General features: G+C 43.7%; 1 protein-coding gene and 1 long non-coding RNA gene across 3 annotated transcripts; one reads left to right on the forward strand and one right to left on the reverse strand.

Moving 5' to 3' along the window:
- Positions 1–35,638: 35,638 nt before the first annotated feature.
- Positions 35,639–43,639, reverse strand: LOC146403890 (uncharacterized). The gene is made up of 2 exons (XR_014843826.1): positions 41,656–43,639; positions 35,639–36,898 (listed from the first exon to the last, which is right to left on the reverse strand). It is a non-coding gene; the product is annotated as an uncharacterized LOC146403890 (long non-coding RNA).
- Positions 43,640–52,405: 8,766 nt separating this feature from the next.
- OPRK1 (opioid receptor kappa 1) lies at positions 52,406–79,098 on the forward strand. Of its 2 annotated transcripts, none has more exons than XM_003355059.6 (4): positions 52,406–52,577; positions 52,933–53,235; positions 67,388–67,740; positions 78,167–79,098. In XM_003355059.6, the coding sequence occupies exons 2-4, from the start codon at positions 52,979–52,981 to the stop codon at positions 78,697–78,699; spliced, it is 1,143 nt and encodes a 380-aa protein (XP_003355107.3). In that variant the 5' UTR covers positions 52,406–52,577; positions 52,933–52,978; the 3' UTR covers positions 78,700–79,098. The 2 variants fall into 2 exon arrangements, with proteins under 2 accessions (XP_003355107.3, XP_084878510.1); XM_085022384.1 differs by lacking the exon at positions 78,167–79,098 and adding an exon at positions 78,030–78,165.
- The last annotated feature ends 65,081 nt before the right edge of the window (positions 79,099–144,179 follow it).

A 144,179-nucleotide genomic window follows, 5' to 3' on the forward strand; every position in this document is an offset into this window, starting at 1 on the left:
ATGTAGGTTGAAAACATGGCTTGGATCCTGAGTTGCTGTGGCTATGGCATAGGCCAGCAGCTGTAGCTCTGATTAGCCCTCTAGCCTGGGAACTTCCATATGCCGCAGGTGCGGCTCTAGAAGAAAAAAGCAAAAAAAAAAAAAAAAAAAAAAAGCATTCCTGTACGTCAAGAATGACTAACTAGAAAACCTAACAAAAATTTGCAAGATACAGGTCAATGTAGCTACAATACCTGAAGTACGTGGCATAAACTTGATGGCCTCTAGATTCCTTGGGTATTAATTACTGTGGGCAGGGCGGGCGTTCCAGGAAGCCTATGGAGAGCAGTGCGACACGGAGACCCTGCAAAGTGATGTAAACTCTTTGAGGCAGCAGTTTTGCAATTTATATTGAGAGTCATTAAAATATTCATGCCCACTTATTATACCAATTTTACATGTGGAAATGTGCCCTTATGTAATAATCCAAAATGTAGGACACGTTATATACAGAAGTTTTTAGTTTTTAGTTTCCCAAGAGTAAAATAAGAAATTATCAAAATTCTCAGTAGTACAGGAATAATTAAGCAAAATGTGGTGGAATATATGTATATATATATATGACTGTAATATACATGACTGTATATATATATATGACTGTAATCCGATTATTAAAAATTGATGCTTATAAGTATGCTTGAAAAAGGAAAAAGCATGCTACATTTTTGTTACTGGTTTATTAAAAGTATATGAGATATTGGGAAAGTGTTGCAGGAAAAAAAGTTTTAAATCAGTAACTGATTATTCTAGCGTGCTAACAATAAACAGTTTTCTCCTAATTTCCAAAATATCTACAATTTAGTTTATCTTAAAAAATAAAATGCCAAGACATGGAAACACCCTAAATGTCCATTGACAGATGAATGGATTAAGATGTATATATACACAATGAAAAAATAAAATAAAATAAAATGGAGTTCCCTGGTGGCCTGGCTAGTTAAGCTTCCAACATTGCCACTGCTGTGACTCGGCTGCAGGTTCAATGCAGGTTCAATGCATCTCCACATTCCATGGGTGCCACCAAAATAAAAGGGAAGAGATGCATATTTTAATTTATTTATATTATCATGTTTTAAAATAACAGTACTAGAAATATTAACTTTAAAATTTTACTGTTTTTTGTTTTTTATGGCTGCACCCTCGGCATATGGAAGCTCCAGGGCCAGGGATTGAATCTGAGATGCACCTGTGGCAATGCCGGATCCTTTAAGCCACTTTGTGGGGCTGGGGAACGAATCCACGCAGCTTCTGGAGCAACAGGAGCCAAGCCACTCCAGTCAGATTCTTAACCTACTGCCCAACAGCAGGAACTCCTTATTTTACTGATTTTATAACATTCTATTACCTGAAAAATCTGGGTTAGAGCTTTTTAATTCTTTGTGTGTATATGTGTATGACATTTAAACAATATTTGTTCACTATGTATTACACAAGGAATAGAATAAAGCAATCTGCTTGTAAGTTTATCAACCAGCACAAAATACCCAATGTGTGGGGGTAAGAATTCTTTACCACACCTTTTCCTGCCCTTGGCAGTCTCACTTTTTGTCTCAAAAGTTAACAGATGAACAGATATCACTGCCAACATTTCTGTGAATTTATTTTAATTACTTGAATGCATTTTATTATTTATTTATTTGAGTGCAAACAAATTGCATTGCATTATATGGTACAAATTTTTTCACCAGCAACATTGCAAGCGTTTCTGGATGGCATTCTCTTTCAACACCAGCAGGATAACCTCATCTATCTGCTAGACATTTTGGAAGAACCAACTTTAAATCCTGATTAGAGAACGGCTGGCAAGGCAGTTAAATTCTCCTTAGCGCTAGTGATTATGGTTCAACTTGTTGATTTCTTCCTGAGTTTCCACCAGTTTTTCTGTCATCCATCTCTTGTCTTCTTGATGGAATGTGGCGTGAGAGTCCTCAACTCTGCATTTCGAAGCTTCCTCCCCCTTCATTGTGTTCGATGCCTTCCTCTTCATTGACTGCTTCTCCTACTCCTCTTGGTTATTCTTTTTTTTTTTTTTTTTTTGGCTTTTTGTCTTTTCTAGGGCTGCTCCCTCGGCATATGGAGGTTCCCAGGCAAGGGGTCAAATCGAAGCTGTAGCCGCCGGCCTACACCATAGCCACAACAATGCGGGATCCGAGCCGAGTCTGCGACCTACACCACAGCTCACAGCAATGCCGGATCCTTAACCCACTGAGCAAGGCCAGGGACTGAACCCTCAACGTCATGGTTTCTAGTCGAATTCATTAATCACTGCACCACGACGGGAACTCCCTCTCTTGGTTATTCTTGATTTTGCATGTTTTAAAATTTTCAAATACTAGTTGAGCTGAGTATACCATTCTGTTTTCAGAATGATTTCCTTCTTCTTCATTCAGCAGATCCCTACAGAGGCCATGGTACCTTCCAGAAGCTGTCCTAGGTGCTGGAACCACAGCAGTGACCAAAACAGATAAGACTCCCTGTCTGTCTAGAGCTGATCATGAAAGCTTGCCTTCCAGTGGGCTGTCCATTAGATGTTTGCTCTGCTGGTATTCAGGACAGCATCTGCACTATACCTTTTCTGCCAATCTGATCCTTGTCCTTTAAGGCAAGTGTTTTCAAATTTGCCTTTTAATTCAATTCTCAGATTGTCTTCCAGGATGATCTGGGTGAGTATCTTGGGGGGATGTGTGTCTGTGTGTTAAAATTTTTAATTTCCTTGACACTCAGTGGCTCTTCACCTTGAGAAAATGCACTTTTGTGATTTTCCCCATTATTCTTCGCTTCTGTTCCCTTTCTCATTTTTTTCTCTCTCCCTCCCTCCTTCCCTCCATCGATCTCCCTCCTTCTGACCCACTCTTATCACATTTATGTAGCAGGATACATATTGGTCCTCCATGCTTTTAACTTTACTCGTTTTATTTAAATTTTTTTATTAAAGTATAGTTGATTTACAATGTTGTGCCAATTTCTGCTGTACTTATTATGCTCCATCATGTTCTATCCCAAGAGACTGGATATAGTCCCCTGTGCTGTACAGCAGGACCTCACTGCTTATCCTTTCTAAATGGAATAGTTTGCGTCTACTAACCCCAAACTCCCCATCCCCTGTCCCCACCCCTTTCCCTGTCCCCTCCCCCTTATTTTATTTTTTAATCTCTTTGTCTTTTCATCTTACATTTTAGATTTCTTACACTTTACCACCGGTTTGATCATCAGCCGTGTTCATTTGATTATTCAGTGCTTCTGTTGAGATTTTCATTTTGTGATCTTATTTATTTGAAGGATTAAGAACACTTTCTTGTGCCTGTATTTTCTTCTGTTTTTATAGAATATTTTTATCGATATACCATTCTCTTAAATCTCTCAGAACCTACTAATTAGAACACCTATACTTTGTCTTCAATATCCTGGTGATTTCTCTTCTTCCAAGGTTATTTTTCTAGGTCGGGCCTTAATGCTGTGGAGTTTCCTTAAACGTCATAGGCAGTTGATTGTCTCTTCACAGGAGTTTTGGTCTATGCATATTTTTGACTGTGTACATTTTTCTTTGTGTTTATATTAAATTCCCATCTGTTATCTGTCCTCTAGGGATGCTTCATAATTTCTGATTCATTGATAATACTCTTTCTCATTTTCTATCATAAGTAGATATTTCTTTAATTTTGAACATCTTCTTAATAATTTTACAAGATTTTTGTAGACCAGAAGATAAATGATGGTGAGCTGTAACATTTCTATCTTTACCAACATTTCAGGCGTTTTGTTTTCAATATGAAGAACATATTTCTGAACAAATAAAATGTCTTATTGTTGATATATTTTGTGGTAATTTTAGTAATTTGAATAATACCTCTCCGAATTTTTCTAGGGCATATTTAGTGTCAAAACATTAAAATTTTGTGTTATTTCTGACAAATACTCTTCAAAGATGATGCATAGAAGTAAACATCGTCACCATAAAATACTGGAGATAAGATAGAATTTGTCAGCTTATTCTTTTGTTAATCTTAAATTTAATTCCTTAAAAGAACTTTCACGACACAGATAATCTGGGTTCACAAAAATATTTCAACATTGACCTTTCAACACCCTCAACCACTATCTTATTTTTATTTTACTTTATTATTTTATTTTATTTTATTTTTTGTCTTTTTACCATTTCTAGGGCCGCTCCTGCGGCATATGGAGGTTCCCAGGCTAGGGGTCTAATCAGAGCTGTAGCTGCTGGCCTACACCACAGCCACAGCAATGCAGGATCCAAGCCGCGTCTGTGACCTACACCACAGCTCACGGCAACGCCGGATCCTTAACCCACTGAGCAAGTCCAGGGATCAAACCCGCAACCTCATGGTTCCTAGTCAGATTCGTTAACCACTGTGCCACAACAGGAACGCCACTTACTTATATTTTAATAGTTACCATGTGGAACTTAGTACATCACATCGGCTCCAACATTTAGAGTGAGCCCACAGTTCAGATAAGAGGAGGAAAAAGGCATAACTGTGGCTTAGCTGTCTTTTAGAAATTATATTTTTTTAAATTTACATAAAACAAAAATGGAAGTACTGGGAATTAGCACACAGCAAACATCTGATTTTGAGCACAGGTTTGCTGGACTATAGGCCAGTGACTATAGGCATTACCTATCCATAGCCATGAGTTTTAGGTTAAGCTGAGGGCAGGTGATAATGAATCTTCTTTACTGATTCTATCATGAACTGTTGTTCCATTGACTTATGCCTCTGAAACAAAAGTCTGTACATTAAAGAAAGGGAAATACGGAGTTTCCGTGATGGCGCAGTGGAAACGAATCTGACTAGGAACCATGAGGTTGTGGGTTCGATCCCTGGCCTTACTCAGTGGGTTAAGGATCCGACATTGCTGTGAGCTGTGGTGTAGTTCTCAGATGCTGCTTGGATCCTGCGTTGCTGTGGCTGTGGTGTAGGCCAGCAGCTGTACTTCTGATTGACCCCTAGCCTGGGAAACTCCATATGCTTCGGGTGGCCCTAGAAAGAAAAAAAAAAGGGGGGGGGGGAAATAAACGAACTGCAAGACTGGATTTTCCCCTAGAGATTATATTTGAATACATTGGAGATACATAAAAAGTAACACATTCAAAAATCATTCAGCAGCAGAGCATTGAGTGTATATAACAGAAATACGTCCCACCTTCTTTAATGAACCATCAGGTCCTATCACAGCCAACAGCCAGAGTAGGGATTTGACCATGTCAGAGCAGAGTTTGTAGAGCATTTAGAAATCCTGTCTAATGACCCGTCTCTTCCAACTGGCGTGAAAAGTTTCCCATTAGAATTATAATCGAGGTCTAAATGGTCACAGTGGAATTAGACATTTGTCATCTAGGAGAAGGAGGCTAATTGAGGTTGTAGAAAATGCAGGACAGCTCCCTCCCTCTAACTCTTAGCATCGAGCACTGAGTAGTTAGACAGATTACACGGTCATCTCCTTTGCCCTCAGCAAGGCATCCAAGAGCCCATGGAAATGAGAGTAGGACAGATCTCATTAGTCACTCAATAGGAGTGTTCACCTATTGACAAGCCTCAGGAGCAGGAGAGAACCAAGGTAACGTGTCAGATACACTCACATTCACTCCCGGGGCACTCAGTGTGAATCCTATTGCGACAGAAAGGCTGCACCACATTTAGCCTTGTCTATTTTTACCTTTCCTGTCATTGTTCCTGTTACCTAGTCCAGGCATAATACTTCCCATCAAAATATCAAGGTACTTTGCAAATTGCTGCTCTGCTTTGATCGTAATTGCTGTGTGATGAGAATGAAATAAAGGCTTAGGAAAGAAAAAGGGCATTTACTTTTCTCTGAAAAGAGAATCTATAAAGGACAGAGGAGCTGGATACATGAACTAACTGCTCGAAAATGCTGTGACTATTTTACAGAAATAATTACTTTTTTGATCCCCGCAACTTCTTTTCTTTTGCATCCTCTTTATCATCACAGAAATAGTTTCTGTATAAAGACACTTATTTTGGACACAGATATGATTCCGGACATGTCCCCATACATGAGAAACTTGCTACTCAAGAAGATGTAAGGAAAAAAGCAAGGATCAGAAAAAGTAACAAGAAAAACAAAAAGAGCAAAAAGAGGGACTTTGGCGCCCAGCTCTAGTTTTGTCACCAAATTCAAACTCATGGTGGTTGGGAGGGGAGAAGTGGTTCCATCACTCATTGGAATGGCTTGATGGCTGCCAGTTCACTTCATGCCAGTTAAACAGCACGGAGATTTGGGACTCCTAGACCCAACCCTCCCACATACTGACTTCTTGCTCCGTGTTGGGCATTTAGATGTTTTGCCTACGAGACCTTATTTTGATTCTCACACATTACATGAACGAGGTATTATTAAGTGTCTTATATACTATCCCAATTATTCTGGTGAAAAAAACTGAACCTCCAGGAAGGAAAGTAACCTTCCATAAACCACACAGCGTGTAAATAACGCAGCTCTGACTGCCTCCAAAGCCTGAACTGACATCTCAGTAAACATACTTTTTGTTTTTTCCTGGGAGCTTTAAAGATGAGTCTTCTCAATTTTTAAACTTTTTTGATCTATTTCTATGTGGCCTTTCTACCACTCAGTCTTCAAGCGTTCAAGTATTTTTAACTCAACTTGAGTGCTTGGAAAAATATGGCAAAAACTATCCGCCTGGGGTAAATCTGTTTTAAAATGGGAGCTGGCTGATGTCTTGCTTTGACCCTGCTTGCCTTTCCATCTTCTGATCGCAATGGGCTCTCCCTGTTTTTGGAAGTTTGATAGGTCATCATTTGCTGCTAGAGTAGACGTTTGTCTGCTATCCCCTACCAGTAATTCCCGCGTCTTTTTTCTCCTGCCAACCTCAACGTCCCAGGCCAACTGCAATTCCAAGACGGTCTGTGATTGGCTTAAACCTGCTGGCGATTCAACCTCCCCAGCAGAGGACTGGCTCAGAGATGGGCAAGTGAGCCAATCAGAATTGCAGATACGTGAATGTGATGCCCAGTTGGCCTCAGGATAGGGGTTCTGTGTCCTACTCTGGGGCAGTCGTTGGCTAGAGTTATTTTTGTTTTGGATGCTGTGACTTGCGCACGTGAGGCTCAAAGCTGCTGCAGCCATTCCCAAGTCCCAGGGCTGTGTGGGACAAAGCTGACATGGGAGGGCAGGGCATAGAGAGGGCGAAGCCCTGGGCTGCTGGGGACATCATTTCAGGGCTGTATGAAGGCTAATCTGAAACAGCATATTTGCTTCCAGACTTCCAAGGATGTGAGCTAATAAATTATCTGTATTGTTTAACTGGGGTATGAACTGGGGTTCTGGACCTAATGGATGAAGCTGTCTTCTGAATTTCTCTGGAAAAACAGTCATCATCAAAGACCCCTTTGTTATTACAGTTACTCATCTTAGAGGAATTTATCGGGAAGGGAAATTAACTGGAATAGTATTTCTGGTTAATTGAAATTTATGGCTATCAGGAATAGTTGAAAACCAGTTTTTGTTTCAATAGTTGCTATTGAAAAAATTCTCTCTAAGGATAGTAGAGTTGCCATGAGTCTGCAAGTATTGACAGGCTTCGGATTTTGGTTAACCGAGGTTTATTATAAACAATAATTTCAAATCCTTTCTTGTTAAAAACCTCCTGAAACCACGTAATTCAACACCCCTTCTTTTGTCTAGATATTCTTTCCCATAGCCGCTATATTTACTGATACTGATGGTGAATTGTTTAACCTTTTGAAACCATATTCTCTAATTCTAGGATGATATTTGCACACATCCTTGGCTTTTTAAAAATATATAAACTATTCAAAGCTTCTTACAGAATGTTACTCAGTGCTCAGTGTGGAAAAGCAAGGAGCTGAGGACAGACCAACATTTTCACTAAAGGGAGGCCCATTTAAAATTATGGTTTATGTGGCAGACTTCAAACCATTTGCTTAGAAACACTGTAACATAAAAAGCCAGCTTAACATGGCTTGACTATCCTATTTACTGCCACATAATGAATGTTTTTTTAAAAGATCAATTTTACTGACTTTGAACTAGACTAGAGACATTAAGGCCCATTGGAGAAAATAGCTTCCATTAAGAGCAACAACAAAAATATCATGGAACACAGAGTAGCGTGAAAATAATTTAGAAATTTACAGCCAATTAAGGTCATTATGAGTTACTGCAAATTCAGTAGGATTCCTGAAGAAGAAATAGAAAATTTTAAGGGATCCTTTATTAGGGATACTGGGCAGGTCTACTAAGGAGTTTATTATGTTTTCTTGTCTTCTGGGGGCTGCGAGAAAGGATATATCATTTACACTTTTACCAGGTCCTGATAGTGACATTCAAGCATCCTAACGCAAAAGATCACAGTGAACGATTTGCCCCATTTTTCACTGTGGAGTTTTTTGTTTAGAAAGAAATTGGAAAGCGTGTGGGTTTTGCCACAGGAAAGGAAAAGAACAGAAGCAGCCTCTGCAAAGTCAGTGGCACCTCTGAGCAGACAGGGCGCGGAGAACACGGTCTCTGGCTGCAGCAGGCGCGCTGTACAGGCAGCTGGTCTTAGTGGGATGAGTTTGCAGAGGCCTCTCCTGCTGCTGCGCTGCAGCTGGGCTCCTCTGGCCCACTTCCACCAGGAAGGGGAAGGGTACCGTTGGAGCGTGAATGTGTGATGACTGTGAAAAAGGCCAGGCTCTCCTGGAGTATTTAAGCCGTAACTGTGTATCTGGTTGCATAAAGGCCGTGTGGAAACAAGAAGATGCTATTTAAGGCATTGACCAATTTGGCAGTGGGGGGTGTGAGGAGGATGCAGCCACAGAGGGAAGATGTCACCCAGAGGCCCAGCTCTGTCAGGGGCACCGCAGCTCCGGGCTGGTTATTTACCCTAAGTCCCCTGCAGCCACTGCCTACATAAAGCGACTGACCATGTGAACTGGTCTGGCCCCTTCATCGAAACTGGGGTAAGAGTGGGGAGGGCAGGGAGACTGTGTATTGCGGGAGGAGGAGGCTGCTCTTCTCCCGATCCCCAGGGCCAGCGCAGGGGGCCACGCAGGCCCAGGGCTGCAGCTGGGCTTTAGAAGGAGGTGGACCCTGTGCAGGAAGGCCTGGTGAGCATGTGGAGAAGAAAGCATTGTAATCAGGTGTCACCCGTGAGTTTTAAGTGAAGCAATGACACAGACTGTTTTTTTAAATAAACTTGATTTTTCAGAGCGGTTTTGGATTGCCAAAAAATTGTAAAGATAGTTTAGGGAGTTCCCATGCGCCCCATGCTTGGTTTTCCTTGTTATTATCTCACATATGATGCTACATTTGCATCACAGTAACGAGTAAGTCGTTCATATGAACTAAAATCCACAGATTGTTCAGATTGTTCAGTTTTTACTCAGTGTCTTTGTTCTGTTCCAGGATTCCCTCCAGGATCCCACATTACATGGGGTCATGATCGTAGTCTTGGGGGGGTGGTTACTGCTAGAACAGAGTACTTTAGACTGGGGGTGGGGCCGCAGTGCTTAAACAACAAACTTTTTTCCCCTCACAGTTCTGGAGGCTGGAAAGTCCAGGATCAAGGCACTGGCAGACTCGGTATCTGCAGAGAGCCGCCTCCTGCTGCGTGGACAGCTGTCCTCTGTGTCCTCACCTGTGAGGGGCAGGAGAATTCGCTGGATTTCTTTCCAAGAGCGCGAAGCCCATTGGTGAGGGCTCCGCACTCCCTACCTACCCACCTTCCAGGGACCCCACCCCAAACCCCTTCACATTGGGAACTAGGTTTTAAAATGTGAACAGTGAGGAGAGGGGAGGGGGGCGACACAGACACTCACTCTAGAGCAGCCGTCCTATCTCCTTAGGCTCCTCTTGGCTGCGATGATTTCTCAGGCTGTCCTTGTGTCTGATGGCCTTAGTGGCTTTGAGGAGTCTGTGTGCACACTGTGGTTATGGGCTTGTGGGAGGAAGACGACAGAGCTGTTTCCACCACGTCTTAGCAAGGGTACATGCCATCAATAGGACTCAGCACTTCCAAGGCTGACCTTGATCACACGGACCCTCCCTGTTTCCATACTGTCTTCTTTAGATGAAAGTGTCCGCACAGAACCCACCCTTAAGATGTGGGAAGTTATGTTCTACCATCTTGAGGGCTGCGTGTATCCTAAATTAATTGGAATTCTTGGAGTTCCTTTGCATGGAGGTCTCCCCCTTATTTATTATTTATTCAATCATTTATATCAGTTTGGACCCATAGATACTAATTTCCTACATTGGGAAATAATCAAATACAACTTTATCTTGCGGTTTAAACTATTCCAGTTCTGGACATTGGGCACTCTTTCAAATGGCTCCTGTGTCCCTTTGACGTATCTCCATCATTGTGTGTGTATGTGTGCCTGCGTGTTCAGGCACTCTTACTTTCTGACACTAGAAAATGCTACAGGCTCATCTTGTGTGTTTTCTGCCCTTGTTTTAGAACCAGCCATTGCTCCATGGAGTCTAAAATAACTATACTGGAAAGTGGTGTTAGAAACCAAGGTATAAGCTCTAAGCGTGTTTGCTGCTAGTAGAGTGTCACTGCTGTTAGCGCTAAGAGAGGAGGGAAATATATGTGGGTATACTCATCTGTGTGTATACACATATCACATTTTTGTGTGTAACCACCTGTATCTCCACTAAGCTAAACATGAGTTTCCATAGACTGTGTGATTGTATTCCCCCAAAATTCATATTTTGAAAGCTAATCTCCAGTGTGATGGAACTCTGTGGAAATGTCTACACCCATGGCTAGCTTTGGTTATACATCTCTGAAAGTATTGCACTATACACACACACACAGAGTACAGAAAGATATACATACACATGAAATATATGTACATATCCACATTATGTGTATCTATACTTATATACAATATATAACTACATTATATACTTTATATTAAAGTTATGGATTATTTTAAAGAGGCATTCTGTTGATTGGCGAGCATAATATAAAACTATTTTGGTAGTCTTTTTTACGACACTTAAGCCATTTGAAGAAGATAAAGAGTTCACTGATGTTTCTTTGTTGATGAAAAATCAACATTACAAATGGACATTAGTTGCATTGCCATTATAAATAAATTAAGGGCCATAAATTAAGTGGATAGATTTCCTTGCACTATTAAGCCTCCCACTCAATCTTTCTACAAATCTTTTCATATTGAGCAAATGCAATTACCTAATGCAAACCTTTCCTGAGAGGTTTTCTCGTTTGTTTTGTTTTGTTGTTTTTGTTTTGTTTTGAATTAGTTTTACAGTAATTAAGGGGATGAGCCGCATGATACGTTTCATGGGGAAAGACAGGCCAGCCAGTTTCTTAACGATGAACTCAAAGTAGAACATTGCTTCGGTGCCGAATCCTAATGGAATTTTTTCCTGTGGAGGTACTGGAGGAAACCACCCGGAGTTTTGACTCCCATTTGGCAGCTATCTAATTCGTTATTAGACACCAATTTCACTCTCTGACTCTATAGAACATACAGTCTTTAAAACATTTAAATTGCAAAATTGTCACAATAAAGAAGAGCACATAAGCTGAAATAAAGCAAACATCGGAGTGTCCACCCTCCAGGGTAGACGCATCAGTGCCACAGACTTAGATCTCTCTGGGCTCCTCCTTGTGGTTTTCCCTTCTGGCCCCCAGCACGGCGGCTACTGCCTGGCTCTGCTCTGGCTTGAATTAATCCTTTACTTTTTAAGAAACATGTTTAACACCATGTGTGATCTTCGAACAATAGCGTGCCTTTAAAAAGAGGTGGGTAATACTCACAAATGGAGCTTTGTAAGCCAGAGGCAATTTGACAGGATCTGATGACAGCAGCAGGAGGAGGCCATTCCTGGCTGGTCTTTTTTTTTTTTTTTGTCTTTTTGCCATTTCTTGGGCCACTCCCTCGGCATATGGAGGTTCCCAGGCTAGGGGTTCAATCGCAACTGTAGCCGCCAGCCTACACCAGAGCCACAGCAACACGGTATCTGAGCTGCGTCTGCGACCTACACCACAGCTCACGGCAACGCCGGATCCTTAACCCACTGAGCAAGGGCAGGGATCGAACCCACAACCTCATGGTTCCTAGTCGAATTCGCCAACCACTGAGTCACTGACGGGAACTCCCTGGCTGGTTATTTGCTTGGCCCTTTTGGTCACAGGAAGCACTCGAATTACTTCATCCATCTTTCCTTCCAATGCAGTCTCTTTTTTCTCTTTCTGGAACACCCAGTGTTTGAGTTGTTGAGCTGCCTGACCTGGTCCTCTGGTTTTCTCACTTCCTTTTTTTTTTTTTCTCTCCAATTTCCCACTTTGTTCTACTTTCCGGGTGAGAGCTTCACCTTTATCCTCCAACTCTAAGAGTAAAATGAAATGGTTTTTTCATTTTGTGCTTTTACTTTTCAAGTGTTTTTCAAAACGCTCTTTATTGTTCTCTGAATAGTTCCATTTATATCCGTTTTTGTTTCATGAGTGTCATATCTTATTTTGCGTCTCTGATGATAGTTGTTATTTAAAAATTTTCAATTAAAGTCCAGTTGATTAACAGTGTTGTGTTGTCATTTGTGATCCAGGTTTCCTTTCCCCTGAACGTTCTTGTTTCACCCAATTCCTTTTCTCTTCTTATTTCTATCTCCACTTTCCATGGAACAAGTTTTTCTCATGAATCTGGTAGCTTTTGCCTTTCTGTTCATGACTAAAAGGGAGCTGAAAAGCTCATTGGAAGCTTTGCCCGTAAGCAGGTGACATTCTGATTTTAAGCTTATTACAGTGCCATTTGGATGGGCCACTGGCTAGATCTTTCCTGCAGAAACGGCTCTTCAACTCTAGTGTCTAAAAGCCTAATGGTCTGGTTTCTAGTGAACTAGGAGCAGAAGGGGAAAGAGGGCTGGGCACTTTCATTCAGCTTTCAATACCCAGGTGGTCCTTTAATCTCCTCGTTTTCTTTATTAGACTCAACCCTTTGCATCTGTGAGGTGTGACCATTTCAGATAGTCTTGTTTAACCCTCTCTAGGCAATGGAGCACTTCAGTCTTATTGGGTGAGGTCAGGCTGGTCTCCCTAGGGCACTAAACGGAAGGTGATCCAGGAGCTGCTGGACTAGCAAAGAACCGCCCCCTCCTTATTTAACCCCCCATCCTTGTTCCAGAGGGAGCAAGTGCCATCAATTCCTGCATCTTTCAGCTCCGATATTTAGATTGGATTAGATCTGGAGACCTTGCACTTAGCTCTGTCTGGCTGCTCAGCAAGGTACTGTGTGTCTGTTGGCTCTTATTGTGTTCTCCCCTTCTTCGGGGCATGTGTCCCAGTTTGGATTTTTCTTGTTGTTGTTGTTGTTGCTGTGCCCATGGCATGTGGAAGTTCCAGGGCCAGGGATCAAACTCACGCCACAGCAGCCACCTGAGCCACAGCAGTGACAACACTGGATCCTTAACCTACTGAACCACCAGGGAACTCCCTACATGCGCTAATTTGTGTGTGAATGTAGTTTAAAGGTTTTGGGAGGAAGTACAATTGTATGCCTATGTTCAGTGAAGTACCTTAGCATGGAAACTGCGGTCTTTGCAATACCATTCATTTTATTTATGTCCTGTATAAAATCATAGAATTTAGAGTAGGAAAAAAATAACTTTATATACTCTAATGCCCTCACTTTTCATTGTCTCTGACAAGTGGATTGCTTATCCAAAACCACATGGCTTGTTTGTGTTGGAACTCAGACTTGGAGAAGAAATCAAGCTGAAATATTGGATAATCTTTGATGTCCAAAGCTGCTTATGTATCAGAATTTAACCATTACTGTAAATTTTCTACACACGGTATATAACACGTGATGTGAAAACAGTATGGTGGTTCCTCAGAGAACTAAATCTAGAACTACTGTATGATCTGGCATTCCCACTCCTGGGCATATATCTGAAGAAAACTACAATTTTAAAAGATACAGTCACCTGTGTGCTCATAGCAGCACTATTCACAATAGCCAAGACCTGAAAACAACTTAAATATCCATTGCCAGATGAATGGATTAAGAGGTGATACATTTACACAATAGAATACTACTCGGACATAAAAAAGGGAGAAATAATGCTATTTGCAGCAACATGGCTACAACTAGAGATTCTCATACTAAGCAAAGTAAGTCAGAAAGAGAAAGACAAATACCACATGATATCACTTAAATGTAGACTCTAAAATGTGGCACAAATGAACCTATTACAAAACAGAAACAGACTCATAGACATGGGGAACAGACCTGTGGTTGCCGGGGGTAGGGGGGGAGTGAGTGGGATGGACGGGGAGTTTGGGGTTAGTTAGTAGACGCAAATGATGACATTCAGAATGGATAAGCAATGAGCTCCTGCTGTACCGCACAGGGATAGATCTCCTGGGATAGAACATGATGGAAGATAATGTAAAAAAGAGTATGTACATCCATACATCTGTATGACTGGGTCACTCACTATGCTGTACAGCAGCATTTGACACAACATGTAATAAAAACAATATTTGAAAAAAGGTGAGGTGCAGGTCCTGAGTTATAGAAAGGGAGACTTTGTCCTATAGGAAATTATGATATTTATTAGATCACAGGACTGTGAGTGGATGATGGATGCCTCCCCTCCAATCAAGCACATATGGGCTGTAATCCACAAACAAATAATTAGTTTGGATTATGAAAACACGGAAGTCTGTATCTAAACCAATGAGAAAAGAATCGGTGAGCAGGAAAAGCAAGGCCCGTATTCTTAAACTGTCGGCAAAGACATGGTCTGTGCGTGGAGAACCTCCGTCTGCTCTCTGGTGTTGCTCCTTGGCCTTTGTGGCCTCTCTCCGGGCCCTCCAGGGCTTGCATGTCCCAACATTAGAGCTCTGAGGCTCCCTGCACTCCTGGATGTGCTGGGTGCCTGTCCCAGGGGCCTGCTGTCCCCACGCCCCTACCTTTCATTCCAGCAACAAAAACCTAAAACAGAACAAAAATCACCTTATCGGTGCTGGCGGGTCCCTGAACAGCCATTCTGCATGATCGACTACCTCTTTTTTGAAAATCTTCTGTTCTAATTCTCAGTGCCTGAAGGCTGGCGCATCCGGAAACACACAAGGGAGCAGGGTTCTTGACTTTGGGGGGAGTTACGGTCGCGGCCCCGCCCCATCAGGCCCCTCCCTTTCCTGATGTGCAAAGTGATTCTTGCATCAGAATCCCTCGGTCATTTTAAACAAACAGTTCTTGCTTATGCAGAACTCATAACCCGAGTAGTGGCTTTGTGGCTTGGGGTTTCTGACTCCATTGTGGAGACAGGGCTTTGGATTTGAGGCTAAAAGCACACCGTTAAGAAGAGGATTGTCTTCTCACAAAATGAGGACCATCTGAAAATTTGAGGTGCAAGGGAAAAGTGCAATTTTGTGGCTGTCCAAACCCATGAGACCCAGTTTTCATCTTCATGTATTGCTGAAAGGTGTTTATTTCACAGCTGTACACTTGATGATCTAAAATTAAGTATAGGCCTTCACTCTTTTTCTTTGAATTAAAAATCTAAAAATGTAAGTGGAAAATAACTGATAATTGAATTCTGCCTTCCAAAGGGAAATGCTTTTTAAACTGTCATAACTCTGACAAATATGTTTATATATATAATTTCCCAACCAGTGGATAATAAATCAGTTATTTAACTGTCTTTTATGGTGACTGCTTTGAATTTTATAGCCCTTTTGCTTTGAATTAGCCTAATAGTACATCATCCTAAGAAGGAACCACAAAATTTAAAAAGAGGAACTTAAAATTTTCCATGTGGATAGGTTTTAATGTCTGAATTATGATTATTATTATTTTATGCTTGTTTGTCATATTTTGATATGGGAAGTGTGCCTGAGAATTTTATTTAGGGTTTTCTTTTTTTTTTTAGCTTTCAAAATACTGGTTTGAATTATATTGAATTATTATTAAAAATAATTTGTCTGGAGCTCCCATTGTGGCTCAGGGGGTTAAGAACCTGACATAGTCTCCATGAGGACATGGGTTCAATCTAAGGCCTCCCTCAGTGAGTTAAGTATCTGGTGTTGCCACAAGCTGAGGTGTAGTTCACAGATGCAGCTCAGATCCAGTGTTGCTATGGCTGTGGTGTAGACCTGAAGCTGCAGCTCTGATTAGACCCCTAACTCAGGAACTTCCATATGCCCCAGGTTCGGCTGTAAAAAAACCAAAATTATCATAAACATTGAAGTGAGTGAAAAGATTTTAAAAATCAGTATATTTCTCAGTCTGCTCCAAGTAATTATCTTCACTTGTTCTTCAGGCCACTTTTCTGTTTGCACTTCTCACAGCCTGAGCCCTGCCCTGCAGGTGAACTGTTAAGACAGACAGACAGACAGACAGACACACACACACACACACACACACACACACACACACACACACACACGGCTCTGAGGTTGCAAAGCCGCAGCTCAGGTGACTGTCCCTGAGACCCCCACCCACAGAAACACTTCGATGTAGCTTCTGTGGGGTGGCAGGAAGGGAGTGAGCTGCCTTTTCCTGTACATCCGCCAACCTGCCAAGAAGCCCAGTGTTTGTACTGAAAACTTACTGGAGTGGCTGGGTCCTTGCTTCAGGAAGTGGCCTCTGTGTCCGCATCTCATTCACACCCTGAACATTTTCTTCCATCTGCGTCACAGTCAGGATTGATGCTCCTCACTGCTCTTTCCGTCCCAGTCTCCTCATCTTTGCTACCCAAGCCCAGAAGGAGGCGGGATGTTTGAGGACCTAGAAGGGACCCCCTCTGGCCACACATGCCTTTGGACTTAATGATGGAAGGCTTTAGCAGCGACTCTTCTGCTTGCGGTATCTCCTGATGCAGATAAAAGATTTAATTTCAAGACGATACAAAGTGAAGTGGAGAAGTAAATGTGAATCATTTGAACATTTTCTGTGCGGATTGATTATTTAAATGACAACTCTTTTGATTCTCACCAAGGTTTTATTGCAGGATTCACGTATGGAAGTTCTTTATGTTTTGGTCAGACTCAGATGATGTCTAATCAAATGAGGAGAGTTTGTTGATTTACTTGACTTTGCTTCTTAAGTTGGCTTCAAAATGCCAGTTCCCAAGGACAAAAGCATTTGCCAGTTTCTCCTGTGCTTACATTTTCTAGTTACATAGCTGCCAGATGCTTTTCTCCTGTGAGTATAAATGAGGTATGTTTAGCTAGATGTCCATTGTTTCTTTTTAGTTACTGGTCTTTTGCATAATTGGATGATTGCAGAGTTAACAATGGTGGGGGGGGGACTTTCTTTAGTGTGAATGTTAGTCTCCTTCCTCCTCCCCTTTCCCCCCCCACCGCCCTACCCCCTTCTTCTTCATCTTCTTCTCATTGATTATGGTCGACTTTCTAGGTGTTGAGAGAAAGGGTTGGAAAGGTACATTCTGGGTTCATTATAGAAGTTACACTGGGATGATGGTAATGATGTGAGGAAGGGAAGAAGCGGGGAAGAGAAAAAAAGAGAGACAACCAAAGCAGGAAGGCCCATTCCCCCCAGTCTCCTCCTCCCTTCCAGCTCTGGAGCCTCTTTGCCAGTTTTCCTAATACCAGCCATGATCCTGCCCCAGGTCCTTTGCACTTGCTGCTCCTGAGACCAGAATGCCTTTCCTCCAGGATTCTGTGCTCCTCGGACTCTCACCTCCTCACCTCTGGGCCCCCGCACTCTCAGGCCGGCCTGTCTTGGCTGCTCTACAAATAAGAGCAACCTGCCCCCACCCCAGCACTCAGCGTTCTTTCGTCTACAGTGTTTTTCTCCAATGAACTTAGGACCACCTGATGGGTGATGGATTTATGCATTTGTTTGTTCGGTCACTGTCTCTTTTCGTAAGAAGGTCAGCTTTGCAGGGTGGGAACTTTTTAAAAATTCTTTTCTGTACTCTGGGAGCTAAAACAGTGTCGCCCATTTCAGTCACTTAATACAAATTGGCTCACTTAATGAATAAATAAAGTGTGAATGACTTACACATATATGCGTAAAGAAAGTACAGCTGTCTGTCTATATACAAATGGGGATCCTCCTTCCAGGGCTTAACTGGGGAAATCAGCCACCGTTTCTCGTTTCTCTCGGGCGGAAGGCAGTTCTGCCCATGAACTAGGAGGTACTTTTACACTGATTGCACTTGGGTTGTGACCAGGAAGGAACCTCAGAACGATGAAGTAGAGCCCCTTTTCTGCTCTGCCCCACCTGTGACACAGCAGGTTGTCCTCTTCCCTTTGGCCTTTGATTTACCTCTGATTGGGGAGCATCGTTGTAAATGGTTGCCAAGGCCTGTGTGTGAACGTGCTTTATATGATGGAAGTGCCTTTCCTCCAGATTTCAAGACATCTGGCTAATCAGTGCCACTGCCTTCATTTTAAAAGCTCTGGTCGCACAGTTTAGCGTCCTGTGTGCACTCTGTGAGCCAAGCACTGAAAGCTTGTCCGTTAGAAAATTAAAAGGCGTCTTACTTTACCTGGAGCTTGTTTTTATAAGATGCTCAGTGGATGGGCCAGGAGCACGTCACGGAGCTTCGGTTAGTGCCTGCACCCAAATTGTGCCTCTCTCCGCGCAGTCCCGTGCACATGTGGGTGCTTCACACAGTGCTTTTAGGTGCTTTTGACCTAGATTTGCTCACTTCTGTCTCTTATGTAAACAGCCTGGACAGGAACAGCCATAATGAGATCGGTGGCCCTTCAAACCTCACCGTTTTGGACCGTGCTGATAAACAGGAAGTGAGACTGGGTAGTTGATCATCTCATGACTAAATCAGATGGAAATTTGTGTTGAAAACTTGCTATGGTGAGTAGAACTGTTCAAAGTACTGGGGACAGGGAGTGGGATGTGCAGGAGAAATGTGACAATCAGTCAGGGAACATTGCTGTCTTCAAGGAGGTGGGGGACCCTTCCCACAGGGAGGGCTTGCCAGACACAGCTTCAAAAAACCGAGATACAACTGACATGAAATCAGAAGCCTGTGACGGCCTTCACCCAGTTTGCCCAACCCCGCCTCTGGCCACCACCACCTTGTCCTCTGTATCTGTGTGTTGTTTTTTTAGGGCCCACATGTCAGTGAGATCATATGGTGTTTGTCTTTCTCTGTCAAACTTATGTCACTGAGCACAATGTCCTCAAGGTCTATCCATGTTGTCACCAATGCAGGATTTTCAGGATCTGAGCCATGTCTGCCACCTACACCACAGCTCATGGCAACACAGGATCCTTAACCCACTGAGCGAGGGCAGGGATCAAACCTGCATCCTCATGGATACTAGTCGGATTCGTTTCCACTGCTCCACAATGGGAACTCTTAAAGCGTAAATTTTGATCTCAACACACCTTATATCTATTTTCTGGTTAAAGCTTCATACTAAAGAAGTCCAGCCGTCCGTCCGTGCCCACGGACACCAATGCAACCTCAGGATCTTCGTTTCATCAATAACGTTATTCCTGTGAAAGCAGATAGGATATGTTTTATTAACTCTTTAGGAAGGAAAAGGAGTAGAGATCACTATTTTAATTATTCCTGTCAGCAGCATTTATTCCTAAGAAGTCAATGCATCAATTGCTGCATCTGTCAGACCAAAGGCAATAATTATTTAAATGTACCAATCTGCAAGATCCAGTTCCAAAATTTCCTAGAAATTCTGGAGTGCATCTCAAATGCTTCATTTTTTTCCAGCCAGTAAAGTGAGAGGTCATCTGTGGCTAAAATGCTGTCTCCAGGCCTATTACAGAAAAGCTGTTGCCATTATTGTCAAGTGTAAAATTGCATCCTGTGTGGACCATGAAATTGGAACTCCCTCCTTCTGAAGACCAAACATGTTAATTGAAAGGAATGATTGCAGGTATTAACAGGGCTCTTTCCTAAAGGGACGATGATTAAATTTTCAAAAATGAAACTGAATTAAAAGGAAGATGTAAAGTAAGACCAAGGTTGCATAGAGTGGTCCACTGCTGCCTGGCTGAATAGCATTGCTCATAGGAGATTTGGCCTTCTTGGCTGAAATCAAGGACTTTGACCCTAGGGTCAATTAGTTTCGAGTGTTTCAGTGGTCACGTGTTGCAATCTGACCCAGGTCAGCTGTCTAGAAAATGCATGTCCCTAAATTATTAAAGGGCTTAGTAGAATGAATATATTAATGTAAATTTTTTTTTTTGTCCCTAGAAGCACAACTCAAAGTCTGATCACCCTGGTGGTGTGTGCCCACGTTCACACACACAGATATGGTCTCTCTCTCTCTCTCTCTCTCTCTCACACACACACACACACACACACACACACACACACACGTCCATATCAAAGAACAAGTAACAGAGAATGGAAGCTCCTATCTACTTTCCCATTGTGAATGTTACTCATTTTTAATAAATGTGAGCTCACAATACACATCCTTATACGAAGGTGTAGGCTGACACAGAGGTTCCGATGTAAAATACCTTGAATATTAAAGCCCATCCGGGGCCATTCAAGCACATTCTTACTTATATATAGTCGTCAATGGCTGTCGACAAGCAAGCTGCCTCTTTTAAAAACTGTTTGAAACAGGAACCGTCACCTAAAACTAATTCTTGTTTTTTCCCTATGCTATGGGCCTTAACTCACTCCGACTATTAAGGGGCAATAGGGGAGCAGCTGTTTCCAAACAGGCGATAACAGAAGGGTTGGTTATATCTATATCTTTGAAAAACTGTCCTGCAGAGACCTTGGTGTCCCCCTGGGTCACTGTCCGTGTGCCCTTGATTTGTCTGAAGCACGACCTTGCTGGGAAGGTCATGGTTTGTGTTAGAGGTAAAAATGGTCTCAGTCATAATTTGATCCTTGGGGCAAAATTTTCATTAATTGCAATAGGTACCCTTCAGAGGGATAAGGGTATAAAATCTCACGAGTCTTGTCATCAAAGAATATATTGTGCATAACAAACACCAATTGCTTTACAGAATGAGGCGAACAATGATCAGCATCTTTTTTTTTTTTTTTTTTTTTTTTTTGGCTTTTTAGGGTTGCACCTGCAGCATATGGAGGTTTGCAGGCCAGGGGTTGAATCAGAGTTGCAGTTGCCAGCCTACACCACAGCCACAGCAACACTGGATCCGAGCAGCATCTTTGACCTACGCCACCACACTGGGAGCTCCTGATGAGCATCTTAAGAAAGGTATAGGTGGTGCTATGGGCGTTCAGAAAAGGCAGAAAAGGGCATGGTTGGTAGGAACAGTTGCACAGACAATGCTACCAACACACAAGCCTTGACGTTTCTGAGATACTTTGTACTTTACAAAGCACGTTGGAACACATTATCAGCTGTTTCCTCAAGCCCGCCTGTCAGTGGGCTAAGAAGACTACCCTACCGTCATGTCCTAGGTAAGAAATGAGAGTGCAGGACTAACATGGCAAGGAGGTGCCCGGTCTCCCACCATTGGGTCAGAGACAAGCGGGAACTACGAGCAGCCGGAGGACAGTCCTTTCCCGATCCACTGCTGGGTCTGACGTACCCGCTTCAGAAGAGGGCAGAGGGGAACAAGCACCTCGCTTTTCATTCTCCGGCTTCTAACCATGTGCTTAAACGAACTTAGCCCCAGGAGTTCCCATCATGGTGCAGTGGTTAATGAATCCAACTAGGAACCATGAGATTGTGGGATCAATCCCTGCCCTTGCTCAGGGGGTTAAGGATCCGGCATTGCCATGCTGTGGTGTGCTGTGGTGTAGGTTGCAGACGAGGCTCGGATCCCGCGTTGCTGTGGCTGTGGCGTAGGCCAGTGGCTACAGCTCCAATTGGACTCCTAGCCTAGGAACTCTGTATGCCGCGAGAGCGGCCCAAGAAAATGGCAAAAAGACAAAAAAAAAAAACCCAAAAAACTTAGCCCCAGATCAGACATGTTAGAAAACAGCAATGATGGGTTGACAAAAAGTGGCATCACTCGAGTGTCAGAATAGCCGAGATATTCGCCACATGGATTCACTTTATGACCCAAGGTCAGGCCTTTAATTTGTCTGGTGCCTCATTTTTTAACCCAGAAAATGAGTGTAATGATGTTTTCTTCCTTTCCGTGATTGAGATGGCATGAGGCTGAACGAGCAGCAGTCTTTCCTCTTCATAACTCAGAGACAGAAGATCAAGAACGTGATTTGCATCCAGTCGAGGGGCTGATTAAGCCGCGTCTCATCTTTGCTGCTTGTAGTTCCTGGTGGAGAGGCCGGATCTGATCTGTGCTGTGCTAGACTCTTGTCCATGTGAGGTTCTTCAGAAACAAGAGGGTTGCAGCCTGTGTGGCAAATGTGCCCCCTGATTCTTTTCTGGGGGGAGGAAGGCAAAGAAAAACCATGTCATAGCCATGCTCTAAAGTGAAGTCCATTTTATTTCCTGCCTTATATTTGGATCATCTTATAACTTGTAAAATGCATCCTTTAAAATATTTTGCATGTAAAATTAAGATGTTAAAATATAACGACCTGGTAATAAAATGTATTCTTTTATTGAAATACATTTTATAATTTGTATTGAAGCCCAATGTTTTATTAAATGCTGCCATGGGCTCTTTTTTGAAGGGCTTCCTATACTGACTATTTTGGTTCTTTTTATGTCTTCGACAGACATTCATTCACTAAGTGATGTGACCTGGTCCCACAGAACTTGGAAAAGACACACAGAGTTTTATCTTCTCTGTGGACTTTCTTGACATACCCATCAATTAGGCAGCCTTCATCTGCCATGTTTAGCAATGTTGCTGTTGAATAGAAAACTAGAATAGGAGTTCCCATCTGGCTCAATGGGTAATGAACCCGACTAGGAACCATGAGATTGCAGGTTCAATCCCTGGCCTCGCACAGTGGGTTAAGGATCCGGCGTTGCTGTGAGCTGCGGTGTAGGTCACAGACGTGGCTCAGTTCTGGCATTGCTGTGGCTGTGGCTCTGATTAAACCCCTAGCTTGGGAAACTCCATATGCCATGGGTGCGGCCCTAAATAGACAAATGAAAGAAAGAAAGAAAGAAAAAAAGAAAGAAAGAAAGAAAGAAAGAAAGAAAGAAAGAAAGAAAGAAAGAAAGAAAGAAAGAAAGAAAGAAAGAAAAACTAGAATAGGAGTTCTCAGCAACACGTCTATGAAGAATTACTACACACTTGATCACTGCTACAAAATCCAGTCTGGAAATGTATGTTTACAGAGTTGGTTTAATGCCTTGAAGCACAGATGGAGGTTTTGGTTGCAAAATCCTTTCCTGCTTTATTTACCAAGAAGCAGTCTCCTAAGATATTTTATTTCCTAATAGAGAAAAGAGATTAATTTTTTTTTTTTTTTTTTTTTGTCTTTTTAGGGCCACACCCGAGGCATATGGACATTCCCAGGCTAGGGGTCTAATCAAAGCCGCAGCCACAGCAAGGCCAGATCCGGGCCACATCTGCGACCTACACCACAGCTCTCAGCAACACTGAATCCTTAACCCACTGAGCAAGGCCAGGGATCGAACATGCAACCTCATGGTTCCTAATAGAATTTGTTAACCACTGAGCCACGACAGGAACTCTGAAAACAGTTTAATTCCGATGAAGTAAAATTTTAGAATTTTTCCAGGCGCTATTGTTGATTGCAAAACCCTATGAATATGAATATAAAATGTATAAAAACCATATAATCATGCATACCAAATGATTCCTTTTTTGTCCTATTGTCTCTTTTTTTTTTTTTTGTCTTTTGACTTTTTTTTGTTGTTGTTGTTGTTGTTGCTATTTCTTGGGCCGCTCCCACGGCATATGGAGGTTCCCAGGCTAGGGGTCGAATCGGAGCTGTAGCCACTGGCCTACGCCAGAGCCACAGCAACGCGGGATCCGAGCCGAGTCTGCAACCTACACCACAGCTCACGGCAACGCCGGATCGTTAACCCACTGAGCAAGGGCAGGGACCGAACCCGCAACCTCATGGTTCCTAGTCAGATTCGTTAACCAATGCGCCACGATGGGAACTCCTTTTTTGTCCTATTTAAACATATCTTGTAATCTCCTTCCCTTACAGACTTTTCTATCTAGTCATAGTATTATACTTGTTACTGCATTTATGTAATTATACCACAACTCTATGTGTTTTCTGGGGATAGTCAATCCTATTCTGATTTTCAAGATTTCCTAGCTCTTAAAGCACAGTTACTGGCAGACTTTCATTTCTGTAAATGGTCTCTCAAACACCCAAACGCCCAAACAGAGCCCTGATTGTACCGCTGTTCCTTTCTACCATCATGAGTCCTTTCCATCATGAGTCTGATTTCCTGACCACCTGTAATGGTTCAGTCACCATAATAAATGCTTTGTGTGTGCTTAACCCTCACACAAGCTCTGGGATGTCATCTCATTATTTTTTTGTCTTTTGTCTTTTTAGGGGCTCCTCTGCCGCATGTGGAGGTTCCCAGGCTGGACATCAAATCAGAGCTGCAGCTGCCGGTCTGTACCACAGCCACAGTTACAGCAACGCCAGATCCAAGATGTGTCTGCGACCTATACCACAGCTCATGGCAACACTTGATCCTTAACCCACTGAGTGAGGCCAGGGATCGAACCTGCATCCTCATGGATACCAGTCCAGTTAATTACCGCTGAGCCAGGATGGCAACTCCTGAAATAATTTATATACATACACAGTTCTAATAAAAATAGTATTGATAATTGTATCTACCTAAAGAATTTCAGAAAGACCCAAGAAAATGAATTCAGTACCTTAAAATGCTTTTATTATAGGAAGTATTCAATTATTCATAAAATTTAGTAATATTCATTTAAATTAATAGAGATCCTTGCTTTTAAAACAAAGTTTTATTATTAACAACATACTTGATTTAAGCTACTTGTAAATCATCCAAAAGTCTTCAGAAGTAGCAACAAATTCCTCCAGAGGAAAAAGAACCCCAGGCCCCTCTGTTGTGGTCTTGGGCTGCCTCCCACACTCATGACCTTTACTCGTGGTCTTCTCTCTTTTGGCTCCGTTTCCTGCTTGATGTGACACATAGCCTTGTCAAGGAGGATAATGAGAGAAGCAAGTTAAAAATATATTTGTGTTAGCAGTTCCCGTTGTGGCACAGTGGTTAATGAATTTGACTAGGAACCATGAGGTTGCAGGTTCAATCCCTGGCCTTGCTCAGTGGGTTAAGGATCCGGCATTGCTGTGGGCTGTGGTGTAGGTCGCAGACACAGCTCGGATCCTGCCTTGCTGTGGCTGTGGCATAGGCCAGTGGCTGAGGCTCCATTCGACCCCTAGCCTGGGAACCTCCATATGCCTCGGGGAGAGGCCCTAGAAAAGGTAAAAAGACAAAAAAAAAAAAAAAAATCTATTTGTGTGGAATGTGAATGGAACTTTGCAATTTCTGTTAATAGCCCATGTTCATTAGGGAAGATTGTTTAAGATCTTGATGTATTCATTCAAGAGCTGCTCTGTGTTTCAAGCCAATAAGCAGGCTTAGTCATTTCCTCTTAATGATGTCGCTGCTTGAATATTTCAGCCTGTGTTTTCCCCAAATCAGCTCCCCTTCCATTTCCAGGGCCCTTTGCGTCATGAATTCGACTTGTTCCAAGGTGGAATGTTCCATGGACACATACAGACACACATATACACACAGAGACACACACCACAGAGACACACATTTACACACAGACACACACATGTACATACAGAGACGCATACCACAGAGACACACATGTACATACACACAGAGACACAGACGTATACAGAGACACACACAGACCCACACACAGAGACACATGTGTACAGACAGAGACACACAGACACACATACACAGAGACACACACAGACACACATATACATACTCAGCTGGAAGGAGGGTTGAACTTAGTTGATCTCCACTAAATAAGAAAACCAGCTAAAAGAAAAGGATGAATACATTTCTAAATGAAAAGACAAAATGTTTTCCAACTTTTGTCTTTGAAAGAGTAGCTGGGAAAACAATTTGCATAGGGGCTTCATAAAGGCCAGCGTTTGAGAGGAGCTGTGTAGCGGGTACAGAGAGGCTCCTGTCCCAAAGCTCTCAGGCCGCCGCACAAGGACGTGGCGTGCAGCTGCAGTCAGCCTGCTGCCACAGCACACTGGGAAGCAGGACTCATCACTTAGATCAGTGTGTTCTCAGGAAACTTCATTACTGCCCTTCAAGCATTTTAAATGAATATACAAATGTGCAACAAAGACTGCTAATGTGTTGGCTCCAATTGCAGGAGGAGAATTTTGCAAGAGTCAAATGAAGCTAGGTTTCTGTTAGTGTTATAAGAAGCTCTGCAAAGAAAATCAGTTAATTCTACTAAATTCTAAATTGTGATTTGTTTCATCCAGTTCCTGAAATTGAAGTAGAGCATTTTTTTTTTTTGCTTTTTAGAGTTGCGCTTGCAGCGTATGGAAGTTTTCCAGGCCAGGAGTCAACTCAGAGCTGCAGCTGCCGGCCTACACCACAGCCACAGCAACGCATGATCTGAGCCTTGTCTGCAACCTGTACCACAGCTCATGGCAATGCTGGATCCTTAACCTGCTGAGTAAGGCCAGGAATGGAACCCACATCCTCATGCATACTAGTCAGACTCATTTCCACTGAGCCACTGTGGGAACTCCCCGAAGTAGAGCATTTGGAAATTTATTCTGTTGGTTTAAAATTGTGATTTTTTTTTTGTGAGAACTGTCAAAAGTTCAGTTTAGAAATTCAACACTGAACTAATTTTTGCTGTGATAATATAAACAAATTTTGGTGACACACAGCTTCATGGTAAAACAATACCCTTAGTGGATTAAGACCTGTGGGAAAGAAATTATATTTAGAATTGATAGTGTTAAGCACATAATATATAATTGCACTCATAAAATACGAGGTATTCTACCTATTACAAAAGGTATCATAATTGTCTAAGTTTATAAATATTGTGTATACATAGCAAGTAGTCCAGCTACAAAATCGTGATGACATAACTAATGTTAGAACACAAATAACAATTCAGGCCAGTGCTATCTGGGCTTTTCCTTTTTGCCGCCCTTAGTTTAGAAAAGTTTGAGTCACTGGAAAACTACTTTGTAAATTTACAATGATGTCTTGCAATAGGTCTTACAATGAAAGTGAATTTATTGTGACTGAGTCCTCTAAATTACGGTTATGGTATTTTTCAAAATGTTTGGAAATTTTTAATCAACATGTTCAACTTGCAGAGCACCAAAAACTTAGCCTTGGAGGCTTTTAGCAATTTGTAATTATTGAAAACAAAACTTGCAGAGAGGAAGAGAGTGAAAATTTTCTGCACAAAAGCAAGGGAAGAATTTTAAAAATTGAACAGTAACACCTTAAATGTATACAAAATTAATTTGAAGTCATATAATTTGTGCTGAATAGCTTAACTTCTGGCAAGAAAACAATTTTTGATTGAATGAAGGTTAAAAAGGCAGTATCTATTGAAAATAACTGTGCTGAAATATTTTTACATTTCAACCAGAAAGAAATTAAATTAGAAACTCTTTAAAGCAGACTTTGCTCTGAGCCTAGCATGTACCTCTAGTCCTCGGTAAAGAGTATTTTGTCATTTAAAAATATTCTGGGAATTCCCTTGTGGCCTAGTGGGTTAAGGATTTAGCATTGTCACTGCTGTGGCTCTGGTTACAGCTGTGGCTCGGGTTCAGTCCCTTGCCTGGGAACTTCTGCATGGTGTGGGCATGGCTAAAAAAGAAAAAAAAAAGGAAAAAAGGAAAAAAAAATTCTAGTCTGCATAGAGAAGAGAGACAGTATCAGTGACGCAGAACTCATTAACCATGAAACATAACCTTGAGAAATTGCAATTTTCTGAAAAAGCTAAAAAATATCCAAAGCATCCTGAGAAAAATACCAGACACACAGTGTTGAGGCAGATGATACCAAGAAATTGATGGACACCCCTGAACCTAACACAGGAAGAGCTATTATGCTTATATTACTTTTGGATATTAGGTAATAAATATAAAGCATTTGAAAATTTCCTTTATTGCATGTAGAGATCATCTTTCCCATCTTAATTTTATTCTTGAGAATAGGTTTTGAAGAGAATCACAGTTCTGCTAGTAAACTAAACCTACTTGTTAAGCTGTATCTACATATACAAATATCTACATGTACATATTGTCATGATTTTAATGATTTTTGTACCTGCTTCTGTGCTCAAAATGTTCTGGTTCAGATGATAAATGATGCCTTTACTCTCTGCATTTACTTTTCATACAAAGCTATGAAGAGAAAGCTGCTTCCAGTCCTTGGATCAAATTCAGATTGCATCTTTCTTTTTTTCTTTTCAGGACTGCACGTGCAGCATATGGAAGTTCTCAGGCTAGGGATTGAATGGGAGCTGCAGCTGCCGGCCTACACCACAGACAGAGCAACACGGGATCCGAGCCATATCTGCGATCTACACCACCGCTCATGGCAATGCCAGATCCTTAACCCACTGAGCAAGGCCAGGGATGAAACCTGCAGCCTCATAGACACTATGCCTTGTTCTTAACTCTCTGAGCCACAAGGGGAACTCCCAGCCTGTACCTTTAATTATCTTTAACCGTGCAAGTGGAACGGGATCCTCGCTGGAAGTGACTTCCTGTTTCTCTGGGTGGGTTCCCCTGTAGCCTGCAGCTCTCTCTCATATTTTCCTATTTTCTCCTTCCCAAGAAGGGGTCGTTATTTTTTGTGATCCTCTAGGGCCCCCCACACCCCAGGGGAATCCCATCTCTGCAGCAGGGCTGACTCCAGAATGGGAGGCAGCCCAATCCTGGCGAAGGGGGAGTGTGGCGGGCTTGGCTGAAGCTCCTGGGAGAGGCCTTCCTGTGCTCTCTGTCGGCTGCTGGGGGCGGGGGTGGGGGGATGGTGGAGAAGAAAGCACATAACCACCGCTGTTGCCAAGGGCAGCATCCTGAGATCACTCGGGAGGCTGCCTGAGCAGAAACGGATGCCCTGGATGGCAGAGCAAAGAGGCGGAGAGACTCCAATCTTCGAACTTCTGATTCCTTGTGAGCCAGCGAATAACCTTATCATATAAGCATTTCCGCCTGAATTAGGTAGCTGGCCCCTCGCTGATAAAGGCGCCCTAAATGAAATATTTCTCCAGAAGAAACTCTATCCTCACTACCTTCCTATAACATCCATTTCGCCCTATATACAGATAGAGACTATCCTTCTGTCTGTCTGCCTGTCTGTCTATCATCTATCTATCCATCTGCACACATAGGAACAATGCTTTTCGAAAAAGCAGGGAGCGTAAGGATTCAAATCACCAAAAGGTGATTGCAGACCCACAGTGTCCTAGGTATTGCTGGTGGCATTTAGAAAACAGAGACGACTAAAGTAGCTAAGCTGTCTGCCTTCATGAAATTCCAGGCAGGACTCTGCCAACTGGTTGTGACGTGGTCACGTGGCCCTTTTGCTGGGTGGAACTGTGTCTGTTGTCACAGAAAAGGCGGCGCATGTATTACAGCAAAGAAACTGTCAGACCTTCTATACTTTAGACAGAGGACGAAGCAAAGAACTCCAAATAGTTCATGAATGTTTCATTATCATAAGCCACCTCTGCAACTATCACTTGTGCGTTTCAAAAAGGATTTGTATCTGAATGATTTAATAAGAAACCATAATTTCATAGCAGTGACGATGCATGGATGTTACCTTACTCCTCAGACTCGGCTCCTTTTCCTCTATACCTAGCATGGAAAAAAACCTTGTCATTCAACTATACAAATTAGATCCCTTGATTTTTTTTTTTCTCTGAACACCAGGATTTATTCATTGAGTTTTTAAACCTATGAACATCTTCTAAATTCCTTCCATCCTCTCCAATGAGCTGCTCTTTCCATATCAGCTGTGGGACTTTGGACGAGTTGTCTTACTGCTCAAAACTCTGGACTCTGGTCCCCTAAGAAGAGCACCCCGCATAACATTATTGTGAAGCTGGATGGAGATGAGAGGGGCACAGAGCAGTATGTTTATCACCTGGGGTTCATCCTCACCTGTCACAATGGGGATTAGGCTGAAAGTCGTCTAGGTGACCTTTCTGTAACTACGTTCTTGTTTCAATCCTTCCTTTCTTTGTGGCCAAAATTATCATCCCCCAAACATAGCCATGACCAGGCTTCTCCCTCTCACTTACAACAGCCCCAAACCACTGGGATGCTCCAATAAGCTGACTGTGCCCTTCCCCGAGCCAGTCACTAATAACACAGTGGTGACTGTGTCCAGTTCTGGCCTGAGAACGCCTTTGGAATAGTGGGGGAGACGGATCCATGACAAACTCCTCCACATCCAATGGGAAGGGTGGACGGACTGATCAGAATCCCGTGGATGGCATTTCATGGAAAACCAGAGTTGGGACTCTCAGTCTTGTGGGCAGGGCAGCGCCACGCCAGGATGTGAAGCCAACGAAGGCTTGTTGTGTTCAGGTTTCTGTTGTGGAGACTCCTCTTCGGCTTTTTGGAGGATGGGTCTGGAAGTTAAGTTCACAGGGAGGATATGCAGGCGGAAACCCAGGGACGAGAACAGGAGCTTGGTCCTCTGGCTCCAAAGGGAGCAGGCAGGGTGGCCTTGCCTTCTGACCAACTGTCTGCACAGGCCTGGCCCAGCACTTGTCCGGCTTGGGTTTGCCTTCTGACCTTTGCCCTAATAACCCCTTGCTGTTTGAATGGGCTCCAACCCCCCAAAGCAAAGCCACACCAAACAAACAGCTGTGGAGGAAGATCGGGAGCACTGGACATTCAGGCAGAGCTGACATTTGCTGAGCTCAGACCGCACAGCCTGCTGCTCAGAGAGGCTTCTGACCCCGGTTTGAGACCAGCAAGCTGCGGGTAGTGGTCTGCTGGCAGTCAGCGGTGGTGCTGGGGCCTGGACCCCACTCGGCTGGGGCCTCAGCCATCCTCCCCGCACCTCTCACCAGCCACCCCCCGACCCTACCCTGGCCTGGCTCCACTCACCCCCAGAACCCTTCCTGGGGCTTTGCTCCCCGCAAGCTTTCCTCCTGAGTTCTCCCTGAACAAAGCTCTCCTCCTCTTCCTTCCAGAAGCAGCTATACCGGCAGCACCTCTCAGGGCCTCTGCCCTCCCCTCCTCACCCCTCCCTGCAGCAGGTGAACACCCCGCCAGGGCCTGGGCAGTGTTTTGATGCCCTGTCTCCTTGACCTGCAACCTATACGCTTATTTCCTGCCACCTGCTGATCTTTGCCCAGGAGGCGCCACGGCTTCTGGCACGTAAAGGGTGAAAGCTGGGATGAGCAACCTTGCGGGTAAATGAACAGCATGAATCAAGGCTGGTGGGGGTGGAAATATCTGCCTTCCTTAAGCCTCAATTTTCAGGAGCAGGATGGGAGCATGTTTTAGATACTCAGCAGACCCTCAAATCTCAGCAGGAAGGAACTTCAGGATCCCAGCAGTGATGACTGGAAGGCATTTCTTTGACTCCATGTTCCCTGTTTTCCAAGATGTATTTATTCTATGGCAGTGGAGGGACTTCTGCGATCTATTTGTGATTTTCCACAAATCAGAAATGCCACTCTGCTCCTCCAATTTGCTGTAAAAGACACACAGGAGACAGGATTTTCCTGCCACTCCCGCTAGTTGCCTGGCAGACTGCTTGCATCCTGAGTCCCCGCTCCTCTCCTGGGTGTGTAGGGGCAGTCGTGCCCAGCGCCTCCTGCATCGAGATGCCTTGTGACATCTGCGCCCAGCCCCGGATGTGTGAACTGCCTGATACGCTCTTGTTAGAGGGGCCAGTGTGGGGCCCTGGTCTTTCCTCAGCCTGTGTCCTCATCCGAAACCTGGGTTCTTCAATATGAGGCACAGAGGCACATACCGACTGTTTCTAACTAAAATGCGGCTCATCTGGAGTTCCCATCGTGGCTCAGTGGAATCAAATCTGACTAGTATCCATGAGGATGAAGTTCAATCCTATCCCTGGCCTTGCGCAGTGGGTTAAGGATCCAGCGTTGCCATGAGCTGTGGTGTAGGTCACAGATGCGGCTCAGATCCTGTGTGGCTGTGGCTGTGGTGGAGGCCAGCAGCTGTAGCTCTGATTCAACCCCTCGCCGGGGAAACTCCATGTGCCCCAGGTGTGGGCCTAATAAGACAAAAAATAAAAATAAAAAATAAAATGCTGCTCATCAACCAGCAGTCTTGAATATCTGTGTGTGCACATGGAGTAGAGTTGGGAATACGCCTCTTTCATATACTCAAATTGCTTTTCTTCTCTGCTGCTAATGAGTAATGAGTATCTCCAACCTGGTTACCAGGAGAGCCATGGAGGTACCTTCTGTGTGTTGGCTTTACGAAATAAGGAGGGTCATTAGAACAAAGCAAATTTGATCTCCATTTTCAGTTATCATTTTAGCATCCTGCCATCATTCTTGCCAAAGTCCTGTCAGGATCCAATCCTTGTTTACTCTCTTGCATTATGATAAAAAATTGAGATCTACTCACCAGAGAAAATGTGCCAGCGAGGTAAGATGGGGCCAGAACCACAAGAGGATTAAGAGGGATTTGGGGAGTTTGCAGTGCTTGTACACAGTGGGGATAATAAATGCATTAGAAACGAACAAGCTTAAAAAACCAAAGAGCACAGGAGAGGGAATTCAGAGGCATCAGAATTCAGAGCCAGGATTTCTCTGTGATGAACTACGAGAGGCGACAGTCACTTCCTGGTAAAATCCCAGGTTCGCATTCCTCACCCACATTCCCCCAAGGACTGAGCGGGGTTCAGCTTGGTGCCTGGGACCATTAGCTGGCAGAACACTGGGTGGGCAGCGTGTGAGGGGGAGTGGAGGGGAAAACGGGGTTGGGGGAGGAGAGATGGAGACAGACTCCGGGTCCTGTGTGAGCTTTGCACATTAAACTATGCTGGAAGTCTTATATGTGCAAGGAAACACGTACAAAATACCCTGTGCCTTAAAAACACTTTGTATTACAATATGAACTGTGGATGCATATGTGTCACCTGTTGGAATTAGCTGGCATGTGAATGTTCTAGGGACAGACATCTGTGCGTGTCCAGTAAGAAATGGCACTACTGTTGGAAAGACGCTCCCTCATCTTAGCAGCAGGGATGCTCTTCACTGTATCTGCTTTATTGAACTGGGAGCTTCATTGTCATCACGAGCAGGTGCATAAGACGGAGGAAGACACTATCTTCTTCGTGGGAACCGTGCTACAGTCATGGGGAAAAACTGTTTTGCTGTTATTGTTTTGTTTTTGGCCATACCCATGGTGTGTGGAAGTTCCTAGGCCAGGGATCTGACCCAAGCCACTGCAGTGACAACACCGAATCCTTAACCCAAGGAGCCACAAGAGAACGCTGAAGAACTGTTTTAAGGTGTCCTAAATAATCTGACCTCACTGTCTCAATGGAAACTAAAGTCAGCTGTCACTCATTCAACTGGCCGAGGTCTGGTTGCTTTCAAGTGTCAAAGCTTTGCATTGGTTGTATTCTAGCAGTTCTTAAGGCATTTAAAATGCATAGTGCATAGAAACTTGGATAAAATACGTATTTCTTTTTCTTTTTCTTTTTTGTCTTTTTGCTATTTCTTTGGGCCACTCCCATGGCATATGGGGGTTCCCAGGCTAGGGGTCGAATCGGAGCTGTAGCCACCGGCCTACGCCAGAGCCACAGCAACGCAGGGTCTGAGCCGCGTCTGCAACCTACACCACAGCTCACGGCAACGCCGGATCGTCAACCCACTGAGCAAGGACAGGGACTGAACCCGCAACCTCATGGTTCCTAGTCGGATTCGTTAACCACTGTGCCATGACGGGAACTCCGAAATACATATTTCTCATACGTGCTAACATGGGCAAGGGTTTATTTACAAGTTATGTTCCTTCAGTAGGGAGCTTGTCAATGAGAACCTGTGTGTAGGCAGGAGGCAGGGGTCTTAGTTGGGGGAAGGTCAGAGACAGGACAGAACTGAGCAGAGGAACATGGAACTGAGATGATTTTTTTGGAGGTAGGAATAGGGTAATTTATTTTTTTATTTTTTATTTATTTTTGTTTGTTTGTGTGTTTTTTGTCTTCCTGGCACATGGAGGTTCCCAGGCTAGGGGTCTAATTGGAGCTGTAGTCACCAGCCTACACCACAGCGCACCGCAATGCCGGATCCTTAACCCACTGAGCAAGGCCAGGAATCGAACCTGAAACCTCAAGGTTCCTAGTCGGATTCGTTAACCACTGAGCCACGACGGGAACTCCAAGGAATAGGGTAATTTAAACCAACAAATAATCCTTTGCCTACACTTTCTGGAAAATGGCATTAAGATAGTTTTACTTGAGTGATGGAGATAATTGGTCTTTTCTCCACATCTTTTGCTTTATGAACTCAAGTCAACTTCTGGATATACGCCAGGAAGGGAACATGGATTTCAAAGCAGTTTTTGAGGGAGTTTCCACTGTGGTGCAGTGGGTTCAGAACCCAACTGCAGCAGTTCGGGTTGCTGTGGAGACATGGGTTCGATCCCCGGCCCCTCACAGTGGGTTAAGGATCTAGTGTTGCTGCGGCTTATCCCCAAAGTAGCCCCTGGAGGAGGCAGAAGGAGAGGAAAGAACAAACCTGTCACAGGCAGGGTTTTCAGAAGGCAGGCACAGAGGTGGAGTTTGGGGTGCAAGCTTTTGGGGGTGACCAACCCCTCTGAAGGGGGAGGAGGTGGTCTTAGGCAGGTCAAAGGATCTCAACCAACCTTGTAGGAGCTTTGGAAGCAAGAGCTGCCTGGTGGTGTGTCCAGGTCTGGGCCAGCTGGCCAGGCCTCTCTCCTCCTCCTCTCCATCCCCGGATGTGGCGGCCTCGGGCCATGCGGAGGCTCCTGGCGGCCACTCTGCTGTCCACACCCTGCAGCTTGGGTGGAGTCTGGGCAGTGTGTGTCCACCTCTGTCACACTCATCTTCACCACAGGTCTCTATCGTTCCTGAACCCTGACCATGGAGAGGTTCTGTGTTGGGTGTGAAACTGAAATTTGGGTATGGGTGTGCTGAACGCAGACTTGCCTGAAAGTGACACTTCGTTGCCCAAATGAGATTGCAGTTAGAGCTGAATTAGAGCCCCGGTGAAGGGATAGGAGGACGCAGATTCAGCAGGATGTATTTTAAGGCAATTGGAGAAAAATAACACTGCTTCCTGCTGGATTCTTGCAAAGTTTGGCCCACGTGATAGATGGAACAAATGGCCTCAATTCTCTCTCTCTGACCTGCCTCAGTCTCTGTCTCTCCCTCTCTCTCTCTCCACATCCTCTTCCATGTGATTTTCAGATCTTCCCATATGGATTTGGACTTGCTTTGGGCAACAGAATGAGGCAGAGATGATGATGTGGTTTTTCCAACCTAGACCTTAAGAGTCTTCAAAATTTCTGCTTTCTTTTGCTCATCTGCCATCACCACTGGCAGGACACTGGTCCCAGGAGGAAGAGGGAGCAGAGCCGCAGAGGCCAAGCTGCTTTGCCAATCCCAATAGAGAGAAGAATCCTTAGCTGACCCGCAGATACATAACTACAGGTGATTTCTACCAACCTGTAGCCAACCCATAGAGGCATGATGCAAAAATGACAATCATTGTATTAAGTCACTTAGTTTGAGGTGGTTTGTTATATTTTAATATATAACTAGATATAGTTCATTAGAATAAATATATCCAGAGTATATTTACATATAACATTCTTTTTTCCATTGAGGAGTTCATTCATTTCTTATTAACTTGTTAAAGCTCTTTGTATACTGAGGATCGGTTTTGCATTTTACAATGATAGAAAACAATCTCAAAAGACACACTAAAAACCCCAGCCATTTTCCATTTATAAGTTGAATAATTTATTATTCTAATAAGATATTTATACAAATTTTAGTTATTCCCACAGTCATATTCATTCATTTGCGTGACTTCCTGAAATAATCACAGAAATTTCAGGATTAGAAGGAAACTGGAGGTTAGTGATGACTGATATTTTCTTAATTCCTTCCACAATTTAATTAAAGCTCTGCACTCTATTCTCAGAAAGAAAACACATTTAGAAAATACTCTGCACACAATTTAAGGGGGGGATTTTGCAGAGCTCCTGAGCTTCAGGAGCACCCTGGATTCAAACACTTTAACACATGACTAGCAACACAGAGCTTGTTATTACAGATAGAACCAACATTAGCCCACAGTAAGGTTAAACTCGGGGTGTCTGAACAAGCAAAACATCTGTAGCAGGTGTTGAATTTGAACCAAATAGATTATTGGTTTTTGGTCACTTGGGCTAAAGTCTTCATCTAAACTGAGTAATTTCTTTGACTCCTAACTGCAAGTTAGTGGTGTAAATAGAGTTAGAATTCTCCTTTAAGGTGGATTTTAATTTTCTTGGCAAAGGACCAGCTCCTAAAATTGAGTGATTCTTCACTCTCTTCAGAGCCACTTCTCTGGCCGCAATTTTTCTTTCTGACAGTTTCCTGGGCAGCCACTTTATGAGCACATAGGGTACTACCGACAGGAGTGCATGGAAATCACCCAGTTGTGGCAGAGGAACAAGTGCCAGCAGACTGGTGCCATCAAGCAGATTTCATCAGACTTTGTTTTCACAGTCCGACCTGACATAATAAAGTACCACAGTTCTGGTATTTATAACTATTTTTGGCTGTGCCCACGGCACACGGAGTTCTGAGGCATGGGGATGGAACCCAAGCCACAGCAGTGACAATACTTGGTCCTTAACCACAAAGCCACCAGGGAACTCCAAGTCTGTTGGAGTTTATTTTATTTTTTTTACTTTATTTTATTTTATTTTATTTTTGTCTTTTCTAGGGCCACTCCCATGGCATATGGCAGTTCCCAGGCTAGGGGTCTAATCAGAGCTGTAGCCACCAGCCTATGCCAGAGCCACAGCCATGCGGGATCCGAGCCACGTCTGTGACTTACACCACAGCTCATGGCAATGCCAGAGCCTTAACCCACTGAGCAAGGCCAGGGATTGAACCCTCAACCTCATGGTTCCTAGTTGGACCCGTTAACCACTGAGCCACGACAGGAACTCCAAGATGCTCTTTCTTATGACAAGTCAGGACTCGAAAGCAGGTGTCCATCAGATTACGTCCTAGAGACTCGGATCCATCTTACCTTTGAGAGATGTCTCAGCTGAGTGCTGGGAAAGCAAGATCTGTGAATTAACGAAGAGACAGAGGAAACGGAGTGAATAATTAGACTACGAAGAGCCCTGGGCCACCTGGGCCAGGGACTTAGAAAGAGGCAGGTGCGTGCAGCCACGAGCCCCAGCAGAGAACATGCAGGAAAAGAAATTCATGCTTTGTGTTGGAACTTGGCCTCGGTCAGACTTGTTCCGCTGTCCTCTCACTTCACAGAAGCATCATCTCTGCACAGGCGAGCAGGACAGGGGCAAATGGCATGTCTGCTTGTTGACAAGCTCCATGCGTGTTTGCATCCTCCAGGACCCGGGGAGTGAACCCTGAGCTTCACTCCAGGAGCATCACTCAAAGAGCACAAAATTCATCACAGTGAAATGTGACGCTGGTACCTCACTGGAAATGTAAAGGCTTAAGGAAAATAAAACCCAAAAAACCTTCTTATTTTTCTTTGACATCACCCAGATTAGTGAAAAAGCAAAATAAAATGACTCTTGGAAGTATTCAGTTATACAGTGTACATTTATTACCAGTAAAGAGAAAAGTATTGTCTCAGAAACCTGAGCACACTAGACCATTGCCCATATTCATAAAAGAAATTACATCATTGATTAATCCTTCATTTCATCAGGCCTGGTTGAAAAAAGCCATTTAGTCACAAACAGCTATGTATTTAGTCCCATTTCCCTTTTCTTTGTAATTTATTGTTTCTCTGCAATTACTTGATTTATATCACTATTAAAAGACAACATTCACAGTCAAGGGAAGGATAGCACTTAATTTCCTGCCCAGGCAGGTGGTGTTAAATGCTGAAGATGAACGGCCCTGCAGGAAGCGGCTGTGGCCTTGAAGTTAACAACCCTATCAATTAATTGGTTATCTTGGATAAGTGTGGATTACCTGCTAATGTTGAAATTTCAATTAAAAACAGTAGTCAAGGGAGTTCCTGTCGTGGCTCAGCGGTAATGAACCTAAGATCCATGAGGAGGCAGGTTCAATCCCTGGCCTTGCTCAGTGGGTCAGAGATCCGGTGTTGCCATGAGCTGTGGTGTAGGTCCCAGGCGTGGCTTAGATCCTGCATTGCTGTGGCTGTGGTTTAGGCCTGCAGCTGTAGCTCCAATTCGACCCCTAGCCTGGGAACCTCCATGTGCCGCGGATGTGTTCCTAAAAAGCGTAAAACAAAAACAAAAACAAACAAACAAAAAAACAGTAGTCAGGTGGCAATAAAACAAGAGTTGAGAGCAGCTAAATTGCAAAAGTGCCAAGAATTTCTAGGCATATCTAGAGGGAGAAATGTTTACACAGCATAAAAAGAAGCAAGTTAATTACTGATCTCCACTGCTTAGAAAAAAATTGAAAAAAACATAAATTTATGATTTTACTCATTGTAATGTTCCAAAATAATGATAAATAAATATAATTTTCCAATAAGATAGAAAAACCCATGTACTGAGAATCGTGTTCTTTCCACAGTCACTCATCTATCCAGTAACTAACTGGGATGCTTTAGTTACTAGTCCTGATTTTTGTCTTAAAAAAGGAATTATTCTCTTTTTTCTTATGACTGATTCCTATACCAAAGATACTGTAATTTGAAACTTAAAAAAATATTGTTGAAAGTAAGTGATTACCAACCCCCCCATCAACACACACACACACACACACACACACACACACACACACACACACACTCAGGATGGGGAAAGAGGCAGCAAGAGAGGGAGAGAGAGAAGGAGAGGTCACGCAATGGTCTTACCTTGAGTCACCGCCCCAAACCAAGGCTGGGACAAGAGCTACGTCTTCGGAAACTTCGAAGCAGAGCCTGTGATGGTGATTTGAGCTGAGTAGGTTTATCAGTAAATTGCTCTCTGTGTCAACATGTAAGGGAGTAGAGACAGGGCTCTGGCCTAACAGAGAAGCTGGACAGTGATGCGCTTGCAACAGAGGCCCAGCCAGTCCCTCTGTGAGCTCTGAATCTGCACAGCTGTCTCACATTGGGGGTCAAACCTCTGCACTCCAACACTGACCCATCATTGAGGGTTACCTGGTGCTGGGAATGTAGCATAGCCTTAGGTAATGCAGCGCCTTTAGTGACAAGAAATTCTTGGACAGCTGGCAGCACACAGGCTTCTAAACCCGGGGCACGAGTGCACTCCAACCCGGCCCCCCAGCATCGTCCACGGCTTGCAATGAAGTAGACTGTTTTGGGAAGTGATCACAAGGAAAAAGATAGCTTTGGGAGGACCGGGGTGGGGGGGGGAGCGGTGAAAGGCGAGGAGGAAGGACTCAACTCAGGAGGATTAGTTCACAAGTTGCTGGTCCCTGCTGTGCACAGCTGGGGCTCTTGGTGAGAAGCCCCCAAGGAACTTCGCAGAATGCACAGAAACGCCCATTGGAGACCTGGGAAACTGGAGCTTTCACGGACTGGCTTCATTCCCCAGGGGACAAGGGCTGCTCCAGGCCAGTTACTCCCTGACACTTTCAGGTCATGCTTGTGCCCAGAGAGCTGAGCGGACTGCTAGAGGACACACACATTACTGCGGCCAGGACTCTGTGGCAGAAAGCAAGGGCCACCCAGTCACCTGGCATGAGGAGCTCTCAGGCCACACCACGTGCTACACCTCGCTGCTAGAGCAGGGCCAGAGCAAAACAGGGGGCTGGGAGGGGCTCAGAGAGCCAGTACATCATCGGAGCTTGGCCTTTTCTGTTCTTAATAACTACTTGACATAAGATTGTCACTCTTTCTTGCTTAGCTGGCGAACTCATACCTGGGAGTTCAATATTTACTGGCTTTATTCAATATTTATTGCGTCTTTCCACTAAAGAAGTACCACCAAAAATAATCTGTCACATTTAGGCAAGCAAGATGAAAATCTTTGGAACAGTGTTGAAAACAGTCTAAGAACTTGAATATTTACCTCCTTTGGAGCAAAAGAGATTTAGGGAGAGGTATTCAGGCTTTTATGTTGGTCTTTATCATGAAAAGTCTGGTAGCACGTGCTTCCTCACTTAGCATCCTCAGGATGCATGGTACATATATAAATTTTCCAAGTAACTCAAATTTATAGAGTCTTAGAAAGTAGTGTCATATTTGAGAGCATCTAATAAAATTCACCTTATTTCTGGCAGGATGAACTGATGCCAGCGTGGGATAAATCACCTTGGCAGTGGCACACTGTCAATTAGGAACCAAAGACTAGAACTCAGGTTTCTTGACTGCAGTTCAGTATTTTTTCCACCCAAGACTTTATTTCCTCCCACACAACATTTTTCTCCATCTTTTTCCTCCTAATTGTGACCAAATGTGTATGTTAGTTCCTAGACTTTTTCAGCGGTGTACACTGAACATAATTTATCAGTTATGTAAGAATATTACTTAGCTGAGCATGAGCTGGTCTTCCCTCTCTAAACAAAGCAATAAATGCTTGCTTTGCAGATGGCAGATACAAGCTTTCCTCAAAAACAGACATTTTCAAAAAAAAAAGGGTTCCCCTTGTGGCTCAGTGGTTAACAAATCCAACTAGGAACGATGAGGTTGTGGGTTCGATCCCTGGCCTTGCTCAGTGGGTTGAGGATCCGGCATTGCTGTGAGCTGTGGTGTAGGTCTCAGACTCAGCTCAGATCCCATATTGCTGTGTCTCTGGCGTAGGCCGGTGGCTGTAGCTCTGATTAGACTCCTAGCCTGGGAACCTCCATATACCACGGGTGTGGCCCTAAAAGGACAAAAGACAAAAAAAAAAAAAAAAAAAGACATTTTCATGTGAAAGATGGAAAGAGACTTTCACCTTGGAAATAGTGACATGGTGGGATTGGGTGAGACAGGAGAGTGTGGCCACCAGTGTGGGGGTGCTGCTCAGAGAGTCAGCGCCCAGGACACAGAACAGCGAGGAGAAGGGCCACAGACCCTAATAGGGTGATTGCTTGGGCACTAACGCTGGAGCAGCTGGACTGTTTGACTCCTGCCTACGCACTCAGCCCAGCTGCCCAACTGGCTGCAACCGAACTGCTGCCCCCAGGACGCGTGTGGACTCAGGGCAGAGGGACAGAACCAGGCTTTGGGTCAGAGGAAACCTGCTATCTGGCAAAAGGAAGTAACAGAATAACCTGCCCATCTAGCCTATAGCTCTAGACTGAAAGATACCTTTTTCTCTAGAGAATTTGTAACTCTGAAGAAGTCCTTTAGCATTTAATTTATGTTACTTTTGTAGTCTGGTTAATCACAAGCTCAGAATTAAATTAAAATGCCCTCTGAATAACCATGTCCTGGATTCTTGTAGAAAAAAATCACGTGATGAAAATATTCTCAATCAAACCTCCTTCAGAATTACCTGCGATAGACTAGAAACAGACTCACAGACTTTGAAAACAAACGTATGGTTACCAAAGGGGCCAGGTGGAGGTGAGGGAGGGACTGAGGGTTTGGGATTGGCTTATGCACACTGAGGTCTATGGAATGATTGGCCAACAGGGACCTGCTATAGGGCACATAGAACTCTACCCAGTATTCTGTGATCATCTATGTGGGAAAAGAATCTGAAAGAGAAAGGATGTGTGTACACGGATAACTGAATCACTTTCTTGTACAGCAGACACGATCAGAACCTTGTAAATTAACTATCCTTCAATAAAACTCTTTAAAAAGATATAAAAAATAGTAAAACAAGAATTACCTGCAGTAAAGCTCTGCTGGGCATGGCCTCACAGTCAAAATCACAAAACATCCACAGTGGAGACCACAGTGGTAGAAGGGCTCCGATGGACACAAACACAGGAATGATCAGTCAGTGAACTTAAATGAGGCAGTATTTGAAATCTCCAAAGAAATGAAGGAGGAAGTTACAACATTGGCAAGAAACAAGATGCTATCAAATAAGAAAAGGCAGATTTGAAAAAGAATAGAAACTTGAAAAACAAAACCTGAAATCACTGAAATTAAATACCTAGTGGATAGTGCAAACAGCAGAGTAGACACAGCTTAGAGGAAATTCAGAAACCAGAAAGATGACTTGAAAGTACTTCTAATACAGCACTAAGAGATGAGGGACTATAAAATATGTGGGAGAAGCAAAGAGACCTAGAGAATTGTGGTCTAATGGGTACTCCACATTCCAGAAGAAAAGAATGCAGAGAGTGAAGATGGAATATTTAAGGAAAGGGGGGCTGAGAAGTTAAAAAATTGTCAAAAGGCATATAAACTCATAGTCAAGAGGGACACAGTATTCTCAGCAGGATACTTTTTTTTCAAAAAAAAAAAAAAGCTCTCAGATAATTGCAGTTAAAGAGCTGAGCTGAAAGAGCAAAGACAAAGCTCTTAAAAGCAGAGGAAGAGCAAAGACAAGTTGTCACAAAGAGGTGGTACTTAGACTACCGGCTGACTTGATTCAAGGACAATGGGGAAAGAACCTGAAAAAGAATGGATGCTTACATCTGTAGCTGAATCACTTTGCTGTACAGCAGAAGTGGTCACAACATTGTAAATCAACCATACATCAATAAAACTTTAAAAAATGAAAGAAAAAAGAAAGACAATGGAACCCCAAAAGAAGTGTAATAGCATCTACACTTCAGACTCAGGGAAAATAACAATCACTCTAAAAGTATGTAATCAGCCTTTCATTACAAAATAAATACAAAATGAAGACCCTGTCAAATGAACATTCCTAACTGAAGACATTTGTAACCATCAGACTCTCAGTGAGAGAACTTTTTTGAAGGAACTTGAGGAAGAAAGTCATGGTTCCCAGTAGGAGGTCTGGGTGCAAAAAGACCTGTATATACCAACTAAACTTGATAAATTGTACTGTATTTATAAAATTGTATTACCTTCACATGTGTTATATAATCCTGCTCAATCAGTTATTTTTCCCAGAATTAACATATTTGCAGAATTTGTTTATTCCATCTCTTTCAATTGACTGTGGCATTGATCAGTCTTTCTTTCTTTTTTTTTTTATTTTATTTTCCCACTGTACAGCAAGGGGGTCAGGTTATCCTTAGATGTATACATTGCAATTACAGTCTTTCTTTCTTCCTGCTTTAGTTGTCTGAACATACCCCATTTACAGGGGAGTTTGCATACTAGCCCTGATGTCATTTTCCAAATCATTTCCATTATGACCATTTGCCTCTGTTTCATAAAATAGATTAACCAGCTCCTGCACGGTAGACAACGAAGGCACATATCAGGCTTCAATGTCAAAGTGAACACTTGACATTTTCCTCACACTTTAATTTTACTTGTATGACTCATCTCTGCTTTCATTCAAATGAAAATTTCTGTGCAACCCGGGAAGGTGAAAAGATCACACGATAGGATTCAAAGAAAGAAGTCAATTCCCAGTTCTTCCAGTTGTTAGATGATCGTGATTATGCAACTTAACCCCTCAAAGACTGTTTTTACTTTTGAAATAAAGTTACTCTGTATAAATGAAGAGGTTACTATGATCGAATGAGATATTATCATAGAAAGCACTTGGACAAAAATCAAAGGCTCCCACAAATTTTATTGTTATCATCAGTACAAAGATATGCTACATTGATTCTGAAATCAGAAAAAAAATAAACCCTATACCTTTGAAATAAAGCTGGGTTCAAATTTTGCTGTATTATTGAAAATATCTGTATGTCGGTTCTAATTTTATTTACTTTTATCTCTTCACCTACTCCCTCTGCTGTTTGACTGGCATTGTTTTCCTAGTCTGTCAAACTGGGAGGCAAGGGCTGGAGGTCAGGAATAATATCAAACAGAAGTCACCTCTGTGTCACCGGAAATATTCTTGTAATTATCTATTTCTAAAGGTAGATTATTCAAACATTCTGTATTTTGGGGGGTAGTTTGTAGGACTAGGCTTTGATCTTCTTTTAAAACATCACTCTCTGGGTACAGTCTAAAAGCTTTTAATCTTAATGGCACAGGCTTTAAAAATGCCAGAAATTGGAGGAGGTCTTATAAGACAAAGGAGTCAGTCAGAGATGGTATTATTAGATGTCAGGAGCTATTGTGGCTTCTCCACTCAGGGGATTTTTGTTTCTAGACTCTGAGTGCTAACTGAATAACTGTGAGATTTATTGCAAAACAAGAGACATTTTTGGCAAAGCAGTGCCTGCAGATACAAAGCTTGTTCTGGGTCTGAACTTTTGGAGTCATGAACTGCTAAGTTTTGTTAAGCTCCGTGAGTTTATTGATCTTAAAAGTGCACAGTGCTACCAGGATTCAAAGGAATGCACCAGCTCATTTTCTCTAGATTTATTATCCCTTTAGTCCTGCCACTTTGCTCATAATGTTGCTTTAAGATGTATATAAGAAAAGGGGAAAGAAAATGCTATTAAAGTTGGTGAATTAAACATAACTCCTGTCTCAAGTTAATGCTGCCTTTCAAACACACGCTAACATTCTATCACATCTGATAGAATGCATTTGCTTCTTTCCTGTGAAATGTACCATATGATCTGCCATTATTCTTCGCTCAGTAAGTCAAACATATGTTTCATAGATTCCAGATACTGTATTGGGATGATCAGTAACCATATCATTATGAATATTTATTAAGTCAAATTGTGTGAGAGGCCCTGGTCTCACCCTGGAGGTTCTGCAGCCCCTCCTACTCCCCCCGCCACTCAAGAACGAGGCAGAAGAAAGCTGTTCAGGGACCAGGAGCCCTCAGTTCCCAGGTAAACCAGTTATCCTCCAAATCAGGACCTATCACCTGCTCAGTGGACAGCGCCTCTGTCACATCCCTGCTTGCGAGGCTGGGCATCAGCACTCACGGCGACACCTGAAGACTCAAGCCTCCTGACCTTTTGTTCTCCCCTGAAACTCATGTTTTTACAGATAAAGTGAAATCCTAAGACAATCATATGAACTATGAGCAACACTTCAAATGCACTCATGTTCTTCAAATGGCTTTTCTCAGAAGCCGAAGATCAAGTGCCTTCAGCTAGAGGCCAGCCCGTGTTTTCAAGCAGGGCAGGGCACTGAAGGTGGGGTCCTCTCCCCCAGACCCACGGGGGTGCCCTATCCAGGAGGGAGGGGTGGCTTCAGAAAACGTCTGTGGGAAGGCTCCTCAGGGGAACCCCTCTCGCTGAGCCTCCGCTGAGCCACGGGGCAGGGGGGGGGTGGAATTCTAGAAAGGCGCCTTGGGATTAGCGTGAAGGGAGCATGTGCAATGGCAGAGCTAGGACGGGAGCCCGCTGCTTCAAGGGAAAACAGGCCAGACAGACAGACAGAAAAAAGAAGAGTCCCATCGTGGCTCAGTAGTTAACGAATCTGCGTAGTATCCATGAGGATGCGGGTTCCATCCACGGCCTTGCTCAGTGGGTTAAGGATCCAGCATTGCTGTGAGCGGTGGTGTAGGTCTAAGATACTGTGGCTGTGGTGTAGACCAGCAGCTGCAGCTCTAATTCGACCCTAGCCTGGGAACCTCCATGTGCCTCGGGTGTGGCCCTAAAAAGACAAACAACAACAACAACAAAATCTAAGAAAGAAAAAATACAAGAATCCCTTGACATGTTCATGTTTCTGCAAGACTGAGACAGATGCAGTTACATGAGTTGTGGTACCGCCAGGACCCTCGTGGGGATCATGGACAGAGTCTAAGGAGCTGACACACGTGGGTGGCATGTGACCTCCTGGCCTGGCAAGGCTGGGTCAGCGGCCATCTCTCTCTACAGCCAGCAAGGCCACCCTGAGACAACATCTGGCTGCATCCGGGCCTCTATAGCATGTGAAGCTGACTGTTCTGACTTCAGTGGAAACCTACCCGTGCTGATTAGAGGGGGTGGGTGCCTCTGCCTGGGGCACCGCTGTCATGATGCATGGTTTCATCTTTCAGAGACAACTCACAAGCAAGTTCTTCCCAAGCACGCCAAGGCCAAGGCCAGGCAAGACCATTCAGAAGACAAACACAAGCACATAAGCTTTCAAAACAGCCTAAGGAAAAGCCACAAGTGACTCTGTGCCCGTGGATATCAGTTAAATGGATGGTTGGGAAGGCCATGCCCGGCACCCTTCTCCCGGCCAGGAGGTCCCTCATGGACCAGAAAACATGGTTCTGAGATGAAATGGACCTGTACCTCACACTCTGCAACAGAGGCTTTAATAAAAGCCTATGCAGAAGGTGTGGGATGAACTGAGGGACCAGCGAAGGATGGATTTGACACCCCAACAAAAATTCAGGGGATAGGGTGCCCAGCCACCCCTCTGCCTGGAGGGGCAGAGGAAGGAGGGGTTTCTGCCTTCTGAGGGAGGTCCTCAGTGGAGCTGAGCCTCCAGCCAGGGTTACAGGGGACCAGGGAAAGAGGCTGAGCACAGCCCTGGCAAGAGGGAGCTGGGCAACAGCAGGACTCCCCCCCGCCGCCCTGCCCTCTGATTTCTGCAGGCGCCTCCCTTACTGCACCCAACAGAACGCTCCAGACTCCACAGCTGGAGATGTGCCCGGGCACAGAGAACACCCATGTGGCTCTGGGGAGAAGGGAAAGCTGGCATCCTCAGGCCCCGCTGCATCCTTGACCCTAAACATCATGGGAGCTGAAAGCCAGGGACCTTGTCTAATACAGACAGGGCCCCACCTTCAGAGTGTCCCACCCCGCAGCCACCCAGATGGGTGGGCGTCTCCCTTCCCAAGGTGCAATATCAGGGAGGAACAGCCTGGATCCAGGCAGAAAGAGGCAGGTGTCTTCCACACCAGCCACCTGACGTCACCCTGCCTCCCAGGTAAGGGTTCCATCATCAGAGAACTCAGTATGGACCTCCATGTGTGGATGTCTGTTCTCCTGTTCAAATGTGAATCACAAGTCTGATTCTATGTATAAGGCCCATACAGACCCCAGGGCAGTTCTCCTGGTCCAAGGTTGTATTTTACATTCCCTGCCTGTGGCACCAGTGGGTGACCTCTGCTTCCTTAAGTCTCTGTGCTCTTGCTTCCGCAGAGTCTGGTCCTCTTTTTTTCTCCTCCCTTTATGCCCATCATCATCTGTCCCCTTTGCCGGCTCCTTGTGAGATGGCGGGGCTCCAGCACATTTTCTCATTGGCCTGGTGTTCCTGCATTCCCACCGGGGCGCCCTCATTCCCTTCCCGAGATCTCACTGCTCTTGGTCTCTGCAACGCCAACGCCTGGCGGATGCGCCCGCAGCACGCGAGCTCGCGCATGGGCACACACACGCAAGTGCCTCACAGATGCCTCAAACAGCCTCGCGGAACCCAAGCTCACCATGTTCTCCCCGACTTTGCTGTGAATTCTCCTCTCTTTCCTGCTTCAGTTAATGGCACCGTCATCCTCTTGGTCACTCAAGCATCAGCCTAAAGTAATTCTAGGCTCGTCCTCCTTCCTAACTTCCAGGTTCATTCAAACCACAAGTATTGCCAATTTAATTTTCTAAACGGTTCTCAAAATGATCATCTCTCTGTTTTCTCAGCAACTGCCAGGCATTCAGGTTGAATCAGCTCTCACCTCGACCGTGACGATGGCTTTAGCACTTACTCTCCCAACCCGGCCTCCTCAGACCCGCACCTCCGCCCCCACCACGCAGTTCGCGCGGTGCCCCAGCGCAGCTCCTCCCTCTGCGCGCTGGCTGACCTTCTGGTTCTTTGCTTCTATTTCCCTCCTAACTCCACGGCTCTCACCTTAGCACCGTGGCTGCTGACAACACTGCAAACACATCTCCCGTCCAGAGTTCACACCTTTGCACAGGTGCTTCGGTGCCTTTTTCCTGGTACATCTTACTCAAACTCCAAGCCCTACCTGGACACCCACCTTGCCTCTACCATCAGAGATAATCCAGCCGCCTTTGGACGCACATGTCTTTATGCAATTTACTGCTTTGAGTTCCCATACTTTCTCTCCTCCATAACCTGGCACCAGACAAAGAATTGGCATGGAAGTTTGAAATCCATGGATTTGGTCTAATCAAGAGTTTCAGTACAAGAGTTCCCATAGTGGCTCAGCAGGTTAAGGACCTGTCGTTGTCTCTGTGAGGATGCAGGTTCCATCCCTGGCCTTGCCCAGTGGGTGAAGGACCCTGCATTGCCGCAAGCTGCTGTGTAGGGTGCAGATGAGGTTCAGATCCAGTGTTGTCTTGGCTGTGGGTGTAGATTGAAGCTGCAGCTCCAATTCAGTCCTCAGCCCAAGAACTTCCATATGCTGCAGGTGTGCCCACAGAAAGAAAAAAAAAAAGTGTTTACGTGCAAGAAGTTTCAGATTTAAACCCCAACCCCGGGGGCACGGGGACATCCCCCTTTGTGTATGGGGCACAATAAGATGCCTTTTCATCATAACAGTGAGTGATTCTGATTCAGCTCGGTGCTCCACATCTGCTCTCATCCTCTCCAACGCAATGCACTGACGAAAGAAGAGTGATACTTCAAGAGGCCTAGGTCTGAGATTGCCGCTTCCCTGCCTGCCATCCTTCAGCGTCTGCTTCTCTGAGGCTGACATCCACCCCCACTGGCTGGAGCCTAGTGGGCTCTGAGCCTTGGCTGCCCTTTGACCTGGTGCCACATCTCCCTGGACCCCCAGACCCAGGCTCCTTGCCCTTCCTCAGGTCCACAGGTGTGTCCTCTCCTCCCCAGGGTCTCTCCACCTTCACCTGGCGAACTCCCACGCAGCCTCAGATGTTAGCTCCAGTGCCACTTGGTACCGAGTCAGGTCTCCTGACATCTGTCTCCAGGACCCCTATGGACATGAGCAACTGGTACACCTGCAACAGCTCACAGGGTTCCTCCATGCCAAAGACGTGAAGGGGACTTGAATCTTGAATGTGGTGACTGGCTGACAGATACTCATTACTTAAGTGTCTCGAGGAAGGGGAGCCATTTTTCATCTCATACAAACATGCTACCTTGGCTCTCGGCCTCTCGTTTTATTAAACACTTTTCCTATGGAGCACTTACCAGAGTTAACTGTATCTATTATTAATTATTCATAAAATTTTAATAATTCAGTTCTGTCTCACGCAAGACTGCACTTCCTCTTTGGGAAGGGATTGCCTCTGCCTTGTTTACTTTTGCACCCTCAGAATCCTGCCTCATCTTCCACGAGAAGACACGGAGCAAAGTCCGACGAGTGAAGCCATCTGGAGCTGGCTGCATCCTGGCTTTCTCAGGGCTGCCATGGCTGCATCCACGATCCTACGCAAGTGAAACTGCTCCCTTCAGCTCTACCGCATCGCAGGTTTGTGTCTAGTGCTGGAGACTCAAGAAAGCAAACCGATCACCACGTGCTGATGGGCTTCCTACTCTATACGACAGAAATGCCAAAGCATCCACAACCCAAGATGCTCGCAGCATTAACCATTAAAAAAATGACTGAAAACACATTTTCACAGCTTTCCAAGTGCTTGACTTGTAGTGGCAAGCGTAGTGTTTGTATGAAGCAGAATGGCAGGTGGTGAGAAAATGCTACGAAGTTTAATAATATGTGTTTTATATCAGCGTAGAACAGGGTACAGCATCCTGGCAGCTTTTTTCCCTCTCTATAAGCTTTACTCCAATATCATGATAACATTTCATGACAACCTGACCTCATAAGCAGCTCTCCTCACTGTGTTTGGAGACACAAGCCAGGTTCTCCTGGCAACTACAGCCACCTGAAGGCTTCTTAATGCTCTGCATGTTCTGGCTTCACTTTATTTTTGGCCATTAAATTGGAAAAAAAAAAAAACCTGAAATGAAACAAAATTACTTTAATCATAATTACTATTTTTTTTTTTTAGCTTAAAAAGTGTCTTTTTTGCCACACCCTTGGCGTATAGAAGTTCCTGGGCCAGGGATCGAATCTGAGCCTGCAGCTTCGAACTACACCACAGCTGCAGCAACACGAGATCCTTAACCCACTGCACCACCAAGACTGTCTTAACTAGGAGAATTTCCTTACCCGTGATCAGACTTAGAACATCATCTGATAGTCTGAACGCCCCAGGCTAAGTTCTGCATTCTGCTTTCAATATAGAAGTATTTTTCCAGCAAAATCCCTCCACATACTACATGTATATGTGTGAGAGAGAGAGAGCGAGCAAGAGTTTGAATTATTGGAATTGTACCAACTTTTGGACACTTCTTTAAAGTTTTCACGTCTTTTAAAACTTCTTTCTTTCTCTCTCCTTCTTCCTTCCTTTCTTTTTGCTTTTCAGGGCCACACTCTTGGCATATGGAAGTTTCCAGGCTAGGGGTTGAATCAGAGCTACAGCTGCTGGCCTACGCCACAGCTCACGGCAATACCAGATCTTCAACCCACTGAGCAAGGTCAGAGATTGAACCTGCAACCTCATGCATGGTTCCTAGTTGGATTCGCTTCTGCTGCGCCACATTGGGAACTCCTATCTTTTCAAATAATACCTTTCCTTGTCTTCTGTTTTGTTTCTGGGAAATACCTCCTCGCGTGTTGTTTTGTCTTTTGGGGAAAAGTGGCTCTACTCTTGTCCCCTTACATGAAATCATTCTGTTCAATCAGCAGATGGTAAGAGGCAGAAACACCTCCATTTGAACACAGCTCCTTACCAGCTGTGCAAGCCACCTATGTGCCCCCAAACCAAAAAAAACCCCTATGTGGCAAATAAGTGCAAAACTGTTGACACCCCTTCAAAAGTGTGTGGCACAGCAGCGATTGTGCCTCAGTGCTGAATTTGGAGACAGACAGATAGGTAAAAAAGGCTGATAGATGGATAATTATGCCCTTCTCAATTACTTCCCTTGAACAGAAGTATTATTTCTACTTTTTTGCTGACTTGGATACTGCTCAGTTTTTGTGAACTTCAAACAAAGCATCTTGCGGGGCTGGTGCTGCAGAGCCTGGGATCACAGTGGCGGGAAGTGAGCCTCCAGACATCTGGAGATCTGTCTGCCGTCTTCCTGACAGAGACGGACTCCCACATTTGCATTCTTCTAATGAAAATCTGCCATCAGACTTTCACATAAGATTTGATAATATTTATTTTCAAAACTCCTAAGGATGGAATTCCCTGGTGATTCAGTGGGTTAAGGATCTGGCATTGTCACTGTTGTGGCGCAGGTTTGATCCCTGCCCTGGAACTTCCACATGCAAGGGCGTGATCAAAAAAAAAAAAAAAAAAAAAAAGAAAGACCTCCTAAGGTGCCCAGTGCTGCCCATTTCCCGGTGGGTCGAGACTCTGGTGTCCCCTTTGGGCATCACGGTATCTTGGAAGGGGCAGGTGCTCTTGTCTGCTGCCAGTGACGGATACAATGGCTCTATGGGCCATTACAGTGCCCAGCTGCAGCAGAGGATGTGAGCTGCGGGCAGCAGCACAGGGCTGTTTGTCTCAAGAAGTCAGCCACTCCTAGACAGGCGTCCACCCTGGAGACTCAGGTCTGCGGTCTCCCAACATCCTGCCTCCAACCCCACCCACCAAGCGGAACATCCCTGGCGTCCTTCAGGGTGCATCTCAGCCTCTGAGTCCTGGCTTCCCTCCCCCAGCTGACCTTTGCTTTCCTGCCTTTTGGTCATCGTAGAGGGCCTCTTTGACCAGCAGAATCTGATCCTGCGACTGGCAGAGCTAGGAGAAGGAATGGTGACTGAATTTCTCTTGGGGCTCAGGTTATTGGAAGCTTCAGAGAACAAGTGCCGTCGTGACAGAACGAATGTGACAGCTGCAGACATTAATACGGGAGAAAGAGACACTGTCACCTACCTGGACCAACACTGAGGCCTGGGACAGGGAGTGTCTTCTGCAGTTAATACCAGGAAAAACCGGGAAAGAATAAGGGGTGGTCTGTGAGCAGTCTCTGTCAGACGGGCGAAGAAGGCTGAAAGGGACAGAATGCTCTATTTATGTACATGCGATCATTAAAATGCTGTGGTTTGGTCTTATTCTAATTGCATTATGTCTTTGGCTGGGTCATTGAAATAAAACTACGATTTTCCTCCTCACCTTAAAGCAGACGTGTCCTGGGAACTAGGCCGATAGCAGCTCTGGACACAGATGCCTGTCGCACTGGACGGCACACCCTTCCTTCAGGACGCCGAGACCTGACCGGCACAGCGGATCTCTGTCCTCGGCGGGGGAGGCTGGGGGGCCAGACGACCCAGGCGCGCGGGCTGGGGCAGGTTCACGCGCAGGGCGAGCAGGCGCGGGCGGGGGCGCGGGGGACGGGTGGGCGGGGCGAGGCGGGGCGGCCGCTCTCCCCGCGCGGGTCCCTGGCGCCCGCGCGTCCCCGCCGCGTCCCGCCCGGCTGAGCCGCACCGGTCGTGGGAGCCGCGCACTCAGCGGCGGGGACGCGCTCGGGGGAAGGCGTCTGCGGTCAGAGCGCGGGGCCGGGGTCTGCGAGTCGGCGGCGCGGGGCTGCGGGTGCGCGGCGATTCAGGGCTGAGCGGGATCCGGGAGCGCGCGGCTCCCCGCCGGCCAGGACCCCTGGCACCGCTCCGCACGTCTCCAGGAGGCAGAGGTGAGCTGTGGGCTTTCAAGGCGCAGTCCTTGGGAGCGAGGGCTCTGTGCTCCAGGGGTGTCTTGTCTCTAGGGGCTCCGAGCGGCAGTTTGGGGACAGTTCCACCTGGGAACCGCGCCTAGGAAAGGGTGAGGGGATTTCAGGAGCCAGGTGAAAGGGGGGCGCGCGCTGTCCCCCTGGGCACTGCCGGCGGAGGTGCTAGGCAGAGGTCCGTCCTCCCTGTCCCGCCCCAGGGACGTGCGGCTCGGGTGGGCGTCAGCGGGCCCTGGGCCCCCAGAGCCGCCGGCCTCGCGCGCTGGCTCGGGCGCGGCCAAAGTTTGCCACCCCGGTCCAGCCCATTCTCTCGCCCCCGCAGCCCGCAGGTGCCGCCTGTCTTCGCCCGGCGGCTGCAGCCTCCGAACATGGAGCCCCCGGTCCAGATCTTCCGCGGCGAGCCGGGCCCCACCTGCTCCCCAAGCACCTGCCTGCCCCCCAACGGCAGCGGCTGGTTCCCGGGCTGGGCTGAGCCGGACGGCAACAGCAGCGCGGGCTCCGAGGACGCGCCGCTGGAGTCCGCTCACATCTCCCCTGTCATCCCTGTCATCATCACGGCGGTCTACTCCGTGGTGTTCGTCGTGGGCCTGGTGGGCAACTCGCTGGTCATGTTCGTGATCATCCGGTGAGCGCGGGTCCTGGCGCCGCAGTGGCCACCGCCGGGAGGGAAGGTCGGGCCTGCCTTCAGGATGCAGACTGGGTGGTGGGGACCCCGCTCCCCGAGCTCCAGAGAGTCTCAGAGGGTGGTCCCTTAGAAGAGAGATTTCTTGGAGGAGTTCTGGGTACAGGTCTGCGAGGTCGAATCCAAGCGACCTCAAGTGTCTTGAGGATTTAAGAGTCTCATCCTCCTCTGCCCGTCAAGCCCCTGGCGAAAACCCCACGGACACGCAAAGTGCTGGGGAGTGGAACAAGGTCGGTGTCTCCTGGGAAGGAGACTGGCCTTGTGCCTAGTTGCCTGTGCCAGTTTAGAGCACTTTGTTTCACCCTTTGCAAATATTTCTTTAGATAAAATTCATGCCCACCTAGAACGCTGAAGATAATTCAGAATTTCCTGTGACTCATCAGATAGGTGTTAGGGTTTATGAAGCAAAGCCAGCACACTCTTTAGGGTTGTTGGTATCCATACGTGAACCTTTTTAACACTGAAATGCCATCTTATTTGTTTAGAATACCGGTGGCTCTTTTTACATAAGCCATCCAATATTTATCTTCTAAAGTGTGGGTGCTGGAGGTTTTCAAAAATTGCTTTGCGTTTTATTTCGCATCGTGAGAACTGATGGTTTTATTTTATTGTCCTTTTGTGGAATTACATTGACATCAGCTTCTAATAATATATAGCCAAACGCACATGCATGCTAATTTTCTGGTAAGTGAAGTGATTTGTATTTTGGCCTCTTGCAACAAAGAAAACAAGAAAAGAAAAACAAAAATCCCAACGTTGTCAGAATGCCCTTAGAGAAGTTTCACTGTCTGGGAGAATGAATTTTTTGGAGCTGCAACTTTGAGAGTGAAATTCCTTTGAGAAGTTCCTGTGAAATAAAGGAAGGATGCAAATCACTCTGTTCAGGGGCATTGAAAGGATGAAGAACTAAATTCTTACTTTATTTATTTTTTCTTCCTGACTTTAGTTTTGAAATAGGCTCTTTATTATGAACTTAGGGAACAATATCTGTAGGAATTCCTAGGTGGCTCAGCAGGTTAAGGATCTGGCGTTTGTCACTGCTATGGCTCAGGTCACTGCTGTGGTGCAGGTTTGATCCCTGGCCCTGGAACTTTTGCATGCCACAGGTGCCACAAAAACAAAAACAAAAAAAGTGTATATATTTAAAAAAAAAGAACAGTATCTGCAATAGCACAAAGATTCTTTCAAATACCACCTCTCCCCGCTCTGGAACTGAAAACTATCATTTAAGCCCCCGATTACAAATTAAAAAGCTCTTTTCATCTACAATTGCTAGCTTGATACCCTTGGCTTCCATAATTGCTTACTGCATTTTACAGGACTTCTATCAGTGATGAGTACAGGCTCCAGAAGGAGGAATTTTTAAAAGCAAATTGTTTTTCCAAGACATTAGTGATTTCGAGGCTGCTCTCCATTAGAAAGATTATAGTAACCAAGGAAAAGACAGCCTTATTCTAATCTGTAATTAAAAATTTTAGGAGCTCTTTGCCACAGAGGCCATTGTTTTGTTCTAAAACTTTGTTACCGAAAAAGAGGATGCTAAGAAAAAACCCACTCCTGTTCCTACTCATATCCTGTTTAAATGCTTGAGTGAAACAGATGTAACTTCTTTTCACTTGAATAAGGCTTCTTAGTTGGTCTACAACTTTTCCTATTGCCCTGAAGTCAGGGTCAAAGAGAATGAAGAATCCTAACATATGTGCAAAGACAACTCCGCGGGGAGCTTTAGACATGTGGCAAAGAAGGAAGAATCTTTGTAGATTGGCTAGGATTTTTAATGGCAAATATAAAGAAATGTAAATATGAACTAAATACATATCCCAAAGATATCCGAGACCAAAATTTGTGAGAAGGGGATAAATTCGGCTAAAAAAACAAAAGGAGTTAAAGAGTTCCCATAGGACATCATCCACCCTCCCCGGAGATCGAGTTTGATGCTAAATGAAGAAGGTGTTCTGTTATGGTCCTGGAATGCCAGCCTACTGAACCAGTAGTTGGCTTAAATCTATTGTTAAGAGCATTAGGAGCGTTCAGGATTTTTCAGTCTGATACATGGTCACAGAGCTGAAAAATAAAACCTCAGAAGAAAAGTTGACAGACTCGGGCTTATTTCACTCAGGAGAGGAAAGGACTGAAGATTCCAGCGACGGTGGCATCAGACATGAGTCGGAAGTCAGAGCAGAACCAGGGTGTGGAATTTAAGCATAGCTTCTGCAATTGACCTCGAGGGCTGAGCAGCATTGCTGAAAAGATGGAGGATCACTGTTGAGAAGGACCTTTTTTTAGCATAGTATACATGCAAAAGAGTCCTGTTCGGTCATCTAGGAGATCATTCTGGGGGGAAGGTAAGGGTTGTGGAAAAAGCTTTGACTGCATTGAGACCTGCCTTACTAATAGCTTTTCTCACCCTGGGCTCCTGGAATGCTGTCCAGTATCTTCCGAAGATAATTTACTGTTTCAAGGATTTTTATCATTTAATGTAGAGCAACTGCTATCCTTGCCTAATACTAAGGTATTTTAACCTTTCACTGTGAAAACCTTCAATTTGAAGCCCTCCGGCCTCCCTCTCCCCAGGCTTTGGGGTTTGTGGTCCTGGCATAGGAATTTCTCAGCTCAGCCCCTATCCACGTCCTTGGGTCCTAGCAACATCATGGGGTGCCCACGGGGACATTCAGGGTTCTAAGCCTATGACATCTTCACCTCTTCCTGTGCAGGCCACCTGCAGCGAATGTCATGGTTCCCACCCGTCCCCACCCCTGGACCTTGCCAGGCAGCCCCGCCTCTGATACCTTAAAGGTCCTTCTCCACCCTAAGCACAGCTTCCTGCACAAACGGCTGTCTCCTCCCTTAGCGAAAATGATCAAAACCTAATGAGCACTTAATATGCGCTGGGCTGGTAGAGCCACTTACTTCATGTGAATTATTTCCTCATCACCACCATAGGTATACTCCTGCACCCATTTCACAGGTGGTGAAACTAAGGCAAAGAAAGGTCGCACCCTACTGTCTTGTGGGATCAGAATGATCCCAGCAGTCTGACCCCAGATCCTGGGCTGTGATCCACCGAGCTCTTCATTCTCCAGGCATGTGGATGGATCCATTCTTGTCTCACTCTCTCCCAGACTCTGCCTTCTCCCGGGACTGTGCCTGGACCCCATGAGCCCTCCTCCCTTGACGGTTTCGCTCGACCCCCTTGCCATCTTGTTCTTCCGACACTGTCCTTCACCAAACACTAACCCTAGATCAGGGCGGTGCCCTGTCTTCCTTGTTCCCATTCCCAGAAAACTGAATGCTGCTGAATCAAATCCATTTTATCTTCGTCAAGGAAAAGTCACTACCTCGGTTCTGAGTCATCCGACCTCAGTTCTGCCTTGTTTTTCTGCGTCTCTCTCCTATTTTCCAAACAGAGCCAATTCCTTTTCCTATTAAAAAAAAATCTAATGTAATTGCCACTAATTCTCAAGCCCTCTGCCTGGCTGTAGTCCCCTCGTGGTTGGTGAGTGGGCTCACGGGGTCCCCTGGGACCTGGGGCCACCTCCCCTCATCCCACCCATCTCTGCAGAGGGTTTCCCTCCTTCTGTCCCAGGCAGGCCCTGGCTCTTGGGTTTTGAATCATCTCCTTTCTCCTGTCTGTCACCTGCCCTGTCCACTGCTCTGGCCACCTGGACGTGCTCATCGTCTGTCATCTCACAGACAGCCATATCCCACCCTTCCGCTTTCTGAATTCCCTTGGCTAACGTCCCTTCCTCCTCCTGATCATCTTGGAGGAGTGACCAGGGCTGGTCACTGTGGTGTCTTTTGCCCCCTCCTTGGTCTATGTATGCACTGGCGCTTCCTCCCACCCATGCTCCTCCCAGAGGGTCCCAGTCGCTTGTTGGGGCGGGCCATCCCTTGACGTCAGGGGGATTCCGACGCTGGGCCAGTCTCACCTTCTCCTTGACTGCCGTCTTCGGCCACTGCCTTTCTCTTCCATCTGCATCACATTCTCCTCTTCCCCGATGTTTCCCAAATCATCCTCTTTCCCAAGCCTCTCAGCTCCCTGTCCTCACTGCACCCTCCCCGTATCAGTCAGAATTCAACCAGAGAAGCAGAACCCATAGCGGATGTACAGGCGAAGGGGGTTATGCCGTGGCCACATGATATGCGGCTGGCGGGCCGGGTTGCTGTGCCCACATGGGACCTCTGCTTTCTCGGGAAGCGAGGCTCTGCTCCGAAGGTCTTTGAGCTGCTTGGACCAGGTCTTCCAGACCTCGGCTGTCATCGCCTTTGTTTAAGGTCGCCTGGCTCTGGACTTTAACCACATCTACCAAACACCTTCATAGCTGCGCCTTGGTGAGTGTTTGAATATTTGGGGACTGTAGCCTGGCCAAGATGTAGCCTCTTTCAAGGCTCTCAATGGTCTCATCCATTCTTGTGGCTGAAACTGTCAGGGCAAATACGGAGCAGGCCTAACGCTCTGCCTCTCTCTCCCACACACTCATCCCCAGCTGCAGGCTTGGCTGGCCTCCTGCCCTCTGGGTAATGATCTTGCAGGCACCTTGGTTTCTAGAGAATCTGCCTGCAGTAGTTTGTTGGATGGAGCTGCGGCAACAAAGTACCACAGACAGGGTGGCTGGTCTCACAGTCTGGAGACTGGAAGTCCGAGATCAAGGTGTTGGCAGGATTGGCTTCTTCTGAAGTCCTCTCCTTGGCTTGCAGGTGGCTGCCTTCTCCCTGTGTCCCCATGTGGTCCTCCTCTGGGTGGACCTCCCTGGTTCCTGGGTCCTGATGGGCTCTGCTTCTGAGGATGCCAGGCATGTGGGGTCAGGCACCCTAATGACCCCATTTTACCTCATGGCACCTCTTTCAAGGCCCTGTTTTCAAAATCAGCCACATTCTGAGGTCTAGAGGGTTAGGACTTAAACATATGAATGAGGACACCGTTCAGCTCTAAACACTGCTTAGCCATTTTCTGTTCGCTTTAAGGAAACACTGTTCAAGGAGTTCCCGTTGTGGCGCAGTGGTTAACGAATCCGACTAGGAACCATGAGGTTTCGGGTTCTATCCCTGGCCTTGCTCAGCGGGTTAAGGATCCAGTGTTGCCATGAGCTGTGGTGTAGGTCGAAGACATGGCTCGGATCCCGCATTGCTGTGGCTCTGGTGTAGGCCGGTGGCTACAGCTCCGATTCAACCCCTAGCCTGGGAACCTCAATATGCTGCGGGAGTGGCCCAAGAAATGGCAAAAAGACGAAAAAAAAAAAAAAAAAAAGAAAACACTGTTCAAGCTTCAGTCTTTATGACGTTATGTATATATTCTCTTGTTTGAATGAAAAGCCTTATTCTTATAAAGGTATGTTTCTTTCTAAATTCAACATAAGGATAAACAAGGAAGAAATTATTAGGAAAAAAATAACAGGAATCAGAAAATGATTTGGTTCTTGGTCTTAAGTGTTGCCTTTTCCTTTTCTCATTAGCTTTCATTAATTCTTTGCCACCACAATAAAGACCGCTAGGGATCAGGCTCTTGCCGACCTTGCTCCGGGCGTAGAAGATGTTGGCTTCCCTATCATTTAGCCTGGGCAGTGCTGAAATTTCCTAAGAGAGGTACCTTTATCAGAAGCTTAGAAGAAAACAGAACCACAAAAATACTCTGGAAATGGTTCCGTTTTCTGAACTCAGGTTTCTTCAGCAAAGGCAGCTAACCCTCCCAAGCTTGCTGGGCATGGAGATTGTTCTCATGAAGGTACCTCTTCTCTTGCTCAGAAAAAGCGGGCAGTTTCTTCCCCAAGCGCGGCAGAGGTCCCACGCCCGCCCTGCTGGAGGCCATCTCAGGTCACCTGCATATACTGCCCAACTTAGGCCAGCCTTGGGTCAAGTTCACCCCACGATTGACCTTGTGCCAGTCCCACCCAAACTGCTGGCTGTCACCGAATTGGGGAAGTGGGGGGAGGAATGGGGTGACCCCGTCAGAGTGTCTGCTGCAGTACCTCTTCTCCATCCCCGTGTCTTCGTCCTCCTCCGGAAGGTGTGGCTCAGAATCCCTTCATGCGTCTTGCTTATTCTCTCAAACGTCAGCAGAGCTGACCTCAGATGAGGTCACCAGGCTACACCCAGGGAGGCGTTGGAGGAGAGGCAGAGGTGCCTGGGTGTAGTTAACCATTGTTGCTCCTTTCCAGCAGCAGTCTTACCATAGGGTTTGATTTTTAAAATATGTTCAAATTTATCCTGAATCCTCTCTTGGAACCAACATTCAACATTTCCTGTAAAGCCAGCATGGTGGAGGAGTTCCCTGGCGGTCTAACGGTTAGGACCCAGCACTCTCACCGCTGTGACCTGGGTTGAGTTCCAAGGCTGGGAACTGAGGTCCCACGTCAAGCGCACCACGGCCAAAAATAAATAAATAAGTAAAGTCCATTTATTTAAAATATAATAAAAATAAAGCAAGCACAGTAAAAGTAACTTCAAAAATTATCTTCAGAAGAGCCTATCTTGAATTTCTCCAAGTAATTGTGTTATTTGACAAGCTCTTAAAAGGGAGAATTGGCTTCAGTGCCACTGTTGATGTGGATTAGCTAAACAGGGTGATTTTCTTCCCTGTGGGACATAAGATCCCAGGAGTCCAAATCCTTATGGAACTGTTTCACAGATCAGAGAGGTTAAACAGCTGCCAAAAAAAAAAAAAAACCAAAACAAACAAAAACAAACAAACAAACAAAAAAAAAAACAAGAAAAAAGAAAAAAAGAAAGAGGAATCCCAATTTGATGATCACATACAGAGCTCTTACGCTTTCACACATTCTGGCAGAACTATAGCCTTCAAATCCACCAAATCACTTTTGGATTGTGTTTCGTTGGTTTTTCCTGGGGCCAGTCTTAGAGTTGGTTTCGGAAGGACCTTAATTTTTGCGGGGGGAGGTGGCCCCTCTCTCTGCTTACCTTTGGCCCTGCCCTGGTGTGCGCTCTGCGCTGGGCACCACCTTCTCTCCAGGGTATCCTGTGGGCACACCCAGCTGTCGCTGCCGCAGCCGGTTCCGCACTCAGCTAAAAACTGAAAATTGTGCGGCGGCTCTGTGGGTTCCTTTCTAAGGTTTGGCTTACGTGGTTTCAGTGGTGCAGGTAAACAGGCTTCATGAAATACGGCCTTAACAAAGGATGGTTTCAGAATAGCAGTCACTTATCCCTCAACAGAAAACCGGCCAATAGTTTTTTGTTTTGTTTCTTTCTTTCTTTGAAGGGGAGGCTGGCTTATGTCTTAGATTAGGAAGATTGAGGTAAGAATAGATTTTAGGAGTAGGAATAATATTGTAAAGGTCTTATGCCTTTTTTTTTTAACCCTCATCCTCTCCCTACTGCCCAACTCAGGCCAGCCTTGGGTCAAGTTCACCCCACGATTGACCTTGTGCCAGTCCCACCCAAACTGCTGGCTGTCACCGAATTGGGGAAGTGGGGGGAGGAATGGGGTGACCCCGTCAGAGTGTCTGCTGCAGTACCTCCTTATCCTACTGCCCAACTCAGCAACAAGTCATAACTTAAACGAAACAAGTCATAATTTAAACGAAAAATGAGGAAAACATAAAACGTGGGATGAAATTGAGATATCCCAAAGGAACTGGCCTGAGGTTGGACAGGGGAGCCTTCAGACCAAGAGCGGCTGGAGCTGGGAGCTTTAGAGAACGGCTGTAACAGTAAGAGCGATATTCTGAGCTCTTTTAATTCACAACAAAACTCTAAACTCTCTCGCTTTACTGTGTTGCTTTTCACCAAGGGAAGGGGGCACTTCCTTCCGACAGAAGGCAGAGCAGGAGGTCACCATGTGGCCGGCTCCGGCACCTGTGGTTCGCCTTAGCTAGGTCGGCTTTCTGTATAAAAAGGAAAAAATAATTGAAGACATGTTTCTAGATGTCCAGACAGTTCTCCACTCGGAAACAAAAGGACAGTCATTTGAGATTTATAGTTTTCCAGTGGGTGTTTTTGGGTGTGATGAAGACTCCTTGCACACTGCAGAACACACCAGAACATTCCTTGGGGGGCGGGGGTCTGGGCCGGGACTGCAGGAAGGCTGAGCAGTTCCCGGGACCCTGGCCATTGCAGTGAAATCATTACCTCTCCGCCCTCTCTTCCCTCCCTGACTACCACGCAGGGACAGCCAGTGATACCTGTCCACCCTGCAGTCTCAAGAGTGGGGGCTGGGGGACATGCCCCACCCCCTCTCTTCTCCCGATCGCTTTCGTTCTGTGCACATGGGAGAGTCTCAGGGCCTGACGCCTACCTGAACGTGACTCCTTCAGAGAACTGTAGATTGAGGCATTTCAAAGTCAGGTCAGTGGGGAGACAATGGCTGAATCTCCCTTTTTAAAGAAATTAACAAGCTACTGCCCTTTCATAAAGAACCGTAATTTCAACCAGTAAATAATCTAAAAGGATGTCTAGCAAATTCATTTCATTGAGATGAACTGAAAGCATCTGGAGAATTTAATGAAGTACACTCATCATGTTTTCAAATAAGTTCTCCTGAGAATTCACATCAGTGCCACCATCACCTCTGGTTTTTTAAACATAAAATCTGGAGCACTCTGTGTCTGGACAGCACGCCCAGGAGGACAAATGAATCATGCGGAGGAAAGAGCGCTGAAACCCGGCTCTCGGGACAATTGGCTCCACCGCTGGGCTGGGCTTTGCCAGGTGCTGGAGAACATTCTGCCTCCTTGGTGTTCAGGCCCTCAGACCCCTGCTGTAGGTCCAGGGAGGTGGGATAGCGGCCAGCTTCCTGGGGTGGGGGTGGGGGGGAAGGAGGCTTTGCTCACACTCGTGTTTTCACCAGGCCAGTGTTGGTGCAGGTGCCTTCTGTTGGCTGTTAGGTATTTGCAGTATTAAAGGCATCTACTCATATGAATGGCCATCAGGGTGTGTGTTCTTTCATTTTGTTGGAGCTGTAGTTTGATGACTGCTCAGAGGCTGTGCCACTTCCCACTGTCTCACAGATTTGAGGAAAAGCCACTTGCTTCCTCTTTACTGAAAAAGATGGGTGTTTATGAAACCTGAAAGACCATGATGTGCGTGACAGCCCTGGACCGTGGAGGGCAGGCAGCAGGCCATGTTTAATGTCTGCATCCTCTTCTGGATCAGGCCTGTTTCCTTTCGTTGGATGTCTTCTGCCCTGGTGGTGCAGATTCACCCCCACTGATCAGAATGTCCTTCAATCTTCAGCCACTAGAAGTAGCAGAATTCACAGAAGCACATTATTTCGTTGATGTAATTTCTGACTCCTTGAGAAACTTTGGAACCCCATCCTGAATTCCTTTACTTGTTAGGGATGGGCCCTGAGAAGCCCCGAGAATCATCTCTAAGGCTGCTTACTCTTCAGAAAAAGTGGGGGTGTTGGTATCTTGGGGGACTGTAATACAGTTCCTGGAACAATAGTAGGTAATTAATAGTAATAGTGGCGGTATCGTAACAGGAGTGGCAGTGATGACGCGGGCTGGCATTCACTGAGCAGTTATCAAGAACCAAGCCCTGTGCTAAGTAATGTGAGACACCAGCTCACTTAATCATCCTGACAACATTGCCAGATCGAAGAAAGTTCCTAAAACGGTATCTGTCAAGGGACAAGTCCTGAATACTTAAAATGGCTTTTCCTGCTGGTCTTCAGGTTTGTTGTGACCTGACACCCCTTTTCCCATCCCAACCAGCCTCCCACCCACCCTCCCACAGGACCTGTGGTCCCTGAAGGAGACTAGCCCACAAAGCCCTGTGTCCAGGTCCTTCTCGAAGTGTGAGACCTGTCCAGGTTCTCCCTTCCTGACACGTGTCACCATCTAGTCACCACACACTGATCTTTCTCTCTGTCTACCCCTTTACTTCACAGTACAATCCTTTTTTAAAATTCTTTGCTCTAATTTTAATTTTTTATATTTTTTTATTAAAGTATAGTTGATTTACAATGTTGGACATTTTTCACATTTATTTTCTAATTAAAGTAGAGTTGATTCACGGTGCAGTCCTGAGTCAGTTAGTTGAAAAGATCCTAGGGCAGGGTTTGCAGTTGTCTTCCATGTCCTGTATATTGATGGGTATGGAGTAGGCGCTTGAGACATGTTGAAAGTGTGAAAAGATGACGATGGGGAAGGAGCGTGAGCATGGCTGAAAGGGAGAAAGGATGTCACCGTGGCGGGCGGTTGCAGGGAAGAGCCATAAATAACTGGAATCAGTAAAACCAAAACTGTGTTTGTGTTCAAAGATACATGGTGACTGGCCATCAAGATTATGGACTTATTATGCTGCATTAGAGCTCAAAGGGAGCTCCTGACTAAAGAAGCTCATTTAAATGAAAGAAAAGCACTGGGGCAGCAGTGCTCCTCGCTAGCAATGGGCGGTGATGGTCCACGAATGACCCATTACCTGCACTGTCCGTGCGGGGCAGCTGCGGGGATGGGCAGGAAGTCCTGAAGCTGCAGTGTCGCAGGGTCTGTGTTCCTCCCGCAGATGCCTCACTTTTCCTGTGCAAGCACCACACTTCCCGAGAAACTCTACCTGGTGACATTGGTTCCTGATGGTTCCGCAGGTGACTTTGTTCCCCTCACATGTCTGGGTGCAGATTTAGAAGCCACACCTCACTTCTGTGGCAAGAGCTACACTAGGAAGGTCTTGAGTTAGTATGTGATGGGGGCATTGTTCGCTCACGGGGACACCGTCCATGCCCTTGCCTGGTGATGACCTTCCTTAGGGCTGGCTCCCAGAGCTCCCTCCTGACCCCTCTTCCTGGCCTGCTCCCTGTATCCCACTGTTGTTTCCAGGGTTGTAACGCTGATAAGTTTCACGGGGACAACCCGCAGACTTTGCTCTTTTAATGCCATGTGCTCCTGGGGTGTGTTCGCTGAAAAGTGCAGCCACCCGCCACCAGCCCACCTCCAGCTGCTCTGCACAAGCCAAGAATTCCCACTCAGATGGTGTCATTTTACTTCAAATACTTGTGCCTTTCTGTAAAGCAGTGTGGATGAAATGAAAAATCATTTCCTATCTGATCATAATGAGAAAGCTTGCTTGTTTCCACCAGCAGATATCCAGTAACTGGAAGAACTTCACTGCTCGTTTGTTTTGGTTAAATGCTAACAGGCAGACTGGCCTGTGGTGGCGGTGGCAGTGGTGGTGGGGGATCTTATAGGCTTGTGTTTGCCAGGTCCAGTTCAGCGTAGCCCATAAAGATTGCCAACAAATATTTGTTGAACTCACAATCTGTCTGTTATTTTATTTTTTAATTTTTTGGCTGTATCCACAGCATATGGAAGTTCCCTGGCCAGGGATTGAATCTGAGCTACAGCTTTGACCTACACAGCAGCTGCAGCAATGCTGGATCCTCAACTCGCTATGCCATAGTGGGAATTCCTATTCGTTACTCTTAATTATACCTGCCTAGCTCTCCCTTGCAGCACTGTAGGGTTGTAAGCATGTGTCTTCCAGAACCCTAGAGGAGGGGCCATGCTCTGCTGCCCCCTCCCTGTCCTCCCCCTGAGCTCCCACTTCTGCCAACACTAGAAAAATCATTTTATTCACTTGGTCTACTTTCTTCAGCTATATTAGGGAAAAGACATAGATCTCCTGGGAAACTCAAAGGACAGTCCTTGTGAGATTCAAACAAGACACACAGGAGTCAAAATACTGGACTTATAAAATATAAAGTACCATAAAGTATAATGTAAGAATGCAGGGCACAGTTCCCTATGCTATACAGCAGGGCTTTTAGTGGCCTCTCCAAAATCTATCAGTTGGAGGGAAAACTTAGGTCCACCTGATTGTACAAGGCAGAGAACATCAGTCTAACTTGGGCAAGAAAGAGGAGGAGGTCAGGTCACAGCACAGCAAAAGTCAGAGGTACAGCCAGCTCCAGTCTCTGCTCATATCACGGACCCTGGGGAGAAAATTGAAAGAGTAAGAGGCGAGCTTGTAAGATGCATTTTTCAAACAAGGCATTATTTGAGCAGGTAGCATTTCAGTCTTGTTCATTAGAAACCTTGAGCTCTGTCTCAGGAAATGCACTTGCTCAGTTATCTGTGCCTTTAAAAGCTTATGTTTGAAGCCTTGGTCGTACACGTTCAATCACTTTCTAAAACCTACGAGCCACTTAGTAATATTTGAGTAAAAGCTATAAAGGCAAGACCTATTTTAAAACAGACTCCTCACTCTCCAGATTAAAGCACTGTTGAGTTAAAGAGCATCAAGCCTGAAACCAGGAGATGCTACCTTGGGTACCAGTGTTCACTAGGAACTTCATCCAAGCGCAGGCGGGGAGAGGGCGAGGTGGGGGGCCTTGGGTGGGGCTGGGGCCCTGACAGTGCGGTGTGACCCGGGGTCAGATCATCTACTGCCTTTGACTCCTGTCCTGGTGTTCAGTTTTGTTCTCCTTGTTCCCCGGGACCTGAAACTCAAAAAAGCTGTGCTGAGTTCAGATGCAGAGCTGTCTGTCTTCCCATCAGACCACAGTACCCCCAAGGGGAGCCAAGGCTGTCCTGTCACCACACGTGAACATAAGTTTCTCATGTGGACATTGATGGATTGCACAGCACCGACATAGCAATCAAGAGATGGTATTGATATTGACCTTACAGCTAAAGCAGAAGTAGTTTTCCATAATCTGCTCCTTATAAATAACCTTTAATAAAAGTCGAATCCCTGACATCAAAAAAACTCTGGCTTCTTGGAGGTCCATGGGGCATGGCTTGATTAATTGCAGTTAGGTCTGAAAATCTGAGCTGTGTAGCAAGTAATTAACATATAGATTTTCCCAACATAGCTTAGCATTTGGCCTCAGAAAACCTGCTGATGTAGTTTGGAACATTTCACACCCGAAAGATCCCCAGGGAAACATTCTCTAAGTAAAACAATCTTCTTAATTCTGTTTTAGTAGAAAACGGAATTGTTCTAAACTTCATGTTAAAATGGCAAGAAATAATTTAAGCTTAAAGGCAGTCTTTCTCACCTATTTTGAAAATTTCTGTTCCCTCAGTTGGAAGATGAAACACATTGTGTGCTTTCTAAATCTCTCAAGATGAGAGTAGAGGAAAACAGAATTCTTTCTCACCTAGTGTGCTAGATTATGCTGTGCCATGTGTAAAAGAAGAATTCAGCCTGCTTTAATACATGCCACATCTAAAATGAAAAGCTAGTGGGACAAGGATGAACAAAAATCTACCATTAGGAGTTCCCTGGTGGCTCAGCAGGTGAAGGATCTGGCATTGTCACTGCCATGGCACAGATTTGCTCCCTAGCTGGGGAACTTCTGCATGGTACGAGCACAGCCAAAAAAAAAAATTAACACTGTGTTTTAGTCATTGAAATGGAATATATTTTCAAAATGAAAACCATTTTGCACTTTCAAAAGACGTAATTACAATGATTGATTTCTCAAAGTAACCTTGAGGAGAAGTTGTGTCTGTCTTATCTTTGTTTTACACAGTGAGAAAAACAAAGCATTAAAAAATGATCAGAGCCGAGCAATCCTGGGTAGGATTAAAATGAATCACGGTCACAGTAAAGATCTGTATTACATATTGCAAAGATCTATATGTACATCCATCTGTTTATTAGCACTTGTTTCTTTACCCTTTTCAAATTAAATCTATTTTGGAACAAAGCACTAGAATCAAAGCTAAATAAACTCAGAAAAGTTTGCCCATTTTTCTTCTACCCCTGGTGTCTGGATAGTCCTTTTGCATATTAGATGATGTGGACGTAAAGAATAAGTGAATAAAAAATTCAGGAGTTCCCCTCGTGGCTCAGTGGTTAACAAATCCGACTAGGAACCACAAGGTTGTGGGTTCGGTCCCTGGCCTCGCTCAGTGGGTTAAGGATCCGGCGTTGCCGTGAGCTGTGGTGTAGGTCGCAGACGTGGCTTGGATCCCACAGTTGCTGTGGCTCTGGCGTAGGCTGGCAGCTACAGCTCCGATTGGACCCCTAGCCTGGGAACCTCCATATGCTATGGAAGCGGCCCTAGAAAAAGTCAAAAAGACAAAAACAAAAAACAAAACACAAACCAAAAACCAAATTCAGCAGCCCAAGGGCACATCTGCCTCATGGGCATATGGCATGAAGACGGAGAGGAGCAACCTTGCTTGTCTTTTAGATACACCAAGATGAAGACCGCAACCAACATCTACATATTCAACCTGGCGCTGGCGGATGCTCTGGTGACCACCACCATGCCCTTCCAGAGCACCGTCTACCTGATGAACTCCTGGCCCTTTGGGGACGTGCTGTGCAAGATCGTCATCTCCATCGACTACTACAACATGTTCACCAGCATCTTCACCCTGACCATGATGAGCGTGGACCGCTACATCGCCGTGTGCCACCCCGTCAAGGCGCTTGACTTCCGCACGCCCTTGAAGGCAAAGATCATCAACATCTGTATTTGGATCCTGTCGTCATCTGTCGGCATCTCTGCCATAGTCCTGGGAGGAACCAAAGTCAGGGAAGGTAAGGGAAGCTGTTTTCCTTGCCCGAAAAAAAAGTTATTTTGTCACTGTTCATAAAAGAAGTATATTGTTATTAAAGTATAGTTGATTTCCAATGCTGTGTTAGTTTTGGGTGTACAGCAAAGCGATTTTGTTATAACATTTCCTTTTTTAGAACGGAACTTCTAAGTATACAAACTCTTAATTTGGGAGCGAGTAGGACACTCATCTAGAAGAAAAGCCAAAGGCCAATGGAAAGATAACATGAAATAGAGCAATGCTGTTTCTTTCCACATCTAAACACAGGATGGGATAGGAGTTCCTGTGGTGGCAGCCGGTTAAGAACCTGACTAGTATCTATGAGATTTCAGGTTCAATCTCTGGCCTCACTCAGTGGGGAAGGAGATCCTATTGCTGCAAGCTATAGGTTGCAGATGCAGCTCAGAACATGTGTTGCTGTGGCTCTGGTGTAGGCGGGCAGCTGCAGCTCTTATTCGACCCCTAGCCTGTTAACTTCCATATGTTGCAGGTGTGGCCCTAAAAAGAAAAAAAAATAAACAAACACAGGATGGGCTAATGGCATGGCTGGAACACAGAACCCAACCTACCTCCTATTCAGAAAGCGCTCATTGGAATCTGGAGGGTTGGGGCTGAAGGATGGAACCACAGGGAGGTGGATTTTTAAAATACAAATCCGTTGCATCCTGGCTGTTCTAAGATACATCTCCTCGCTCTTCGTTCTCCCTACAAAGGGCCCTAAATCAGTAAGGTCGTATGCTGGCTCTTTATTCTTTTTCCTTAGGGGTTAATCTCCCTCCCTCCCTGCTTCATTTGGCTGTAGGCTGTTCAAAGTCAGGTTCACAGAAGGATGAGCAGAACCATCAGACTTTGGACCCATCACTGCTGAGCTGGTGAACAGGATACGTAATGTTTTCCCTGTATTTCTAGGACAGTAGTTCTTACCCTGGGGTGTGTTTTGGAATCAATCACCTGGGTACTTTAGAAAGTACTGCTGCCTGGGTCCTACCCCTGGACAGTCCAGGTGTCAAAAATTTTTCAGATGTCCCCAGGTGACTCTGACCTGCAGCCAAGGAGAGAACTATGACTCTAGGAGTTTTGCTTCACTATTCAAATGTAAAGCTGTGAAAATATCTTTGGTCTTAATAGAAATTCATTGAGGGGAGGGGAGCAGAACAATCTCTTTGACTTTGCAAGTGCTGTATCTATTGTTTAGCAATTGTCTAAATGCCCGGTTTATTAGGGGCTTCATGATACGTGGATGTACAGATAAGTAGGGACTTTCCAGGGCATAGTGAAGGGGCAGCTGCTAAAATCACAGCTTTTCTTGCATGGTACACATTTTTAAATGAAGCGTAATCTTCCCCCGCTTAAACTATAAAATGAATTTTCACCATAAGCACTGCAGGTATTAAGCTATGATACTTGGTAAATTTTAAGAAATGCCAAACTTTATCAGAGAAACATTTTAAAATATTATTAATTACACACAGGATTTTGTTTTTTTGTGTGCGTCCAACACATAAAAAAATATTGCAAGAAACCCCTCCAGGCCATAGGTGTTGATGCGTAATAAGAGCAGATGCTGGATGTACACCATAAGGGTGAGAAGAATGGGCTCAATAATAAAAGAAGATGGATGATTTTTCTCAGGGCAAAGAAAGAATTGATTTTTACATTTCATGTTATACTTGTAGACTTAACCACACTCTTCTAATCGTTGTCGGAAAATGACATCCTAGAAGGAACGGATTTCAATTAGGCTTTTGCAAGAGGAAATGAAGATAGATGTGGGTTTTCCAGGAAGGGGTTGCTGCAAATGAATGTGTACAGATGCAGTGGAAGAAAAGACCCACTAGTGTCGGCAGAAGATTAATTCGTGTGGCAGAGGGAGGAGAAAATGGGGGAAAATTGAAGTAGTCTCGTGGGAGGCTCCATTCTTTCTGTGTGTCTTTTATTTTCTAAAGCGGACTTGTTTGTGTTGTGTGATGAAAGATGGTCTCCAGACCAGTTCTTGTCCTCATTTTGGGGTGCCGGCATCACACTGCACGGCTCTGAGTCCTGGAGGTGCTCTCTATAGACCGATCAGGGCTGACTGGCCTCTGTGGGTCACAGAGTCACGATTGTGGAGAAGGCTCACCGAAATGAATCAGTATCAGTGCATTAAAACACTTCCACCTGGATAAGGAATCTCAACGAATGTTTCTGTGTTGACAGTATTTCTTTCTGGTTAAGAACCCAGATTCTGGAAGCAGACCGCCTGGATTGAATCCCGACTTTACTATTTATGGGCCCTGTCCCCTGGGTTACTCAGACCTCTGTCCCTCAATTTCCTCATCTGTCAAATGGGGGTAATAATGGCACCTGCCTCCTAGGGTGTTTGCACATCTGAGGAGTCGATCCCTGGAGAGCTGGTAAAGCAGTGGCCAGTATGTAGAAAACACCAGAAAAATGTTAACAGCATAATCATCAAAATCATCAACATAATGATTTTACCAAGCCCTGCATTACTGCTTATGCTTATTGACGTCTGCAGGGTGTTCAGTCAGTGTTGAGGACTCTTGTGTACAGCAGACTTTTTTTTTTTTTTGCCATTTCTTGGACCGCTCCTGCAGCATATGGAGATTTCAAGGCCAGGGGTCAAATTGGAGCTGTAGCCGCTGGCCTACACCAGAGCCACAGCAACGCAGGATCCGAGCTGCGTCTGCAACCTACACCACAGCTCACGGCAACGCAATATTCTTAACCCACTGAGCAAGGGCAGGGATCGAACTCGCAACCTCATGGTTCCTAGTTGGATTCATTAACCACTGAGCCACAATGGGAACTCTCAGCAGACGTTTCATTTTAGGGGCAATAAGATGTTAAATACAACATTTTACATATTATACATACATGTACTATTTATGTCAGGAATTCATAGTTTCTCTACTACTGTGATTGTAACAGCGAAATTATTGTAATAGCTACAAACAGAAATAGAATTGTTCTTAACAAAAGGAATATGCACAAGGAAAACTTTAGGTAATGTTACTGAGTCTAAGCTCCAGTACATCGAGAGATGAGTTCTTGGGGCAAGGAATAGCCACTTGATTCAGAAAGCCAGCAGACCAAGATGGTGGACTAACTTCCTAAAGAACAGATTTAGCAGAGTTAGAATTTAGACTTCTTTTATACTTAAAGGGAAGGGATGTGGCTAGTTGTTGCAAACTTCTTGGGTCAGAATCTTTTGATTTTGCAGCTGTTCAGGTCAGGTCACGATGTTCCTGTAAACCTCCAACAAGTCAAATGCTATTCTCTGTTCTGTAACTTTTTCTCTCTCTATGAATGGAAAAGTGGTATATCTTTAAAGATCAGAGCCTTGAGAATGGGTGATCATGTATATTTCAGGCTACAGGCGACATTCTTAACCTGTAGCAAAGCAATAGAATACAGAGGTTAAAGTAAAAGAAATAGAGTGGCTCAGCCAGAACGAACCCCACTAGGATCCATGAGGATAGGTTTCCATACCTGGCCTCGGTCATCAGGTTAAGGATCTGGTGTTGCTGTGGCTGTGGTGAAGGCCAGCAGCTGCGGCTCCCATCTGACCCCTGGCCTGGGAACTTGCACATGCCATGGGTGCAGCCCTTAAAAAAAAAAAAAAGGAAAGAAATAAAGGAACAAACCCAATACAGAGTCAGATTTGTTCTTCCCAATTACAATAACAGAGCTAACTCTACTCACAACAGCCATGAGACATCAGAATATATACCAAAGAAAGCTGTGACCCTCTAGTATTAATATAAAAGTAAATGAAAGATGTCTTTTAAAAGCTCATTATTGAGTTATGATTGACATGTAAAGCACTGTATTTAATGTGTACAACCTGTGAAACTGTCACCCCAAGAAGACCATAGATATATCTGTCACCTCCCAAAGTTCCCTCCTGCACTCGTACTATTTTTGCTCGTGTAGTAAGAACATTTAACGTAAGATTTTAGTATTCAGTAAATTTAGCATATTTTAAGATGTAATACAGAACGGTTAGCTATTGGACCTATGCTGCATAGCAATTTCCAGAACCTGTTTACTTGTATAATTGAAACTTTTTACTCGGCCCATTGCATCCCATTTCTGAAAACCACCATTCTAGTCTCTGTTTCTATGAGGTAGACTATTTTCGATTCCACATGTGAGATCAAGCCGTATTTGCCTGTCTATGTCTGTCTTATGTCACTTTTAGAATAGTGTCCATCAGATCCATTCATGGTGTTGAAAATGGCAGGAGTTCCTTTTTTTTATGGCTGGATACATCAAATATAAATGTAACTATATACACACACACATACATTTTCTTTATCCGTTCATCAATCCATGGACATTTATTTCCATATCTTGGCTGTTAAGAAAAATGCTGCAGGAAACATGGGCGTGCAGGTACCTTTTGAGATTCTGATTTCATTCCTTTAGGTAAATACCAGAAGTGGGAGTGCTAGATCATGTGGTAGTTCTATTTTTTTTTTTTCTTTTTTGTACCCCCCATGGCACATGGAGTTCCTGGGCCAGGGATGGTATCCAAGCTGCAGTCGCAACCCAAGGTGCAGCAAGGCTGGATCCTGTAACCCATCATCCTGGGCAGGGGATTGAACCTGTGTCCTGGCACTGCAGAGATGCCACTGATCCTGTTGCACCACAGGAGGAAATCCCTATTTTTAATTTTTTGAGAAAATCCCATGCCAATACTGTTTTCCATAGTGACTGCACCAATTTACATTTCCACCAAAAAGTGTCCCCTTTTCTCCATGTCCTTGGCAACACTTATCTATATATTTTAGATTTTAACCCCTTATCAATCTATGGCTTGCAAATATTTTCTCCCATTCTGTAGGGTGGTTTTTCGTTTTCTTATGTTTTCTGCATTGCAGCAGTTTTTAAAATTTGGACTCGTTTGATGTATTCTCACTTGTTAATTTTTGTTTTTGTTGCTTTTGGTGTCATATCCACCCCCCCCCCCAAATCACTGCTAAGGTCAATAACAAAGAGCTCTTTTCTTATGTTTTCTTCTAGGAGTTTCATGGTTTGTGTATGATGTAAGCTGTGGGTCTGATGTCATTCTTTAGCATATGCATGTCCAGTTTTCCCAACACTGTTTATCTTTTCCCCATTTTGCATTATTGGCACCCTTATTGAAGATTAAGTTCTTATATGTGCGGATTTATTTCTATTTCTACTTCATTGGAATATGTGTCTATTTTTATGCCAGCACCATTCTGTTTTGATTACTATAGCTTTGCAGTATAATTTGAAATCAGGAAGTGTGATACCTCCAGCTTTGTTCTTGGCTTTTGAGAGGTCTTTTGTGGGTCCATATGAATTTTAAGATTGCCAATGAATTTTGATAGGGGTTACACTGAATTTACAGATTGTTCTGTGTGTTATGAACATTTTTTTGCAATATTAATTCTGCCAATCCATGAACACAGGATATCTTTCTATGTATTTGTGTCTTTTATCAGTGTTTTATAGTTATCAATATATGGATCTTTCATCTCTTTGTTCAAATTTATTCCTAAGTATTTTATTCTCTTTCGATGTTATTGTAAATGAGATTGTTTCCTTAGTTCCTTTTTCAGATAGTGTGTTGTTCATATATAAAAACACAAGTGATTTTTGTATGTTGATTTTGAATCCTCCAACTTTACTGAATTCATTTAGTGGTTAGAACAGGTTTTTTGGTGAGTCTTCAGGGTTTTCTATGTATAAGATCATGTCCTCTTCAAGTGACTTTCCTTTTTTCTTTCTGATTGGGATGCTTTTCATTTATTTTCCTGCCTAACTCCTCTGGCCAGAATTTCCAGTACTATAGTAAACAGAAATGATGAGACTAGGCATTCTTGTCTTGTTCCTGACAAGGCAGAACTTTCAACTTTTCACTTTTGGCCATGATGTTAGCTGTGGGCTTGTCATACATGGCTTTTATTACATTGACGTGCACAACTTATATACCTAATATATTGAGAGTTTTTTGGTCAGGAATGAATGTTGAATTTTGTCAAATGTTTTTAGTGCACCTTTTGAGATAGTCATATGATTTTTATTTTTCATTCTGTTAGTATGGTGTATTACATTGATTTGTGTGTGTTGACCTGTATTTGCATTCCAAAGATAAACCCCACTTGATTGTGGTGTATGATCCTTGTAATGTGCTATTGAATTCAGTCTGCTAGGATTCTGTAGGATTTTTGTATCTATGCTCTTTGATGATATTTTCCTATAATTTTCTTTGCTTGTGACGTTCTTGTCTGACTATGGTATCAGGGTAGAGCTGGCCTTGTAAAATGAATTTAGAAGTGTTCCTTCCTCTTCAGCTTTTTGGAAGAGTTTTAAATGCATTGGTATGCATCTTAAAAATGCTTGGTAGAACTCACCAATGAATCTGTCCAGTATTTGGCTTTTCTTTGTAAAGAGTTTTTTTTTAATCCAGCCTCAATCTCCTTATCTGTTACTGGTCTCTTCAGATTTTGTTTCTTCAGACTCAACCTCATAAGTTATATGTTTCCAGGAATTTGTCTATTTCTTCTACATTATTCAATCTGTTGGCATATAATTGTGTATAGTAGTCTCTTATGGTCATTTTTATTTCTCTGTTATCAGTTGTACTGTCTCCTCTTTCATTTATAATTTTATTTGAGTCTTTGTTCTTATTTTCTTAGTCTGGCTAAGATTTTGTTTTTGTTTATCTTTTCAAAAACAACTCTTTCTTTCAATTACTTTTCTAGTCTCTGTTTCATTATTTCTTATCCATTCTTTCTTATTTCCTTCCTTTTGCTAACTTTGGGCTTAGTTTGTTCTTTTTCTAGTTCCTTAATATATACAGTTAGGTTATTTACTTGAGATCTTTCTTTTTCTTAATGGAGTTGTTTGTCACTATAAATTTCCCCTTTAGAACTGCTTTTGCTACATTCCACTAGTTTTGGTATATTGTACTTCTTTTTCATTCATCTCAAGCAGTTTTTATTTCCCTTTTGATTTCCACTTTGACTTGTGTGTTGTTCAAGAATGTGTTGTTTAATTTCTATACATTTGTGAATTTTCCAGTTTTCTTCCTGTTATCAATATCTATATTCATGTGGTCAGAAAAGATACTTGATATGATTTTAATCTTTTAAATTTGTTAAGTCTTGCTTTGTGTCCTAACATATGATCTAATACTGTGGAATGTTTCATGCCCACTTAAGAAGACTGTGTATTCTGCTGCTCTTGAATGAAATGTTTTGTTTATGTCTGGTAAGTTCATTTTATTTATAATGTTGTTAAAGTTTGCCATTTCCTTATTTCTTTTCTATCCGGATAATCTACCTATTTTTGGAAGTAGAGTGCTGATATCCTCTACTGTTACTATACTGCTGTCTGTGTCTCCCTTCAATCCTATTTATATATCCTTTACAAATTTAGGTGCTCCAATGTTGAGTAAATATATATTTAAAATTGCTATAGCCTTTTGATGAATCGACTGCTATATAAAATTGCCTCATGACAGTTTTTAACTCAAAGTCCATTTTTTTCTGATGTAAGTATAGCTAGCTACTCAGGCTCTCTTTTGGTTTACATTGCATTGACTATCTTTTCCTATTCCTTCACTTTCAGCCGATATGTGTCTTTAAAGACAAAAATGCACTCTTTTCCCCAAAAAAGAACAGTTAATAAAAATGTTGTACTTGGATTTGGATTTTGTTGATGGTTGCCTTAGCCCTCTCTGGTATGAATTCAGCTTCAGTGACATTCCCAAGGATATTTCCAATTCTATTGCTGGATGTTTTCCAAAGTCTTGTAAAAGTAGCTGTGTTTGATTATTTTACCCATCATTACACACTTACTGAGCTCCAGCTACATGGTAGAAAATTGGTCAAGAGAGAGCTGATCTTCAACGCTAAAAGACGTATCCAAATTAAACATCAGGCTTTATGTTGCCTTGCTTATCTTATCCATGGTAATTACTATAGGGAATCCATATTTTCAAGGGTTTCCATGTGATATTCACTTGCTTACTTATTTAACAGTTTATTCTCTGCAAATGCCATGTGCTCCTGCCTCCTCATGTGGCAAGGATTAAATAGTATTCTAGGCAGATTGGGTACCTACTCTAAGGTAGTTTACATTCTGGAGGAAGAGAAACATTAGGGAAAAAGGCAACATATTATTACAAAAGAGCTTCTGTCTAGTTTCTGTCCAGTGTCTGTGGCTATATAATGATCAAGAAATAGAAGGAGTATAATATAGAGAGAATATAAGTTGCAGGGGAGGACTATTCAGATGAGTCAGCCTCTGTATAAATGTCTCTAAAGTGACATTTAAGTTGAGGCCAACCACAAGAAAGAGGCACTCTTGGAATACACAGAAGAAAAGCAGGAAAGGAAAAAACATCAAGGAAGCTAGATCGCAGTGTACCAGCTTAAAAAATTGTTTAATAAATATATTTCTATGATAATCATGATGATTTTTTAAAAAGATGATTTCACCTGTTCTTATTCCCATAAACATTAAAGCAAAGATTAAGAGAGATGTTTGTTTGTTGTAGTTTTCATGGTAGCAGTACTTTGGACAATAACTTTTTTTTAATGGCTGAAACTATGGTGCATAGAAATTCCCAGGGCATGTCGTGGCTTAGTGGTTAATGAACCCGACTAGGAACCATGAGGTTGCGGGTTCAATCCCTGGCCTCACTCAGTGGGTTAAGGATCTGACGTTGCCATGAGCTGTGTAGGTTGCAGACGTGGCTTGGATCCCTCCTTGCTGTGGCAAAGGCATAGGCTGACAGCTACAGCTCCAATTAGATCCCTAGCCTGGAAACCTCCATGAGCCGTGGTTGTGACCCTAAAAAAGACAAAAAAAAAAAAAAAAAAAAAAAAAAGCAGCTCCCAGGACAAGGACTGAATCCAAGCTGCAGGTGTGGCAATGCTGGATCCTTTAACCCATTGCCCTGGTCCAGGGATCAAACTCTTGACTCCACAGCAACTGGAGCTGCTGCAGTGAGATTCTTAACCCACACACTAGAGCAAGAACTCCTGGACAATGACTTTTTTTGAGAATCAAAACCTACAAGTTATTCTGGGAGCCTTTATTGACTATTAAAAGGTTTAATCTGGCATTTGATTGAAAAAAGATATTCATCTTTCTTAACTGGCCAAAATTATTATATTCTTTGTATTTTAAAGTATCGTCTAGTAGAAATTCTAAGAGGATACCTTTTGTTTTACTAAGAGACATCTAATTAAGAACACATTAGGTCATTTTAGAAAACATTATTAATAGAGCTGCTCCACTATTTTAAAAATATTCTTGTACTGTTTTTGAAGCAGATTTTTCCAATGTCAGAAGAAAATACTTTCATTATAAAGATTATGACTTAGAATTGCTCAGATTCCTTTATCTGTAAGGAAGGATCGGGGTGAAGAGGCTTTAGCCAGCTCTGTGCTCAGTGACTCTGCAGAGGGAAGAGGAAAAGGCTGGCTGATGCTGGGGGAAAGGGGGTGAGTGGGCCCCCAATGAAGGTATTATTAAAGGTACTACTCCTGGGTCTCTGCTCTTTCTAACACTGTGGTCACTTCCAAGAGAATACTGTCCAGCAAGGAGAAGCAGAACAAATAAAGCGGTTTTCTAAGTAGTCTTGCAAACATACGATTTTGCCTGTTACATCGTCAGTATTGGCAAAAGTAAAAATTGTGTCTTATTTGTGAATTTCCTTGACGATGATGATTCTCTTCTTTCTTTTCCTCCTCCTCCCTTCCTGTGTTTTCTTGCTCTTCTTCCTCCTCCTCCTCTTTCCCCCTTAAAAGTGTACTCACGTTTCAGCAACGTAACAACCACAGTGACCACCATTGGGTCAATTCAGTCCCAAGAGCTGGATCATATTTAGACAAATTTTGTTTAAATTTTTATTGCCCTACATAATGATTTCTTGCAAACCACCTCATCTTTTTCAGATAGGTTGGCTTTTGTTACATTGAATGGCTAGCTTTGAAATAGTTAATTATTTACTGCAAAGAGACACTAGCTTTTATGGCCAGAGCCTTAGATCTGGGAGAATTGTTAATATGTGGACATTCAAATAAATACTGATGCTATAAATTAACAAGTGAGCTCTTCCAAAAATCATCTGTGTCAAATCAGTTTCCACAACTAGGTAATTCATATTGCTGGATAACTGTATTTATTCTGTAGCTCTGTGTTTGTTACCAGTGAACGGTGACCTTCTGGCTTCATTGTTCAGTTTGCAAAGATGGGATGGCTAATGTGCGTGATATTCATTCCTAGTTGGGTGACCTGCATCAGGTAACAGCACCTCACCATGACTGGACCTTTGCAGCCAGAGGTACTACCATTCACATGGCAAACACTTGGTGATGACAACAGGTTTTCCTTCCGTGGCTCTGTTTTGTCGCCTCCTCCAGACGTGGACGTCATCGAGTGCTCCTTGCAGTTCCCAGATGACGACTACTCGTGGTGGGACCTCTTCGTGAAGCTCTGCGTCTTCGTCTTCGCCTTCGTGATCCCCGTCCTCATCATCATCGTCTGCTACACCCTGATGATCCTGCGCCTGAAGAGCGTCCGGCTGCTCTCCGGCTCCCGGGAGAAAGATCGCAATCTCCGTCGCATCACCAGGCTTGTCCTGGTGGTGGTGGCCGTCTTCGTCGTCTGCTGGACCCCCATTCACATTTTCATCCTTGTGGAGGCTCTGGGGAGCACCTCACACAGCACGGCCGCGCTCTCCAGCTACTACTTCTGTATCGCCTTGGGCTACACCAACAGCAGCCTGAACCCCATCCTCTATGCCTTTCTTGATGAGAACTTCAAGCGGTGTTTCAGGGACTTCTGCTTTCCCGTTAAGGTGAGGATGGAGCGCCAGAGCACGAGTCGGATCAGAAATACTGTTCAGGATCCAGCTTACATGAGGGATGCTGATGGGATAAATAAGCCAGTATGACTAGTCGTGGAGATGTCTTCTTATAGTTCTCCAGGTAGAGAAGTGTTCAATGATCTAGGTTCGACTCAGATTACTACTGCAGTCTGAGCATGGAAAGGTAGAAATTTTAATAAACTTTTAGAAACCCCGTGATCTGAGGTCATAAGATGCAGGCTGCATAGTGACCCAGGTGAGTGGAAACATCGAGGCTGTAGGAATGTGGCACGAAAGCTCTGAGCAGGCAGGTGCAGCCCCTTTCTAGGGTGGGCAAGCGAGGCTGACTCCCAGTTCCTTTGCTGAACACAGAAACAAGTCTCTATCTCCCGATGACTAGATATAGGTCAGGACCCATCTGCAGAGACCTTCCTATGCAACATGGTATCAAAAGCTCTGGTTAGCAAAAAGGAAAAGAATAATAAAGTGGCTTCAGAGCTTATTGGGCATGCAGTGCAGATGCTGATCACGGACAGCAGCAACCTCAAGAAGAAGGAGAACCATTTCCAGGGCCCGCGCCCAGCTCACTTTATGCTGCGGGGATGCATATTTCCTGCAGCTGCGTGGTGAGGATTCCAGCACAAGACATGCACACCTCAGGTGTCTGCTGTTCACGGGCAGTAGAAAATTATCTTGATACTTCTGAGGTTATTTAAATATGCCAGAGATGCTTTCCAACATAGTATAATTTCTTGAAAAGTGTGGCTTGTTTGTTTTTAGCATGTTATTCAGACAAAGAATCTTATGATAAAGCATGTCCCAATGTCAAGACACAAGGTAGCTTAAATACCACTAATATATATATATATATATATATATATATATATATATATATATATATATATTCAGTTTCATCTGTAAATAATAGCATATGTACAAATAAGGAACGGGCTTGCCTTCCAGCCAGGCGGTTTCCCAAGTGCATGCTATTAAGGTCCCCGGGTCGTGGATGCTGAGCTGTTCTGCTGCTACGCAACCTTTTGAATGGAAATCAGTCATGGCCATGGCGCCATCTCTTTCCGACTCCCCGAGCACCTGTGAGTCCTTTAAATGGGCTCAGAACTCATGTGTTAATGAATCAGGGAATATTTAACTTGCTCCCAGGTTGTAGCCTTGGCAGAATCTCGTTTATAAGCAACATCTCTTTGTGAATACATTGCTTTTACCAGATTCTCTCTTTGTGGAAGGAGGGAGTCTTTCTCATGCAAATCTTGAGATGTTATTTTGTGGTTTTCAGCAGGAAGTAGAATTGATCCTAATTGGAGCTGAATTATGTCCCTCATGGTGCTTGGACATACCTGGCCCTGTGTTCCCTGAGGGGCACACCTGCTGAGGATAATGACAGCAGGCAGCCCATTTCGGATAATTTTGTTAAAACTTGCAGATGATATAGAAAATCCTCCTTCTTTCCCCTGAAATGTATGGTTTCAGAGGTAATGGCTTTTTCTGCAATTTGCCGGGGCAGAAGAAAGGGCTAATTTAGAAATAACACCCATCTTTTCTTTAAGCCTGTATTATTAGGGCAGCACCCTCTGGAATTTATAGGAAAACCAAATGTGTAGGCTGTATAACTACTGGCATCACCACAGCTCTAAGTTCTGTTCACTGTGTACTTTCTCTCTTAAGCGTGTCACATATAAAAGACGTAACTTGCATGGAAGATTTTGCATGTGGCAACAGAATTTTACTGTGATGGTGTTTGTCTACGTTCCAGATTTTCATGGCACCGAACACATATGACTGACGGCAGCATGGCAAGATTTTCCATAGTAAAAATGACGTTTCTTAAATTTCATTGATTTTCTTAGGTGTCCTTGTATTCCTATACCTAAATGTACATAGGAATGGCTTAAATATCGGCAGGCATTCACCCTGTGATTAAAAATATTGGCCACCATACAGGAGAGATATTTATAGAGAGAATAGTTCCAGGAACAGACTCTGTTGATGCAGGACATAGAAAAACCTCCTTCACGCCCCACATCCCTCCTGGCACCCATGGCCATTATTGGGGTCTCAGCGTTGGCCTGAGGATCTAAGTTTGCAGCCCAAGGAGAGAGAGAAGCGACTCTCAGGGCTCGTGAGGTCAGGGTGTTCCAAGCTTCTCCACTGTTGTAAGCAGCAGGGTCCCCAAACCGGAAGAGGACAGAACAGTGGTATCATCGTAGGGCAGTGCTTTAAAGAATGATGAGGTGAATCATGTGCGGTAGAAAAAAATACCACATACCCAAATGTATTTCTTTGTCAAGAGTGTGTGAGAATTGAGTGTGTGTGCGAGTGTACGTGTGATACCGTGTGCATGCATAGTGTGGGAGAGTGTGTGTGTCTGTGTCCCATTTCTCGATGTCCCTGGCCTCCAACCACAGCAAAGAGGGCACCGTCCACCGTGCCTTTTGGGGGCCACAGCTGCATTTATCTAACGTTGAATTCAACTGTCCCCATGGACTCCGTCTTCCTCCCCTGGTAAAAACTTCTGGAGGATGGGTCCTCATGAGAAGTCAGAAAAAATGCGGAGAAATGAAACATCGTACAGGAGGCACCAGTGAGGGTGAAAAAAACCACAGTTCTGGCTGGAGGAAAGTAGAAGCACCATTAGTGTCCTGGATTCCTCTTCTGAATCTGGACCCTGCCCCTGTGCAGAGTTTAAGTCAAAACTCCAGGCTGAATACTAAAAAGGAAGCACAGTTTGGAAAGATAGTTTTGAAAAACTCAAGGGACAGTCATATAAGTCTTAAGAAAAGTGGTTTCATTCTGTGATGCACGACTGAGAAATAAAGTTCTTTAATCTGTATGTCTGTTATCAGGCAATTTATAGAGGCTTCGTCTAGCATTGGGACATAAGATGAATAACAGGGATAAAAGGAATACATGGGCTGGCTTTAAATGAGAGCTTTTTCAGGAGAAAACTGTGACAAGGTTGTACATCCATTCAATGGGATTTATTTTCTAAGCAAGAGCTGTTTGGAAGATTCAGCATAAATATGAAAAGCTCATCCCCAAAGGGCATGAACCTGCTTGCCATAAGGGACTTTTCTTCTTTGAAACAGAAGTGTATTCATATATTCTTTACTCTAATGTGTATTATGTATATCTTGTACTTGGAAGGTGAAATTATGCCTTGTATATATGATTGTGTGCCTTGCTGTAAAATAAAAACTGTACATGCTAAAATCCCAGCAGTTTGTTACTATGCTCAACATTTTTTCTTTTTCTTTTTCTTTTTCTTTCTTTCTTTCTTTTTTTTTTTTTTCTTTTTGCCTTTTCTAGGGCCACTCCCATAGCACATGGAGGTTCCCAGGATAGGGGTTGAAATGGTGTAGCCGCCAGCCTACGTCACAGCCACAGCAACGCGAGATCCGAGCCAAGTCTGCGACCTACACCACAGCTCACGGCAACACTGGATCCTTAGCCTACCGAGCAAGGCCAGGGATCGAACCCACAACCTCAGGGTTCCTAGTCGGATTTGTTAACCACTGCTCCACGACAGGAACGCCTCAACATTTATTCTTTAATGGCTTCAGTGATGCTTCACTTCAGCAAGAATGATGCTCGCTGTCTCTCAGAATATAAACTGTGGCTTTAACTTTCCACCCTTGATAAAGTTGTGGATGATTAATAGAAAGGAATGAAATATGTAGGAGTCTAAACTGTGTATGAACTTAAATTCCCCAACCTATTCATCACCTAGGAAAAGGCACCAGTTTCCACACTAATGCCACCAAGATCCCAGAATCAGTATTATTATTGACTTCCCTATGAAAAAATGCAAAATTCAAAATCAAACCGTCCCACCAATAAAAACATGAAAAAAAATCAAACTCTTCTGGAAACATAATCAGCCTTCTGCCCTGTAATAAAATCAACCATGTCACTGCCATGAATTGTTTCTCAACCTCATGGTATTTGAACACAATTAACAAAGACCAATTTAAAAATCAGTATTTTGGGGAGATGGATAACTGAGGAGATTGGGATTAAAATATACACACTACTATGTCTAAAATAAATAACCCACAAAGACCTGATGTACAGCACAGGGAAGTATACTCAAAGTCTTGTAATAACCTATAATGGAAGAGAGTTTTTAAAAGAATATATATATATATATATATATTTATGTATAACATATGTATAACTGAATCACTTTACTGTATACCCTACACTAACACAACTATATTTCAATTAAAAAATTTTAAAAATCAGTATCTTTTGGTAAATAAAAACAAAAACTCAGGGAAGTGAACTGAGAAGGTGACGCCTTTTGCTAATTGAGGAGAACAAGTAGCAAGACTTATTTAAAACAGCTGGAGTTCCTGTTGTGGTTCAGTGGGATAAGAACCCTGACACAGTGTCTGTGAAGGTGTGGGTTTGATACCCGTCCTCACTCAGTGGGTTAAGGATCCAGCATTGCCTAGCCCGAGAACTGCCTAGCCTGGGAACTTGTGAATGCCACATGTACGGCTTTTAAAATAAAATAGTAAATTTCTCATTCCTGTTTATGTTTATTGGCAGCTCATTCTTTCATTAGGGGTTAGAGCTTGTGTGCTCTAAGTCTCCATTTCAGGTAGATTCTTTGTTTAATAAAATAGGGACCAAATAAGATTGGGAAAAGTCTAAAGAAGGAAATAGTTTTACATTGGAAACAAAATCCTTCCCTTGGGCTGGATGCTATATATTTGGTTGTAAAAGTGTTGGAATATGTTAATCATGACTGGAAATTAATTTTTTAAGGAAATTGTTAATATGCTTGCCTGGAGGGGAAACTCAATAGGCAGCAAGTTTTAGGCATTATAATATCTCCTCTCTATAATTAATTTACAGCACTATGCATTCTAGCAGATGGTGTCCAGGTTTGGAGAAACAACAAACATTATAATTGGATGGCTTTGAATAACTGGTGCTTGAGAGGATGTTGATTCATATTTATGCCAGGAATCCTACTAGATTCTGGAGAGACAGGTAAACAAAACAGGTACACTTTTGATGCTTACAGTCTAAGAAAAGCAAGCAACTGAAGAAATAATTACCAGGTATTGCAATGGAAGCACAAATTGGTAGGATGCAGCCATGATGAGAGGTCTATCCATCCTAGACATATTTTTTAAATTGCTTTATCTGTGTCTTCAATCTATTAGAAAAGCGAAAATAACAGCCTTCCAATAATTAGAGATAGCTAAAATGACAACTACTAAATAGCGTAAGTGATTCTTTGAGCTTCAAACTGTCAAGGAAGCTAATGTGTTGGAAGCCAAATCATTAGGAACAGCATATGACCTTGACATGAGCTATGCCATAAAGGTGTATATAAAACACAGACCAAACTCCAGGGTCTAAAGAAGTTGATTTAATGTTTTTAACTGGACTTGGAAAATGAAGAGTTAAAACGGCTGGTCTGCAACCAGTTCATTGCCCATGTAAAGGAGACCCCTAGACAAGGGGTGGGGGTGGGGAGGAATGGAGCCAGTGACTGCTTCTCCACTGGACCCCTGACAGCTAATGATTTTTGCTTCATGGACGAGAACCTATCGGCAGGATGTCCTTGGCAGGATGTCTCCGACTAGAGGATTACTTGGAATAAACCTATAATCCATGGGTTTTAAGGCAGGTATAAAATGGATATATTTCATAACTTAAATATTTTCCATGAAGCGACCTGAATAATAATGTCACTTGGAGGAAGAGAGTCCACCTCTGATGTAGGAGGAAGGAGCAAGGAACCACACTTGGGGTCCAGAGGTCTCTCTACTTCATCAAAGCTGTAGACGTCCTGTATTCTTGAAATTACCAGTAAAACTTGATATTTCCATGTCATAATGCACCCCAGCCAGCCATCAGGCTAATAATGTGTAGTTTAAGCCTGAGAGTTATGTACTAGAGGAAAATATCAGTTAATTTTTTTTTTTTTTTCTTTTTAGGGCCACACCCATGGCATGTGGAAATTCCCAGGCTGAGCGTCAAATCAGAGCTACAGGCGCCGGCCTACACCACAGCCACAGCCACAGCCATGCTGAATCCAAGCCACATCTGCGACCTACACCACAGCTCACGGAAACGCCGGATCCCCAACCCACTGAGCAAAGCCAGGGATCGAACCCACACCTCCACGGATCCTTGTCAGGTTTGTTAACCACTGAGCCGCGAAGGGAACTCCCAATTTTTGATTTAAAAGAACAACGCTGCCCTGGCAACATATAGTATTAATAATTATAAAACTTTACATTTATGGCCATACTAAGTGCTTTAGAGGTCCTGAGTTACTACTCTCAACAACCTGATTGTGTGAAATACAGATGTCATGTAAATCTGCCAGTGCCACATGTTAGCAAGTGGCAGAGGTGGAAAAAATGAGATTATTACATGCAAAATGATGGGCTCTTTCAGGGTCCGTGTTCACGGGAGGTTGGCACGTTGCAACAGATGAAAGTGGGCTGGTAAAAACCAGCACAGACTTGGGAATTAGATGGCCTGGTTTTAAATCCCAGCTCCATTTGCGATTTGTGTGTTCTTGTGCAAGATATTAGCTTTGCTGCACTACAGCACCTTCTGTAAAATATTGACAGAAAGAATACCCAGCACCTAGGATTGTTGGGCTCATCCAACTGTAGTCCCTATTCAGTAAGTGTTAGTTAATACAATAATTATTATTCTCAACTAGCCTCACTGCTGAAACATTGGATTTCATCATGTCTATGGTTTTTCCCAATTCTGACATGGCACAACTCAGATTCCCGCAGGCTTCTGCACTTAACCACATGACAGATGTGGGCACACGCTGGGGACACAAGTCATTTCCACTGTCTTCTCCTTCCCATCAGTAGTTGTAAATAAAACTCGGACACGACCATGTCCTGGGGAGGGGGTCTGAGGCGCCTACCATGAAACCCAGTCTTTGTCTCCCAGCATCATGAGAAACCCAGTCCAATGGCTTGTTTTCTTCGCCAAACCTAGAAGACAGTCGTTCCTGACAAAGTGCCTTAATCCCCATTGCTTGATCCTTCCTGTGGGTGAGAGTTTGGGAAAGGACTGATGGGTCACTTTCTTACCTGAAGGGATGACTGGAAGCTGGGTCCTAAGGCACAGGGGCTTTGTTTGCAATGCAGCTAAGGGATGCTGAGGGTCCCAGACGATAGACTTGGGTGGGTTCCTCACTCAGATGGTGATGTCAGGGCTGCTTCGCTCCTCTTATCTCTGTCCTATGCCTGTGTGTTGCCTTCAATTCCAGGCTCTCTCTCTCTCTGAGCACAATACTGGCAGCTCCAGGCTCACAGGGATCCAACAGCTCATGGTACCCAAGCAACAGAGAGACCCTCTCTTTTCCAGTGCCCAGCATCCAAGGAAGGGATTCCAGTGGCCTTTCCCCCTGAATCAAGCTCTGTTACAGGGGAGGTGGTACTCCAGCTGGTCAGGCTTCATGTATGCCCTCTCATCCTATGTTAGCACAGAGGAGTCGGGGAGGGTCAGTTTGCCTTGAACGTCATAGAATGTCTTTCCATTGGAAAGAGGGATCTGCTGCCAGAGAAGGGCAAAGAAACTCAGGCAAGAGAAATACATCCATCTACCAGCGTACCCATCTAGTCGAACTCTTGCCCTTTCTTCAATGGCTCTAAAGAAGAAAGAGGAAGAAACTGGTGGGAACAGACAAGGGGGCGGGGGGGGCACTGCAGCTTTGAAGAGGATGTGCCTGTAAAAAGTCTCTGCAGGAGGAGTGAGGGCGGGTGGGATGAGTGCAGGAAGGGGTGAGGTGTGGGAGGAGAACAGCCATCCAAGGAGAGGTACCATAGGACCAGCACATGGCATCCTGACAACCATGTCCCTTCTCTCCTCTCTTCTGGGAACTGGGCTCCAGACTTACACGTCGCCAAGAAGAAAACCCACATGAAACGTATTTATACTCCTGGGTACTAATTCCAAATAGCAAGCAATTAGTATTCAAATTTATAAATTTTGTATTAAAAAGGGACTTGGATAGTCTTAAAATTAGTAAGTAAAATTGACACCGGAGCCATGGAATAATTTATACTTTTGAAGGGTTCTAACACCGACATTATTCTATAAAAGGCACAAGGTAACATTTGTTAGGAAAAAAATTAATATTTGCGGATGTTGGAATAACACTAACAGTGGCACCATTAATACAGAACACGGTGTACCGTTGCTCACCCCTGCTGACTAAATTAGCCTGCTTGCACCTGCCATACTTTCCGTGTCTTACAACTTTTTATATCTTCCATAAAGATGAGACTTCGTCATATGATGGCTATTTATAGCTACATTTATCCTGCAGCTCCCGGGCCTAAATTAGACATCATGTCAAGGAGGATGATCCAGGCATTTCGTTGCCACAGAGAAGAGATTAGGATAAGGGACAGTGAGGGGAAAACATATTAAATAAGGTGTCTTCCATCTGGATACAGAGAAGAGGGTCCTGCCCTTTTCCCTGTAACCCAACACAGAAGTGGAACATATGCCAGCTGGAGCGTGTTTCCATTTGAGTGAAAATTAAGAGTGTTTGTATTCTGAGATAATTTGAGGATAGTGCACCAATAAACACTAAATAGATTTTTTTTTTTTTTTAGTGATGGCTTTTTTTTTTTTTTTGGTAAACTAAAAGATTTTTTTTCCATAGCCTGTTTTCATTTTTGAGTTCTGCCTAGAGAAACACACTGTGATGAGATGACCCCCTCAAGGTTCTTCGCTGGCTATGCTTTCTTTATTGTGTGATATGTTTCCCTTTAACTTTACTTTCAGATTTAAAAATAGACCTAAGTGTTCCTTTAAGTTATGTTTTGACATTGTTGCTCTGTACGTCAGCATTTGGTCCTCAGGATTACTTTTTAAAGACTACAGGTTATCTTTATTTAGATCGATATTCAGGCAAAATTTATTTGGCTTATGGAAATGTTCTTGATTATGTCATTCAAAGTTCGTTCAAGTGCAGTTAAGGACTTAATAACCCAAATGTGAGCCAACATTATCTTTACTATGGACTGCTTTGGTCAAGGCTTTCAAGCACCACTAGACTTTCATGTTTTGAGATTTCAGCTGCACGTCAAACTGGGTTTTCCTGCCATGTCCACTTGAGCAGGCTTTGCTTGTGCCTTACTAAACATGAACTTGGAACAGATCCTAAGTGGAAATCCATGGGTAAGGTATTAGCTGTCTCACATCACACCTTCCACATCCTAGGAACACAGAAGAAACAAAGATCCAGCCATCTAAGGTGTATCTACAAGCAAGCTTTTTGGTTTTTAAGGAGAAACCCAGGATGTACGTAGTTTAACTGGCGAGTAGCCCCAGCTCATTGATCCTTTTCATACTTTTGCCTTGGAAATTCACATAGCATATGCGATAATAAAAGTATATTTTCAATGTTGGACTCATGGTAACAGATGATATTTTCCAAAATGGTACAACAGTACCTTTCATTCCAAGCGACTGTCATACAACGTGGTTGATCTTGGCGTTTTCCCATCTATTGCTGGGTCCATGTCCCTCCCTTGAAACTGGACAAGCCAGGATTTCTGCCTCAGTCCCTAGAATGTGGTGAAAAGGAAGCCACGAGATCTCTGAGACTGAATGGTAAAATATCAGGTAATTCTGCCCTTCTCCCTTGAGATGTTTGCACTTGGAACCAGCTGCCATCTTGGGAGGAAGCCCAAACCAGCCCTTGGAGGGGCTACGTGGAGAGGCTGTGGGTAAGTGCAGGAGCCCAGCTGAGGCCCCAGCCACCCATGGCATCACCTGCCAGACCATGGTTCTGGCGCCCAGCTATGAAGTCACTCCCCACCCAAGAACCACATGTTGGGAAGCAGAGCAAGCCACCTGCTGCCTCCAAAGTCCTCTCCCACAGAATCCTTGTCAAGCGTCCACCAAAAAAGGGGACACACACAGATAGAAGCAGGCAGAGTTAACTAGCTCGCCCCACCCCGGTCACCTCTCCATGCTGCAGATGGAGAAACTTCCCCTCAGTGACAGGGAGGCTCATCCTCAGTGGATTCAGCCTTTCTTCCAAACCTTGTTACATCACCGAGTCCCACCTTCTCTAAGGAATAGCAATACACAAGGGTTAAGTCTTCTAAAAACTCACATGGGATTCCCTTCTCTCCCACTACTGCTGGACCACAAGCAGCAGTTGAGGAAGATGTAACAGAACAGCTGAGTGCAGGAGATAAACTGCAGATACTTGTTACCAATGGAAACCAGGAATTCCCGTTGTGGCACAGCGGAAATAAATCCGACTCAGAACCATGAGGTTGTGGGTTCGATCCCTGGCCTCGCTCAGTGGGTTAAGGATCTGGCATTGACATGAGCTGTGGTGTAGGTTGCAGACATGATTCAGATCCTGCATTGCTGTGGCTGTGGCGTAGACCAGCAACTGTAGTTCTGATTCAACCCCTAGCCTGGGAACCTCCATATGCCACAGGTGCGGTCCTATAAAGACAAACAAAAAGCAAAAAACAAAAAAACCCAATGGAAACCAGCCATGAATGTAGGCATTTTATGAGGACACAGAAAGTATGTTTCTTGAAGACATTGATGGTGTGCCTGTCACAATAACTTGCAAAAACTAATTTACCATTGATGATGGTCTCAGGGTTCTAGATATGATTGTATCAGATTACGCAAATGCTGTCACTGACAACATTGTAGGAAAGTTGAAAGACGGTGTGTTTGTGAGCCGGGCAATTTGGAATCACCTCCATGAACGACCTTGATGACTTTGAACATGATGACTTTGAACATGCTATTGGAGAGTTATCAGGCCTGGTTTCTTTCAGCTCTTAAAAAGAAAAAAGACAAAAAAAGATGAAAGTGTCCATTTGATAATCTGCTATTGAATCAGATTGTTTGAACTTTTGAGTTAGAAATCAGAAATACAGAGAGATATGTACTTTTTTGGTACAATGTTGAATAAATTTCCCAAGACAAATGATATAGTGTTTAATAGTCCAAACGAAGCATCAAAGAGCCCGTAATTCTTTGCCCTCAGAGTAATGGCCATTTTTTTGATCTGAATCAATGGCAGGTGTGATATTAGGACAGAGGACTCAGTACAAGAGCAGGTTATTAAAGCTTTAAAGCTTAAGGAGGCCAGGAGTGCTCACTAGCTCTTTAAAACTCAAAATATCTTGAGCGTAGTTTACAGTAACTTTCCTTTAAGACTGATAATAGATTTTCCGGCAAAACTATAAGGGAGAGGGGCTGGCGGTGGAAGAAGAGTTTATTTCTATTATTCTCCACACCAGAGAGGCTGTAAGTAACTTAAATGCATAGAAGCATTATTTCATTACTTCACATAAATATCTGTGATCTCTGTACACACACTCACGCCCACATCCACACACTCAAACCGTGACCCGGAGGCATGAACTGCAAATCCTCCCACCCACACTGCTGCACAAAGAGCCTCTGGGGACAGGATGGCGCCCCCAGCATGGGTGCGAGCTGCCTGGCTGCACAGAGGGGAGGAGCTGGCAGAGGCGCCTGGGCGCCCGCCGCAGGGGCAGGGGCAGCGAGGAGGAGGCAGCAGGCCTGCCCTGGTGGAGGCCCGGTGGGACTTCTGGGCAGACTCTCATTCCTGGCCAATCCTTCCCTGCAACTAAGCATGCGCCAGAAATCCAATGATGAAGGAGCGATGCAGTGGTGACATGGGGAAGAAATATAAGATGCAATGAATGATTTGGAAGCGATGAAAATGACCTGAGCTTGCAGCCTTTGGAAAGCTGTTTTATGCACATAGTTTTGTTTATTTAGAAAATGGAAAGAAAGTTGAAACTGTTTGCTTTGGATATTGGATTATCCTATGAGTTTATGTCACTTTACTTGTAGTAAATGTTTCTCAACAACACCCACGTGTATGTGTGTATACATACATGTCTACATGCGAGAGGCAACGTCCATAAGTATTAATACCACCGTCTGACTGGCATCACTGCCCAGTTGCTAGAAAACTGCCCAGGTTGATTTGAACAGTGGGGCATTTAATATAAAGTCTTTGAGTTACCTCTCTGAACCAACTGAATGCAGCCATAAAAAGCAAAAAAAAAAAAAAAAAAAAAAAAGCATAGAAATCTAGATGCTCAAGAAATTCCAATCAAGACTCTGGTGTCACCCAAGTATGCTATGTTTATATTTTCAGGGTTAAAAACAACAGACGAAAACTGAGGTTTTTGGGGAAAGCATCAGAAAGAGAATGGCTGTGTGTACACGTATAACTGAATCACTCTGTTGTACAGCAGAAACGACCACAACCTTGTAAATCAGCTACATATCAATGCAACTTTAAAAGTGGGAAAAAAAAATCTGAGGTCATGTTTGTCTTGTTTTCTCCATAGAACCTGGCAAAGCACCTTGCACTTCATAGGTGCTTTAAAAAGACTTGTCTGCGAAGTAAACAAACAGAATGGAATGAAGTGGTTCTTATTACAATCATTTTCGTACGGAGAATTCAGACTTCAAATTTGAGAACCAACAAATTCTGGAATATTAGCTTGGGTTTCATTTTAGACATATTAAAATCACAGGCAAAAAGCATCCAAACGGCATTGTATTAACTCCTGTGAGTCTAAAGATGGTGGAGAAAGTCTAAAATCTGACTCCATAGAAGCCTAGGAATTCAATGTTTAATTCAACTCTGGGGAGTCCGCCAGGAGTCTACATCAACCTCGTGTCCTGAGTATTCCCAGGATGGTCTCCGTTGTCAACCCCAGATCAGGTCTCAGTTTTATAGATGCAGAGAAGGTGCTCACTCTTTTCCTGGCCAGACGTGGATCCAGGCAGAAAAAGTCACTGCGACACTGCAGGTCTTCATAGTCTCTCTGCTGTCTCCTGCATACCCTTCAGGATGACTTCTCTAGGAATTTCTCACTCCTTTGATTCCCTCTTCTCTCCCACATCACCTTAGACATCCAGAAAGTGTTACAGAGTGAAGTCGGATGGTACTTAATTCATTCTGCTTCCTAGGAAAACCAGCCCTAGAATTAGCATGACACTTACAGGCTATCCGTTATTTCGCTGGAGATGTGAGCGGTCATTTTCAGAGGATTATGACTAAGAAAATTCAGCCTCCTTGTATAGAAGGATCTCTGACCATCGTGACCAAGAGGTGCCTTGGGGTGTCCCCTTTCTCACACCCCCCAAACGTCTGTGGAATGAGTGCGTGGATGAATGAATGAATTACGGGTGCTGGACAGTGCCCAGGGCAGTGGCTTCCGCAGACCTGTGTGTCGAACCATTCACAACTTAGCCTTGTGTTCATCATGTTTTCCTCACCTAGAAAATGAGGCTCATAACTACCTCTCAGGATGATTAGAAGGAGATGAAAGGACTTGTTAACGATCAAGCTCTTCCAGAAAGCATTACCTTTAACCTGCTAATTAATGATCTTAGTTAGCACCCAAGACATTTTTCCTGAGTCCCAAAATTCAGACTCCTCCTTTCTCTGTTTTGTAGAGAAAGAGGAGTCTGTCTAGCGCCCACTCTTGCCTTGTGGAAGGAAACTATGCTTAAACAGAGGTCTATGTGACCTAAGGGAAAAAGCACATTCAGAAAGTCTAGTCTGACAATATTGAGCTATGTCTGGCTAGATCTGTATGTCAGATATGCTTGGTAAATGTTAAATCAAAATCCAGTCAGATTTTCTGGGCTAGGATTCAAAGGGTTTCTGTTAAGTCCAAGGTTTTCATTATTGAACACAAAACATTTTCTTAATAACATCATCATCCATGAAAAAGCAATCTTTTTTTCCCGAGAAAGCTTTCTTTGGAGACATTTTATGTTCGTTGCAGAAGTCCCAAGTCCACTAAATGATCTGAATGATTATCTGCTGAGAGATTTTTCTAAACTGTTGTGGAGTCCTTAGACAACGAAGGTCAGTTTTGCCTGGAGCAGTTTTCTAAGGAAGTAAATCCCTGTAATAAAGAATCGGTGAATTTTGATCCTTGTCCACACACCACACAGTTCTAGGCTTTTTTTTTTCCCCCTCAATTAAACTTCATCTCCTCCTAAACTCCATGAATATGGAATCTCCAAGCGCACATCGCCTGTGCAAACAGCTCCACACCCAGCCATCAACATGAGGAAGAAGCTGAACACGTAAGGCGCTTGATACACGGTTAATAGGTGGCTTAGGGAATGTAATTTTGTGATTTGTTGAGTCCCTAGGAAATCACAAGCAGTTCACCAAAAGCCTAAGGCATTTAAATGTAGTGTTTATAGTCTCCAAAAAGCACTCCGCCGTTTCCATGGCACCCCAGGGTCCTGGCTCTCAGACCTCTCCGAGAGGATTCAATTCAGTTTGGAAGAAGCAGATCTAGTCCTTGGAGCTATTATACAAATTTCTTTCACCTTAAAAATTCTGAAAACTACCGTGTTTGCACCTCTGAAGGCACTCTCTCTGTAATTCCAGGGCCTGGCTTCTGCTCCGTCTCTCTGGTTCTGCCCAGCAAAGGGCCAGAGAAATCAAGCACCTGTCAGGCGTCTCTTCACCAAAGAAGCAAGAGCTGTTTCTTTGGCAGGTGGGTGTGGGGCCTTCAGCCTGGCGCCCACCTTCGGTGTAAGGAACCCCTCCAGGGGATTCCTTAGCCTCTGGATGGCACTGTCCCCACCGCCCCCACCCCCAGGCTGCTGGGAACCCCACACCTTCAGCCTCCGTCTCTCTCCACCCCATCCTTACCTCCACAGCCCCCCGACCCATGACCCTGTCATCTCTCAGCCCTATTTCTTTGGGTCCCAAAGCTCCACCGGGGCGCCGACCCAGTCCTTTGCTTCAATTCCCAATCCCAGCATATCTGACTCAGGCTCCTCTTCTCCCAGCATCTCACCCCTCACCCTGCCCCACCCCTCTGACTAGGTTTTCAGCCCCTCTGTCAGAAGGCTTTGGTCTCTACTGCAGCTTTCCCGGGCCGCTGTGCTCCACAGCTGGTCCCCTGTCCTTTGTTGTGGGGTGCAAAGTCCTTTCTTCCTGCACTATCTGGGTCTCACTTCCCATCCGCCTTGTGACTTTCCCAAACCCTGGACCCTAGACTAATTTTACAGTGTGGTCTTTGCGGCTGACTCAGGGCAGCAAGGGCAGTGAGTCCTTCTGAGCATCTGCTGAGTCTTCGGAGCACTTCCTTACGGTCGATGCGCACGCCTTACCTCAGTGAATCCTAACACAGCCCTATGAATAGACACTATTACTTTAAAAAATTCTTTTCCATTAGTTTATTACAGATATTGCAGTAGGACCCTATCGTTTACCTGTTCTATACTCAGCAGTTTGCACCTGCCAGTCCCAAACTCCTGATTTACCCCTCCCCCTCCACTTTCCCCTTTGGTAACCATAAGTTTGTCCTCTGGGTGTGTGAGGCTTTCTGTTAGTAAGTTCCTTTGTATCATACATTAGATGCCACGTAGAAGTGATGTCGCATATATGTGTCTTTGACTGACTGACTGCCCTTGGTGTGAGAATCCCTAGGTCCATCCCTGTAGCTGTAAATGGCATTATTTCACTCTTTTTACGACTGAGTAATATTCCCTTGTGTATATGCACCACATCTTTATGCATTCATCTGTCGATGGACACTTAGGCTGTTTCCGCGGCTAATGTAAATAGTGCTAAGATGACACTATGGCTTCGATTTCCATCAGGAGAGGTCACCCTGAGGCCTGGGGTCCCGTATGGATCCCTGGGTGTGCCCCCCTAACTTCAGCTTCCTCTTGACCTCACTGCACTGTCCTTCAGAGGAGCCCTGATCTGCCGCCCCAGATAGGCTCTAGTTCTAGTAACGGTGAGATCCGCTGAGTTTTGAAGCCCACGCCCACTGGGAGCCTGTTGACCTGCCTAATTTTGACTTCCATATGCTCCCCCCTGCCCTGACACGCACCTCAGACCTGCCCTGCACTGCCCGGCTGCTCCACTGCAGTACCTGCCTAGTGCCTGCTCCTGCACCTGGTAGAGTTGTGGATGACATACCTGGATGGAGCATTCAGCCTATTGTCGTTTGCACTTAACAGTGATTCTCCTAAGACCCTTCAACACCTAGCTCTACTTCGCTAGTTCTGATAGGACCCAGACCCTTAGTTATGACCAGTCAATCACCACGTTATCTTCCCCTGTAGTCTCATCCTCAGTGAAACCCACACTGTCTGGCCTGGCTTCCTGAGCAGACCGGGGGGTGGTCCAGCCCCAGGCCTCCCATATCCTTCTGCCTTGCATCTCCTTTTCGTTTTCCAGCTCTCTCAGGGGTCTCCCCACACCTCCACTGCCTTCCCTGACCTGTGCACAGCTATAGCAATACGCTGTTTCTCCAGCCAGATGGAAGCTTCCAAGGTAAAGGGGGTGTCTGATCAGTGACCTTCAAGCCTGACTTTGCCTCACAGTCACCTGAGACCATTCAAAATACAGAGGACTAGGCTGTGCTGGAATTCCACCAAATTCAGACCCCGCCCAAGGGGTCTTTGGATCCTCAACATTTAGGCAGAAGAGACAATAATTATTCATGATGCTCATTTCTTTTGTAAATTCTCCAATGAACTTGTAAATTACATGGGATGCAAACTGCCTGGCCCAATGCCTGAGGCATAATAGGTATTCAGCAAATGCTAATTATTTCCCCTACTCTTTATTTTAGTCATCTCAAGTTTTATAGCCTTCATTTGTTTAAATAAGAATTCTAGCAGATTTATATTTCCTTCATTTCTTCCTGTTCCATGTATTTCTGGCTTCTTCTGTTGGAGGTTTTTAGGTATGCTCTTGACCTTCAGTTACTCCTTTCAGACTCCTTCTTTGGATATTTGCATATTAAATTTGTTCTTTGGTCTGCATATTGCTCAAACCTTCTGTACAGTTATATATTCTACCACCTACTCTCTGTTTTTAGCCTTGATCTTTGCTTCTTTATTTTTTGCTCTTTCTTCCAGCAATTAGTGAAGTAGACCTTGAAATCTCAGAACCATTGATTTGTGCATGCATTTTTACAAAATCTTATTTAAAGCACCTGTGTGGAACCTTATTAGAAGACCTTGGAACTCAAATTTTAAGTCCTCTGCTTATTGAAATGGCCTGTATAGGTGGAAAAAGTAGAGGAGAATTTCAAAGCAAAAAGAGATCGTAGACATTATCAGTGCAACTGTTTCATTTTACACACGAAGCAGCTGAGACAAAGATTGAAGTGAATTAGAAAGGTTACATTGCTAATTAGTCACAGACTCATTTTCTTGGGTGGAGGAAGGGTAGCTCATGTTTAATTGTGACCTTAAAAAATTGTTCAATTGTTTTGACATCTGCCTCTGCTACCCCGATATTTGGGCTCTTAAAATAACAAAAACACAGAGTAATCAGAGGTTTGCGGTTTAATCATTACTCTCTCAGTTCCTATTTGTAGTTCCCCATATTCCTTTGAAATACCATCAGTGGCCAACAGTAAATTTCCCACCTCCCCTTGGAAAGATTTACATCTCCTTAGTATCCTGTGTTGCAGTATAGTTGCTGAAATTCAGTCTCTGTCTGCTGTGCTGAATACAAATGTGGAGACAGAGTTTGGGGTGAAGGAGATAAAGATAGCTTTATTGCTTTGCCAGGCTAAGGGACCACAGCAGGCTAATGCCCTAAAGACTGCGCCCTCAGACTGACGCAGTAAAGGTGTTTTTCTTGCTCACAGCACCAGCCATGCAGGCCAGCAGGGTCTGGCTCTTCTCCAAGCAGTGGCTCAGGGACCCAGGCATGTTGCAGTTCATGCATGCAGCTAGAAAATGAATTTTCCAGATTCAAAGCAAGGTGAAGAAAAGAAAAGTTTATTGAGGCAAGAGGCAATGCTAACACAGTGGGCCAACTTCTTGATAATCAGGGAGAGCTATTCCAGGGCGCACAGGCAGGTGTGTCTGTTTTTATAGCCCAGAGACAAAGGAGAGAGGGGAGGGCTTACCATACACCTGCTGATCTGCTGGTTGGTTGAGGAAGGATGGCATCTTCTGATACACTCACTGGTTGGTTGGGGGCATATAGGGTTGGGGTGAGGAGTGGGCCACATAGTGGGGGGCAGGAAGGAGCAGGCCAAGTTGCTGGGGTGGGGATGTCCTTAGGAACATTGCAACAGTTACAGTGAGACAGGTGGAATGATAAAGGTCTGGTCATTCTTATTTCAGCCCAAGGCTTTTTGAGTATTATCTCCTTGGAGAGGCCTTGAAGTCCCACAAGGTAGCTCCCAGTTTTAGCTCCCCCAGCCTAGAAGACCAGCCCCCTCCCCATCTGGTGAGCTCCCCGTCTCCTTCACGCTACCTAACAATTTATTCCCGATTCAAGGTGAAAGGAAGTGAAAACATGTAAGTTCAACTTCTTGTGAGTTATCAGCAGAGAGAAATTTATTCTTTCTACTGTTATTTTAAATTGCTAAGTGGAAAATGTCACTCTATAGCTGACACCACACAATTAAAGAAAGTGGCCTAAGATCTTCCTGTGCTTCACTGATTGATAGCCCAAGTCTGCTACAGCAGTGAGAGGCCAAAAATTTATGTTTAAAAACACATGCCCTTCCTTTACTTTTGAATACAAAACTATTTGCCACCCTGTAATAGAAGGGCATTATATGGCAAAGTAAAGTCATTTCCATGAAAAGCCTCTTTTTTTTGTCTTTTTTGCCATTTCTTGGGCCACTCCAGCAGCATATGGAGGTTCCCAGGCTAGGGGTCTAATCAGAGCTGTAGCCACCAGCCTACGCCAGAGCTACAGCAACGCTGGATCTGAGCCGCGTCTGCAACCTACACCACAGCTCACGGCAACGCTGGATCGTTAACCCACTGAGCAAGGGCAGGGACCGAACCCGCAACCTCATGGCTCCTTGTCGGATTTGTTAACCACTGAGCCATGACAGGAACTCCCACAGATCTTTTAAATCTTCCATTCTGTCTCTTCTTTCTCTTTTTTAAACAAGTGTTATGTCAACTCATCAATATCCTTAAGTCACCCATTGGATTTAATTGAGAGCTTTTGGACATCCTAATAACATAATTAAAAGACCTATTCAATCAAATTTTAATTAGTCAACCTGATTTTGTTATCATGACATCTCAAATAATGAAAGGTAAACAAAATAATTAGGAGGTGTCCTTTTTTTGTTGGCAATCTTTATTGGAGAAAACAATATATGCATTCATTGTGATGGCTGCAAAACCTGAGTTTATTTCAGAACAGACCGTGTATGGAAGCGACCACTTAGCAAAGAGATGCCAAAAGCCATTTCAGTATGGCTGGCATGGTCTCTACCATTTGGTTTCAGACACTTTGATGTCTACGGATCTTGAGAAACTATGTATTTGATGTTTCTATAGGTCACAAAGAAGAATTTGTACATGGGTACTGAAAAACACGTTGTTGAATTGAAAAATATGAAATAGATGTCAACCAAATCAAGACATTTTGAGTGGTAACTCTTTGTTTGGGAACTCCAAGCTTCTAGTTCCCATTCATTAATTTGCCTCATCTTGAAGCCCAGGAGGGTTGCTGCTGAGAGCCTCTCTGATGGTTCCTTTATATTTACCTCTGACAGCAAATTTCACATCCGGAAAAGGGAATTTCCCTGGTCTATTATGTGCCAGATGACATGTTAGAAATTGTCATATGCCTTATCAAATGTCTAGTGATTATGTAAGATGCCTCTGAATCCAAAATAATGCTCTTAATTCTATAAATGACACTAATAGCCTAATTAATTGAGGACCCTGGGACCCGCAGTGTGCCCTAGAAATTATATTGATAATGAAACCATGTACAAGCCCTTGAGTCCTTGTGTTTTGAAGTAAAAGGCTCTTCTTTTCGCATTCCCCCCGCCACCCCCGAGGCCTCCTCTCAGTCTCAAAAGGCTAACTCAAGAGTTATGACTAGGAAATTTTGTTAGAGCTAAAAAAATAAAACTAGATAAAACAGTCTCCATGATGCTATGCCCTGCCTTGGCCACTCACCTATTACTGAAAGGCACTTTCTCATTAGAGTTCTGTTGCATCTAGTGTTTTATTGGAGTTTTCTTCTGTAACTGGAACACCCCTAACACCCCTTCCCCATAAGCAATCTTCCTTCCAGAGAGAAGGTCAAGGGACGATAACCCCAAAGACAACCAGAAACCATTACCAGAGCATCTGACACGGACTCGACAACTCAGAAATGATCTATGGAGGGAGAGTAATGTAGACCCCTTCATCGAAAACCCTGCTTTCGGAGCTAAACCTATAAACCCCTTGCCATCCCCTCTCAGGACAGGACACAGTTTTGAGGTCCTAGCCTGCTGTGGCCTCCTTTGCCCGGCAAAGCCATAAAGCTGTTCTTTCTGCATCACCCAAACCTCTATCTCCGAGACTTAATTGGTGCCAGTGCACAGAGGCCGCATTCTGGCTACAATAATTTAATAGCGCCAAAGAGGTCAAGACTGTGAGACAGAGTTATGAAAATCAGTGAATCATAGCAATACTGTGTTTAACTGACAATGGCCAACACTGATTCAAAAGGACCTTTGTATTTTGAATGTGGAGAAAGCCTGGACATGGATTTTGTGTGTATGTGGTTCTGTAGGAGAAAGTTTTTGAACTATAAGATTGAATGTTTATTATTGTGAATTAATAATGTTATTTGTGTATACCTTGAAGGTTTTGGTTCCTTTCTCCCTAAATACTTATCCTCGGTCTCACAGTCGATGGCATTTTGCAATCAAGGAAACTCTGAACTTAGTGTTACGTTGAAGGAGTTTTGCATTGAAACAGCCCTGTGTTTTGGGTTCTTATAAGGAGGTGTTTGATCTTGAGGGGTTTACCTAACGTGTCTGACCTCACTTTCTCCATCTTCAGAAGAGACATGATATTTATCTTTAAGATTGCTGTGAAGATTGAATAGATAGCTTTTGCTTCTGTGACTGGTACATAAGTGGACTTAAAGGTTTTCCTTTCCCATTTTGAATATCCCCATCTTGAAGCTGTGCTCCTGCAACAGATTAAATGTGCTCTCCCATTGCACAGAGGCTGGTCCTCTCATTTTGCTGAGGCTAAAATGTATGTTGCTGAACTGGTGAGATATGAAGATACATGTTACATCCCAAAGTAACCTTGAAATCAACTAAAGAATTATAATTCCATGCCATGGTATGGGTTTCTTTCTTTACATTCTGTATGGCTTGCAATTCACCCTTGCTTTTGCATATCTGAGCAATTTGAGTTTGGTTCTCTAATCTTCTGATTTAAAAAAATTTTTATTGGGCTATAGTTGATTTACAATGTTGTATTAGCTTCAGGTTTACAGCAAAGTGAATCAGTTATAAACACACATAAATCCATTTTTTTTTCCCCGTATAGGTTATTACAGAACTTTGAGTAGACCTCCCTGTGCAAAGCTTAAGAGAAGTCAAAACTTGGAGATGATAGCACAGCTTCAGAAAGAGAAACCAGAGATGCATTCATTTATTCATTTGTTTGCGCAGAAACTACTACCTATGTGCCAGGCTGGATCAGACGCTGGGTTACAACAATGAAGAAAACATGCTCCCTGTCCTAACGGAACGCTTAGTAGATGGAAGCAATTCAATGATCCCTTTGGCCTGGGCATCAGAAAATGTATACAAATGGACATCCCATTAATTTCTTTCTTTCCACCATGCATGTCCTCTTTTATACATGTTTTAATGCTATGAAAGGCTATCAGACACCTTCAGTAAATATAAATCCTTTAATTATATAAACACAAATTATTGAAAACACAGAGAAGTGAAAAATAAACATATACATTTTAGGGTTTGTCTTTTTGAACATCCAGCAGGGGACTCCTTTACTCATTATTAAAATCCAACTTGTAATAAACAAACATAAAAGATTAATATGTTCATGAAAGGGCCTGCATAGGTATTTAAAAAAATAACTGTTTTCCCAAAGCATTCTAAAAGCAGTTGATTATTTCTCTAACCTTTTTTCATTTCTTTATTTTTTAATTTATGGAGAATTGCTGGCAGGGAAAAAGAAAGATTTCAGTTAAATACTGTTGACTGTGTCTTGGGGCTCAATGCTTCTGTTGATACATTTCTATCACTTTTTTCTTAATCTCAAATAACTTAGGACAAGATTTTATATCAGCAAAGGGCATAGTTTCAAAGTTTAGCTCACAATTTCCATTTTCAGATTGGAATTATTTTTCGAAGCAATCATCACAAATCATACTACATTTTTGTTCTGAGATAAAAATCCCCCAAGCTTTGCTTTTGTCCTCATTAGCGTTTGGTCTTCCATTGCTCCACTTCAACTTGCAATCATGAGTTTGGAGACGTCTCCGAGAGCAAGATCTTTTTTGCTATTTCTTTGGGCTGCTCCCTCGGCATATGGAGGTTCCCAGGCTAGGGGTCGAATCGAAGCTATAGCCACCGGCCTACGCCAGAGCCACAGCAACGCGGGATCCGAGCCGCATCTGCAACCTACACCACAGCTCATGGCAACGCCGGATCGTTAACCCACTGAGCAAGGGCAGGGACCGAACCCGCAACCTCATGGTTCCTAGTCGGATTCGTTAACCACTGCGCCACGACGGGAACTCCACGATTTTTAATTTTTGTACATTAATTCTGGAGTTAACATCCCATCAGGTTAGTCATATTTTACTGGTAAACACTGGTCTCTTGGTCCATCCCGCACTAAACGGGGGCGAAATTCCACAAGGGTGTGGACCCTAGGAGGCAAGGGTCACTGGGGGCCAAGTTAGAAGCTGCAGACCACACCCTTATCTCAAGATTGAGGCGGCTGCTCTTCCCTGGCCCAAGAGAGGGGGTCTGTGTACAAGTCTCCTCAAGAGTTCCTAATAACCTACATGGGAAAAAGAATGGAGGTATTTCTATGTATCACTTTGCTGCACTTGTGAAACTAATATAACCTTGCTTAAGTCAACTATACTCCAACCAAACTAAATTTTAGAAAAAGAGTGAGCAGGTGTCCACAGAGCCTCCACTGGGGATGCAGGACCAGGGCAGGTGGGTAGAGATCCTTCTCCAGGCTTTCCTGGCTAAGGAACTTGGTCCACCTCTCTGATACCTCCAATACCTAACATGGTACCTGGTCCACGATAAACCCTCAGTGTTTATGAAATGAGAGCTGGAGTTAGGCGGCATCTTAGAGCACAGGTAGAGGAACTGTTGTAGCATCATTTATGACATTTATGATCATTCGATCACAAAAGCATCTGGGTGGTAGAAATATAGATGATTTTCTGTTTCTTCTTCATATATTTCTACAGTATTTGAATTTTTCACAGTGATGAAGTATTATTTTTATAATGAGAAACTTGAAGCAATTCTCATGTAAAAAAAAAGTCTAGATGAATTGTTCTACTCAGATGTTTCTATTTATTCAAAGACATCTCTGGATGAACACACCATCGTGGACAATGATTGCTGCCAGACACAAATATTTGTGGCTGGGAGACTATTATCTACTTTTAGTTTTGTTCCGTGTACACCATGTTACGGAGTCAATTATTAAGCTTATTCTAAAGGGGTATAGCTAAGGTATAAAACCATAAAATATGAAAAAGTTATAAATATCAATAAAGCACAGGATTTCAAATGAGTTCACGTTTGGTCATTTTCTTCCTTGGATTCAAACAGTAATTCATAAAAAAAAAACACACACACACAAAAAAAACAGATGAGTTCTTCTTAATCGGTCAGACAGACAAAGCCCCTGGAGGGGGGAGGCAGTGTTCCCAGAAGAGAAAAGGGTTTCCAGGGAGGTGGGAAAGGCTCGAGTTAAGAGGGGGCCAGTGTTGCCTCAGCTTTGTCTCAGAGCTGCATTTCCTTGCCTTGAAAAGGCACAGTGTTTCCGCTTTTTGTTTTTGTTTTCTCTAGTGACTAGTCTACTTCTAATGAAGTAATAAATCCAGGCATGCTTATCAAGGGCCTTCAACCTCACGCAAGGAGAAAGGACTGGGCCTCGACGCTTTCCAATGAAATACTCACCGACAGAAAGTATCTTATTAAGAAGCAAACAGAATCTCTAGAGAGATGTGCTGCCTCACAATAACTAAGAGGGTGAAGGGACACGGGCAGTAAGACTCTGGGCAGTCGGTCATCAACTGCCAGTCAGGAAATGTGAATTCGTTTTGTCAACAAACTGCAGAGAGAAAAGAGAGAGAGAAAGAAATCTAGAAATTAAAAGAGGCGCTTCCTTCATGGTGCAGTGGGTTAAGGAACCGACAGTGTCCATAAGGATGCGGGTTTGATCCCTGGTCTCACTCAGGGGGTTAAGGATCTGACGTTGCCACAAGCTGCAGGGTAGGTAATAGATGTGGCTTGGATCTGGCATTGCTGTGGCTGTGGTGGTGGTGTAGGCCAGCAACTGCAGCTCTAATTTGACCCCTAGCTTGGGAACTTCTGAATACTGCAGGTGCGGCCCTAAAAAGCAACAACAACAACAACAAAAAAGAAAGAAAGAAAGAGATTTTGGAGTTTCCTTGTGGCCCAGTGGGTTAAGGATCTGCATTGCCACTACAGCACAGGTACCTTATTGAGATCCTATATAAACCAATTGCAAAAAAAAAAAAAAAAAAAAAATCATGAAACAATTGGGAAATTTAGAATACTGGCTGTAGAAATATTTGCAAAAAAAAAAGAAATGTTGGGGGAGATACATGAAACAGCACTCACTGTGCGTGGGCCCATGGCTATCAGGCTCATGGGAGTTAATTGTCCTAATCTTTCTACTTTTGTTATATTTGAAATTTTCTACAGTAAACGAGTTTCCTTTTTAAAAGGGCATGGTCTGCTAAGGCAGAGCTCTTCTGTGCTATTATATTATGTCACATCTTTGGCTTGATTTGAATTCTTCCCCAGGGTTTTTCTTATAAATTCACCAGGATTTTCCTGGGTAAGGATCCTGCTAGGGACACTGGATGCAGGATTTGGTTCTTCTCCATCATGGTTCTAAGGGACCGGCAGCATAAAGTGGTACCTGCAGTGAGCTGACAAATGATGTCCTCAGAGCATCTCCAGGCTCCCCATCCTCAAAATCCACACCTGCTTCAGTGAGGCCAGGACATAGCTTCTCTCAGAGAAACTTGGCTCCAGGACTGAGCTCCAGGAAAGCCCCCGCTGTAACTCTGTCCCATTCGAGATGCGGATCCCTGCAGACCACATTTAAATCACACGGGACCAGAGTGAGAGATTGGGCTTAAGGTGCCTTGCTCAGCTGTCCATCCAGCCTGTGCTTGGACCTGCAGAGCCCATTAGTTCTCAGCTATGCTACGCTCAGCCAGACTGAACCCATCCTACAGGGGCCGGCAGGCTGGGGACCACATAGGAGCAGATGGCCCCCAGCAGAGCAGGGATGGCTCCAGACTGAGCCCATCTCACAGGGGCCAGCAGGCTGGGGACCACATAGGAGCAGGTGGCCCCCGCAGAGTAGGGACAGCTCCCTGCTGGACCTGGCTAAGGAACTGAGAGCTGTCTCTGGCCATCCTACATGCTTCCACCTGCAAGCTTCATATCGTCTGGGATCAGACGCCTCCTTCCTTGGGACAGAATAGCGATGATTTCTGGGGGCCAGTGCTCACACCAGTGAGAATTCAAAGAACAGCTGGAAGCCTTGGTTAAATGATTTTTTTTTGGAACTGCTTGAAGTATACTGTATTTAAACTCAATTCTTTTAATTGGGTTCATTCATCAAATACCCCCTTTTTTCTTACGTTTTCATCACGGAAACAGCTCTCATGCAGAACAAATTATGTCACAGGTGCATCTTTCCAAATTAGGAGTAAACAGTTCCTGAGCTATGTACCCTTAATATCATAGCACAGCTTTTGTCTGTGTGCCCCTATGTGTAATTTTTCTGGAGAGAGGCTGCCAAGCGTTCCTAAGTGTCTTAAACATGATTTTAAATGATGCCGAGTCCTGGTTTTAAATTCGGAGCCGAGTTATTTATGTTGTATGGATCCAACCCACCTCCTCTGCTACTTTCCTTCTGGAAACTGGCATTCAGTGCGAGTTTTTGTCAGATAATTAGCAGCGAAGGCCATCAAGATGTTTTTCTTTTTGTACGTGAGCAACGAGGCTCCCTGGGCCTTGAAAGTGCGTGCGTGAGGAATCCTGGCCGTCCTGCTGCTGGGCTTGAAGTTCTGCTTTTCATTCCTGTTTCGCTCCACCCGCTATCTCCCCTGAGGTGGCAGTAAGTGGTCACGTGTCTGGCAGTCAGATGGAGAGTCTAGCGGTTCATTTAGCCCTTTGCATTTCTGGGTGAAAAATAGCCAATATGGATGCCAGAAAATTGTTCTCCACAATCTCTCTGATGTGCAGAGAAATAGAGATGAAAATACTTTCTACATGAAGGACTTTGCAACATCTTTCATCTCTATGGCAAATTTTTTCCCTTGGCCAGCCTACGTGGAAAATGCCTCCTAAAACTGCCCTGCACCCATTGATAATACAACAGGTTTAGAATTTAGGGTACCTCAAAAGCAAAGACTTTCTTTCTTTTTTTCTTTTTAAAGGACCTGAGGCATATGGAAGTTCCCAGGGTAGGGGACTACACCACAGCCACAGCAACACAGGATCTAAGCCTCATCTGTGACCTACACCACAGCTCACAGCAACGCCAGGTTCTGAGCAAGACCAGGGATCGAACCCACGTCCTCATGGATACTAGTTGGGTTCTCAATCCACTGAGCCTCAGCAGGAACTCAAGACTTTTTTTTTTTTTTTCCTACCAAAGTTCATTTGCAAAGTCAAAACGTGGAAAAGGCTTTGCTTGGTACAGTTCATCACTACTGAGGACAGCATGTCCCGACCGTCAGGACCTAACCCAGCAGCGTACAGCATGAGTCCGAGAGCCTGGGTCGTCCCTGCAGTGCATCGTGGTTGTCATTGCCACCTGGAAAGAGGTTTACATTTCAGTTAAGGAAGAAAGACTAACCAGAAGAAAGTATGTTATAGTAGGATTTCAAGCCATGAGTCATCCCTAAGAGATGCATGGGGTCTGATTTTTTTTTTTTTTTAATCTTTTTTAGGGCCACGCCCACAATAGAAGTTGCCAGGTTAGGGGTCAAATCGGAGCTACAGCTGCCGGCCTACACCACAGCCATAACAACGCCAGATCTGAGCATCATCTGTAACCTACACCACAGCCCACGGCAATGGCCAGATCTTTAACCCACTGAGTGAGGCCAGGGATTGAACCCGTGTCCTCATGGCTACTGGTGGGGCTCATTACGGGCTCATTACCACTGAGATACAATGGGAAGTCCAGATGCTTGGAGTTTAAGGAAGAGTTCCTAGTCCCTCAAACCATCCATCCCACGTGCTCCATCCACGAGCAAAGTCAGGTGAGAATCTCACGTTCCCTTTAGAGGGTCTCCCAGACTATCCTGTGCCTTGTCCTAAAGGGCAGGACCTTACAACCTAGAAACCATTATTCATGACCGTGGGGCTCGTGACCCACTAGTGACTCAAGCTGCAGGGGCTCACCCTGAGTCATTCTAAGTGTGGAGCAGAGCTGGTTGATTTGAAAATAGACAATTCTGGAGTTCCCGTTGTGGCTCAGCAGGTTCATAACCAGACATAATGTCTGTGAGGATTTAATCCCTGGCCTCACTCAGTGTGTTAAGGATCCAGCATTGCCACAAGCTGTGGCAGAGGCCGGCAGCCGCAGCTTTAACTCAACCCAGGGCCTGGAAATTTCCATATGCTGCAGGTGCAGCCGTAAAAAGGAAAAAAAAAAAAAATTCCTTAGACAAATCATTTTTATAGTTTTTATGACTTCACACGCTACTCAGGCCATAAATCCAAACATAAAAACATTAGTTGGAAAAACTTACATAATTTATAAATATGCATTTTCAAATTTGTGACATGTCGATAAAAAATACACATTCAAATTGGGAAGCATTGATCCAAAAACTCTTGTGGCTAAGAAAATGTGTATTTTGGAGTTCCCGCTGTGATTGGATAGTATCATATACCAGTGAGTTAAAAATCCAACTGCAGTGGCTTAGTTGCTGCAGAGGTACAGGTTTGATCACTGGCCTGGAGCCGTGAGTTAAAGGATCTGGCCTTGCGGCAGCTGTGGCAGGTTCAATCCCTGGCCCAGGAATTTCCATGTGCTGCAGGTGTGGCCATTAAAAAAAAAGAAAGAAAATGTATATTTCCACATTTGAAGGCATTTGTTTTACGAACATAACTGTCTGTGGGAGGGGTTACATGGGGTGGAGGATATGTTGAGCTATCGTTTCTCTGTTCTCCTAGAATCTAGAAGAGACACAATTCCTGCATTTCAAATGAAAGAAGCTGATAATAAAACACCACCTTTCTTTTAATTTTCTTTTCTTTTTAGGGCTGCACCCATGGCATACGGAAGTTCCCATGCTAGGGGTTGAATTAGAGCTGCAACCACCACCCTACGCCACCGCCACAGCCACATCCACGCCAGATCCGAACTGCATCTTTGACCCATACCACAGCTCACGGCAACACTGGATCCTTAACCCATTGAGCAAGGCCAGGGATCAAACCTGAATCCTTATGGATACTAGTCAGGTGCATTTCTGCTGGGCCGCAACGGGAACTCCAAAATGCTAGTTTTCTTGCCTCATGTTCTACAAAAAAGATAAGCCTGGAAGTCTGTGTGGGAATTAAAAGCAGGTAGTAAGATGGAGTTCTCTGGTGGTGCAGCGGGTTAAGGATGTGGTGCAGGACACTGCTGAGATGTAGGTTCAATCCCTGGCTCAGGAACTTCTGCAGGTGCAGCCAAAAAAATAAAATCTATCTATCAGGATAATCAGAAGACTTAAATAACAGTTCTTTGAATAACTGTGATCTTAAGGATGTTATTAACACCTACAAGTCTCAGTTCCTTAAATGGTAAATTCGTGATTGGATAGTATCATATACCACACACCTGTAAGGATCAAAAGAAATAATACTTGGAGAAGTACTTTGTCTACAGTAAGTATCACAATACAGTAAAATCCACATATTAAAATTTTTTCTTTAGACTTCTTTTTCTTTAGTACTCAAAATACTTCCTGGAGTTCTCTTGTGGCACAGTGGGTTAAGGATCTGGTATTGTCTCTGCAGCTGGGACTTGGGTTCGATCCCTGGCCTGGGAACTTCCATATGCCATGGGTGCTGGAAAAATAAAGACTCCCTGAGAGTATGGAACTTTGGGGAAATTACACACGTAGAAAACAAAGGAGAAAGGAAGAGAGATGAAGCTGAAGAGGTGAGCAAATATCAAATCCTCTTTTTTTTTTTTTTTTTTTTTTTTTTTTTGTCTTTTTGCTATTTCTTGGGCCGCTCCGAGGCATGTGGAGATTCCCAGGCCAGGGGTCCAATTGGAGCTGTAGCCACCAGCCTACGCCAGAGCCACAGCAACGCAGGATCCGAGCCGCGTCTGCAACCTACACCACAGCTCACGGCAACGCCGGATCATTAACCCACTGAGCAAGGGCAGGGACTGAACCTACAACCTCATGGTTCCTAGTCGGATTCGTTAACCACTGCACCATGACAGGAACTCCAAATCCTCATTCTTAAAGGTCATACCAAGAAGTCTGAGCTGTGCCTTGAGGGCGTGGCTCACCCACTGAGGTCTTTCTTTTCTTTTTTTTTTTTTATAGTGATTTTTATTTTTTCCATTGTGGTTGGCTGACAGTGTTCTGTCAATTTTCTACTGTATAGCAAAATGACCCAGTCACACACACACACACACACACACACACACACACACACACACACATTCTTTTTCTCACATTATCCTCCATCATGTTGCACCACAAGTGACTAGACAGAGTTCCCTATGCTATACAGCAGGATCTCATTGCTTATCCACTCCAATTGCAATAGTTTGCATCTATTAACCCCAGACTCCCAGTCCATCCACTCCCTCCCCCTCCACTGAGGTCTTTCTTATTTGTGTTCGTGCTGGGGAGGACACAGATCCAATTGGTGTTTTCTCTCTTTAGCTTTTTGGCCTCACCCACTCCATGCAGAAGTTCCTGGGCCGGGGATTGAACCTTCGCCACAGCTGCAACCTACATCACAGCTACAACCTACATCACAGATACAGCAATGCTGGATCCTTAACCAACTGCGCCACACCAGGAACTCCCAGATTTGTGTTTTCCGACGTTCATTCTAACTGCAAAATGGAGAACGGAGTCACCAGTTGGCGGCTTTCCCTCTCTGTTGGATCTTCTTTGAAATTACATCAAAGTCGGACAAGTGGTGGTTTCTTCCGTGTTAGTTACAAGATGGAATCTGAAATCATTTCATTCTCTGATCTTAAAATTAACTGCACGCTGAATGCAAAAGACTAAATTCAAGCCCATATTGATATTCACAGACCGAAAAGTCTACTTAACTTGAAGAGGACACACGTGGGCATAGTGACAGAGATGGAAGGACACTGGACAGTCAGACCAGCAGCCCAGCCCCTAGGCTCTAAGTACTATCCAGCTGGCATAGGTCCCTTTATGTCCTCGGCATTCACAAGGCGCAGCTGAGAATCATCAACATTTTCACACTCACGAAAATACTCACAGGTTACAAAACACACTCCTCTGTTTATACTGTGGGTGTGTCTCTGGGCAGCTGCCAGTCTGGGTATGTACTCCACCTGAACCCCACCAAATGCTGCGCTCCCCAAACACCGAAGTAACACGTGCTATTGGCTAGAAAGACTTACTTGTTTTAGATACTCAAAGCTCGAACATTAGAAAAGTACCATCATGTTCCTCTCAAGGACGGCACATCAGCAGGATGCTCAGATGACCTTCTTAATATTTTCATAGCTTCTCACAGCACAGCAAATAAATTTTCAGAAACAAAATGTTCCCTGCAGAATATGAGTATCAACCACTTTATTTTTTAAACTTAAAAAAATCACAGGAGTTCCTATTGCGGCTCAGCAGTGAGCGAACCCGACTAGCATCCATGAGGATGCGGGTTTGAGTTCTGGCCTCGCTCAGTGGGTTAAGGATCCGGCGTTGCGGTGAGCTGTGGTGTAGGTCGCAGATGAGGCTCAAGTCCCACGTTACTGTGGCTGTGGTGTAGGCCAGCAGCCACAGCTCCAATTCGACCCCTAGCCTGGGAACCTCCATAGGCCGCGGGTGTGGCCCTAAAAAGACAAAAAACAACAAAACAAAACAAAAACTTTAATTTTCTATTACAGAAAAAAGCAATATTCCTAATATGACTTTATCCAGCCATTCCCTTTAAATTTTCTGTGAAAACTTATTTTTAGTGGGTTTCTCATAAATAGTATGTTCTTCTTTTTGTTCTATTTTACCCTGTATTACCAACTTTGCTTATAGATGGGAGATTGTATTATATTTTTAGTATTGTAATATATGTAGAATATGTTATATATGATTTTGGGGAAATATATTTTACATCATGAGTTTCTATCAGTCCAAGGGAGACATTTTTTTTTTTTTCTTTTTTGTCTGCCCCACGGCATATGGAGTTCTCAGGCCAGGAATCACATCTGAGCTGCAGTTGCAAGAATGGCAGATCCTTAACCCACTGTGCAGGGCTGGGGATTCAACCTGTGTCTCAGCGCTGCAGAGACACCACCGATCCACTGCACCACCACAGGAACTCTGAGACATTTATTTTTATTTGTCTGTTCTTCTCTATTTCTCTTCCTGGAGGGCAAGGCTGGTGCGAAGTTTTTGTTGCCCTCCTGAATGAGCCTTTGAGCAAAGGAATGAATCAGTATGTGAGGGAAGAAATGAATGAACTTCTCACAGGGTGAGACGATTTTCCATTTCACTTCATCAAAGTCCTGGGCTCGGGTCTGGAGCTCTCCCTGGCACTGAATCAATGCCCGGGAAAGTCAGGTGTCTCCTTGTTAATTCCAAGACCTTGACGTGCCTTACAAGATCCTGCATCTGGATTTCTTTCAACACAGATCATTTTTTTTTGTCTTTTGGCTGAAACGAGATCCAAAAGAAAGAAGGAGGCTTCGTCTAGGAAGCCAAGGAGATCTACAACCATGGGTCCCTCTCAAACTCTTAATCCACTTCTTAGTCTGCTGTACCCGAAGATGTTTCCCATGGTGACTTCTCTCACACCCATTTCCTCTCGGCTGAAAGCAACGTCACCCGCCCTGCTGTTTACTCCATCCTTGGACCCAGTTCTGAGTCCTTCCCTCATCTCACCATCCCCTCGGCCAGGAAACCCTATTGACTCGACCCTCCAAGCGCTTCCCAAGTCTAAGCTTCTCATCTCTTTACTGCCACCGCCCCTGTCCTTCACCTGTGCGGCTGGCCACTTCCCACGGGGACTCTTGTTCTCACCCTACCCTCTTAGAGTCTCTTTTCCACACAACACTCAGAATTTCCTTATAAAATTATAAGCCAGATCTTTTCGATTTCTATTCTACTTCCATAGAATCTTTGTCGTTGCTCATTAAATTGTTAAATTGCTCTTTAATTGCTAAAATGTAAGTTCCAAGAGAGCAGAGATTTGGGTTGCTCTTGTTCTCCGGGGCTTCAGAGGACCAGCATGGTGCCTGGCGCCTATTTGGTGCTCACAACATTGGCTCCGTTGATGAGAGGCTGTTGTCAGTGTGACATGCTCTTAAGAAGCACTCCAAGTACAATCAAAAGCTGAACTGTTGCATCTTTCACTGATTTCCTCATTAATATTAAAATCAAAACTCAGCCTTAGAGCTCACTAGCAGGGGCTCCCCAGTGTACGGGCTCTGAAATTCACAATATCATAGAGTGCACTGACACTAAGAGGAGGAAAGCATTGGAATGTTTCTCTACAATGGTCTGTTTTAGACTGTTTCAGAAAAATATTCTAAAATAGTGACAATTAAGGAAGCCAGGGTTTGCTGTGAATGGGAACTTGAAGCAGAAGACCTATATTTCAAATCCTGATCGGCTGTGTGACTGTAAGATAATCTTTCACCTCTTTGCATTCATGGTAGCTTCTAGTCAACTCGTCAATTTTAAAGAGAGTATCAGAGCTCCCATCGTGGCTCAGTGGTAACAAATCCAGCTACTATCCATGAGGATGCAAGTTCAATCCCTGGGCTCGCTCAGTGGGTTAAGGATCCAGTGTTGCTGTGAGCTGTGGTGTAGGCTGCAGACACGGCTCGGATCCCACATTGCTGTGGCTGTGGTGTAGGGCAGTGGCTACAGCTCCAATTCAACCCCTAGCCTGGACTACTCCCATGTGCCGCAGGTTTAGCCGTTAAAAAAGAAAAAAAAAAAAAATTAAAGAGAGTATCTTCTTTAGAAAGAGGCAGAGAGTTTCAAGGACAATTTTGAAAGTTCTAAATTCCAATCACAGTTTTCTATGTAAGAAAGCTAGGAAATGAGATGTAAACTACAGCACATCCAAAATAATTATAGTTTCAGCAAAAGAAACGGCTTGAAATGGAAACTATAATTGCTGGTGAAAGCCTTCTATTAAGTAAATATGCTGTTATGTCAAAATAATATGGCAAAAGGATGTGAATATTTTATTTCCTCTTTTATTTTGAAATCTCATCGTTTTAAAAAAAAATCGAACCATTATCAGATGAATTACTGAAAAACCATTGTCTGAAGGAGCTCACATTTCCTTAATCTGATGAAAATGTGAGCTTCTATATATAGTTCCTTAACTTGAAGAATAGGCATTTTAGGAAGAAATCTCAGCTATGAGTTTTGATGGTTAGAAAGCTTGACTGTGAACAAAATTATTTTTGTTTGATTGACTTTCTTTGTATTAAAAAATTCTGCCTGCAGATATGACTCAAGAACTCCTAATACACAACTAGTCTTTGCCAAAGGTTTTTGAAAAGTCAGTTGGGATGGGAAAGACATTTTATTCTAGAAAATGGTTACATACCTGTAAAACCCACAGAAATTTATGTAATCACTTATACGACATGTCAATTTTTCTTAAAAAAAAAAAAGAATGTATCTAGAAATTGGATGATTGAGAAAAAACAGTTAAACTAAACAAAAGGTGGAGGTTGTATCTGTCTGGATTCTTGGTCGAAAGACCCAGGAATGGACTCTAACTTCAGAAATTACTGAAAGAATATTGTGTGGTTTACAGAATCAAACAGCCGGCTAGAGAGGAGGCTTGGAAACAAGACAACAGCAGGAGGTTCAAGGCAAGAGCACAGCCCTGGGCGTGGTTCTGGAGGTCATGACCTCCCTCCCACCACCCCCAGAGCCTCAGTGCTACAGCCCCTGGACTCAGTATATTTGCTGCAAATATTTCCCCAAGTGTCCCTTGGTTTCTGCTTTACCCCCTTTATTTTTTATTGTTATTATTTATTTATTTTTGCTTTTTTAGGGCTACACCCACGGCATATGGAGGTTCCCAGGCTAGGGGTCGAATTGCAGCTGCAGCTATAGCTGCAGCCACTGGCCTACGCCACAGCCACAGCAATACCAGATCTGAGCTGCATCTGCAGCCTACACCACGGCCACAGCAACACTAGATCCTTAACCCACTGAGCAGGGCCAGGGTTCGAACCGGAATTCTCATGGATACTAGTCGGGCTCGTTACCGGCTGAGCCACAAAAGGAACTCCTGGCTTTATTTACCTTGTTTAGAGAGAATTTTGAGTTAATGGCATGGATTATTTTGGAGCCCTTTTAAAAAATAAAACATTTTCAGATACGTCTAGAAAGTTACCTCTTTGCAAAGGATAAATTTCTTTATAATATGAGATATAATTAAAACAGTTCTGGGAAGCAAACGAAGAGTTGAAATCGTGGCCTTAAATATGGCCCCTTAATCTTTCTTCCGTATTCAAGCCAAGGTATTTTGGGTCATGGCATTTGGGTGACACCTCTGCTGTTATGTTTTCTTGCACCTCCATCCACTGAATCTGAACAGCCAGCCTCCTTACTCATCTAAAATAAGTTGCCTTTACCAGGTCAGCTGCAATCTTGGTGCCATTCTTGCATCTCCTCAAACAGCATTCTGTTAAAAGCTTTAGCAACATGAAAACAAATATTTTTCCTTTTCCTCGACCTTCCTTTATGACTTTCTTCCAAGAGTTTTCAGAATACTTAAAGCATACATAGTCTGATGGTTCCAAAAATCATGACACATTAGCTTATTTTCTCAACTGTGTTTAGCCAAGTAAGACATAAACCTCATAGAAACAGAGACTAGAACGGTGGGGGGGGGGGGGATGGGGATTGGGCACAAACTTCCAGTTATAAGATGAGTAAGGTCGGAGCATGGTGACTGTCGTTAATAATACTGCACTGTGTACTTGAAAGCTGCTAAGACTGCAAATCTTTAATAGCCTCACCTCTACACACACAATTATAATTATGTGAGGGGATGTATGTGTTAATTAACCTTATTATGGTAATCACTTAGCCACACATATGCATATCAGCACACTGCACACCTTAAACTTAGGCAATGTTATATGTGAATTCCATCTCAGTAAAGCTTGGGGAGGTGGGAGGAAAGTGCCTCTCCTTGGTTACATGGTTCTAGTAATATTTGCAAATTACGATCAACATTTAATTGAAAAGTCAAATCCCTTGCTTGGTGTATGTATTAGGGATTCCTTACCTTACTCAAGAATGGGAGTCTCGAGAAAACCATAGCACAGAATTAAGCACCAAGTGTTTGGACTACTGCCCTCCCCCCAAAAGTAAAAGCCATGTGGGATGATGTTTTCAATGTACCCTCTTCACGGTAAACTGGACTTTCAGGCGACACGAAGCACGTCAAACACATAACACCATCCACTGCTTGCAAATGTAAAATCCTACTGTGTCTTGGGGTTTCAGTACCAGAACTCCTTCATTTCATTGGGTCTTCTAAGACCATTAGATCCAGAGAACCTCAGTCTGCAGGAGAGAACGTCTGCCCTTCCCCACCTTCACTGCAAGTTTCCAGTCTCCTAGCCCCCTGTGCATAAAAGGTTCATTCTCACATAAGAGAATTGGTATATGCACATGAAACGAGTTTTGGTCATTTGGGAAAATTACTAAATTCTCTCAAACTCAAATATAACTCCCCAAACCTCTCTGTTATGTAACACCAAACGGTACTGCATGAGTCAGGGTTCCAGAAAAACAGAACCAATGGGAGGTAGAGAGAGAGATACTGAGACCCCTGGGAGGAGATTAATTGTAGGAAATGCCTCCTGGTGGCGGAGAAGGGGCAGGGCCCCTGCCGTCTGGGAGCTGGAGGACCAGGAAAGCCCCCAGGCTAAGTCCGAGTCCAAAGCCCCAGGAACTGGGAGGTTGGGGGACACGGGGGGAGGCGATGGAGGGAGGGCTGAGCACCAGCAGTGCGCAAGCGCAAGAGAAGATGCAGGCCTGCTCTAGCGGAGAGAGCAGATTTGCCTCCTCCTCTTATTATTCTAGCCGAGTCCCCACAGGTGGGGTGGTGCCCACGTGCGCCGCTGAGGGTGATCGTCTCTGGCTGCAGATTCCAACGCTACCCTCCTCCACAAGCACCCTCACAGACACACACAGAAATAATGCTTTGCGGTCCTACTGTGCAGCACAGGGAGCTATTTCCAATCTGTTGGGATAGAACACGAAGGAGGATAATATGAGAAAAAAATGCATATATAGGTATGACTCAGTCACTTTGGTGTCCAGCAGAAATTGGCACAACATGGCAAATCAGCTGTACGTTAACAAAAAAAAAATTAAAAATTAAAGAAAAAGAAATAATGTTTTATCAGCTCTCTGGCCATCCTTCAGTCCATTTAACACATAAAATTTATCATCACAGATGCGCATGTTCACGTTACCTTTTGGGATTGTAGAGCATTAACTAGAGAACACAGCTCCAAACACGTCCTCTCTTGAACTCTTCAGGCTGCAATTACACCATTTCTCAAGCAGGATCTTTTCCACTGTTAACCCTATAACTGCCTTCCCTGCCATCCCCCGCTGGGAGGACAGATGAGGGCTTTGGGGGTGGAATGAGAAAAGCAGTGCAAAGAATGCGTGCTCCTCCTCCATCCCAGCTGAGGACTAATCCAGGAGCGCATGATGGAATTTCATTGATTAGACACGAGGAAGGGCCCATTGTCACCGCTGAAAAATGGTCTTGAAAGTCATCTCAGGAGACGGTGTGGCTACTCCCCAGAGGACAGCTTGGCACACAGGGCACGGGGCCTCTTGAGTGGAGCGGAGACACAAGGTGTAAGAATACTGACTCTGCTTGGGTGTCCTCAACCAGAGGGGCCCCAGGGACAAACATCCCCGGGGACCAAGCAATGCAAGGCTGGCACATGGCTCAAGCCTCAGGGTAAGAGTTAGACCATTATAGTGAGTAGTCCAGACACTGAAATCATTCTCGGTCTGATAGGAGAGTCTCCCAAAACCAGCATCTTAAGACTATCCTGGAGGCTGGATTCTGCGTGGAAATGCAAGAGAAACACCACACTAGCCAGGACACCCTGCGGGAAACAGGACTCAGCTACAGGGCTCTGGATGTCCTCACAGGTACTGATCCTTAAGCTCCTTGGGCTTTTAGTGAACAGACACACACACGCACACGCACATGCACACACACACACACACACACACACGCTGGCTTGGAAAGCCTGCTGAGAGAGAGAAATGGACACTGCAGCTCATGCTGGTCCTGGTCTGGGCTTGGCGAGCTTCTCCTAACTGTGCTGTCAGAGCAGCCAATCCCATCCCTGGAGAACCGGGAACCAGAGCAAAGACTCAAGGGTGGGAGAGGGGCCTGCCTCGGGGAGGTGCTGGCACCAAAGCTCCCTTGCTTGGCTCTAAGAGGATGTTGGCCAGATGATCGAATTAGGGGAGGTTGAGACCCATCCAAGGGGCTCGACTCCAGGATCCTGGCTTTACTGCACTCCATCAAACCACTTGACCAAGAAAATGACTTTCTGAGAAGAGCAAATAACCACTCCCCAATTTATGTGTGTGGCTGGCTCTTTTCACTCTCAATACATGTTCTTAAGAGTTTATATCTGTATTCATCTCTGAGGCTAGAAAAGTCGTTTCTTCTTAACCATTTCATTGTGTTCTGCTTGGAAGTGTTTTCTTGTTTTTGTTTTTGTTTTTCCTCTTTACGGAAATAATTCTTAAGGTGATTCAGAACGGCAGTCAATTCCATCATGTGTATCCTGAACCACGAGTGAGCAAAAAGTTGTGTTTTCAGAAATAAACTCAGCATGAGGAATGTCCTGCATTTATATGTCAGAATGTTCCGCAATGCTCAAAACACACTACCCAAGCCCTCGGTGTGGTGGCGAGGCCCTTCCCAAGCTGCCTGGTACCCTGAGCCTGGGTCACAGTCTTGTGGCGGCAGCCCCTGCCTCCGTGTCTTCCACGCCCTCCGCGATCACATTGCGATGCACACTCTTCCAGGCCCGAAACCTCAGTTTCTGCACAATTCAAGGCTAATAGTGAGAGTTACTAGTGTTTCACTTTCAGGAGTAGGATGGTGTATTTATATTTTCCCCCCTATTTTTCAGTATTAAAAAAAAAAAATACCCACGATAAGACAGGACGTGAAAGTGCCTCCCAAGAATCGACATGCAGAGTTGCTAACAAGGCGGACACTAAAAACTTCAGTCCAAATATGAACAATATGTATGTTGTTAAAATATTAGTATTTAAACTTTTTTAAGTTTGAAAAGGAATATGGACCTGAAAACTTCACGAAGCAATTAAAAAGCTGCTTTTCTCTCTTGGGTTACTGAATGGACATTTTGTTGTTATTTATTCGATATTATGAGCAGTAAGAGAGGCTCAAATGGAGAGTATTTCTCCTAAGAATGAAATCATGAAATAACCTTCCCAAGTCCAGAAGCAGGGTGATGAGGAGGGTGGAGGGGAGAGATCCCAATTTCTTAGCGGCTATCGTGGTACATTAAATACTGTTGTCTGTCACTAATGTCATTTTCTACCCATGGCGCCAGCAGTTTAAGCCGAAAGGTTTGAGCCTCCCCTGTGTTAGATAATAGAGAACTCCAATCCAGGATGTGGAGATGACATGGCTGTTATATCTAATTTCAGATGAATAACAGAAGATTTGAACTGTCATGTCCCTGTGGCATGTGGTAGTTCCTGAGCCAGAGACTGAACCCACACCACAGCAGCGACTTGAGTCACGACGGTGACAACGCCGGATCCCTAACCTGCTGCATGGCCATGGCTAGCTCCTATTTTGGTCAGTGATCCTAGTACACAGGCGAGTATTTGCTCAGACTGCCAACAGCTGGGGAAGAGCGCTGAGGTGTAAAAAAAGGTCTTTGGCTTTGATTCAGAAGATGAGGCTCTGAGTTAAGGAGCCTCAGTTTCCTGGGCTGCAAAATGAGAGAATTTAACAAAACAATATCTGCTAACCTTTCAAGCCACAAAATGTTAACTTTCCTGTGGATCTTGTAGTAAATCAGAAACATGCTTTTCTGTTATTCCTTGTGGCCCACAAAGGTTGCCATTTTTTGCCAGTCTGTCTATACATGAGCTATAAATGTACATATTTCTCCTGAGGCATAGAACCAATACGATTCATATATACATATATAATGTGACATAAGTTCTATTTCTGTATTTTTTTTTCTTTTTATGGCTCTACCTGCAGCATATGGAAGTTCTCAAGCTAGGGATCAAATCAGAGCCATAGCTGCCAGCCTACACCACAGCCACAGCAGTGCCAGATCCTTAACCTACTGAGTGAGGCCAGGGGTTGAACCCGCATCCTCACAGAGACTACGTCAGGTTCTTAACCCACTGAGTTACAACAGGAACTCCTCTGTATATGTCTCTACATATACCCTGTTGCTTCTATGTCTTTGGAGAATGATGACTGATATAAGCATTGATGAAAACTCAAATGAAAAACAAATGTGTGCATTCAGTACATTAAAACTGTATACATGCCTCATTGTGTCTGAAAGGAGATGAGACACACAGAGAGAGCGCGAGTAGTCAATTGCTGAACTCCTTTTCTCAACGTAACCTCCAGGAATTTTTCCCGTGAAGTCACAGACTGCATGGTAACACAGTCACATAGTTGTTTCTGGTTTCATAACATAAATCTCATGTTCCTAGACACTGGAGACTTTGCAATTATTGCCTGTTTTCTTTTTCTGAATTCTGGTATAGTATAATATAATGTAATGTAATGTAATATAATATAATATAGTATAATATAGTATAATATAATATAAAATATTCTGGTTCAGTACATTGCAAATCATGAATTTTAAGCTGAGGTCCAAGTCTTCCTGGCCATCCACTTGTGAGCACTAGAGGCTTGTGGGAATATCCTGGACTAGAATTTGGTGATCCCACCCATCTACCTGTTGGCAGATTAACAGGGAAACAGATAGATACATTGGTCCCATTACCCTGAGGTAGGCCTTTGAAAAAGCGACATCATCTTCTATTCAGAAGAGCACTCATGGCTACTATGGACAGATTGTAATGAGATATCCAACCCCCTTTTCATCTGAAATAAAGACCACAAGTTTTCACACCCACAAAGAGATCTGCCCATGTTTGAGTGAATTATTTAGGTGGGAAGGATCAAGGTGATTATTCCTGGGAGCAAATACTTTACATGGCAGCTGTCAGGCTTTGCCGCCGTCAGTCATTCGCAGGTAGAGGTGAGTGGAAAGGCCTTTGGTGCGGATGAAGGTCTGCGGTGTCCTGGCACGGGCAGCGGGAGGCACACAGCTCTGCAGGTGGAGTGATGCTCTCTGGGTTTGCCTCCTCACTGTGTCCTAACCTTGTGGTGACTGTGGATGAGGTGGCTGCTGAGGTCCACCATCAGGGAAACCCAGGTTGGAACCGGATGAGCACCACGTCCTTCCCAGCGGTAACATGTGCGGCTCTCTTGGCATGGCTGTCCCTCTCCTGTGCTTAGAAAAGGATTGTTCATCATTTTAACATCTGAACTCTCCTTCTAATTTCTCTGAAGCCTCCTCGGTGGCTAAGGGCGTGCTTCATACACAAAGACTTCTTTACTCGACTCTATTTTCTTCTTCTTGCAAAGCCGCCTCTTCAAAAGCTTCCAAATAATGTAATTGAAGAGAGACAATTGCAGTAAAGGGCACAACCACTTCAACTCCATCAACCACTGCTTTTGTGTTTATATACGTTTAGACACTTGGAAAAAAGTCATCTGACAACCGAGCACTTAAACTCTCTCCTGATATAGCTTGGTTTCTTTGCAAGCATATCCATGCATGTAGAGTTTTCTTTTTGCTTTTTGGTTTTTAGAGCCGCACCCTCAAAGTGGCATATGGAAGTCTCCAGACTAGGGGTCGAATAGGAGCTGCAGCTGCCGACCTACACCACAGCCACAGCAATGCCAGATCTGAACCTCGACCTACGGACACCACAGATCAGGGCAATGCTGGATCCTTAAGCCACTGAGAGAGGCCAGGGATTGAACTCGTATCCTCATGAATACTAGTCAGGTTTGTTACCAGTGAGCCACAGCAGGAGCTCTGAAATATAACTGATTTTTGTATGTCCATTTTGTATCTGGCAACTTTACTAAATTTCTTTATTAGTTCTAAGAGGTTTTTTAATAACTGTTACTTTACATTGGGGTACAGTGGATTTACAATGTTGTGTTAGTTTCAGATATACAGCAAAGGGGGTCAGTTATACATATATCCATATTTTTCAGATTCTTTCCCTGTTATTACAGAATATTGAGTAGAGTTCCCTGTGCTACTCAGTAGGTCCTTGAGGGTTCTCTATTTTATGTATAGTAGTGTGTATCTGTTAGTCCCAAACTTCCAATTTATCCCCCCAAATCTTTAGAGTTTTCTGCATGTAGGATCATGACCTGTATGGGCAGAGGTAATTGGGGTTCTCTCTTTCTGGTTTGGACACCTTTTATTTCCTGTTCTTGTCTGACTGCTGTGTTGAATTGAGGTGCTGTGTCAAGAGTGGGCATCTGTGGTTTGTGCAGGATCTTAGAGGAGAGGTTTTCAGGTTTTCCCCACTGATGGTGACGTTAGCTGTGGGCATTTCATAAATGGACAAAAAGGTCACTTTTCCTGGTTCGTTCTTTCTTCCTTCCTTCCTTCCTTTCTTTGTATTTTTAGGGCCCCACCTGTGGCATATGGAGGTTCCCAGGCTAGGGTCTAATCGGAGCTATAGACGCTGGCCTACACCACAGCCACAGCAACGTGGGATCCGAGCCACGTCTGTGACCTACACCACAGCTCACGGCAACACTGGATCCTTAAACATCTGACTAAGGCCAGTGATTGAACCCACAACCTCATGATTCCTAGTTGGATTCGTTTCCGCTGCACCAAGATGGGAACTCCCGATTATTCTTTTTTTTTTTTTTTTTTTTTTTTTGTCTTTTCAGGGCCGTACCTGTGGCATATTGAAGTTCCCAGGCTAGGGATAGAATTGGAGTTATAGCTGCTGGCCATAGCAAAGGGACACAGCTCACGGCAACGCCGGATCCTTAACCCATTGAGCAAGGCCAGGGATTGAACCTGCAACCTCATGGATACTTGTCGGGTTCATTGACCACTGAGCCATGACGGGAACCCCTCCTGGTAAGTTCTTAATTAATCTTCTTTCTGGAGAAGACATTATCTCTCTTTTCCTTTCTACGAAAAAGAAATTATGTTTATTCTTTATTTAATAAAGTACTTTCAGAAAAATATTTGGTAAGACTATGTAATATGGATGTTACAGGGAAGGTCTTAGATGTCATACTGGAGTCCTAGCTGGGTATTTCCTGAGAAGATAAGGATCAAATTTATGATTAAGATTTTATCATAAAGGATATTCAATTCTGAGCAACACAACGTTGTAAACTGGAACATCTTCAGAATTGAGTCAAAATCAGGAGAATAGGAATGATTCCTGAATGTACGGCAAGATTTTCCTCAATATTTTCATTCTGTTAAGCAAAAACAAACAAACAAACAAATTAACCCCCAGGTGTAAATGCTTCACCGCAGAATGACTAAAATAGGTCTTTTTCCATGTTTGCTCCCTGGTGTTTCAACCTTGAAACTGGCTCTCAATAAACACCTGTTGAATAAATGAATAAACAAATAAATGAATTTGCTCAACGTCAACCCTAAATTCTACAATTTGTTATCTGAAAGCAGAATGGAAAATTGCACAAAGCCCAGAATATATGTGGAGAGCACAGCCTAGCAATGGGGTGTATGTAACTGGTCAACACAAAACGTCTTCCAGAGAAACCCTGCGATACAAACCTAGGGATTAAAGACTTGAATGCTAGTTTACAGGCATTATCTCACTTTGTAAAGGAAGTCAAATTAGCTCACCAAGACTCTAAACATATATATATATATATATATATATATGTATATATATATATATGCACACACACACATATATATGCTCTTTTTTTCCCAAAGAGGACTTACTGACCACCTTGAGATGGTTTCAACTTAGCTTGTGTCAGGACAAGGCGATCTGCCTCTTTGCTCTTCCCAGACGCATTCCAGTGGTGCATTTCCCCATCTTCCTAGCTATTTATTTTCCAGGTGTTATCATGTCCAGTTAACTGATTACAATGCAGTCTGTTCATTTGGATCCCACCTGCATAACTTATTAATCAAATTACTTTTCTGCAGCCATACACCCTCCTGCTTGAGAATAGTTTGAATTAATTTTAAAATTGTTTATTGAATTACACAAGTATATGAAGCTTAAGGCTAAAATGTTTGTGGCCAATAAAACCAATAATTACTTCCATATCAGTTTAAGGGGATGTTTAGCTTTTAGAGAAAAATACAGACGTAATTTTAATCATCTTTCAAACAGGCATGGATGGATGGATGTTGTGGTGGAGAGTCTGACCTCACAGTCCGTATAATTGCATTTAATATCATTACCCCCTTCCATTTCCTTCGTGCCAACCCCCCCCCCCCGGCCCCATTACACATCGATGCAAAGGTCAGATTTATTATTACTTTTATTGAAAAATCCCAAATGCCTTTTTCCCAGTCATAAGGTTTCAGTAAAGCAATAAGAAGATTCAGATTTCAAAATCACCCTTTATTTCCTGGGAGCTATCAACTCTTTTCATAGCATAATAATAGGAGATTGCCTTGGCAACATCTCTGGGCATTTAGGTTAAATTCATTGGTGTCCTCAGAATGCTAATATGATTATACAGGATACAGACCATTTCAACCAAATATTTGGGGCTTGTCTTTTTGTCCAGCAGTCAGCTCCCTTAATGAGGTCTTTGTGAAAAGTGGACATACCCTAAAGTGACTTTTTTGCTGAGAAGAGAGACTGGTGACAAAATCTGAAAGAGCTAGTATCAAAGTACCATTTTAATTATCTACCCCCTGTGGGACTTGATTATATATTCATCTGTCCTTTATAGGAATGAAATCTATACTCATGTTTAAGGCATAGTTCTTAAAAAGCTGATACTAACAAGGGGCTAATTATATATCCCACTGATGCTTAAGACATGCTCACGAGTTGCCTCCTCTCTTGAAAACAATGTAAAAAGTAATTAAACGAAGCCTTTTTGGAAAAACTAGAATTTCATACCTGAAACCTTGAAAAACTATTGGAAAGGAGCAGGGATAGTTTAGAAGTACAGAAAGATGTGACAATAGCATAACCGAATCAGGTATTTTGGAACAAAATTGAAAATGTTTACACCCAAGGGAAGGGGCACACCCCAAACTGAAAACCCAAAATCTCTCATCTGCAAAAATGGGAACAGGGGTTCTTTTGGACATACTTTGGTTCCAGGAAGCAGAGGATGATCAGGATGCATGAAAAACCACGTAATAATGTCCTATTTGCAGGAGCACCTATCTGTTTGCCAGGATGAGAGGCAGAAAGACTCACTCTGAGCATAGCTCTCATAATTACAGTCCTGTTGCTGTGAGAACATCAAAGCCCTGTTCTCGAAGTAACTTGCCATGTACAATACAGCTCCCTTCACAACAGTCACCAAGCTGCACGTTAGGTCCCTGGAGTTTGTCATCTTATAACTGAAGGCTGCCCCCTTTGACCTGCCTCCCCCACTGCACAGGCCCTGGCAGCCACCTTTCCATGTTCTGTTCCTATGAGTCAATATTTTTTATTTCACCTATAAGTAAGATCGTACAGTATTTGTTCCTCTATCTGACTTTTTTCACTTAATATAACGTCCTCAATGTCCACTCACGTAGTTGTAAATGGCAGAATTCCCTTCTTTTTTTTGGATTAATAATATTCTTATATTATTAGTTATTATTACACACACAATTATTATAATATGTGTGTGTGCACAGACCGATATTATACCTAAAGGCCTCACACCACTAGGTCATCTATTATGCTACCTACTTACAAAGGTCAAAATACAGTCAATAAAAAAGACCAAAATTAAGTAATTTACCAGATAGTAATTAGCACTTTATTTATTTTTCTTTTTAGGGCTGCACCCATGGCATATGGAGGTTCCCAGGCTACAGGTCCAATCGGAGCTGTAGCCGCTGGCCTACACCACAGCCACAGCAATGCAGGATCCAAGCCTCGTCTGCGACCTACACCAGAGCTCAGAGAAACTCTGGATCCTTAACCCACTGAGCGAGGCCAGGGATCGAACCCGCAACCTCATGGTTCCTAGTTGGGTTTGTTTCTGCTGTGCCACAACAGGAGCTCCAGTAATTAGCACTTTAGATATCTGGCATCTTTACAGTTCCCTGGCAGCAGGTAATCATTTCTGTTTATGATTTAAGTTTCCTCAGGGCCTGCGTTGATCAACTGTGTCAACTGGTACAGGAATGGTTCCATCTTACCCTCTTCATGGAAACTGAGCTTGCAGGTTGTCACTCTAAACCCACTGGCAAGGCCAAGGACACTGTGACACAGCACAGACCCCAGATTGAAGGCTTTGTAATGTTGCAAATTTATGAGATACTCAGGGCAGGCAGGGTGGTTAGATGCTTATAGATCTGGCCCTCTAACGTTTTTCTAAAACCCAATTTTCCTAAAAAGTTTTGGTAGCTCAGGAAAAGATGGTTCCTCAGACCTGTGGTTGCCAAGAAGGAGAGGGGAGGGAGTGGGATGGACGGGGACTTTGGGGTTAGTAGATGCAAACTATGACATTTAGAAAGGATAAGCAATGCGGTCCTGCTGTACAAGCACAGGGAACAATATCCAATCTCCTGGGATAGAACATGATGGATGATCGTATAAAAAAGAATATGTATATACACACATATGTAGGACTGGGTCACTATGCGGTACAGCAGAGATTGGTACAACAATTAAAAAAAAAAAGGGAAAAAAATGAGATTGGAACCTCCTGAGAATGGCTATAAACAAAATGTGTTTTCTTTAAAATGATTGCCCTAAAATAATCTAGTTTGAAGCCAGATGCTGGTGAGTCGGAGCCCGTTTCGTCCCCAGGGTGGCCCAGTGTCACTGAGGTGGGGGAGCTGCCCAGTGAGGTCCCCAGCACCCCACATCCACTGGAATTCTTTCCAGGACACCTGTCATTGCCTGCAGAAAGCAAGCAGCTTTTCTAGGATTTCGCGAGTGTGGTTTACAGACATGTGAAGGATAAATACATTTACAATCACACTTTTGAAAAGCTCAGCTCTAGAAAAAGCAAAAGTACTCATGCAAGTAAAACTATACAATAAAATAAAACAAAACTGCTTTCACCCAAATGACTGGCATTTGTGTTGGAAGGTTTCGGTGTCTCCATTTGTTTTATTTTTCCCCGCGTGTAACCGTCCTCCCATTTCGTGGATGGGGCTACTCACCGAGATAAACAACAGCCAAGGGGAGACCTGGGCTTGCGCTGGAGTCCTGGGGGCGTGGGGTGGGGGGCCACGCCAGTCGGAAAAAGTCAAACCCACCAGAAGTAGTTTTGCTTAGAGTTTCCATCCTGGTTATGTCCCCTTTGCAGAAAGCAGTGGCAGAAATAATGGCAGGTATTCTATCTGCTAGTGAGCACTCAAGATTATTTTCATTAAAAATTTTTTTTTAATATTCTTTTTGCTTTTTAGAACTGCAGCTGCAGCACATGGCAGTCCCCAGGCTAGGGGTCGAATCGGAGCTGCAGCTGCTGACCTGTACCATAACCACAGCAACGCAGGATCCGAGCCGTGTCTGTTTTTCATTATATATAAAGGATGGTTTTATTTATTCACTCTCTCCCACGCTGACCTGCAAATTACAGGAGAGCATGGAAACCAGTAAATACTTACTGGTTGAAAGAGGTGATGAATGACTAAGTAGTGAGTGAATACACTGCAAAGTCCCTTTCCTCAGTCTGCAGATTGGGACACCTCAGGGTGTCCTGAGACTCCCCAGAAAATGTCACCCCCCTAAAAATCGCTACATGGTTTGTATTGGACCTGACAGAGGCGTGAGCTCTGACTTCCACTCTGCCGGTGATTCTCTGACTATCTTGGGCTCCAGCAGTCTCTCTGCATCACTCTAATCCCATCTCCGACTCGAGAACTTTGCCAGCAAGGCTTCACTCAGTAGCTTAGGTTGATAACCTGTCTAGTCATGCTTTAGGTCTAATACCGCCTCCTCCTCTCTATGTCCTCATCCTAATGGTAATGGGTGAGTTTCTGGCCCAGGCGCAGCTATTAATTCCCTAAAAGCCACCTGTTTATTTTAACTTGGTAATGTGAATTTTATCTCCCTGTGATATCACATTACATTTTAGAGAAAACGTACACAATGATATGTCTTCAATTAGCTGGAGGTGCTGATGCTGAAGTTTTCATTTTTTTTACCCTGAGTCCTTGACATTCCATGTCAAGCAATTCATGATCAACTAAAGATAAAGAAAGGAAGAAAAAGAAAAGCAGGAGAGGTAGCATTTAAAGGAATGCTACATTGCAATGGGTATATTTGTAACATCTATGTTGTAATGTGACTGACGCTTAATTCATTGATTTGGAAGCTTAGGCTCTTGAGGGTTTTTAGTCAATCCTCCATCTAGTATTTACGATGTATGATCTCTGTAATGCATATATTTTCTACCTCAACCTCATGTTTTCTCCCTGACCTTTTCTTCTCAGACAGGCTCACTCCTCGGACCTCCTTGCCGCCAGCCCCACCATCCACGCTCGAGGCCCTACTGTGCTCTGTATTTTCACTTAGCATTTATCACTGTCTATAAGCTGGCTACCTTATTTATGATGCTTCTTTCTTCCTCTACTGAAATGTAAGCTGTAAAAAAAAAATGAATTATTCATTGTCTCATGATGAATCCTTAGTTTCTAGAAAAAGGCCTGGCACATAGTAGGCATGTGATAAACATTTGTTAAAGGAATACATTTTAACTTCTCAAAGAAACAAGTTCTCCTCCCCCCACCCCTCACCCTGGCTGCCCCTGAAGCACATGGAAGTTCCAGCGCCAGGGATCAAATCCAAGCCACATCCTTGGCAACGCAGATGGATCCTTAATCCACTGTGTCAGGCCAGGGATGAAACTGGCGCCTCCACAGAGACAAGCCAGATCATTAGCCCACTGCACCACAGTGGGAACTCCAAACATGTTCTTTTTTAATCATGTCACCATTTGGGGGGGCATTATGAGAACTTTGTAAGTTTATGAAAATGAAAATGAGAGATTAGATGAAACTCTCATTTTTTTTCATTTTTTAAGCTTTATTGAAGGATAGTTGATTTACAATGCTAATAACTTCTGCTGCACAACAAAGTGACCCAGCCATACACACACACACACAAACACACACAGAAGTTGAGTCTCATTTTAATAAATTGTTCAATTAGTCAATCAGCAAGCATTGATTGAATACAGTTTGGAATAATCACCGTGCCAAGCCCTTTAAAAGGGGCACAGAAGAATTTTAAAATAAGCTACTTATAATGTAGTTGAGGACACAAAAGCAGCAAATTCAAGCCGATTAGCACACATTGTCAACTATTACATAGTGACCTGGCTCAGACAAGTGTATTGATTGATTTCAGAGAACGGGTGATAATTGAAGACTAGAATAGCAGGTGTAAGATTTGACTTGAGCCTTGGACTATGGATGAAATTTGGATGAGCCTTTAATCCTCATCATGATATTCCAGGGTAGGGATTATTCACCTTTACAAACAATGTGACGTGGAGACCGAAAGAGGTGAAATAGTGGGTTCAAAGCTACACAAATAGTGGTAAAGCCAGGGTTTGAATTTATCTCCTTAATGTGAGATTGTAGACTTGAGCTAAATCAGAGGGACTCTGTTGAGAAATGGAGACCAAAGAAAATTTCCATGGGGATGAGTTCCATGACAAAAGAGCTATTTAAGGTGAAATCAGATTACCGTGAGACTATTTCCAACATAAAGTTACAAGGTAATTATTTTAAATAATCAAATTGTTTATTGTTATGCTTTAAGTTTATTTATTCTGTTCAAGAGTTTATTTTAAGGCACAAGGTAACATTGGAAAAAGACAAGACTGAGGAGGAATAGGGAGATTTTTTAGGCTGCCTGGATATAGGGGATGAACAGGGATCACTCAAAGATGATCCTATATTTTGGGCCTTGGCACCTAGAATAATGATGCTACAGTTGCCAGAGACAGGAAAGTATGGAGAAGCAGCTGGTGGTGGGGAGGGTGTTGGGTGGAATAAATTCAGTTAATATTATGGAATAAAAATTCAATAAAATTCTAGCTCGTGGAACTTGTTGTCTGATATCTGTATCAACTTATCATGACAGAACAGTTGAGGCCGTGTTTGTTACAGGGTTTGCTGGACCACAGTGGCTGAGGCAGCAGAGCCATGGTAAGAAAGGAAGCTCCCTCTCCTAAGTCCTCACTAGCTTAGCTGCTGGAAGTTCATGAGACCCCTCCTTGGAATGTCAAATGGTCCTGTGTGAGCATGGCCCACTGAGGGGATGGGTGTGCTGGCCACATACATGAGACACCAGGACAGTCGCCATAGTCCATGGAGCCCAGTGAGCTCTAAGCCTGATGCTATGCTCTGAGGGCACTGCTTGTCCCACTGTCCTGCTTCCACAGCCAGTATCCTTCTGCTCTGTCCCTGTCAAACTAAAATGCTTCTGCCCAGCAGAACCCAAACTTTACGTGCCATGTCGCAAGGGGTGAGCATGCAGAGAATGCAGGAAGAGAAGAGAAGTGAGCTGATACACGGAAGTGGAGTGTGGAGCTGGCATCTCTTGGCATCAAGTGCACTTGCTTGCTGGACCCTTGGGATCACCTGCCATGAAGCCACATGACTACCGTCTGCTCCAATAGTCAACCAGAAAAGAGAAAGAAGAATTTCTCTGTAAGCCCCCACCTCCCATCAGTCAAGAAATGCTCACTTCTTTAGGCTTCCAGGTGCTATGTGTGGGCAGGTCCTAGAATAATAAATGCCTCGTGAGAGAGATCCCCATTGGGAGGCATGAGACCAGCAGAGTGGGCATGAGTCAGGGCCCCTGCAGTCCATTGCTGAGCTGGGACTGGGCAGAGCCAAGGCCAAGACCTCCTTCTGTGTGCCCTGAAGACCAGGTGTGCAGATGTAAAGCAAAACAAAAACAGAGACAAAAACACAACTTAACACGACAAAACACATACTAAAGACTCAGCCTCGGAGGAACACAGCCCGGTTCTCTCTTCCATACATATCTCTGGCTCCGCTCTTCACTTGTGCTTGTATGATCTTGAGTAAAAAATAATCTGACAGATGCTACTGAAGAAAATTCCTAAATAAAAAGTAAAATGAAGTAAGATGAGAACTTTTTGAAGGTCTCTCACGGCAGAAACCAAGGTTAGGGTCAGGAAGCTAGAGCTTCTTGTCGGAACAGACTCTAATCCATTGCTAGGACTTTCAACCCCCTTCAGAGTAAGTCATCACTGTGTCATCGCCCCCATTGCCTTCATCATCACCACTGTCACTGTTTAGAGAAGCCTGATTGCAAGGCTGCGACCTAGTTAACAATGCAAGGTTGAGTTCACCATAAGAGGGTAAGGGATTGAAGAGAGCAAAATTTGGGAGTTCCTGTCTTGGCTCAGGGGAAGATGAATCTGACTAGCATCTATGAGGATGCAGGTTTGATCCCTGGCCTCACTCAGTGGGTTAAGGATCCGCCATTGCCAAGAGCTGTGGTGTAGGTCACAGATGTGGCTTGGATCCTGCATTGCTGTGGCTGTGGTGTAGGCCGGAAGCTGTAGCTCTGACTTGATCCCTAGCCTAGCCTGGGAACCTCCATATGCCACAGGTGCAGCCCTAAAAAGACAAAAAAAAAAAAAGATAGCAAAATTTTTGGACATATGATATATAACAATAATTTTTGCTGTATTAGAAACATCTTTGGAGATTTAAACACTAGAGCAGGTCCTTAGGTATTGCTTAGTTGCCTTTGATGAGAATATTGGACTAGAAATTGCATAGGACATAGCCAGGGTGGGCGCTCCATTTGGCATTGTCCGCTCCCTAGGTTCTGAAACTTCCCTAGCCTCACTGTTCCCATGAGATCACGTGCAAATGAAAGTGAATAAAAGCCACGACATGTTTGTACAACACACGCTAAAACCAAGCTTGGTTGAGCCAGCAGAGCTGGCAGGGAACACAACTGCTTCTTTTTCCATTCCAGATTTTCTGTTTAAGCTTCATTGCCTTCAGTACTTCCGGGATGAATGGCATCCCAGCCACTGCAGAAAATAAAACAAAAACACAAACAGAAATAATGTCTTACTCTGTTAGTGTCACTCGGTTCACCAAGTGATTAGCATATACTGCAGTTATTTTTCTAATGAGAAGACGCACATTGTCTGTTTAATTGTGAGGGCTTAAACACACAATCGCTGCAGTATCAGATGATTTTATCACCCTCAGATTGCAAAGAAAACATACCTCCAAGGATCTCTACCCTCTTGACTGACTGCCAATCATTCCATTACAGACAAAAGCCAGGGTGAGTTTAAAGCACTGCAATCAGTGCATCTAATCAGTGAACAGCTCTTGGAAGAAAGTCACAAACTGGATTTGGGAAGTAAGGCAGGAGCAGTCATTTGGGGAACATGTTGCTGGATAGAAATTCATCTTTCTGGCTGCAGTTACAGTAGAACAATAGCTTGGAGGTAAAGCTCCCCAGAAGAGAGGTCTAAATCCAACTCTGGCTTAATGATACTGTTTTGGGGCAAAGTTAGTGTCTATTATATAATTTGAGTCTCTATACAATTCTCTATGGTTGGGAAGTTATCTCAATCTCCATGTTGCAGATGAGGAAAACCGAGATGGAGGATAGCTGGGTTTCGCATTGGGCTAGTAACCAGCCAGGACTAGATTTCAGATCCCTTGAATCTTAGCCCAGAGCTCTTCCCACATATCAATATTGAATGTCCACCCCGTAGAGTAATGACAATAAAAACAAAAATAAATGGGACTTAATTAAAGTTAAAAGTTTCTGCGCTGCAAAGGAAACCCTAAACAAAACAAAAAGACAACCCACAGAATGGGAGGAAATATTTGCAAAGGAAGCGACTGACAAGGGATTAATCTCGAAAATTTATAAACATCTCCTGCCGCTCAATGCCAAAAAAAAAAAAAAACCACAACCCCATCAAAAAGTGGGCAGAAGATTTAAACAGACAATTCTCCAAAGAAGACATACAGATGGCCTCGAAACACAGGAAAAGATGTTCAACCTCAGTAATTATCAGAGAAATGCAAATCAAAGCCACTACGAGGTATCACCTTACACCAGACAGAATGGACATCATCAAAAAATCTACAAACAATAAAGAACTATATGGCAACAAGTTTGACAACCTGGAAGAAATGGACAATTTTCTAGAATCTTACAGCCTGCCAAAACTGAATCAAGAAGAAACAGACCAACTGAACAGGCCAATCACTAGAAATGAAATTGAAGATGTCATAAAAACACTCCCTACAAATAAGAGTCTAGGACCAGATGGCTTCACAGGTGAATTCTATCAAACATATAAAGAGGAATTGGTGCCCATCCTCCTTAAACTCTTTCAAAAGGTTGAAGAAGAAGGAATACTCCCAAAGACATTCTATGATGCCACTATCACCCTCATTCCAAAACCAGACAGAGATAACACCAAAAAAGAAAACTATCGCCCAATATCATTGATGAATATAGATGCAAAAATTCTCAACAAAATCTTAGCCAACCAAATCCAACAACATATCAAAAAAATTATACACCATGACCAGGTTGGGTTCATCCCAGGTTCACAAGGATGGTTCAACATACGCAAATCAATCAACATCATACACCACATTAACAAAAGAAAAGTCAAAAATCATATGATCATCTCAATAGATGCAGAAAAAGCATTTGACAAAGTCCAACATCCATTCATGATCAAGACCCTCGCAAAAGTGGGTATAGAGGGAACATTCCTGAATATAGTCAAAGCCATTTATGATAAACCCACAGCAAATATTATACTCAATGGGGAAAAACTGAAAGCCTTCTCACTCAAATCTGGAACAAGATAGGGATGCCCACTCTCACCACTGCTCTTCAACAGAGTTTTGGAAGTCCTAGCCACAGCAATTAGGCAAACAAAAGAAATGAAAGGCATCCATATAGGAAGAGAAGAGATCAAACTGTCACTGTATGCAGATGACATGATACTATCCATAGAAAACCCTAAGGACTCAACCCCAAAACTACTTAAACTGATTAATAAATTCAGCAAAGTAGCAGGCTGTAAGATTAACATTCATAAGTCAGTTGCATTTCTGTATACCAGCAATGAAATATTAGAAAAGGAATACAAAAATATGATACCTTTTAAAATTGCACTTCACAAAGTCAAATACCTCGGAATACACCTGACCAAAGAGGTAAAGGACCTATATGCCGAGAACTATAAAACTTTAATCAAAGAAATCAAAGAAGATGTAAAGAAATGGAAAGATATTCCATGTTCCTGGATTGGGAAAATCAATATTGTAAAAATGGCCATACTACCCAAAGCAATCTACAGATTCAATGCAATCCCTATCAAATGACCCATGACATTTTTCACAGAACTAGAACAAACAATCCAAACATTTATATGGAACAACAAAAGACCCAGAATCGCCAAAGCAATCCTGAGAAACAAAAACCAAGCAGGAGCCCTTGCTGTACAGTGGGAAAATAACAAAAAAAAAAAAAAAAGAAAAAAGAAAAAAAAAAAAAAAAAAAAAACAAGCAGGAGGCATAACTCTCCCAGACTTCAAGAAATACTACAAAGCCACAGTCATCAAAACAGTGTGGTACTGGTATCAAAACAGACAGACAGACCAATGGAACAGAATAGAGAACCCGGAAATAAACCCTGACACTTATGGTCAATTAATCTTTGACAAGGGAGGCAAGAACATAAAAATGGGAAAAAGAAATTCTATTCAGCAAGCATTGCTGGGAAACCTGGACAGCTGCATGCAAAGCAATGAAACTAGAACACACCTTCACACCATGCACAAAAATAAACTCAAAATGGCTGAAAGACTTAAATATACGACAGGACACCATCAAACTCCTAGAAGAAAACAGGCAAAACACTTTCTGACATCAACATCATGAATATTTTCTCAGGTCAGTCTCCCAAAGCAATAGAAATTAGGAGCAAAAATAAACCCATGGGACCTCATCAAACTGAAAAGCTTTTGCACAGAAAAGGAAACCCAAAAGAAAACAAAAAGACAACTTTCAGAATGGGAGAAAATAGTTTCAAATGATGCAACCGACAAGGGCTTAATCTCTAGAATATATAAACAACTTATACAACCCAACAGCAAAAAAGCCAATCAATCAATGGAAAAATGGGCAAAAGACCTGAATAGACATTTCTCCAAGGAAGATATACAGATGGCCAGCAAACACATGAAAAAATGCTCAACATTATTGATTATAAGAGAAATGCAAATCAAAACTACCATGAGATACCACCTCACACCAGTCAAAATGGCCATCATCAATAAATCCACAAATAACAAGTGCTGGAGGGGCTGTGGAGAAAAGGGAACCCTCCTGCACTGTTGGTGGGAATGTCAACTGGTACAGCCACTATGGAGAACAGTTTGGAGATACCTTAGAAATCTATACATAGAACTTCCATATGACCCCACAATCCCACTCTTGGGCATCTATCCGGACAAAACTCTACTTAAAAGAGACACGTGCACCCGCATGTTCATTGCAGCACTATTCACAATAGCCAGGACATGGAAACAACCCAAATGTCCATCGACAGAGGATTGGATTCGGAAGAAGTGGTATATATACACAATGGAATACTACTCAGCCATAAGAGAGAATGACATAATGCCATTTGCAGCAACATGGATGGAACTAGAGAATCTCATACTGAGTGAAGTAAGTCAGAAAGACAAAGACAAATACCATATGATATCACTTATAACTGGAATCTAATATCCAGCACAAATGAACATCTCCTCAGAAAAGGAAATCATGGACTTGGAGAAAAGACTTGTGGCTGCCTGATGGGAGGGGGAGGGAGTGGGAGGGATCAGGAGCTTGGGCTTATCAGACACAACTTAAAATAGATGTACAAGGAGATCCTGCTGAGTAGCATTGAGAACTTTGTCTAGATACTCATGTTGCAACAGAAGAAAGGGTGGGGAAAAATTTAATTGTAATGTATACATGTAAGGATAACTTAATCCCCTTGCTGTACAGTGGGAAAAAAAAAGTCAGTATAAAAAAAAATCTACAAACAATAAATGCTGGAGAGGGTGTGGAGAAAAGGGAACCCTATTACACTGTCGGTGGGAATGTAAATTGGTGCAACCACTGTGGAAAACAGTATGGAGATGCCTCAGAAAACTAAACATAGAACTACCATTTGATCCAGCAATCCCACTCCTGGGCATCTATCCAGAGAAAACCATGACTCCAAAACATCCATGTACTCCAGCGTTCATTGCAGCACTCTATGCAATAGCCAAGACATGGAAGCAACCTAAATGGCCATCGACAGAGGGGTGGATCAAGAAGATGTGGTACATATACGCAATGGAATATTACCCAATCATTAAAAGGAAAGAGATAACAGCATTTGTTAAGTGAAGTCCGTCGGACAGACACCAACATCATATGCTATCACTTAGCTGTGGAATCTAAAAAAAGGACACAGTGAACTTTGCAGAACAGGCACTGACTCACAGACTTTGAAAAACGTGTGGTTTCCAAGTGAGACAGGTTGGGGGGCGGGGGGGGGATACGCTGGAGGTTTGGGGTGGAAATGCTATAAAATTTGGTCGTGATGATCCTTGCACAACTATAAATGTAATAAAATTCACTGAGTAATAAAAAAAAAACACTAAATGTTACCTGGATTGCTTCTTTTGGAAGAAATGAATAGTAGGAAAAAAATGAGATATTTGTCATGGGGCCTTATAATAACATGCACCGAAATGTTTCATAATTTTAATGCTCCTAAAGTATTATAATTCACAGCTTTAAACAAATTCAGAAGGGAAGTTTGTGCTTTAAATGCCTTCTGCACTCTGCCACGTTACTTCCTCACAGACTAATCGTGGCAAATAAATGGTTTACATCAAATTTCAAAACTGTTTTCAGTAGATGGACAACCTCCATGAATAACCTGGAGGATGTTTAGTGACCTCAATACTGGTCACCGCTTACCCAGATAGAATACTTCTCTATGTCCTGCACCTACCTGCACAGGTGTATCCTTGAGGCAGCGATCGGTTTTCATAACATGCGTCTGTGACGCCTGGACAAGGCCAGTCATGGAGACTCTGTGGATGGGAAATCGGTCACATCCTGTTGGAAGGTGTTTGAAATTTTATAGGACGTATTTCTGTCATAAATCTAGTTCTTCATTTTTTTCCCTTTTATATTGGCAAAGTCCACGTAGGGACCTTTAGAATAGAGTTATTTTATTCTTTGATGTTTGCTTCCCCACAGAAGGGAGTCTGTGGAAATGGGAATTTGTTAGCTGAAATCAATGCAGACACACATGATTGAAGGACCTGCACAGGCTGAGTGGCCTCCAGGAAAGCAGACTGGGGGGTGGCGGGGAGGACATGCACGGGGACCAGCCTCCCTGGTGGGTGGGGGCGGAGGGGCACATAGTGCCGGAGGGGAGACTTACCCCCGCAGCCTGGTTCATAGTGAGCACCTTTGGCCTTCTGGAGAGAAGGTGCCCGGGTAACAGACACCCAGCGTTTCTCCACTTCTGAGCCCTGAACCACTAGATCCTGCCTTGGCCGACACCCCCAGGAGCCAGGAGCCAAGGACTCCCCAATGATGAGGTTCAGAGGGCTTCGAGGGGAGCAGAGGTGGCTGAGGAATGGTGCTCAGTAAGTGATGGCCAAACAGAACAGGCAGGACTCCTATCTTGCTGTTTCCTCTTCTGCTTCTCTGCTCCCCTCCCCACCTTCTTCTCTCTCATTGTCTCTCTGTCTCTGTCTGTCTGTCTCTCATACACACACACACACGTGCACTCACACAGGGCACATTCATACATGCTCATAATGAGTAAAACTATCTCATTAATTCCCAAGATCAGTGTCATTTGCTGCCTTCAGTGACTGCAAATGGGCTTTTAAAGATGAGGAGCAGTGCCCTGAAACATGGCCATTCTAAGAATGGAGTTTCTGGCTGTCTGGAAAGGAAGCTTGCTTTTCTAAAACAAAGGAAGCTTGCTTTTCTAAAACATTATACGTGGGCATAGTCAGAGCCTGAAGCACACTGTCTGAGCCTAGTGACTTGAAGTGCCCGTGGGCAAACATTTATTTTAGGTGGAAGTCATTTCTCTGACAGCTTGTCTCATGGGAAGCCATTATCATCAACATACTTTAAAATTCCAGAGCCATTTACGTTTGTTGCAGAGTCTTTTAATTGACTAATAAATAATTGTGAGGTATTGGGTTAAGGGCTGAGCTGACTCCAGAGGTGACTGATTTTCTACAAAACTAATCAAAGACTGTTTAAAAATCCATTCTGGGTTAACATAAATCATAAGACACAAGAATAATTTTAAAGAGTGGTTTAAAAGAGTCTAATGAAACAAGAGTGTATGAGCTGTAGTTTTTAAGAAATTGAAATTATTAAAAAATGTATATAAACCCTTACATTTTAAGCCAATCCTTTGATCATTATTCATAGAAACAAAGGTAACTGAAGTGGGTGCAAACTTGGACAAAACATACTCTTCGATCCTGCTGTTCCTTGGAGCTCATCGGTCCTAATGGAATACTTTTCTCAGAAGCAGAGTGTGGAAATATTCAAAGACATTGTCACGAGTGTGCTTATTTGATATTGTTTACAATATCAAGGTAACCAAAAGGCATTTATGTCATTCAAAAGCAAGGAGCTTAGTTTTTAATACTGTGGAAAGCTTAGGTTTTTTATATATGATTATTTTTTTCATTAGAGCTGGTTTACAGTGCTCTGTCAATGTTCTCCTATACAGCAAGGTGACCCAGTCACACATACATGTATACATTCTTTTTTCTCACATTATCACGCTCCATTGTAAGTGACTAGATATAGTTCCCCGTGCTACACAGCAGGATCTCATTGCTTATCCATTCCAAAGGCAAGAGTCTGCATCTATAAAGCTTAGTTTTTTAAATGAGTCTAAACCAAAGGGCTGGGTCCCTCAGCAGAGAACCCAGAAGCCAGACCTCTGGGCAGAACCGCTCCTGCAAAGCCCTGGCTGCAGACTCAAGCAGACTTTAACTCGATCTCTAGCATCTTAAGGCAGGGCCCTGGGAAGAGCCAAGCCCTTCTGACTTCCAGTCTGGAGATGCTCAGGGCAAAAGGATTTACTGTGTGTTTTATCTGATACCTGGGGACGGCCCCTGACCTCTGTTTCTGGGGGCTTCCCACTGTGAAGCCTTCCTTTGTCGCTTGGAGATGTGTATACATCTCCTATACCTCCGGAGTGGCTTTCTCAAGGACCTGAAAGCCGTTCTTTGTAAAGAATCAGGAAGGACAGGCCCTCAGTCTCCCAGCCTCTGTGGGAGAAAAATCCGTGTTCTGAACTGTCCGCCAGCAGACTCATTCGCCTGAGGGCTGTTCACACCGACCAGGCTTTGTGGTTACCTCTTCCTGACTCTGCTGAGGCCCTGCTGGCCTGCTGCAGGCTCGCTTGTCCTCCCTTCAAAGCGCCCAGTCCCTCTGCACAAATCGGATTGGGGTTCCACTCGTTCACCCGCAAATACCCTGTTTTCATCACTGCAACGTCCACGTCATCCATCTTTGACAAAACCACTTCTGGGCTCCCTTCGGTAACCTTAAGTCATGACACCTCTCCTTGCAAGAGCTTTGTTAAATAGTTTTCTCTTCTTGGGCTGCTTCCAGTTTAGCAAATTTCTGAATAAAATATAAAAATAAGAGTCTAAAATCAGCCCCGAGGGATCTACGTTTGGTTGGTAATCATTTGTAATAAGGATTCTGCCGCCAGTTGCAAAACAAATGTTTTTGCAAAGCCATCATGTGGTTTGATTTGAGAGGGAAGAAGAAGCTGGATAAGATCTTTGGGATTTTTTTCCTTGAACAGACAAAAGCGGGTTAATTAGAGGGGAAAAACTGAGAACAAAATCCTTTCACTATCTTGACCTTGGCACTTGCAAGAACACGGTGTTCGCATGATATTTTAAGCTGAGTTTTCCATCCCAGGCAAATGGAGAAAAACAGCCCCCTTGTCAGGAATGAAGTGAGACATTACGAAAATGAAAAAAGGGTGATTAAAAAATTGGATTTAAAGTAACATTTATTTTTATTTTTTTTCTTTTTAGGGCCACACCCGCAGCATATGGAACTTCCCAGGCTGGGGTCAAATTGGAGCTATAGCTGCCGGCCTACGTTTTCGCTGAGCCATGTACAATGGCTCGTACAATATGCAGTATTTAATCAACATTTGGAGTTCTTGTTGTGGCTCAGTAGTAACAAATCCAACTAGTATCCAGAGGACGAGGGTTCAATCCCGGGCCCCACTCAGTGGTCCGGCCTTGCCAAGAGCTGTGGTGTAGGTCGCAGATGTGGCTCGGATCTGGTGTTGCTGTGGCTGTGGTATAGGCCGGCAGCTGTAGCTCTGATATGCCCCCTAGTCTGGGAACTTCCATATGCCATGGGTGCGGCCCTAAAAATACAAACGACAACAAAAAAAACCCCAACATTTGATATATACCAGGCAGCATGTTGTAGGTATCAGAAATATAATAATGAATAAGAAACACACCTACCTTTAGGCACTGATAGTCTAATAGAGAGGTAAGTCTGAAAACAACTTGGTGTGATTTAAGATAGAATGACAGAAATACTATAATAAACGTAAAAATAAAGGTCTTTTGTGGTGCACAGAGAGAAGGATTTGTTTATATTAAATGCAATGCAAAATGAATTGCATTTCATGACTATGCTTCAGGCCCATTTGGAAACTAGTGGGCTTCACTTCACTGGTGCTTCCAGTGAAGTGAAGTTACTGGTACAGTCAGTGATCAGTTGGGCTGAGAGTCTGGTGATGGGCCAACAGCCGCCATCAGCAATTTGTGATGAAAGACCACCAAGGGCCCCTGGAGATTGGTTTCAGGAAAAAGGACTTCTATTGATTGCCTGTCAGAGCCTTCCCTTAAAATATTCCTCAAACTGTAGGTCAAGGCTTTGAAATGTCAATCCCCAAATAAATAGCCAAGAGACAGGGCGATTCCCACAGTCTCAGACTTGTCCAATCACCTCTTGAGTGAGTCGACAAAAACTGCATGTTCTGAAAAGAATGTGTTCATTCTGCAAACAGCATTCACGGGCAAAGTGGGAAAGCTGTGGCATAATTTTAGCTGTCCTCCTGAGAGTCCCATCTGCCTAACAGGGTCTCCCTTGCAGTGGGGTAATGCTTCTGGACACACACACACACACACACACACACCTCGAAAGGGGGATGGGGCTCCAGGGAAGTACAGGCTGGTGCCTGGGAGGTGGAGTCACTGGAAGGGAAGCTTGAAAGGAAACATTTCCTTCGGGAGCCTGGTTGAAAGTCTCAGTTGCCCCCACACGCCTGGCCTTTCTACCAGGGCTCCCCAACTCCCTCCCGTGAGTGTGTACTTGACCCCCAGTATGATGCAGCATTTGAAGGACGCAACACCAAAGACGTTGTGAGCCACACATGATTGTAGAGTACTTCTATTTTTAAGCTCTTTCAGTTGAATAAATACTTGTAAAAATTTTAAGATATCCCCTACATAGAGGCATTTCTTCACTTCCGGGGAAAAGAAATAGGAAAGTGAGAAAACACAGAAGGCAGCCTCATAATAGGTAAATACCGCTTCATAGAGTTAGGATTAATGCTGGGCTAGGGGTAGGCATTAAGATCAGCGTTAGGACTGCCACAACATTGTAAATCAACTGTAATTTAAAAATGGGGAGAAAATCGATGTTAGGATTCAAATCAATTTAAATGCTTTTTTATGAAATCAAAATATGTCACCCCAAAATATGCCACTTTCATAGGACTGTTTTTAGCTGAAGACACTAGAGAGTCAATAGGTACAAAAAGATACTTTTTTGAGTTTCCCTTGTCTGATGAAAAGCGGAAACTTCTGAGAAATCAGGACTGCTGTGGACCCCTTATACAGGGATTTTTTTTACAGCCACGTGGAGGACAGAGCCGGTGCAAAGATGCACCTGCACAAACTCTGCTCTCTCAGTACGCCTGTATTTGCCTACGTGGAGTTTGTCGCCGTCAGAAGCTTAAAACCTTTTCCTTTGTCTTGTCACTTCTCTACAAATTTCTCCTTCTTCGTTAAGATGCAACAGAAGCTCAAGTTCTAACCACCCTTTTGAGATACTCGTCACTGGGATTTCCCGGATGTACGTACACTGCGGGTGTTAATAAACTTCTATTTTCGTCTTGTTAATCTGTCTTCTTTCAGTCTGATTTGCAGGGCTTCTGCTGAAGAACCTATGAGGGTTAAAGAAAAAAGATTTTCTTTCCCTACACATGCTAATCTTGAAGAATTAACTTCTCTGGGATTCAAGTTTGTAAAATCATTGTTTGGCTTGATTATTTTTTTAATTACTACTTTTCCTTTGAATATTTACATTGAACCATTGAATATACTTCTTAAGAAGGCTTGTGTTATTGAAAAGCAGTTTTCCTATGCTATTCTGAAAATATTTATTGACTAGAATTCTGACTTCCAGTTCTGTTTTATTGCTTTCATATTTATGTTACTGTGTTATTCTACATGCTGGGGAGACGGCTCGGATCGTCAGTGTTGGAAAATGAGACACATGAACACGGGGAGATTTCAAGAAGCCTCTTTACTTCTGAAGAAGGGAGCAGGTGCTCAAAAAGCACCTGCAAAGAAGAAAAGACCCTCCCTATTTATCCCTAAGGCAGGTGATATACCTGTCCCCTCCCCATTGGTCAGGTCAGGGCGCACGTTCTTCTCGGTTGGCTAATTTGAAACAAATTGTTACTGGAAAAAGAGGGAAAGATGAGGGGGGTCGCAGGAAGGTGTTTCAGCCAAAACCCTGAGCAAAACGGAGTAACCAAGGTTTCCTTTGATAGAAAAGACATTATGTTACTTTCCACATACACCAGCCAGCATGTCCTGACACTGCAATTACACTGTCATGGATTTTATTTTTTTCCTCCACTTATATTTAATAATCTACCTGAGAAAAAGCCTCACAGCATCTTTGGTTGGGCTGACGGCCAACTCCGGCAAGATGAATCTTTCAAACTAAAATGTTTAAATGCTGTATAAATATAAATTTTACAAACTGATACATTGAAAAAAAATCTGAATAACACATGCAAATATATTATATACCTTTCAAAGAAATATTCAAATGCCAATTCATTAAATACTACATGCAAAAAAGGAGAAGACAAAGACAAAAATTCTTTTCCTCTAACATTGAAAAGAATTTTTCAGTAAATTCTTTTTTTTTTTTTTGTCTTTTTGTCTTTTCTGGGGCTGCTCCCGCGGCACATGGAAGTTCCCAGGCCAGGGGTCCAATTGGAGCTATAGCCACCGACCTACGCCAGAGCCACAGCAACGCGGGATCCAAGCCACGTCTGCAACCCACACCACAGCTCACGGCAACGCCAGATGCTTCACCCACTGAGCAAGGCCAGGGATCGAACCCGCAACCTCATGGTTCCTAGTTGGATTCGTTAACCACTGAGCCACGACGGGAACTCCTCAATAAATTCTTAAAGCACGTTTTAAATTTCGACTTTAATGGAAAAGCCATGTTTAGATAATGATCTTAAATCAAATTCATTCTGCAACGCAATCAATTCACTATGTTTAGACCTTCAGTCATTAGGAAATGTCTGAAACATTCCACACATATAAGAATCACTGTCTAATGGTCAAAATTCAAACACCAAGAGCCTTAGCTATATGACGAGGTCTTGTTTTGCTCTCGTCTGTTACATCAAGATGAATCATCAGTTCATCCCTCCATTATTTTGCTTTACCAAACAACAGCAACAAAATTCCCTCTTCCCTGAAACACTCTCTTCTAAACCTACTTCTCTCTGCCTCCAGCTATTAAACTTATCTTTCAGAATTCCCTTTGGGTTCTCCAGCCTAGTGAGCTTCAAATTCATCACTCTTACTAGATCCTTACTCTCTTCATCTCTCTGGGGATAGAGAACAGAAACTCAAAGGGGATTTTTGGAGTCAAATGTGCATTTGAAAAGAAGGAATCTATCACCTTCTAAGTGGAATAAGCACGTATTGACACTTGGAATGAAGAAACATCAACTAGGAAGTTTGCCAGCCACATCCTGCTGTGACCTGGGCCACAAATGCACCAACGCGGGATCCTTAACCCACTGCACCACAGTGGAACTCCTGATTTGATATTTCTTGAACGGTTTTCTAGATTGTGGAGAGAAGGCAAGTTCAATAGCATTTAATTTTTCATAGGTAAAATTAAACTTTAAAAATTTGCCCATCAAATTATTGAGCATTTTTAGCTAATTACTAGTTTTCATTGTTAACATCAATAGTTCCCCACTCGTCATTGTAGTGAATAATTAGTTATTAATAAGTGGTTTGTGTGATATGGCTTTCAATCTTTACCAAACAATTAAAATCAAGGATTTAACTTGGGACAACCTGTGAGGTTTACTCTGGAATAGAGGGAGAACAAGTAATGTAATTAAAACTGAAGCCTTTTAAGACTTTTCTAAATACTGAGAAATGAAAAAAGGTGCTAATGTTCAAAGTCTAAAAGGATCCATTTTCTAGAAAATAAAATTTGTTATAAAATGGAATGCTTACACCTCATTGCTGTGAAACAATATTAAGCGAAAAAAATATTCTTCATTTTCCATTCTCTTAGAATTTTCTGTTTATTAACCACTATTATATTGGATTATACAATATTAAACATAAATATGTAATACTGTTTTTTAAGCTGCACCCCCAGCATGCTCAAGATCCAGGACCAGGAATGAATCCCACACTACAGGTAGAACCAGAGCCACAGCAGGGACAACAAGGGATCCTTAACCTGCTGAGTCTCCAGGGAACTCCTGCATAATACCTCTTTTTTTTTTGTCTTTTTGCCTTTTCTAGGGCTGCTTCCTATGGCATGTGGAAGTTCCCAGGCTAGGGGTCTAATCGGAGCTGTAGCCGCTGGCCTACACCAGAGCCACAGCAATGCAGAATCCGAGCGCGTCTTTGACCTACACCACAGCTCGTGGCAGCGCTGGAGCCTCAACCCACTGAGCGAGGCCAGGGATCAAACCTGCAACCTCATGATTACTAGTCGGATTCATTAACCACTGCGCCAGGATGGGAACTCCAATACCATTTTTAGACATTTTTATACAATTTTTATAGTTTATTCAATGTTGGGATCAATTCTATAGCAACATTCAACTCATAAAATCCTCCTCTGATCTGTGGCCTCTCAGCTTTATAGTCATATAATTACCATGGGGTGGGAGCTGTGTCTCACCCAGAAGCAGAATTTAATTAAGTCTGTGAAATCGGAAATGGAATAACAAATTGAGTAGCATGAATTGGTCTTGGTGTGCACCTAAGGGCTGTGCACAGCTCACACTGGGTGTAATCAGAGCAATTCAGAGAGATGTTAAAGTAAAATTTGGGAATAAAAACCCCAGAAAGGAAAACATGCGTGCAGAGGTACCTGGCATCTTACGGCTTGTGTGGGCGTCTACGCTACACTCTGACCAGGGGTGGGGGACCCTTAAAGCCACCTGCCCTTGCTCGGGGTTACTAGACCATCTGCCAATATAACATAAACACATATCCCACTTGGGTTATTTCATTTCCGTCTTCATTTGTTTAGGGGGCATCGCTGCCATCAGTGACTTCAGGCCGTGCTCTGAATGCATTTACCACGTGGGACTTGGTTGTTTGCTCACGTTTGTCCCCCTTCAGAGGCTGCAAACTCTTCAGAGGCAGTGTCTTCTGTTCCTAAGGAGTTTTCTATCTAATCAGAGAGACAGGGAAGTAAAAAAATCCTGATGACTGTCTGGTATGTTCTATTAGCTCATCTCCACACAGCTCCCTAAGGTCAGAAGCTGCTCCTTTGCAGACTCACTTTTTTTTTTTTTTTTTTTTTTTTTTTTTTTTTG

Source organism: Sus scrofa, chromosome 4 (genome assembly GCF_054392235.1).
Source record: "Sus scrofa isolate SSC_HxYL_T2T_F1_AM1 chromosome 4, Sscrofa_HxYL_maternal_Yorkshire_Landrace_v2.0, whole genome shotgun sequence".
In the NCBI taxonomy this organism is placed as follows: Eukaryota; Metazoa; Chordata; class Mammalia; order Artiodactyla; family Suidae; genus Sus; species Sus scrofa.

What these genes read in the sequence shown, in the direction of transcription:
- OPRK1 (XM_003355059.6), top strand. Translation starts at nt 52,979, where the DNA reads ATGGAGCCCCCGGTCCAGATCTTCCGCGGCGAGCCGGGCCCCACCTGC. An exon ending in GTCATGTTCGTGATCATCCG is followed by an intron (nt 53,236 to 67,387) that starts GTGAGCGCGGGT and finishes CTTGTCTTTTAG; the next exon opens with ATACACCAAGATGAAGACCG. An exon ending in AGGAACCAAAGTCAGGGAAG is followed by an intron (nt 67,741 to 78,166) that starts GTAAGGGAAGCT and finishes CGCCTCCTCCAG; the next exon opens with ACGTGGACGTCATCGAGTGC.